This window comes from Rana temporaria, chromosome 1 (assembly GCF_905171775.1).
Source record: "Rana temporaria chromosome 1, aRanTem1.1, whole genome shotgun sequence".
Taxonomy (NCBI): domain Eukaryota; kingdom Metazoa; phylum Chordata; class Amphibia; order Anura; family Ranidae; genus Rana; species Rana temporaria.
In genome coordinates, this window is record NC_053489.1 from 559,527,712 (window position 1) to 559,649,607 (window position 121,896).

The 121,896-nt window shown below is 44.9% G+C and overlaps 1 protein-coding gene across 5 annotated transcripts; it reads right to left on the reverse strand.

Moving 5' to 3' along the window:
• Window positions 1–28,155: 28,155 nt before the first annotated feature.
• Window positions 28,156–115,554, reverse strand: LOC120921209 (cytochrome P450 3A24). 5 transcript variants are annotated; one of them, XM_040333944.1, is made up of 13 exons: window positions 115,360–115,554; window positions 108,582–108,675; window positions 92,790–92,842; window positions 88,855–88,954; window positions 41,545–41,658; window positions 40,359–40,447; window positions 39,042–39,190; window positions 38,795–38,922; window positions 36,368–36,452; window positions 33,906–34,066; window positions 32,367–32,593; window positions 28,800–28,962; window positions 28,156–28,554 (listed from the first exon to the last, which is right to left on the reverse strand). In XM_040333944.1, the coding sequence occupies exons 1-13, from the start codon at window positions 115,428–115,430 to the stop codon at window positions 28,459–28,461; spliced, it is 1,530 nt and encodes a 509-aa protein (XP_040189878.1). In that variant the 5' UTR covers window positions 115,431–115,554; the 3' UTR covers window positions 28,156–28,458. The 5 variants fall into 5 exon arrangements, with proteins under 5 accessions (XP_040189878.1, XP_040189886.1, XP_040189904.1 ...); XM_040333952.1 differs by lacking the exons at window positions 88,855–88,954; window positions 92,790–92,842; window positions 108,582–108,675; window positions 115,360–115,554 and adding exons at window positions 43,752–43,851; window positions 48,583–48,635; window positions 54,922–55,015; window positions 55,536–55,748; XM_040333970.1 differs by lacking the exons at window positions 88,855–88,954; window positions 92,790–92,842; window positions 108,582–108,675; window positions 115,360–115,554 and adding exons at window positions 43,752–43,851; window positions 44,299–44,457; window positions 48,583–48,635; window positions 54,922–54,948.
• Between the last annotated feature and the right edge of the window lie 6,342 nt (window positions 115,555–121,896).

The following is a 121,896-nucleotide window of genomic DNA, read 5'->3' on the forward strand; positions in this document are numbered from 1 at the left end:
TGTTGGCTAGTATCTTGGACAATATTTTTAAATCGTTATTGATTAGGGAAATAGGTCTGTAATTTTCAACGAGCTCTGAATCCTTATCTGGTTTGGGGATAACTGAGATAAACGCCTCATTCAAATTCGGGTGCATGGATCCGCCCTCCCTCCCCCGTTTTGAATTAAAAAATTTAGTGAGGTGAGGGGCCAAGGTTTCACAGAAAGTCTTGTAATATGGGACTGAGAAACCATCCGGTCCAGGGGCCGAACCATCCTTAAGTCCCCTAATTACCTCTATAGTTTCTTCTGTGGAGATCGGTGCCTCCATCAAATCTACATGACTCTCCTGTAGGTTCGGGATCACTAACCGGTCCAAAAAGGAATTGACCTCGGAGTGTCTGGCCATCCCCGACCCCCGATATAGGGAGGTATAAAAGGTTTCAAATTCTTGCAGTATGCGTTTAGGGTTAAGGGTTGTTGTCCCGTCCCTGGTCTTAATCTTAGGCAGAGCAAACGTTCGGAACCTCGGCGAGAGCTTGGTGGCTAGCATCGTGTTCATTTTGTTCCTGTATAAATAAAATCTAGCGCTGGACCAATTTAACGATCGTTCCGCCCTAACCGTCAAAGCTAAATTTAAAGCTAGTCGAGCGGCATCAAGCTGCGGGGCCTGAACCGTCGTCTGGTCCTTCTTATGTTGTCTGCGCAGGGTTAAGAAATCTTTCTCAAGCCTCATCACCTCCGCAGACTTTTCCTTCTTTCTTTTAGAGGCTATCTGGATGATCCTGCCGCGAATGGTAGCTTTATGAGCTGCCCACAATATCTCGGCCGAGGTCCCTTCAACGCTGTTAAACCCAAAATATTCCTTGATGGCCCCTTCAATCTCTAAGACCACATTAGGGTCGTGTAGTAAAGTTTCGTTTAATTTCCAGTGTGATTTGTGAGGATCTGAGTTTTGAGTTTGTAGCGAGCAAACCACCATGGAGTGGTCCGATAGGGCTGTGTCCGTTATGTTAGCTTTCGTAATCAGGGGAATATGTCTAGCAGATATAAATATATGGTCAATCCTAGAGTACGATCGATGCGGATGGGAATAGTGGGAGTAGTCCTTTTTGTTTGGATTGAGTTCCCTCCAAATGTCTACCAGGTTATGCTGATATATCAGTTTTGCTATGTGTGAGCTGGCTCTAGTTGGGCGTGTCAATGCTGTAGCTATAGGTTTGGATTTGTCCAAGCTTAGGTCGAATGCAATGTTGGAGTCTCCTCCGCACACTATCATTCCCTCCAAGAGAGGTTCTAGGGTATCAAACATAGTTTTAAAAAATTCGGTCTGTCCTCTGTTGGGAGCGTAGTATGAGATAAATGACACTAGAAGTTCATCCAATTCCCCCTTAACCAACAGGAACCTACCATTAGGATCTCTATGAGTCAGGAGCGGGTTAAATTTGCAGGATTTCGCGAAAAGGATAGCCACCCCTCTCGTTTTATCCTCGGCGTTAGCCAGAAAAAATTGTGGGTATTGCGCATGAAGAAAGGAGGGCGTGTAAGTGGCCGGAAAATGTGTCTCTTGTAATAAGACAACTGACATCCTCCGGGAATGGTAAGAATGAAACACCTTCCTTCTCTTGACGGGTGAATTCAAGCCCTGAACACTGTGTGAGGCAACTCTAACCAAGTTCGGCAAAGTCGAGTTATGTGGTGAAGTCATTGGGAGAACAAAGTGGGTGCAATTTGGAACTTACCCCATCAACATGGAGGCATGGGAGACAGCAGAGCGGAGCAGGAACGGAGCCGAGGCCTGGAATACTATAGGCAGGATGACATAAGCACGGACTGGCAATCAAGAAAAAAGGGTTAGTGAGAAGAGAGATAAGAGAGCAAACAAAAGAAGAGATAATACATTTTAAAATATAAAGTATGTCCTCACAACGAACGTGGAAGGGATAAAGATCCGTTCCACCTTCGTCAGTCGAACCAATAACGTAGCCCTTAACTCGGGCTACAGGACCAAACCCCGACAGCGACATAGTCCCCGTCCAGGGATGATCTGAGGCGCAAGGCAACTGCCTCAGCCCCTATCAACCCTTTAGAGTCAACAAGGAGATGATAGCTTATCATATAACACTCTAAATGTATACTATCACGATACATGAAAAAAATATACGGATCACGGTCAGTGCGGAGAACATAAAACTAGGAAACAAAACAGTCTCAAAAAAAACTGTATGGGGATTTCATGGGTCCCCAGCCACGGATAGGGTACCCATAACCATTACACCTAACAGGTATAATATCCTCCATTAGAAACACCAAGCGGAGGCAAACTCCAGAACAGTGAGCAGGACCGCTATGATGATTATTTCAGGTCTTTGTGGTATCTTTGGTGCGTCTGCTTTTGCTCGTGTGCCAAGTAGGGGATAAAGGACTGGCCGGGGTGGGCCGTTTGGATGAACCTGGTGGAAAATTTGACGTGTCCATTGCTGAGTCCAGCGAGATCAGTTTCAAGGCTAGCAAAATTTTTTCTCCTTCAGATAGCGTGGTGAAGGCGTGGGTTTTGCCCTTGAAGGCGAATTTTAAGGCAAACGGAAATCCCCACCAATATTTGATGTCCTTTTGGGACAAAATCAGCAATAAAGGTTTCAGCGATCTGCGTCTTTGTATGGTAGCTGCAGAAATGTCAGCAAAAATTTGAATATCCTGACCCATGAAGGATATGCGGGGTTGCTGACGGGAAGCCCTCATGACCTCTTCCTTCACTGAGAAGTAATGGGGTTTTACTATGATATCCCTGGGAGATCCGTCCTTTCTCAGGGGGCCCAGGGACCTATGGGCCCTGTCCAGCTCCAGCTTGTGGGGTGCAATAGAGGGGATCATGCTTTTGATGAGGTCCTGGATAGCTTTGGGGATATCTGTAACGGATTCAGGGAGACCCCTCACCCTAAAGTTGTCCCTTCTGGAACGATTCTCGAGGTCGTCAATTCTAGTAAGGGCCACGTCTAGTTGCTCCTGAAGTGATTGTATTTGGTCAGTGTTCTGGTTAGTTCTGGATATAGTGATGTCCAATTTATTTTCTATGATCTCCATCCTGGAGCCCAGATTCTGGAAGTCAGCATGTATTTCCTTAGTAATATTAACTGCTGTTTGGGCTAGCCCTCGTTCAAGTAGTTCAGAGAACTTCAAAAAGAGTTCCCCTGCATTCTGAGGTATTTCTGATTCTGAGTGATCAGCAGCCATGGTGACTGGCGAGGCCTGTGTTGCACCTTGTGCCTGGCCAGTGTAGTGGACCAGTGTGGGGTCTGACTGGGGACCTGAGGTGGCTGCTGAAGGTGCCAGGGAGCCTGGAGAGCCTTGGGCCAGCAAAGGAGGGAAGTTTAAAGTAGCAGGGGCGATCACTTGCCTCAAGTCAGCATTTCCTCCTGTGTGAGGTATTTGTAGCTGAGGCGCGGCCGCCATCTTGGAATCGGAGTTTCTAGCGCCGTGTAACTCGCCCCCAGGCCCCTCCGGACCGCTCCGCTGTACATGGGGGGCTCGACCGAGCGTTCCCCAATCGAATCCGACCCTCCGGGATCTTGGCACCGCCGTGAAACCGGTGCTAGGGCTGACGTGGAGCTGAGGCAGAGCGGAGCTCCTAGCTTACGCGGCCATCTTGGACGCCTCCGCGCATGCGCCCCCCTCATACATTTTACAATTTTCTTATTCAATTTCCTTTAGATGTAACTATGTAGTGCAAGGGCCTGCCTGATTGCATACAAATTGAAAGTGTTTCGTTTTTACCTCCTATTATGTGGTTTTGGTAAATCTAACGGAATATTGTACAATAAAATTGTATAATGTATGGCCAACCTTAAATTTGTAAACAAAAAGTGCCAGGAAAATCCTGGTCAGAAAGTGCTGACTGATCACCACAGAGCAGCTGTTCTCAATGGTGATAACACACTGCTATCAGGGCTGGACTGGGACAAAAATTTGGCCCTGGACTTCTTCCAGACTGGCCCACTATGACAGGTCTCTCCCATTGCAGCCAGACAACTCCCGCACCCCGCCGGCCACCCAAGCCCCCTCTCCCCCTTCACTAGCCACTAGCCATTCTACTTTATTAGAGTAGAACGGCTGGTACTGGTACTCTTATAGGCAGTACCAGTGGGGAAGCTAGACATTATTTCACCCGGGGCAAAGAATCAGTTTGGTGCCCCCCCTTATGGGACAAGATTAGGCAGAAGTGAGAAACTCCCAGGCCATAGCTGTTGAGTCAGCTGTCTGTTCCCTCCCCCATGCTCCTCTGTCGTCATCCCTTCTTCTCTGGTCCTCCCCCTGCTTCTCTGTTCCCCCCAGGTGATCTCTGCGGGGAGGGAGAGGAGGTGAGCGCTGCGGAAAGGGAGAGACAGAGGAGCGGAGGGGGGCGGCGGTCCGCTGTCACTGAAACCGGCCCACTGAGCCATCGGCCCACCGGGAAACTCCCTGTAGTCCCAATGGCCAGTCCATCCCTGACTGCTATTATCATATCACAGGCGGGAATCATAACAGCAAACTATGGAATGGCTTCATCATTTCCATTACATACCCCGTTCTATCTTCAATACTTGTAGTCCCCTCCCACCACAATATCCTCGGCTCGCAGTCCCCTCCCACCATAATATCTTCGGCTCGTAGTCTCCTCCCACCTCAATCTCCTCGGCTCGTAGTCTCCTCCCACGCCAAGCTCCTCGGCTTGTAGTCCCCTCCCACCACAATATCCTCGGCTCGTAGTCTCCTCCCACCACAATCTCCTCGGCTCGCAGTCTCCTCCCACCACAATCTTCTCGGCTCGCAGTCTCCTCCCACCTCAATCTCCTCGGCTCGTAGTCTCCTCCCACGCCAAGCTCCTCGGCTTGTAGTCCCCTCCCACCACAATATCCTCGGCTCGTAGTCTCCTCTCACCACAATCTCCTCGGCTCGCAGTCTCCTCCCACCACAATCTTCTCGGCTCGCAGTCTCCTCCCACCTCAATCTCCTCGGCTCGTAGTCTCCTCCCACCACAATCTCCTCGGCTCGTAGTCCCCTCCCACCTCAAACTCCTTGGCTCGCAGTCTCCTCCCACCCCAATCTCCTCGGCTCGTAGTCTCCTCCCACCACAATCTCCTCGGCTCGTAGTCCCCTCCCACCTCAATCTCCTTGGCTCGTAGTATCCTCCCACCATAATCTCCTCGGCTCGCAGTCCCTTCCCACCATAATCTCCTCGGCTCGTAGTCCCCTCCCACCCCAAGCTCCTCGGCTTGTAGTCCCCTCCCACCACAATCTCCTCGGCTCATAGTCTCCTCCCACCCCAAGCTCCTCGACTTGCAATCTCCTCCCAACACAATCTGCTCGGCTAGCAGTCTCCTCCCACCACAATCTCTTCGGCTCGTAGTCTCCCCCCACCCCAATCGCCTCGGCTTGAAGTCTCCTCCCACCCCAAGCTCCTCGGCTTGTAGTCCCCTCCCACCACAATCTCCTCGGCTTGTAGTCCCCACTCCCCTCCCACCACAATCTCCTCGGCTCGTAGTCACCTCCCACCACAATCTCCTCGGCTCGTAGTCCCCTCCCACCACAATCTCCTCGGCTCGTAGTCCCCTCCCACCTCAAGCTCCTTGGCTCGTAGTCTCCTCCCACCACAATCTCCTCGGCTCGCAGTCCCCTCCCACCTCAAGCTCCTTGGCTCGTAGTCTCCTCCCACCACAATCTCCTCGGCTCGTAGTCTCCTCCCACCCAAGCTCCTCGACTTGTAGTTCTCTCCAACCATAATATTCTCGGCTTATAGTCCCCTCCCACAACAATCTCCTCGGCTCGCAGTCTCCTCCCACCCCAATCGCCTCGGCTCGAAGTCTCCTCCCACCCCAAGCTCCTCGGCTTGTAGTCCCCTCCCACCACAATCTCCTCGGCTTGTAGTCCCCACTCCCCTCCCACCACAATCTCCTCGGCTCGTAGTCACCTCCCACCACAATCTCCTCGGCTCGTAGTCCCCTCCCACCACAATCTCCTCGGCTCGTAGTCCCCTCCCACCTCAAGCTCCTTGGCTCGTAGTCTCCTCCCACCACAATCTCCTCGGCTCGCAGTCCCCTCCCACCTCAAGCTCCTTGGCTCGTAGTCTCCTCCCTCCACAATCTCCTCGGCTCGTAGTCTCCTCCCACCCAAGCTCCTCGACTTGTAGTTCTCTCCAACCATAATATTCTCGGCTTATAGTCCCCTCCCACAACAATCTCCTCGGCTCGCAGTCTCCTCCCACCCCAATCGCCTCGGCTCGAAGTCTCCTCCCACCCCAAGCTCCTCGGCTTGTAGTCCCCTCCCATCACAATCTCCTCGGCTCGTAGTCCCCTCCCACCACAATCGCCTCGGCTCGAAGTCTCCTCCCACCTCGATCTCCTTGACTCGTAGTCCCCTCCCACCTCAAGCTCCTCGGCTCGTAGTCTCCTCCCACCACAATCTCCTCGGCTCGTAGTCCCCTCCCACCACAATCTCCTCGGCTCGTAGTCCCCTCCCACCTCAATCTCCTTGGCTCGAAGTCTCCTCCCACCCCAAGCTCCTCGACTTGTAGTTCTCTCCAACCATAATATTCTCGGCTTGTAGTCCCCTCCCACCTCAAGCTCCTCGGCTCGTAGTCTCCTCTCACCATAATCTCCTCCCATCTACACACCCCCAGAAAGTGTTTCCAACGACAGGCTCACTAATATTGGTTGCTTTCCTGTTAAGCACTGCCCTCTTAAATTTACATATGTAAAAGTACAGTTACCCATCTTACATTGCGTGCCTCATTACGTCTTTCTATACATTCTTGAATCAGTCTCTGGTTGTTAGAGTATAGTACATACAAGTAGGTAAGTACATACAAGTATACTTCTCTAATACTTCTCTAATACAGACTGTTATATACAAGACTCAGGTAATCTCCTGGGTCACTATAAGCTCCTCCAGTCAGTATTGAACGGACTATATAAGCAACGTGGGCCTACGTATTTGCTAGGCGTTCTGAAGACCTGACGTCTAGGCTACGTACAGAGGACACACGTTCCTCCCATCATTCCGCCTAGGGGAAAGTCCCCGGACCTCGGGCAGAGAGTGCCGCGTACTCCCGTAGTGCGCATCAATCCGGCCCTACTACTCATATCACTCCGCCAAGAAGCTCCCAGAGCCGAGCGGTTTGGGTTAGGGCGGGACCTCTCGTCAGTCTCCATAGGCATTCAGGTAGCGAGGTAGATATACCGCGCCAACACAACGGGGCTCATTCTCAGAACATATTGCTGCCTAAAGACCAGAGTACTTTTTGCGATTCGGGACTGCGTCGCTTTAACAGACAATTGCGCGGTCGTGCGACGTGGCTCCCAAACAAAATTGGCGTCCTTTTTTTCCCACAAATAGAGCTTTCTTTTGGTGGTATTTGATCACCTCTGCGTTTTTTATTTTTTGCGCTATAAACAAAAATAGAGCGACAATTTTGAAAAAAATGAATATTTTTTACTTTTTGCTGTAATAAATATCCCCCAAAAATATATAAAAAAACATTTTTTTTCCTCAGTTTAGGCCGATACGTATTCTTCTACATATTTTTCGTAAAAAAAATCGCAATAAGCGTTTATTGATTGGTTTGCGCAAAAGTTATAGCGTTTACAAAATAGGGGGTATTTTTATGGCATTTTTATTAATATTTTTTTTACTAGTAATGGCGGCGATCAGCGATTTTTTTTTCGGTATTGCGACATTATGGCGGACACTTCGGACATTTTTGACACATTTTTGGGACCATTGGCATTTTTATAGCGATCAGTGCTATAAAAATGCATTAGATTACTATAAAAATGCCACTGGCAGTGAAGGGGTTAACACTAGGGGGCGGGGAAGGGGTTAAGTATGCCTGGGTGTGTTCTTACTGTGGGGGGGGGGGGGGGTGGCCTCACTAGGGGAAACACTGATTTTCTGTTCATACATTGTATGAACAGAAAATCAGCATTTCCCCTGCTGACAGGAACGAGAGCTGTGTGTTTACACACACAGCTCCCGTTCCCCGCTCTGTACCGAGCGATCGCGTGTGCACGGCGGCGATCGCGCCCGCCGGGCACACGCACGGGAGTCGGGGGCGAGCGGGGAGCGCGCGCGCGCGCCTCCGGCGGCGCGCACGCGCCCCCTAGTGGCGGCTATACGATAGGACGTATAGCTACGGGCTCTCGCCCAGGAGAGCCGACCTGCCGCCGTATAATGACGGTGGCTGGTCGGCTACTAGTTAAAGGGGTTGTAAAGGATTTATTTTTATTTTTTAACCACTTCCATACAGGGCACTTATACACCTTCCCGCCCAGACCAAATTTTAGCTTGACAATTGCGCGGTTGTGCTACGCTGTACCCAAACTAAATTTTTATAATTTTGTACCCACAAATAGAGCTTTCTTTTGGTGGTATTTGATTACCTCTGGGATATTTATTTTCTGCAAAAAATAAATAAAAAATGACCGAAAATTTAGAAAAAAACGTATTTTTTTTGTTTCTATTATAAAAAATTGTAAATAAGTACGTTTTCTCCTTCACTGATGGGCACTGATGGTACTGCACTGACAGGCACTGATAAGGCGGCACTGATGGGCACCGATGAGGTAGCACTGATGTGGTGGCATTGATGCGGCACTGATGGGCGGCACGGATGGGCACTGATAGGCGGCACGGATAGGCGGCATGGATGGGCTTGGATAGGCGGCACGGATGGGCACGGATAGGTGGCACATATAGGCAGCACGGTGGGCAAGGATAGGTGGCACGGATGGGCACTGATAGGCGGCATAGATGGGCACTGATAGGTGGCACGGATGGGCATAGATGGGCACTATTGTATGTGTTTTACTAATGGGTGCCAAACAATGCCTGCCAATCAGTGATGCCCATTGTGGGCACTGATTGGCATCCATTGCGGCACTGATTGGCATCCATTTTTTGTGTCCTCATCCCTGGTGGTCTAGGGTGGCATACCTTTTTATTTTTTTAATCCCTGGTGGTCCAGTGGGCATCCTGGTGGTCCAGTGGGCATCCTCGGGGGGGGGGGGGGCTGTGCTGATAATCGATCAGCACAAACCCCCCCCTGTCACAGGAGCAGCCGATCGGCTCTCCTCTACTCGCGTCTGACAGACGCGAGTGAGGAAAAGCCGATTACCGGCTTTTCCTGTTTACATCGTGATCAGCCGTGATTGGACACGGCTGATCACATGGTAAAGAGTCTACGTGAGAGACTCTTTACCTTGATCGGTGTTGCGGGGTGTCAGACTGACACCCTGCAACAACAATCGCCGCGATGCGCGCCCCAGGGGGCGCGCAGCGGCTCAGAATCCTGAGGACGTCATATGACGTCCAGTCAGGATTCTACAACCACTTTGCCGACGTCAATTTGTCATTGGCGGGCGGCAAGTGGTTAAAAATAACAAATATGCTTTGCACAGTGTGGCCCCGATCCACGTCTTCTGGGGTCCCTCTGCGGCTGTCTCTGGTCCTCCCCGCAAGAACTACACACATTCATGTGAGCTCCCTCGCATGGTGTGGAGTCCTTGCAGGCACGCTCCCGTGATACAGCCGCTCACTGTATCACTCGGCCCTGCCCCGGCGCACCGGTTGTGATTGACAGCTTCAATCGACCAATGAGTGAGCCATAAAGCTGGCCAAGATGGCAGCGCATTCACGGTGCAGGACTTTCAAGGGGTCAGGTAAGTAAACGGGGCTGGGGAGGCCGGTATTGTCGGAAGTTTTTTCACCTTAATGCATAGGATGCATTAAGGTGAAAAAACGTTTACCTTTAACTGACAATTGCGTGGTTGGGCAACAAACAAAATTGACGTCCTTTTTTTTTTCTAGCACCAGATCTCTGCAAATCTAAAGCCTATAAATCTGTAAAGGCTTTTAAAGCGTCGCCTATGGATGGTAAAATTAACTCCGTTTGTCGCCATTGCACAGGCATGCACATGTTTGGTATCTATTTACTCTGCGCAACTTCATTGTTTATATTTTATGAAAAAATTGGGTTATGTATTGTGGTTTTTTTTTTGCATTAAAATTCAAAAAAGTGCATCTTTCCCCCAAAAATTGCATTTGAAAAAACGCTGCGCAATTACTGTGTGATGTAAAAAATTGCAAAATGCACCAAATTATTCTTTAGGGTCTCTGCTTTAAAAATATATAACTTTGTGGGTTCTAAGTAATTTTCGAGAAAAAAATACTGATTGATACATGTAAACAAAAAGTGCCAGAAAAGGCCCAGACTTTACACTTTTAATGGCATTTTTTTTTGCTAAACTTTTTTTTTTTTATTACAAAGGGGACAAAAAATCCCCTATGTGATGAGGTTTTTTTATAGCATTCATATTACATGTACTTCTATAGCACTGTCAATTTACGCAGCGCTTTACATATATATATTTTACATTCACATCAGTCCCTGCTGCCCTCAGGGAGCTTACAATCTATGGTCCCTAACTCACATTCATGCATACATGTACTAGGGCTAATTTAGTACTTTCTCAGAAATGAATTGTACTATCGATTACAAGTTGGGGAATCATATTGGTTCTAGTAATGACGATTCATTTCTAGGACTTCTGGAGACAGAGGTAGAAGAGGAACTGGCTCGGTTAAAGCTTAATAAAGCAATGGGCCCTGATGGTATTCATCCCAGAGTTCTAAGAGAACTTTGAGATATAGTTGTTGGACCATTAACCACTTAAGACCCGGACCATTATGCAGGTTAAGGACCTTGCCCCTTTTTGCGATTCGGTACTGCGTCGTTTTAACTGACAATTGCGCGGTCGTGCGACATGGCTCCCAAACAAAATTGGCGTCCTTTTTTTCCCACAAATAGAGCTTTCCTTTGGTGGTATTTGATCAACTCTGCCGTTTTTAATTTTTGCGCTATAAACAAAAATAGAGCGACAATTTTGAAATAAATGCAATATTTTTTACTTTTTTCTATAATAAATATCCCCAAAAAATATATAATTTTTTTTTCATCAGTTTAGGCCGATACTTATTCTTCTACTTATTTTTGGTAAAATAAATTGCAATAATCGTTAATCAATTGGTTTGCGCAAAACTTATAGGCCCAGATTCAAGAAGCACTTGCGCGGGAGCAAGTGTGATTTGCGCCGCGCAAGTACTGATTTGCTCCCATGCAAATTTGCCGCTGATTCTGTAAACCAGTTAAGCCAGAAATGCGGCCATTTTCCCGCGCACGCAGCCTAGCTGCTCCTGCGCAATGTTCGCGCAATTTTGCGCAGGGTGTAAGTTGCGCCTTCATGGAATTCCCTCAGCGAATATGCAAATTAGGTACTGCCGATGATTCAGAAACATGCGCGTGTGATGCGCATCTTGCGCTGGAAGCGCGCAAGCTTTTTTCCCTGGGCAAACTTGCTCCTGCTAAAAGCAGGGGCAAGTTAGCAAAAGATGGCCAAATGTCATCTGAAGGAGCGCGCAACTTCAGCAGCACCTAGACAGACGAGCTGAACAAGCAGAGCACCCACATTTTCGGAACCTCACATCTGTGCACCAACATGCCAGGGGCAGCTATGGTTCTTGATATTCTATTGACTGAGCCGACTCGTAGGAGGGCACGGGAGAGGATTTACAGAGGGCGCTACAACCTTTTTCAGATGACTGATACTGAGGTGTATCGCATGTTTCGCTTTAGCCCTGAGGTCATCCTTGAGTTGGTAACAATCCTGCAGGATGACATCAGCAGCCCGACCCATCGGGGACAGGCAGTGCAGCCACTGGTGAAGGTAGTGGCAACCCTTAATTTTTTGGCAACTGGCTCATTTCAGCGCACAGGTGGAGTGGTGGCGGGGATGTCCCAATCCAGCATGAGCAGGTGTGTGCACCAAGTGATCCCTGCAATACTCAGACGAATGGGCACACAATTTATCAAACCAACCACGGCTGACCTGCGGCAGAAGGCAATCAGTGATTTTTATGCATTAGCCAGATTTCCACGCACTGTGGGTGCAATAGATTGTACCCATGTGGCACTACGCCCCCCCCCCCCCGGCTCCTCGAGCATATCTACTGCAACAGGAAACATTGGCATTCGATAAATGTGCAGATGATTGTGGATGCACATGGCCTCATATGGCATGTCCGTGCCAAACACCCAGGGTCAAGCCATGACAGTTTTATTTACCGACACAGCCCCATCCCAACCGAGTTTGACCAGAACATGTATGGAGACAGCTGGCTGATTGGTGAGTGACATGGGTGTCAGGTATGACTGCCCCCCCCCCCCATGATGCAGACATCACAAGGGGCACATGCACGACTAACATCCTCCTGTCTTTTCCCTTCCATGCATATGCCCTGGGACCTCACATGATGACCCCATTTCGTAACCCTCAAACACCAGGAGAGGAAAGATATAACGAAGCCCATGCACGTACCCGTGCGGTGGTGGAGCGCACATTTGGCATCCTTAAATCTCGATTCAGATGTCTGGATAAATCAGGGGGGACCCTGTTGTATTCACCCAACTTTGTATGCCAAATCGTAGGGGCATGTAGTATTCTCCACAATTTAGCTCAAAGAAGGGGCATGCACATTGAGCTACGCAATGACCTTACCCCCGAACCACGCAACCCCCCCCCCCCCCAAGAAACACTACCGGATCTTCTGAGGGAAGAACAATCCGGAATGGTCTTGTGGAACGTCTCTTTGCACATTAAACACACCCTGATCTTGTCACAAGTATAATGCATGTATGCACACCACTGTAGTCCCTAGCACACACCCGACACATGCACCCCAAATTGGATTAGACCCAACAATACCCCATGGTATTAGGGAGCAGCAACGCCGCGTCAAGGCTCCAATTATGTTGCTGTCCATTCATACACCTTTCACATGGCAGAGGGTGACACCCCTTTTCCAGCAGGAGTGCCCCCCCCCCCCCCCATTCACACACCAGTCACACTGTAGTATACACTCCTCACCGTGTGTAGGGACTACAAATAAATATCAAAACTCATATCCTGAGCATATAAAAAAATAAAAAAACTCATATCCTGAGCATATATAAAAATAATAAAAAAATCATATTTTGTGGGGAAAAAAAATGTAGACATTAAATTATTTTTTTGTTTTTTTCTTTGGGCCAAGGGTGCCCCGGCTCCGGCTCCTCAATCTCCGTGGTGCGGAGGAGGCATGGGGTGGGGATGGAGGGGGGGGAGGAGGGGGGGGAGGAGCATCAACCCCTACTTCCACACTCCTTGCAGGTGGTGGCTGCATGCCCTCCATGGCGTTGGCCAGGCGGGCAAGGATGGTGTTGGTCTGGGCCAACATCCGCATTTGGCGGGTGGTGGTATCCCGCTGATGCCGGCGGGTAACTCTCGCCTCCTCCTGCACTGCAGCGGTGTTGGCCTGCACAGCAGCGGTATTGGCCTCCACCGCAGCTGTCATCCTGCTTAATAAAGCTGGTGTGGTCTCCTGAGCCACCAAGCAGGTGACTATGGCCTTAGAGTTGCCACTAATTTCCCCCAGGCTCTGTGCGACATGTTTGTCCCGGTCCGCATGCAGGGTGAGGGCATGCTGCATAGAGGTGGAGGTGGATGCCATGCTGTCCGCCAGACGACGCACCTCTCCCACCATGGCTCCTATATGGCGGGTCTGCAGGGCCTGCTCCTCCAGCAGACCGTCACGGAGGCTGGAGGATATATGCCTCGTTTTCGACAGAGCCTTCCTGGGAGGAGAGGCTCGGCCAGGGACAGAGGGAGAAGGGGAGGGGTCCACAAGGGAGGGGCTTGCCCTGGAGGGGCTTGCCCTGGAGGGGGATGACGTGCTGGGCGGGGGGGTGGTGGGTTGCACAGGGATGGTGGTATCCTCCTGGAGGGAGCCAGAGTCCTCCTGGATGAGGAAAAAGGAATCCTCCTCCAATACCACTTGCTCCTCCATACTTGTCCCCGGTATGATCTCCTCCTGGACCAGCATAGCCAGAATGTCCATGGGGCCTGACTGGACCCCTGGCTCTGGTCTGGATGGGCTGGGTCGAGCCGCAGCCGAAGACGGCCCAGCTTCTTCTTCCTCATCACCACCTGTGGATGACACCAAAACGAAATATTTTGCTGGTGCAACACACTTCTCACATGTTCACTTGTACCCCCTCCCATGATGCACAGCAGATATGAAAGAAAAATAACTTACCAGTCCCCAAGTTCCCAACAGTGGAGTCGTACCCTTCAAGTCCCTCCACCTGCTCCTGCACGAACGTTTGTGCAATAAGCTGCTCCTCCTGATTGAGCCGGATCATACATCGCGGCCCACCTCCCGTGCCACCAGTATGTTTCCTGATAAGGGCCAGTTTATCCCGGACCCTGCGCCTCATATCATTTAATTTCTTCTGGATGTCATCCCAGGTACGCACTTCATTACCCAGGGCATTGATGTCCAGGGCAATGGCTTCATATATAGCCCTCCTTTGGGCAATGGTGGTGTTTGCCCGCTGGGCACCATATAGGACTTCCTTATGCTGCTGGAGTGCAGCAATCAGGATGTCCATCTCCGCAGCCACAAAGTTGGCCTTCCTTTTTTTGGTCCCTTTGGGAGGTGCCATGTCTTGCAAATGGGCTGAATTTCCTTGCTATGGGGGGGTAGGAAAAAGCAGGATGAAATTCAGCAAAGAACCTGCGCAAGTCTGCTCCTATTTATTTGCTCAGTGCAAGCAGCTGAGCAGGATTTGCCCTGAAATTATGCTAGGCGCAGTTTGACGCATGCGCAGACGGCAGCGCTCTAACTGCGCATGCGCGCCCCCGGCGCAAACCTCTGCTGAGCCGAAAATTCCTCATTTACATAGGGGCACACCCACTTTGACTTGCACGGCCTTGCGCTCTCAGCTTTGCCTTAAACAGGAGCAAATTAACTGAACAAATGATTCCTGAATCAGGTGGCAATTTGGCAAAATTGCTCCAGCGCAGAGAAATTCAGCTGAGCGGCTCAGGTGTAAGTAATGGGCAAATCTACCTGAATCTGGGCCACAGTGTTTACAAAATAGGGGATAGTTTTATGGCATTTTTATTAATATTTTTTTTTTACTACTAATGGCGGCGATCAGCGATTTTTTCCGTGACTGCGACATTATGGCGGACACATCGGACAATTTTGACACATTTTTGGGACCATTGTCGTTTTCACAGCGAAAAGTGCTATAAAAATGCACTGATAACTGTGAAAATGCCAATTGCAGTTTAGGAGTTAACCACTAGGGGGCACTGTATGGGTTAAGTGTGCCCTCCTATGTGTTTCTAACTGTAGGGGGGCGGGGCTGGACGTGTGACGTCAGTGATCAGGGAACAGACGATCACTGACATTGCCACAGTAAAGAACAGGGAAGGTGTGTTTACACACACCTCTTCCCGTTCTTCAGCTCCTGTGACCGATCGCGGGACACCGGCGGCGATCGGGTCCGCGGGTCCCGCTTGCAGAGTCACGGAGCTTCGGACCGGGTCGCAGGTGCGCACCCGCGGCATGTGCGCGCGCGACCCACGGCTGGGCACTTAAAGAGGACGTACCCATACATGATTGTGCCCAGCTGTGCCATTCTGCCAACGTAAATCTGTGTTAGGCGGTCCTTAAGTGGTTAACGGCTCTTTTTAATCAATCTCTTATAACAGGAGAAGTTCCCCATGACCGGCTGACAGCTGATATTGTATCTATCCACAAGAATGGCAGCAAGGTAGAAGCTGGAAATTACAGGCGTTTACAGGAGTTTAACATCAATTGTAGTCAAGTTAATGGAATCACGCCTGAAAAGAAGATGGACCCTAAGCAGCATGGCTTTACTGAGGGCAGATCATGACAGACTAATCTGATTGAATTTTTTGATTATATTACCAACGTTTTAGACCAGGGTGGTGCTGTGGATATAGCATATTGTGGTTGTAAATGGGGTTCACTCAGAACAGAGACCAATCGCTAGTTACATCGAAAATTGAATCAAGACATCCGACACATTTCGGAGTAGTTTTTACTCCTTCCTCAGGGACAGTTTTTTGGCAATCAATATGAGTACAGTCTACAAAAGTAAAAAAAAGCATATTAACCACTTGCCGACCGCCGCACAACTATTTCCGTCGACAACATGGCACGGCAGGCAGATTGGCGTACAGGTACGTCCCTTTAAATCTGCTGCCCAGCTGGCCCGTGCCCGCCACGTGCCTCGCGAGTGCGAGTGAGAGGTCTAAATAACCCCAATAAGAGGCATCAGATATTTTAGGAGTTGAAGGGATTTTTGGCTATCATAGTTTCTCTTTCGTTCATGGACGGACACAGTTCCTTTATTCTTGACAGTAGGGTTTATATGCTGTCTATCAGGAGAGGACTAGGCAGACATGTTAAACAGTTAAAAACATGTAACAACAGCAAAGCTGAACAGTACCGCCCAGGGGGTGGTCCCTCTGGCTATAACCCCTCACTCTGCATCTAGCAGCTCAGTTTTTTCTGCCTAGCAAAGAAGGACCTGGCTTCCTATGGGACCATTGGTCCTGGAGATTTTTTTTTTATTTCGATTTTTTTGATCCTGAGATCTACTATCAACTGCCGGCTGGGTGACAGGCTGGATAATATAGATCCTTGTAGTCTCCACAGTCCGGCCATCGAGCATGAGCAGTCCTTTAGCTACACTCTGGGTCAGCCACGACATACCCCATCGCTCCAGGGGTGACCGGTGAGCTATATGCTCCGGGGCTCACATATGACCGGGCTACTGCTGTCCGAGTCACAGTGGGCTGTGACCGACAGCCACTCTGTACTGCTCGGTGATGGGTCTGTCAGGAATGCGTCCAGCAGTCCCCGCAGGATGGGTAAGTAGGGTTCCTCCTGTTTTGGCAGGATGGAACAGCTGGGCATTCCTGGGGTGGTCGATTAGGGGGTCTCTCACTCTCCCTTTCTTCTCTCCCTGTCCCTTCCCTCCTCCCCATGCATCTGGGCTGGGCCTGCTGTGTACCTGACCAGGGGTCCTCCTGGGGGGGCTCTGGGTCCTAGCTGATGGCTGCGCGGTGTGTCTGGGGTCCGCTCTTAGTGTGGGTGGTCTGCCATGTGGGGGGCCTCCGCTCGGAGGCCCAGCGTGTTCTTCCCCAGACATTCCTGTGATAGCAACTGGTGCCCCTGCACCTGCGGTACCTGAGGTACCTGTGGACGCTTTGTCGGCGGTCCTGGAATCCCTTGTTGCCAGGGTGGAAGCGGTGTGTGGGTGCAAGGGAGGTAAAAAATGCCCCCTCCCCCAGCATCTTCTGGGGAAAGCTCTGATTCAGACTCAGGCCTGGCTGTGAGACAGGGCCCCTGTTCTGACGTGTCAGAGGATGCAGACCAGGACCATTCGGACATTAAGGAAGACTCTGTGTCCGGGTCAGCGCATGAAAAGGCTCTTGTTGGAGTACTTAGCACTGCAGTGCGGGAAACAGTCCCAAAGTAGTCCCAAAGAAGGACGGGGTCCGTCCGATCCTGGATCTCAAGGCCCTCAACACCTTTGTAAAAGCACAAAGGTTCAGGATGGAGTCAGTCCGCTCTGTGGTCGATGTTCTCCATCCAGGGGATTTTCTGGCGTCCTTGGACATCAAGAAAGCATATTTGCATGTCCCCATATATATCAGGCATCAGAGATTTCTGCACTTTGCAGTCGGGGACGACCACTACCAATTTGTGGCTCTCCCCTTTGGCCTGGCGTCGGCACCAAGGGTTTTCACCAAGGTGCTCACCCCTATTCTGGCTCTGCTGAGACAGTGAGGAATCGCTATTGTGGGCTACCTGGACTACCTCCTTCTCAAAGCTGCTTCAGACTCAGAATTGGAGGAGGATGTGGCGATTGCCAGTCAGACCCTTCAAGAATTTGGTTGGGTACTGAACCTTCAGAAGTCGGTGTTGGTGCCGACTCAGCGCCTGGAATACCTGGGCTTAATTATGGACTCCTCAGAGGCGAGCATTTTTCTCCCCTTGGTAAGGTTACAGACTCTTTGGACTGCGAAGCTGTTGGCATCTCGCAGGTGGTCGTCACTGCGCTTCTGCATGCGAGTCCTGGGTCTCACGGTGGCCACCTTTGAGGCGGTACCGTGGGGACAGTATCGTCTAATCTATGCCTTTCCCCCGCTGAAACTCCTTCATCGTCTGCTCCGCAGAATGGAGACTGTAACGGACCTATGAACTATTCTGCCTACAGAGGACTGCATGACTTGTTACTGAGCTCAAAGGGTTAATTGTAGAGTGACTTTTTCACTGCTAAATGCTAATTGACGCTCTGTTGTGTATTACCAGTTAACAGCCTCCTGCCAGGTGTATGCTAACGTGATGATCTGTGAGTGTGTATTGTTCTAAAGGTTAATTGAATTCTATTGAGAAAGGAATGTGCCTGGCCAGGTCATGTTAAGTGGATCTCGGTGCCGGAACGTCTAGAGACTGATTGATTCAAGGAGATGTCATTATTTCAAAGCATGTGTATTGAAGCTCCCCCTGTGTGAGGAGGGGGGGGCGGAGATTGTCATTGTTCATGTAAGTTTTTGTAACCACATATAAGCAAGGTGAAATGTGCAAATAAAGGCAGTCCTGCTTGACTCTTCAAAACGTAGCCCCGTCTCGTTCTTGGAAGGGCGTTCGATGGGATATACCGGCTGTACCTGCATATCGCAACTTGCCAGGGAAAAGGACTTCTCCAACAGCTGATACCCTCTCACTACATGGGTAGCCGTTACATTGGTTGGCAGCAGCGGGATGGTCCTTGTATCCAAAGAGCAAGTGCTGAATGGAGTCGCAGTACGCCAGGCTGAATAGATCCACACTAAAAGATTTATTAGAGAGTCGTGGTAGGAGCGCCAGCAACAGACCACGGAGGGAGCTGATAGCTGACCTGCTGGAGCTGGACGAAATGGATGGATCCATGGAAGGAACTGAGCCCCTTGTACCGGTCAGCGAAGAAGATGTAATTACTGGGATTGTACAGCGGAGATTATCCTTGTATCCAGAAACGTCCGTGGAACTAATCAACCAGCTGTTCCGGGAAGCAAGGGAAGAGATACAAACTAAGAGGGGACAAGAACTGGAACTGGTAAGAGCGAGACAGCCCATTACACATGCAGTTCCTACCCCCCCACCCGCGGCTACAGGAAAGAAAATACCGTTCACTGCATTTAAAGCTTTTGTAGAAAGTGAGGAGGAAATCGATGGATATTTGGCGGATTTTGAGAGGCAGTTCTCACTACACCAGGTACCACCAGACCAATGGGTCACTATTTTGTCGGGGAAATTGTCGGGCAAAGCCAATGAAGCCTTTCGGGCTCTCGCTCCAGAGGATATTTTACAATATCAGCAAGTTAAAAAGGCGCTGCTAACCCGATATGCCGTAACGCCAGAAGCCTACCGCCGGCGCTTCCGGGAGTCCAAGAAGAAGGCTGTGGACTCCCACATGGAATGGGCCAACCAGTTACAAAGGGTGGCATCCCTTTGGGTCCAAGGGTGCAAGGCCAACACCGGGGAGGAAGTATTGCAGCTGTTCCTAATTGAACATTTCTTCCAAGACCTGGGCGCAGACATACAAGACTGGGTACGAGATCGCCGTCCCGCTAACTTAAACGAGGCGGCTCGGCTAGCAGATGAGTACGCGGAGACAAGGAAAGTAAGCCAGGGTACTACGCGGCTGGCTCAGAAGGTAGAACCGCGTACTCCAACCGTCACCCCATGCCCAGAGTTTCGGACTCCAGTCCCACCACGTCCTCAGGGGCCTAGCAACTACCCCCGGGATTCGCCTAGGGTGACGTGCCATCACTGCAGCAACACGGGACATATTGCTCGTTATTGCCCTTTGAGAGCTACAAATAACAACTGGAGACGCACAACACCCAACACAGAGGTCACTCCATCACGTCCCTCTGCGGCCCACTGCCTGGAGACCGAGGGGGGCCCTGAGGAATGTCTGGGAATTTGGTATGAGGCAGACCCAATACAAGCTGCCTCTCCGGATAACCGTCAGCATCACCGTCAGGAGGTATGGGTGAATGGACAAGTAGCACAAGGCCTAAGAGATTCCGGGACTACTATCACTCTGATTCAAAAACATCTGGTAAAGCCAGAGAACGTGTCCACTCGCACAGTTGCCGTCCGGGGTCGCAGGGGGTGCTGTATTTCGCGTACCCACCGCCCGGGTGCACTTAGACTGGGGAGCCGGGTCAGGAAAGACCACAGTTGGTATCATGGACAACCTACCTGCCGAGGTGGTGCTGGGCAACTACATTGGCCCTCTGACTTCAGCTTATTTACCTACACCTGCTGCTGCTTGTCCCGTGACCACCCGCGTTGCTGGAATCAACTCGCTTGCTGCTGAGACCCGGGTAAGACTACCTTCCCCGACATGTACTGTAGATCCGGCACAATATCACAGTCTAAAATGGGAATGTGACAAGTTGGCCAGTGAGAAATCAGAGATGCAACGACACTATGTCATGTATTATGAGATGTCCCGTGGCTTGAACATTGAAATGCACAAACAGGCGGAAATTGTCAAAAGATTAAATGGGATTTGCATCCAGGTGGTGCCGTATCTGTCCCAATAGCATCAGCAACAGGTTTTGGGAGCCATTGAGAGAGCAAAGCAAGTGACTGTTCCAGAATTGAATTCCATTATTCACCTTCACCATCAGCTACCGACCTGGTAAGCCAATGGGAAGGCCGACGGACTGTCCAGGCAAACGGAACTTTTACCTTAACAGCAGACCGGACATCCCCAAGTTGACCCGAAAAGGATCAATCCGGGTCTGCCGGAGTGTTCCACAAAAGGGGAGTAGTGTAACGGACCTATGAACTATTCTGCCTACAGAGGACTGCATGACTTGTTACTGAGCTCAAAGGGTTAATTGTAGAGTGACTTTTTCACTGCTAAATGCTAATTGACGCTCTGTTGTGTATTACCAGTTAACAGCCTCCTGCCAGGTGTATGCTAACGTGATGATCTGTGAGTGTGTATTGTTCTAAAGGTTAATTGAATTCTATTGAGAAAGGAATGTGCCCGGCCAGGTCATGTTAAGTGGATCTCGGTGCCGGAACGTCTAGAGACTGATTGATTCAAGGAGATGTCATTATTTCAAAGCATGTGTATATGTATATATGTGTGTATGACTGTGTGTCCCTAGCGTGTCATGATCCTACGGGGTAAAAATGACCGCACCAGCCAAGCAGATTCTGGCTGGAAAAAGCGCCCAGAGGCGATTCAGTTCGTATGCGTTGCGCTATACAAGTCATTCATTCATTCATTCATTCATGTGTATTGAAGCTCCCCCTGTGTGAGGAGGGGGGGGCGGAGATTGTCATTGTTCATGTAAGTTTTTGTAACCACATATAAGCGAGGTGAAATGTGCAAATAAAGGCAGTCCTGCTTGACTCTTCAAAACGTAGCCCCGTCTCGTTCTTGGAAGGGCATTCGATGGGATATACCGGCTGTACCTGCATATCGCAACTTGCCAGGGAAAAGGACTTCTCCAACGGCTGATACCCTCTCACTACATGGGTAGCCGTTACAGAGACCAAGGGAATTCCGGTGATTCTAATTGCCCCAGATTGGCCTCTGCGTCCCTGGTACGCCGACCTCGTATGCCTGGTGGCCGATGTTCCTTGGCGATTGCCAATGTGACAGGACCTTCTGTCACAAGGTCCTATACTTCACCCTGCTTTACAGTCACTGGCTTTAACAGCATGGCTGTTGAAATTCAGGTACTAAGGGAACGAGGCCTGTAGGACTGGTAGGACTAGTAATTTCCACCATGCTGAGGGCACGGAAGTCATCTTCTCAGAAGATCTATCATTGCACATGGAAGGCCTACATCTCTATGTGTGAGGAGATGGAGTGGCGTCCACGGGCATATTTGGTTTCCAGGATCCTGCTGTTTTTACAGTGCAGAGTGGATCAAAAACTTCCCTTAACCACTTAAGGACCGGACCAATATGCTGCTAAATGACCCAAGGGGTTTTTACAATTCGGCACTGTGTCGCTTTAACAGACAATTGCGCGGTCGTGCGACGTGGCTCCCAAACAAAATTGGCGTCCTTTTTTCCCCACGAATAGAGCTTTCTTTTGGTGGTATTTGATCACCTCTGCGGTTTTTATTTTTTGCGCTATAAACAAAAATAGAGCGTCAATTTTGAAAAAAATGCAATATTTTTTACTTTTTGCTATAATAAATATTCCCCAAAAACATATATAAAATTGTTTTTTTTCCTTAGTTTAGGCTGATACGTATTCTTCTACCTATTTTTGGTAAAAAAAATCGCAATAAGCGTTTATCGATTGGTTTGCGCAAAATTTATAGCGTTTACAAAATAGGGGATAGTTTTTTTTTTTTTTTTTTTTTACTCAGTGATTTTTTTCATGACTGCGACATTATGGCGGACATTTTTGGGACCATTGTCATTTTCACAGCAAAAAATGCATTTAAATTGCATTGTTTATTGTGAAAATGACAGTTGCAGTTTGGGAGTTAACCACAGGGGGCGCTGTAGGAGTTAGGGTTCACCTAGTGTGTGTTTACAACTGTAGGGGGGTGTGGCTGTAGGACTGACGTCATCGATCGAGTCTCCCTATAAAAGGGATCACTCGATCGATGCAGCGCCATAGTGAAGCACGGGGAAGCCGTGTTTACATACGGCTCTCCCCGTTCTTCAGCTCTGGGGACCGATCGCGACGGGGCGGCTATAAACGAATAGCCGCGCCGTCGTCCGGGATCGCTCCCTGCGGGAATCCGATGGCCGCATGTAGCGGGGGGGGGGGGTCCCGATCGGACCCCCACCCAACCCACGTCTAGGCAGGGACGTACAGGTACGCCAATGTGCCTGTACGTGCCATTCTGCCGACGTACATATACATGCGGCGGTCTGGAAGTGGTTAAGCACCATTAAGGGGCAGATATCAGCCTTGGCTGTCTTCTTTCTACGAACCCTTCACTCATTCACTGGTGAGTACCTTTGTGCAAGGGGTTCGACATGTGGCCCCTCCAGTTTGACCACCATTACCTCCATGGGATTTGAATCTGGTGCTCTCGGTACTTCAGAAACCTCCGTTTGAGAACATCAGAGAGATTCCCCTTTTGAAACTCTCTCAGAAAGTTGCCTTTCTAGTGGCTATTACATCCGTCAGGAGGGTTTTTGAGTTGGCGGCCTTGTCTTGTAAGTCCCCATACTTGATCCTCCACAAGGAGATCATGATTCAGGCTTATGCCCTAAAAGGGCGGGCGCCTCCCTTTCCTGTCACGGCACATTCAACCAGGGCAATAGGTGCCTCCTGGGCCTTCCTACATCAAGCGTTTGTCTCACAGGTGTGTCATCCGTTCACACTTTCACTAAGTTTTACAAGGTTTATGTACATACCAGAAGAAGGATCTATTAAGTTGGATATAGAGATCTCAAGAGAGGAAATAGAAAAGGCAATTAAAAACATTCAAGCAGGCAAAAGCCCAGGTCTGGATGGGTATACCTCACTATACTATAGTTTTTTTTAGGAATTCTAGCTCCCTACTTTCAGTTATATATGAACTCTATAGGGGGAGGTGCGGAAATACGTGAAGAAGCCCTTGGGACACATATAACTCTCCTAGCTAAAGAAGGGAAAGATCCAACACTGTATGCCAGCTATAGGCCAATATCCTTTATCAACGAAGATATAAAGATCTACGCAAGTATATTAACCGAGAGGCTGAAACCCTTTATGTCAAAATGGATAGAAAAAGATAAGGTGGGCTTTGTCCCTGGGAGGGAAGCAAGGGACAATATAATAAGAACATTGGGCCAAATTCTCAAAAATCTTGCTTAACTTAACTTTAGGGAGTTAAGTTACACTGCCGCAATTTTCCGAAATTAAGTACCGATTCTCAAAGCACTTACCCGGAAAATTGCGGCAGCGCAACTTAACTCCGTCCGTCGCAAGGCGTTCCTAGTTTAAATGGGTGATTCCCATTTAAATTAGGCGCACTCCCGCGCCGGACGTACTGCGCATGCGTGTGACGTCATTTTTCCCGACGGGCAGCGCGCGAATGTAATTTACGCCGGGCTTTGTGGATCGCGACGGGACAATAAAGTTGCGTCGGGAAAAAAAAAATACGCGCCGGGAAAAAAAATTCAAATTTAAAACAAAATCGCGGCGATCGAAAAAAAGGTCTGATTTTACATGGTGTACTAAATTTACACATTGTAAAACCAGCCCTAGTTTTGCGCAAGCAAATCGGAACTTACGCAGAAACCACAATGCTTAAAAGCTTTGTGGATCTGCTTAAGTCCTCATTTGCATACGCAAAGCGGCATTTCAATGAGAAATGCCCCCAGCGGCGGATGCGGTACTGCATCCTAAGATCTGACAGTGTAAGTGTCTTACAGATGTCAGATCTTCTGCCTAACTTTGGAAAAATCCTTTTGAGGATCGTTTCCAAAGTTAGGCACAGGGATACGCAGGCTGAACAGCAGTTCCGCCTGCGTATCTCCTTTGAAGATTTGGCCCATTACTTTTAATCCACGGAGTCAAAAGGAAAAATAAACCATTATTATTTCTGTCAAAAGATGCCGAAAAGCCTTTGACAGGTTGGATTGGGAGTATATGCTTGCGACATTGAGACATGCTGGTGTAGGTTCATGTATGTATAAATGGATAGAGGCATTATACTCCAGACCAACAGCTCAGGTACGAGTTAATGGGACCCTTTCAGGTACCTTTGCACTCTACAATGGTACACGCCAGGGATGCCCACTTTCGCCTTTACTTTGTGTCCTATCTCTGGAACCCTTGCTAGCGATTATACAGGCAAATCAGGAAATTAGCGGTGTGGAGGTGGCCGGACAAGAACATAAGGTTTCTGCATTTGCAGACGATATGATGTTATTTGTCTCTAACCCAGGACAAACACTCCCAAATATTCTAGCGGAATTTGAAAAGTATGGAGAAATCTCATATTTAAAGATTAACCAATAGAAGACGGAGATATTGAACATCTCTGTTCCCCTAGCAGAATGTAGAGATCTTAGGTCTCTATATCCCTTTGCTTGGAAGCATAAGAGCTTAAAGTATCTTGGTATTTTTCTGTCTACTTCGGAAGCGGATCTATACCGGGATAATTACTTGCTTTTGTTAAATAAAATTAAGAAAGACTTAAGGGGATATCCGTCTTGGTATGGCAGGATAAATGTGATCAAGATAGTGACTCTTCAGAAAGTCCTATATGTTTTTTAAACCCTCCCAATAAACATCCCAAAAGCCTACTTTAAAACTCTTAGAATATTGATTAGGAGATTTATATGGAAAACAGGAATCCTCGCATTGCCATTGGGATTTTGGTTAGACCAAGGTCCAGGGGGGGACATTATCTCCAAGATTTTGAGAGGTATCATGAGGCAGCAGTGCTACGGAGGACAATTGCCTGGATTCATGGTACCTCTCAGAAAAAATGGGTATCATTGGAAGAAAACCAAAGAGGAATATACCTGGGCCAAACAATTTGGGTACCAAGGCAATATAGGGACCTTCCCGGGGACGTAGCTCCAATAACAAAGGAAACCTTTAGAGAGTGGGATAGCCTGTTTAAAAACAGGCTATGGCAATACAACAGTCCGTTGATGCCCCTTTCGGGTACGAGCTACTTCCCACCAGGGAAGGAGAATAAGTTATCCTTGAGGTGGACATTTTTGGACAGTTTAATATTAGAAGATGTTCTGAATGGGAATGCCTTCTATTCAATATCTGACTTACAAGAAGGATATGGTGTCACACCTTGGGATGTTTGGAGATATAGGCTACTCAAGCATTTTTTGGATGCCCTCCCAAAACCCCTTTGTTCTATCAGGGAGCTTAGCCCATAGGAAAAACTCATGGACCAGGGGCGGATAAATGGACATGGGATATCCAACATATATGGGATGCTGATTTCTCCCCACGGGACTTAGGCAACCATGCAAATCAGAGCAAATGTAAAGTTATAGATTATGTACACTCTACGTCAATAGATGCAAGAATAAAATAAATGAATTATAAATTGTTAACTAAATGGTATTATGTCCCAGCAAAACTTCATAAGATCAACCCAGATGTATCACCGCTGTGCTGGAGGGAGTGCGGGTTGGAGGGCACACATGCCCATATATGGTGGCATTGCCCCCTGATTCAACAATTTTGGAGAGATATATAGAAAATGATTAAGAAGATAAGTGAGGTTGAGATCAGGCAAGATCCATGGCAGTGTTTTTTCCACACCACGGGGGAATTAAGGAAAAAATATAGAGCAGCAGTGGTTCTGTTTTTGTTGAATGCAGCGAAAGCCCTAATTCCAAGGCAATGGAAACTAAAGAAAATCCTGTTAATAAAGGATTGGTTAAGAAAAGTAGATAAAACTAGACTGATGGCACTTGGGAGTGGAGTTTAAAGGAAGGGAAATAAAGAGGAGATAGGTAGATTTTGGGGAATGAGAGGGGGGGGGGGAGCACGCAATTAGGGTAGGGATGGGAGGGAGGCCTCTGTGAAATCCTCCATAGACCCACCCCTTAATTTAAATGTAATTCATTATTAACCTTTTAGGTTTATAGGGATAAAAAGATTGGATTATGGTAGGTGGTATGTGTGGGGTTTTCCATTTTTTTTTCATCCCCCTTGTTAAGACCTGCAGTGATTATGGTACTGCGGCCTTCTTCCCATCCCTCAATCACCGAGTTTAAGTGATTATCGCTACCATAGGGGGTAGAGGGATAGTGGAGATGAATGCAGTTTCCAGGATGATTCTTCCCAATGGTTAGAATATTCCCCCAAACATGAGCTAAGACTTCATGAAGGGTGTACCAGGCATAGAACATCTTTATTGAGAAGGCAAGCTCTTATATACACCAAAAAGAATACTTGCAGTAATCAGATGGACAATGACACACTCCACCCACAACAGCATACAATGGGTACTGAAAATAATAGGTGATCTAGGTGAAGGCTCCCTCCTGACTACCCACCATTGCGCTGGCTGGAAGAAAATATCTGAAAGATCCTAGCTGCCGCTTTAAAATTATGTAATGTGAAAAATAAATATAGTGACTATTTTCACATGAGTTACATTTATTTATGTATTCATCATTTGTGTTTACTTGTTTTGAGGAATATACACGTATTCACGTACTAACGAGCCTCGAAAAAACACATTTTTCATCAATAGAAATTCACACAATACAGTGTCTTGTTAGCCAGACTAAGGTTTATTTACATGACAGTAGCAGACGACATTAAACCACAGCAAGCTTTTATAGTACACCCGCCCTCTCTCTGCCTGGGAGATATTGAGACCAGTTAAGGAATAAACCAATTATCTCCAGGCAGAGAGCACACAAATTTCCCAAAAATTTGAACACCCCTTTCCACACAAGGTATCCCTACAATTACATATTCCCTGATAGCCCTGATCTGGAGGGCCAACATATCCAAATTTCACCCAGATCGGTCCAGGGGTTCTTAAAAGAAAACCGAACCTATGAGAAAATACAGAATAAAGTCTATTTTCTTCACACCCCTCTCAAAAATTGAGTGTATGGAAGAGGGAACCTCAGAATTATATGTTCATCAATAGGAGATGGTAATACTGTATAATTTATATACCTTAGGAATGTTATGTACCATGCTTATTGTAATGTGAAGGTTTTGTATTTTCTGTATGTCAAGACTTTTTGATTGTTATGTATTATGTTTGTCTTTTTCTAAAAATGTATAAAAAATATTTAAAAAAAGAACCCACCTAGCCCATCCTGTTAGCGCTGGAGAAGAGAAAGCCAGGAGGATTTCAAATCCCCATACCGGTAAAGCGACGTCCCAGTGTCTCACAGTGGGGGATCACGGGTCTCTGGTATAGCGGGACCAGGTGGGGAGGGGGTCCACTGTAAGTTCACCTTACAGATTTTCTGTAAAGGTGAACTTACACTTTAAACAAGAGAAGCTGAGAATCTTCACACTGTAACTTCTGTACATACTTACTTCAATTACCAAATCATGTTTTCACATCTAGCTAACTCCTGTTTACTTATTTCATTTGTCCACAAATTGAGTATTCAAAGTGTACACGAATTGCTTGATTGGATAATTAAAGTGAATATCAACACAATTTATTATTTCTAAACACAAATGTCTGAATCCAAATTCAGCCACTGTAATAGCCACCAAAAAACACACAACACTCAAACTCGTGTAATGTGCTCTTTATTTCTTTTTATTATATTGGTATGAGGCAATATGTTTACATCTGAAAGTAGCCAGGGAAGTGACAATACAATGCACACAATAACCAGCTGTTAGACCATAACCAATACATATATTGTTGGTCCGGTGCTGGAAAAAAAGAGTTAATGACATGAGCTCTTAAAACTAGACTAATGGATGTTTTTTATCTCAATATTATATCTAATATAAAAAGGTATTATATGTTGCGCTGATATCCAAAATGTTCATTGTGAGTTACGCCATTTATTCTTTGTTATCTTCCGGATCTAATTTCCTGTCTTTATGTCTTCTCTGGGCACCAGATTGAGTATAACTGGTTTTGTTGTCTTTATGAACCCTGTGGTGTCAATTTGCAGGGGGATCTGTAATACAAGTGGCAGAATTAACAGAACAGGTAAAGTAAATTCTAATATTACATGATCTCTTATTTCTTCTGAGGGATTTAAAAGGCTGTTGTCCATATAGAAATCACTACCAAGTAAGTATCACCGTTTCAGAAAAGTGACACCAAGGTGATCTGTTGGCTGAAACTAGGTAAATTATAAACCTCTAATGGTAATTTTACTTGGCAGAATTTACTTTTATAATAAAGATAAGGATTTCTTACTGGAGTATCCTTGCAGGTTCGAAAGCTGAAGTTCTGTAGGAGCAGAATGATGGCTGACTTCATGTTGACCATAGCAAATCTCATCCCGATGCAGTTGCGGGGTCCAGATCCAAAAGGAAGAAAGGTATAAGGGTCTTGGGTTTCTTTATTCTCCTTACTGAATCTAAAAAAAAAAGAATTAGTACCTTGTCAATGTCTCTCTGTGGCCCTGTAAATATGGTGGGGGCCTTGCATATAGATACAGACCCATGTACTAATGTTAATGGAATTGATACAACTAAAAATAAAAATCCCTAAATGTAAAAAAAAATTCAACTTCTGAATGATCCACATCACCCACTGGCTGAACGAAAAAATCACTCATCTATGGTCTGCTCTACTCTGGTGCTTGGTGATTAATGTTGGCCAAACGGTTTGAGCAGAGCAAAAATTTTGCCCGAACATCGCCTATTCATCCATTCGGTGAACACCCAAATTTGTGGGTCGCTCGATGAGCTGTTCGCCCACCGAGTACCCCACAATGCACTGCAAGCTTCACAGTGCATTCTAGGGCCCTTATTGGATAAAGCCTTGCACCTGACCGCTGGTCAGGTGCAAGGCTTTGCCAATTAGAGCACCAGAGAACTGTCAAAACCCTGATAATGACTTTCTCCAATCACAGCTCAGTGCTTATAGTCCCACCCCACACTATAAAAGGTAACTTCCCAAAGGAAGCTTTTGTCTTGGAGTGGAGATAGATAGAGCAGGGCTCAGTTTGCTACTAGTGAGTTAGTGTGTTCACTTATTGTGACTGAGTGTAGAGTGTTAGTATAGTGTTTTAGTGCATTGTTTAACACAGCCCTACATAAAAAGAGTGTAGAGTGTAATGCCGCGTACACACGACCGTTTTTCATGATGAGAAAAATGCCGTTTTTTTAATTGGTCATTAAAAACGACCGTGTGTGGGCTCCAGAGCATTTTTCTCCACGTGAAAAATAGCCATTAAAAATTTAGAAATTCGCGTTTGTAATGGAGATAGCACATTCGTCACGCTGTAACAGACTGAAAAGCACGAAGACTGAAAAGCACAAATCTTTTCTCACCAAACTTTTACTAACACGAAATTAGCAAAAGCAGGCCAAAAGGTGGCGCCATCCAAATGGAACTACCCCTTTATAGTGCCGTCGTACGCGTTGTAGGTCACCGCGCTCGCTGGCTGAGCATTTTTTTTTCAAGATCGTGTGTATGCAAGGCAGGCTTGACAAGAATCACGTCAAGAAAAACGTTGTTTTTTCCATGACATTGAAAACGGTTGTGTGTACGCCGCATAACTGTAGTGTGTGAGTATAGTGCAGTGGCGGTGCGTCCATAAAGGGCGCAGGAGTGCCGCCCCCTCTCTCCTGTCACATCTCTATCACCATAGATAGATTCATACATTGCATGAATCTATCTATCTATGGTCACCGCTACTACCCCCTATTCAGGTGTCCGGCCACTTGTCGGGTGCCGGGCATCTGAATTACAGCGGCGGGGTGTTTTTGGAAGTGCCTGATTAGAGCCGTGGGCTCTAATAAGCGTCCTGATTAGAGCCATAGGTTATAATAGGCTTACAAAATGGTAAACAGCAGGCGCAATGCTGTGCGTTCGCTGTTTACTTCGTTTTGTGTTTGGGAAGCAAATAAATCGCTTTCCTAACACTGACCCGCCTCTCAGCCAATCAGGTGCTCGGGTCTGGTTACCTGTCACCTGATTGACTGAGGTATCGGGCGCTGTGATTGGACGCTTATCAGGCGTCCAACCATAGCAGAGGATGGGAAGAGGACGGGAGAAGACATTGCGGACTTGGAGTGTGGAGGACATCGCCGTGACCCGAGACAGGTAAGTGCCGGGCGGGGGATGCACACTGGCAGCATTTGATGGGGCACAGTAGCAGCAATTGATGGGCACACTTGAAGCAATTGATGGGGCACAGTAGCGGCAATTTATGGGGCACAGTAGTGGCAATTGATGGGGCACAGCAGCGGCAATTGATGGGGCACAGTGGCAGCAATTGATGGGGCACACTAGTGCCAATTGATGGGCACAGTGGCAGCAATTGATGGGCACACTGGTAGAAATTGATGGGGCACAATAGCGGCAATTGATGGGCACAGTGGCAGCAATTGATGGGCACACTGGCAGCAATTGATGGGTACAGTAGCTGCATTTGATGGCACAGTGGTGGAAATGTATGGGTACAGTGGCTGCGTTTGATGGCAAAGTGGCTGCGTTTGATGGGCACAATGTCTGTGTTTAATGGGCACAATGGCTGCAATTGATGTTTTTTTTTTTTCAGTTTGCTTGCTCGCCCCCAAAAAATTTGAGCACCAGTCGCCACTGGTATAGTGTAGTGCCAGTATAGTGTGTTAGTGTAGTGCATTGTTTAACACAGCATTACATAACATTTATTTATTACAGTATACAGTTCTGTATACCCTTGTTTGAAAGCTTATAACGTTCCACAACAGTGTACATAGTTGTCCCAAAACCAATTGCTGTTTCTATTTATCCATGCTGGGCATCCCATAGCTCCCATTCCCATCCAAGTTATACTCTTCAATAAAACAAAAAAAAATCAAAGTTCACTGACTGCTTTATATCTCAGAGTGCCTGAGAGTGAATGCAGAGCTGGACACGGTGACAGACAAACCACCATTCTCAGAAGCCCCTACGGCAGTGGTTCTCAACCTGGGGGTCGGGACCCCTTCGGGGGTCAAATTACAATTTGCCAGGGGTCACCAAATCCTGGGCTGTTCCTGTAGCCCGCACTGCTCTCCCATCCTTTTTTGCGGCCGCCCAGCTGGGCTGTTCCTAGAGCCCGCGGCCACCCGCTCAGCTTCTTTACATTCAGTTTACATCATGTCTGGGGGGCAGAGACTAGAGGTCAGCTGACTGGTGAGGAATGTGAAGTGGGAGGGGCTGGAGGAGACCCTATCTACTGATTTTGGCATAGGTGTCACTGCTACAAAACACCACAAAGTCAGAGACAAAGTGATTAACACTACCTGCGATTATAGTTGCCATTAAAAGTCCCCACTACAGTTCTCCGATCAGCAGCTGACCTTGATCAAGAGCACCTAAGTTGGCTGAACAAAACTCCCACCGGCACTGTCACTGTTCCCACCCCCCCCGCCAGCACTGCCACTCATCCGATTCCTCCCTGCCCCCCCCCCCCCTAGAAAGAGGGATGGGGGGAAAGAAAAACAAGAAATTAGGATAGAGAGAGATTAAAGGGAAAGAAAGAAGAACCAAGAGAAAGAGTGGTACATCCCAAAATGTACCATAAGGGGTTTTAATACTGTATGAGTGGAAGGGACTCGGAGCGCTAAATGTCCGTGGGTTAGGGGCACACATTACTTGTCTTGCCTTGGGTGCTGACAACACACGATACAAAAATAATTTTACTGTTAGGGGTCCCCACAACTTGGGAAATTTTATCAAGGGGTCACGGCACTGAAAAGGTTGAGAACCACTGCCCTACGGGGATACTGCTACATAGGCTTTAAAGAAAACCTTTCAGTTCCAGTATATGTAGCAAAAATCAGTTACCTTTCAGGTCGGAACTCCTCTGGTTCAGCCCACAGTGAAGGGTCCCGGTGTAAAACATAAGCTGGGATCACAGTCACAACTCCCTCTGGGATGGTTACTCCATTGATCTCTGTTGTTTTCTTACAAACTCTTTCAAGTCTCCCAGCTGCAGGGTACAGTCGCAGAGTTTCATAAATCACCATGTCCAAATATTCCATCTGCAGCAGAGCTTCATAGGTGGGAGGAGCCTGTGTAAAAAAAAAAACATTCTTAATGTGCCAGGACATTAATTCCAAAATAGTATTAGCTATATATCAGCTTAAAGTTGAACTAAAGAATGCTAATAAAAACATAATGTGAATATAGTAGAACTGCATTCAAATTTGTTTAACAATATAATAATTGAAACCTTTTAAATTCCTAGCTCTGTGCACGTTTGTTCATTGACTCCCATGTTTGTGCAGTTGCACTGAAGTCTCGCGTACACATCAATTATTACACAAATTACATGTTAAGCTGCATTTCTCAGCGTTCTTTGCGACTTTTAGACTCTACTTCTATAGGAGAGCTACATGATGGTCACGATATACTTTTCTTCTGTCAGTGCAAATCTATTGAAATCCATCCATCTGCTGAGGCTGAAAACAGTAGTCTCCCTAAAGCTGTCTATACACTGATAGTTTTTTTTATTCATTCAGCCCCCAGCATGCAGAGGGATAAATCTCTTGCAGTGCCTTTTGTATTTTGATGCTCGGTCCTGCTGGCTGTTAAAATGCACAAACCGAGACTGCATCTGATTGCCTGACAATTTTCCACTAGGCCCCTGCGATTTTTTTAATCAAGGGATGACAGGCAGGAGGCAGCCAATAGGGCCACCCACTAAGCAAAATTTGGAATCAGCCAAAATTCATACAGTGTATGGCAAGCTTAAAACTGGCCATAGATGCCTAATTTTTTTCAATCAGCCAGAGGGCTGATTTAAACAAAAAAAATGTATTCCTCCATCCACATAAGAGGAGGATAGAGGAATTCTCCCTGCTGAGACCTTGGATTCTGTCAGCGGTACTCTTCCACTGTCAGAATACACTAATCAGTGGCTGCAGCAGATCGACAAAAGTTTTCCAACATTCCTTTTCAACAAAAGTTGATCTAACAGTCAACTTCTGTCAAACGGGGATGGCCAAACATGATTCGAAACTTGGCTGGTCCCTGCTGAACCAGCCAAATTTAGATCCACCTATGGCTAGCTTAACTATAGATAATTGATTATCGTATCTAAGAAACCATTTACAGAGTTGCTGACAAGTCGTCGTTTAGTAGAGTAATCTGTCCTAAACCACTAGAGGCAAAAATCTGCACATTGGGCCAGATTCACGGAAATTTGCCGTCGTATCTCCTCTGTGAATCTGGCCCATAGACATTACAATATGTCTGATCTCTATTTTATATAATTATTAGTTATTTTTTAAAACACAGGATGTAATGCTGTGTCTTTTCTTTGGAACACATACTTTAGTGTATTTAAAAAAATAAAAATAAAAATAAAGCTTTATGGTTTACCTTGTTGGGTAAATGGGTCTCAATTTCCTCTTGCAGCTTAGTTTGGACATCAGGGTGTGTTGCGAGGAGGTAGGCCATGAACATAAGGGTATTGCTAGTTGTATCATAGCCTGCCATGATGAAGATAAGTCCCTGGGCCATGATCTCAGTGTCAGTCAGTTCTATGAAAAAAAGAACAGTTTTATCCGGAATCATAGATGCAATATTACATTGTAACTGCAGATACAAGGAGGACTTGACACTTTTCAGTTTACATGTTGATGCAAAGGAAGTAGAAGGTAAAGAGTAAAAATTGTGCATTTGGCACCTGCGATGATCTGCTTCTGTAGACCTACAGCAAAGGTTGTTCTGAAACCCCCTTGTACCTGCAACCTAACTGACGTGAAAATTACGTGTCTGGAATGTGGAGGCGGAGTCATTATTAATTTGTGTACAATACAATACACAACGTGTTACATTATTGTAACAAAGTATTGTAGAAATGATCACACCATAGAAAATGGGGAAAGGAGAAAATAAACCCGGACATTTGTGTACAAGGAACACCTTAATAATTACCACCATTTTATTCTCCAGGGCCTCTGCTTTCAGGAAATATATGTTTGGGGGTTTTATCTAATCTTCAGGCCCAAAATCTGCATTTTACCATGTGTGCAAAAATAATGGAAAACCAGCTATGGCAGAGAAAGGGTTAATGTGAGCTAGATGGGATCACTCTGCTGTGGTCACACTCTAATCATTAGAGCTCCCCCTAGCTGCAGCCTGGTAATAACATTGCTAGGAGGTCTATTCATTTATCTGCTCCATACTTCCCATCTTTATATAAACGTCTCCTGACATTTAGGGGTCTATTCATAAATAATTGTACAGCAGTTTTCCAGGTGAAAATACATGCTTCTGTTCGTTCTTACAATGGGGACACTAGTTCTAGTGACCTGGGGGTCCCCAAGGGATTCCCTTAATTAACATAGATTTACTCTCACTTCGTGCCCGCTGTGTGCCATCAGGCATTCCCAGCAGAGTCCCTCCTTACATTAGGTGCCCCCAGCGGAACCTCTCCTTACATCAGGTGCCCCCAGCAGAGTCCCTCCTTACATCACGTGCCGCCAGTAAAGCCCCATCTTATATCAGGTGTCCCCAGCAGAGCCCCTCCTTACAACAGGTGCCCCCAGTGGAGCCCGTCCGTACATCAGGTGCCCCCAGCGGGGTCCGTCCTTAGATTAGGTGCCTCCAGTGGAGTCACCCTTACATCAGGTGCCCCCAGTATAGTCTGTCCTTACATAGGTGCCCCCAGCGGAACCCCTCCTTACATCTGGTGCCCCCAGTGGAGCCCCTCCTTACATCAGTGTCCCCAGCAGAGCCCAGTCCTTACATCAGAGTCCCCAGCAGAGCCCAGTCCTTACATCAGTGTCCCCAGCAGAGCCCAGTCCTTACACCAGTGTCCCCAGCAGAGCCCAGTTCTTACACCAGTGTCCCCAGCAGAGCCCAGTCTTAACACCAGTGTCCCCAGCAGAGCCCAGTCCTTACATCAGTGTCCCCAGCAGAGCCCAGTCTTTACACCAGTGTCCCCAGCAGAGCCCAGTCCTTACATAAGTGTCCCCAGCAGAGCCCAGTCCTTACATAAGTGTCCCCAGCAGAACCCAGTCCCTGCATCAGTGTCCCCAGCAGAGCTCAGTAATTGTATCAGTGTGCTCAGCAGAGCCCAGTCCTTACATCAGTGTCCCCAGTCCTTACGTTAGTGTCCCCGCTCGTTGGACACACGGGCGGAGGTTTGGCGGTAGCTCCATGATTTCCTGTTCCCCTGTGTGTTCAGTGGAGAGGGGAGGGGTCTCTGATCAGTGCAGCCAATTGGCTACAGTGTACAAGAGAATTGTCTACTTGTACACTGAAGAGAGAAGCCAATTATCTGCATGGATCGGAGGCCCCTCCTCTCTCCACTGAACACAAAAAGACCTTTATGTAGACCGCTGCGGTCTTTACCAAAAACAGTCCTGATTCCCGGGACAAAAGCAAAATTCCGGAATCTTAATCAGGGCGAGCCCCGATCGGGACAAGGGTCCCAAAATCAGGATTGTTCCTGAAAAATCGGGACTGTTGGTATCAGGCTGGGAAGTGGATGCTAGAGTTTGTCTCGCTGCAAAAACGGCACTTCATTCCATCTCATAGCTGTTCTTTGCTATTAAAATACTCTGTGCCAGGAAACAACTAGAACCAAGATCACTGCAACTACAAACACTTTCAACTTTTTATACACAAGTATAGCCATTGATCTTATTATATCACTTTTTTTTTAAGTTTAATGCATAATTGCAGTTGTTGGATGTTCCTCAACTAGATTTGTTGTGAAGAACTTCTATCCAATGAAAATTGCATTTCTGTTGCAGAAAATGTATAGTTAACTCCATAGTAATATGCAGTCTGTGGTGCTTCTAGTTCTCAAAAGCTTATATAATTTGTTTTACCTTTGTAACCATGATTCTCCTCTTCTGATGATGTCTTATCTTTGGTCTGAGAATCAACCAGGAGTTGCAGAAAATCCACCCGGTCCTATACAAAAGAAAACAAGATAATAGTGAGCTGATATATATATCACATGCACAGAAAAGTTATTTTATGACTTGAAGAACAGCAATTTAAGGATCACCCAAATATAAATAAGGTTACTGATTTGAGAATCATTTGTGAAAATATGTACCTCTGTAATGCTGAGAGCAGTACAGGGGGTCCCCGAGTTACGAACATCCGAGTTGCGAACGACTCCTACTTACAAACGGGGTGTTAGTGAGGAGTTCCAAGAATCCTGCACTCCATCCTTAGCCATCCATGCACATAAACGCTGAAAAACAACCTAATTACCTGCCTGCCTGTTCCTCTCCATACCCTGCTGTGTCCTGTGCCTGCATTGTGGCGATCCCGCACACCCGCGGCGGCTGCCATCTTCCTGGCCTGTGCCGTTCTGGAGTGAGCCGTTCCTGGCCTGGCTGCAAGTTAAGGGGCCCCCCTCATCATCCTGCCTGCCCATCCACAGGCCTGCCGGACCGCTAAAACCGCCCTTTGCGGCCGCAGCCTGGTTCGGCCTAGTGAAGCCTGCAGATCACCGCTCTTTCCAGCGTAGCTGTTCCGACTTACAAACAAATTTGACTTAAAGCGGATGTCCACTGAAAAAAAAAAATATTAAAAGCCAGCAGCTACAAATACTGCAGCTGCTGACTTTTAATATCGGCACACTTACCTCTCCTGGAGTCCAGCGCTATCCGCAGCAGAGGACGAGCGATCGCTCCCCAATCTGCTGCCCCACCGCCATCCTCGGTGAGGGAACCAGGAAGTGAAGCGCTTCCGGCTTCACTGCCCGGTTCCCTACGGCGCATGCACGAGTCGCGCTGCGCCGTCTGACTGGCTGCCGCTGTGTTCTGGGAGCCGAGTGTTCCCAGAACACAATGGGGGGGGACGAGAACTGACGTTCTGCCCGCAGTCTGCCTGGAGACTGCATGGCCGGAAGTGGGTGCAAATGCCTGTCTGTTGACAAACAATAAAAAAAACTCCCATCCTAAATACATATGTATGTTACTCCTATGAGCATACCTTTTTTATGACCTACAAAGGCCATCAACTTCACTAGTATGTCTTTCAAGAGATTCCAACATTTTCCCATAAGACTCTTTTGAGAATGCAATAGCTGTATCTAATTTATTTTGAACGTGTACAGATATGCAGACAGCAATCACTAATGGAAGTATTAGCAAACATAATAATTTTTAAATATTCAGAAAAAAATCACTGTGAAATAGAAGATAAATACCAAACTGCATCCTTGTTCTTCTACTATTGTTCTTTAAAAAAAAAAACCAGTGATGCATACAGCCAACTTAAAGCGGGAGTTCACCCATTTGTATTTTTTTTTCTCTTTTCCCCATAGCTGGATGCTCGTTTTGTCTAGGGGAATCGGCTATTTGTTTTAAAATATGATCCGTACTTACCCGTTTTCGAGATGCATCTTCTCCGTCGCTTCCGGGTATGGGTCTTCGGGAGCGGGCGTTCCTTCTTGATTGACAGTCTTCCGAGAGGCTTCCGACGGTCGCATCCATCGCGTCACTAGTAGCCAAAAGAAGCCGAACGTCGGTGCGGCTCTATACTGCGCCTGCGCACCGACGTTCGGCTTCTTTCGGAAAATCGTGACGCGATGGATGCGACCGTCGGAAACCTCTCGGGAAGACTGTCAATCAAGAAGGAACGCCCAGTCCCGCAGCCCATACCCGGAAGCGACGGAGAAGATGCATCTTGTAAACGGGTAAGTACGGATCATATTTTAAAACAAATAGCCGATTCCCCTAGACAAAACGAGCATCCAGCTATGGGGAAAATGTGTTCTCCATGGGTGAACCTCCGCTTTAATTTGTTCACATCTTAAAAAGGCCCCCTTCTCCCCCAGCTAAATAACAGATTGCTGACGGTGCTACAGCCGACTACAGCACAGTCGTCCAGTTCTGGGAGGGCATCTATTGATATCTTTCCAGTACTATAACCCCCGCTGCGCCGTGCATCTGGAACACTCTGTGTCCTTTGGGCACAGTTGATCACAGTTTGGAGTAAAGGGCCAATAACAGCGGCCCTTTACCATGTGATCAGCTGTGTCCAACCACAGCTTATCACAATGTGAACACACTTGTTTGTTATCAGCATTCCAGATGTCCTCTTTCACACTGGCCGGTTACTCATCAGTGCCGCATATCAGTGCCGCCTCATCAGTGCCCAAAAGTGTCTCCTCACCAGTGCTGCCTATTAGTGCCCATCAGTGCAGTCTCATTAGCACACATCAATGAAGGAGAAAAATTACCTGACTGCAAAATTTTATAAAACAACCTAAGTAAAACTACTTCAAGTTTACTTACCAAATTAATACCCTTCTGCCTGTCTTTCTTGATACTTTTAATGGCATCTTGATAAAAGTTGAGAACACTTAAAGGAAGGAAGCAGAAATTCAGTTTGTCCAATAGAGGTATAAGGAATGGACATAGCACTGCAAGAAAAAAAACAGATATAATTAAATGTTCTGCAAAATGGACCAAATGCCTGCTAATATATAGGATTGCATTCTTAGATAATACATATTTGTAAGTAGGAGACTGGATAACTTACCTGTAATTAAGAACAATGGATTGAAAAAGGAGAATGCGAAAAGCTTCTTGGCATTGGTCACAAATGGATCGTCGGGATTGTTCTGTGAATCCACATTCACACTGAATGATGTACTTAGAACAATGTCCATGGCATAGCTTCCAAAGATGCTGAAACAAAAAACAAAGCATTAGTAATCAAAAAACAGCCCATATGATATCAACCAGTGTCACTCCTATCCTATAATCCTAAAATCCTTTGGGCCAGATTCACAGAAGAGATACGACAGCGTCTCCTGATACACCGTCGTATCTCTTGTCGTATCTATGCGGCTGATTCATAGAATCAGTTTCGCATAGATAGCCCTAAGATCCGACAGGTGTAATTGACTTACACCGTCGGATCTTAGGATGCAATACTTCGGCTGCCGCTGGGGGGAGTTTGCGTCGTATTCCAGCGTTGGGTATGCAAATGAGGATTTACGGCGATCCACGAAGGTTTTTCCCGTCGTTACGTCGGCGCAAGTCTTTTTTTCCCGTCACAAAGTTAGGTGTGCTTTAACATGGTGTAAAATTACCATGTTAAAGTATTCCCGTCGTTCCCGCGTCGCTTTTGAATTTTTTTTTTCCGGCGTAAGTACGTTACGCACGTCACGATTCACAAACACGTCAGGCCGCCGTAAGTTCGCGCAAAGCACGTCGGGAAAATTGCGAACGGAGCATATGCAGAACGTCCGGCGTGGGAGCGCGCTTCATTTAAATGGTGCCCGCCCCATTTGAATTGGGTGGGCTTGCGCCGGACGACTTTACGCTACACCGCCGCAAGTTTCCAGGTAAGTGCTTTGAGGATCAGGCACTTACACTGAAAACTTGCGGCGGTGTAACGTAAACGGATTACGTTACATGGCCGCAATTATTCGTGAATCTGGCCCTTTATTCCTACAATTATACTGGCTGTGTTAAAAAAAAATTTAAATACTACATTAGCCCCATGTGCATACACCTTTTTCCCATCCATCATTCTAGCCAATGATAACGCAACTCAAGCGAAGCTGCATAAAATAGATACTAACATCATCCAGTCTAGAACAAAATATTTTCTTGACAAGTTGCAGTTGAATGTAGACTGATGCTAACTTACTGTAAAAAACAACTGCAAATAAGTACCAAGTCATATTACAAATGGACCCCAATGAGTGTGGTTAATTTCATTTAATCAACATTAACTTTTCGTTTTCATCAATTTTCTGATATAATGTTTAACAAATTTTAACTATTCCTTTTTGTGAAAAGAATTCTGTTAGATTGGTTTCCAATAATTTATTTACCACATACTTACTCCTTCATGTTTAAAAATTCTTTGTTATCAACTTTCTTCTGGACATTCTTCACTAAAAGGGCTCCATAAGTTTCAATTATTGGGAACATCTGTGGGGAAGACAAGATGCGAATGAGGAGAGCCATAAATGCCCTGCAACGGTGTGCAATGCATGTGGTTGTGGTGCATTTGTGCTGCAATTATGGGGTTAATACAGTCAGCGCGGAGGCAGTCAAATGTCTCTGACGGGCAATCTGAACATGGATCGCTTTTTAGCGGAGTGGCGGTTTAGACGCAGGTCTAAACCTAGACTAACAGAGCCATTCTCAATATTATAGCTTTGTCACAGGTTGCCTGTGAGAACATAATTGTTGCACTGCTAAGAACATAATTGTTGCACTATATTTCTTATTGCACTGGTAAAGATGTGGTGGATTATATATACACACATTGGGCCAGATTCACAGAGATCGGCGTATCTCTGTGCGGGCGTAGCGCATCTCATATGCGCTACGCCGACGTAACATAGAGAGGCAAGTACGGTGTTCAGAAAGCACTTGCTCCCTAAGTTATGGCGGTGTAGCGTAAATGGGCCGGCGTAAGCCCGCCTAATTCAAAGTAGGCTGGTAGTGGGCGTGTTTTATTGAAATGAATTGTGACCCCATGTAAATGAAGCGCCGAACGAACGGCGCATGCGCGCGCATGCTCAGAATCACGTCGAATTTACGCCGTAGGATACGACGGCTCAATGGCAACGACGTGAACGTAACCTACTCCCAGCCCCATTCACGTACGACTTACGTAAACGACGTAAAATCCGACGCTTGTTCCGACGTCCATACCTTTGCATTACTTGCGCCTCATATAGCAGGGGTAACTTTACGCCGGATGTACGCCTTACGTAAACGGCGTAGCTTAATGCGACGGGCGCAAGTACGTTCGTGAATCGGCGTATCTAGGTCATTTGCATATTCGATGCGTAAATCTACAGAAGCACCCCTTGTGGCCAGTGTAAATATGCACCCAAGATACAAAGGCGTAGGAGACTTAAGTCGGTCGTATTTTGGCAAAATTCAGGCGTATCTGATTTCCAGAATACACGTATAGATACGACGGCGCACATTTGGACTTACGACGGCATATCTGGAGATACGTCATCGTAAGTCCTTTTTGAATCAGGCCGATTATGTATACAGGAAAGACTCACCTGTTTCAGTTTTCCACTGGTGAATGTAGGTGACAGCACAGTTCGTATTCGCTTCCATTGTTCATCCTTAGCAGTTGATACCGCAGAACTTAGAGGCCCGTTTAGTCCAAAATTCTAAATTGGGTAGAATGTACAGGTGAGAACTTGGTTAGAAATAAATTCAAATTCTTTGGAGAAAAAAAAAAAAAAGTAAATTCAGTCAGCAAATTTTCCCATTCAACATGTGTGTCTATACAGGAAGGACTCGCCATGCAACTGTCTTTAACTGGCTGCTACTTGCAGCTAAAGCCATCCTTTAGTTATTACCTATAGTGAATGGCAATTGCAGTTGTTATATGGAGATCAGTAGAAGAAGGGAAACACCATGCCTGGATCTGTAGCATTAGATAAACTGAATCATTTTCTTGTTGTTGTGCAGCTTCAGCAATTCAGAAAGTAACCATGCTAGCCAGTAATAAGGTCAGAGGTAGAAAATGCAAAAATAGTCAAAATTATTTCTTTTTGCATCTACCATGTATATACTCCAGTATAAGCCGACCCGAATATAAGCCGAGGCACCTAATTTTACCATAAAAAAATGGAAAAGCGTATTGACTCGAGTATAAGCCTAGGGTGTCCATCTGCATGCCTCACTGTGCCTCACTTTGCCTCACTGTGTCCATGTTCATGTCTCACTGTGCCCATGCCTCACTGTGCCCATGCCTCACTGTGCTCATGCCTCACTGTGCCCATGCCTCACTGTGCCCATGCCTCACTGTGTCCATGCCTCACTGTGCCCATGCCTCACTTTGCCCATGCCTCACTGTGTAAATGACTAGGCTGACGTTTAAAGTGGTTGTAAACCCACTCTTGCAACTTACACCTACAAGTGAGCCTAGATTAAGGCTTACCTGTAGGTGCAAGAAATATCTCCTTAACCTACAGAGTTAAGGAGATATTTTCACAGAAATGGGCACTGCTGTCTACGGACGCACTGAGCAGTGCCGTTTTTGTGAATGGCATTAACTATTTCAGCTTGTAAAAGCATGTCTATGTAAGTCTATGGGGGTTATTTACAAAACAAGTGCAAACTACAAGTGCAAAATGCACTTGAAATTGCACTGAAAGTACACTTGGAAGTGCAGTCACTGTAAAGCTGAGGGGTAGATCTAAAATGAGCAGAAGCTCTGCTGATTTTATAATCCAACCATGTGCAAGCTAAAATGCTATTTTTTATTGTCCTTGCATGTCCCCCTCGGATCTACAGTGACTGCAGTTCCAAGTGCACTTTCAGTGCAATTTCAAGTGCGCTTTGTAGTGCAAAATGGATTTACCTTTAGTAAATAACCCCCTATGTGTCCATACACACATAAGCGTTTACAGGCTTATTGAAGAGGGCATTTACAGGCTGAAAACAAAAAACACCAACAGGAGTGTTCAGTAGAAGAACGGAGGAGCAAAAAACAAACAAACAAATCGCGAATGCGCCTAAACGCTAGATGCATAAAGTCTGCGTTTACTGCTTTTGTAAGCAGTTTTTTTCCTGCCAGAAGTTTTGGCGTTGAGAGGGGCTAAGCATATGTGCTGTGTGCATGAGACCTAACAATGTAATTTAAAATGATTATTATACAGGATTTATCAAATTAATAAAAATAGATATGAGAATAAGTAAAACAGGCACATTGGCTGAAAGAAAACACTATGGAGAAACACTTAGGCCTCGTACACACGACCGAGGAACTCGTCGTAAATGAAACATCGTTTTCCTCGACGAGTTCCTTGTCAGGCTTGTCGAGAATCTTGACAAGCTTTCTGTGCGTACACACTGTCAAGACAAAATCTTGTCGTTCTCAAACGCGTTGACGTAAAACACGTACAACGGCACTATAAAGGGGAAGTTTGATTCCACTGGCGCCACCCTTCTGAGCATGTGCGGGTTTTCTAAGCATATACACAAACGTTTTTCTCGTCGAAAACCAGCCCGACAAGGAACATGATGAGGAAATTGAGACTCCTGACAAGGAAAAAGAGAACTTTTTTTCTCATCGAGTTCCACAACAGTTTTCTCGATGAAAAACATACACACAACCGTTTTCCTCGGCAAAAAGGCTCTGCCACCAAGTTTCTTGATGGATTCTGTCGAGGAAAACGGTTGTGTGTACGAGGCCTAAGAGGCTAAAAATATTTTACAAGCTGTAGTAAGATTCATATACAGTACAGCCACTTACCCTTCTGTTTGTGAAAACACTGTAACATTCCTTTACAAGAATGGCTTTTATGATTACTGGATCCATAATAGCTAGAACTGGTTGTCTACCATCAAAAAACCTGCAAAAAAAAAATAATTTGAATAAGTATTAAGATGATCTGTGAGCTCATGTCATATGATCTACAGAAACGGATCAATTCAAGACCCAGCGATTGCAGGTAATGTAGCCTGTCTTTGGCCTAATGTATGCTGCAGTCTGGCACAGGCATTTCTTAAGACAGTTTTCAGCATCAGATCCTGACAAGGAAGCCATTTTGTAGGGTGGGCTACTGTTAATAATGCAGAACGGCAATTATCTTGAATTGTTGATAATACTAAGACATATAACCCACTGGTTAAGCTCACAAAATGCAGTACTTACAGTAAATACTACACTTTCAACTCAAGGTAAGTGAGAAGATTGCAGTTATATCATACACTGCAAATGGTTTGCCCAAAATCCAGAACTAGAAAAAATATTTATAGTACTAATGGAAACAGAACCAAGAAATCATGAAGAACGGTACCACACAATCAGGCTCAAATAGTAGCTGAGACACAGCATGGATCTCCGACAACTGGACCATCGCACTCAGCCTCAGGAGCAGATAACTGAGACACTACATGGATCACCGGACAACCGGCCCAACGCACTCAGTCTGTGGTAGGTTCAGAAACGCAGTAACCTTCAGGAAAAAAATAGATACATACAATAGTTTATATACATAACGAAAGGTGTAACGGACATTAATTGCACAAGACTCAAAACACAATACATGGTCCTGTAGGTCATACTGGGAACATATCTGCAATATTATTGGCTAATATAATACTCTGTGACTTTTCAGGACACCATGCACATATAGGTATTGAATTAACCACTTCAGCCCTGGAAGATTTGGCTGCTCAATGACCAGAGCACCTTTTACAATTTGGCACTGCGCTGCTTTAACTGGTAATTGCACGGTCAATGCAATGCTGTACCCAAACTAAATTTGCATCCTTTTTTTTTCCCACAAATAGAGCTTTCTTTTGATTGTATTTGATTGCCTCTACGATTTAATTTTTTTGCGATATAAAAATGATATTTTTTAATTTTTGATATAAAAAAATCCAATAAACTAAATTTTAGTCATACATTTAGGCCAAAATCTATTCAGCCACATGTCTTTGGTAAAAAAAAATTCAATAAGCGTATATTTATTGGTTTGCGCAAATGTTATAGCGTCTACAAACTATGGTACATTTTTTCGAATTTACGCAGCTTTTAGTTTACGACTGCCCATCTAATTTCTTGAGGTGCTAAAATGGCATGGTGGTAAACCCCCCCCCCTCAAATGACCCTATTTTGAAAAGTAGACACCCCAAGGAAATTTCTGAGAGGCATGTTGAGCCTATTGAATATTATTTTTTTTTGTCACAGGTGACAAAAAATAAATAAAAAATTACACAAAGTTGTCACGAAATGATATATTGCTTACACATGCCATAGTTATATGTGGAATTACACCAGGAAGGACCCCGAAAACCAAGCACCGCCTTCAAGATTTCTAAGGGCGTAAAATTTTGATTTCACTCCTCACAACCTATCACAGTTTCAAAGGCCATAAAATGCCAAGATAGCACAAAACCCCCCCAAATGACCCCATTTTGGAAAGTAAACATCCCAAGCTATTTTCTGAGATGCACGTTGAGTCCATGTAATATTTTATATCTTGCCACAAGTTGCGGGAAAACTACAAACTTTTTTCTTTTTTTTTGTACAATGTTGGGACAGGAGAGCCTGAGAAAACCCTGTAAAAGCAGTCTAGAGGCTAACTAGTCATAAGGATTGCTTTCACATGAAAGCAGACCACTGGCTGAAAAGAATGATACCAAAATGATACCTAAACCTGCAGGCATCATTCTGGTATAACAACTCAAAGTCCAGCAACATACCAGTACGTTGCTGGTCCTTGTTGGGCATATATTGTAATGTTAATTTTTTCATGAAGCCTGTGGGCTGCATGAAAAAAAAAGAGATTAATCGGTGGATATGCTCAATATTAGAATACCACCCTTCAGCCACCCACTTCTAATGATGGGCATGCATGCACCATTTTTGTTTTAACTGTGGTGGTGAAATCAACTCCTACAGCACTGGAGTCGCTGATTTACACATCGTGAGAGCAAACGCTGTTGCTGTCAAGATGGATAAATCAGTGCTGCAGCTGAATGGCATACCTGCTGCGCAAATGATGGTTAACAATAAAACAAAGTATCATTACAGTATAACAGTAAGACATACCATACCTGCAAAGCAAATACAATAAAACATAGTAAAAATAAAACATTACAGTTCCAAATCACAGTAACAATAGAGAGAAAACAATAGATATAGAACAATAGAGAGAAAACAATAGAGCAGACAATAGAGAGCAAACATAAGAGAGGGAAAATAAAAGCACAACTATTTTGGGCTTTTTTTTTTCACTTTTATATAAACTGTAACGTTCCAGATTAGGGTCTCTCAAAATGTGATGGACATCTCATCTTTAGAGACCCTGTGTTTGTGTGCCCTAGAACTGTGCAATGCTGTAAACCTACGCTAATACTCCACTAGTGTGTGTATGTGTGAATGTTCGAAACATTCACCAATGCAAAGACCTGGTTGGTCAGGACAGGAGAGACAATAAAAGCGGGTGACAAGCCTAAATCCGCGCTTTCTACAGACACAACATCTTCTTTTTTTTGGGTTGGGGTACCAGGGAGGACATACGGAAAATGCCTCTCATGCAGCCGGCTGACTGTATTTGGATTGGGAATGGGGGACACAGCACCGTCTGGAAACAGAAGGGCTGTGATAATCTCTTCCTGGAATTTAAGGAAGGATCCAGTTTGTCCTGAAGCTTTGTATAGCATATAAGCATTCAGCAGAGCCAATTGGTATAAATATACAGACACTTTTTTATACCAGCGTCTGGCCTTACGGGCAAATAGGTACGGTGCCACCAACTGGTCGTTGAGGTCCACCCCTCCCATATTAAGGTTATATTCGTGGACAGAGAGGGGTTTCTCCACAACACCAGTCGCCATTTGAATTTGGACCGTCGTGTCTGCGTGAAGGGAGGACAGAACAAAAAAAATCGTATTATTCCTCCACTTCACAGTGAGCAAATTATTACACTTCAAGCAGGCTCTCTCTACCAGCCTAAGACGGCAATCTACAAGCCGCTGGAGTAAGCCCCGGCGATTAGGTTGCATGGTGCCACATGTGCCAATTCCATGGTAAAACAAGTGACTGAAAAGTGGCACGCTCGTGTAACAATTGTCCACATACAAGTGGTACCCCTTTCCGAATAAGGGTGACACCAAGTCCCACACAATCTTACCAGCACTCCCTATGTAGTCTGGGCAGTTTGCTGGCTCTACGCAACTATGTCTTCCTTTGTAAACCATAAAACTATATGTATAGCCTGTTACCCTGTCACAGAGCTTATACATCTTGACCCCATATCTGACACTTGCTGAGAAGATACTGTTTGAATGACAAGAGGCCAGAAAACTTAATCAGGGACTCATCAACACAGCCACAAGCTGCAAACTGCTGGTTGAAGTGGTTTACGAGGGGCCGAATTTTGTAGAGCCGATCATATTCAGGGTCACCCCCGAGGTCGACAGAGTTCATTGTCATTAAAATGCATGAACCACATGATCTGCTCGTATCGTGTCCTGGTCATGGAGGCAGAGAACACGGCCATATGATGAATTGGGTCAGTGGACCAATATGACGACCGCAACTCATTCTTTTTAGTAATGCCCATGAGGAGGGATAGGCCCAGGAAGGTCTTAAAGCGGCGGTTCACCCTAAAAATCATCTATATACCATTAGATCCAGCATACTGCTGACATCTACAGTATGCTGTTATTTTTTTTTTTTTCGCTGTACTTACCGTCTTATAGTTCTTTTCATCCGGCTCCGAGTTCTCACTCCGGCAGGGAGTAGGCGTTCCTATGAACAGGGGTAGATGATTGACGCGCAAGTAAGGTACGTCACGCATTCCGAAAATAGACGAACTAGGACTCGGCGCTATATGGCGCCTGTGCCTGCCATGTAGAGCTGACTGCGCAGGCGCCGTATAATGCCGAGTCCCAGATCGTCTATTTTCGGAACACGTGACGCGCCTTACCCGCACGTCAATCATCTACGCATCTTAATAGGAACGCCTACTCCCCGGGGCAGTGAGAACCCGGAAGCCGGGTGAAAAGAACTATAAGAAGGAATGTCGCGCGGAAAAAAAAAATACCAGCATACTGTAGATGTCAGCAGTATGCTGGATGTAACGGTATATAATTGTTTTAGGGTGAACCTCCGCTTTAAATTCGGAGACCATAATAGGACTCCAATCTCTGGCAAGGGTCAACTGGGGATTAACGGTGATGAATTGACCAGCATATAAATTGCTTTGGTCCACAATAGATTTATAGAGATCTTCCGTGGAAAACAGCAAATAAAAATCAAATTTAAAGCGTCACCTATGGAGGTTTTTAGGTAGCGTAGTTTGTCGCCATTCCACGAGTGCGTGTAATTATAAAGCGTGTTTGGTATCGATTTATTCTGCGTAACATCATCTTTCACATTATACAAAAAAATTAGGCTAACTTTATTGTTTCTTTTTTTTTTTTATTCATGAAAGTGTCTTTTTCCCAAAAAGTTGCATTTGAAAATCGCTGCACAAATACTGTGTGACTTAAAATATTGCAACAATCGCCATTTTATATTTTCTAGATTCTCTGATATATATATATAACACAATAAAGAGAGAACTTACCCCCATATTTTGCCATATTTTTTAAAACATTCCATGTCAAATTCAGCAAGACCCTGGTAAAGAGAAGTTCACAAATAGTGAGACAAGCAAAATACAGTATATGGTTTGAAGTACTGCAGTCATAAGTTAGAATATACAGTATATTTTTGTGAAAACAAGTTAATGTTGAACTTTAGTCAAATATAAAAGACACAAAATGCTGTTCTGAAATTAATGATACCTTAATTTTTTTTTTTATGTGTAAGTCCTTGAATTTGACCTGGTTTTAGCCTATTGCAGCCCCTGTACAGTAGGGATGGAGTGTGAGAGGAAGAAGCAGCACATAGAAACAAGAAGTATGCTAATAGGAAGAGAAAAGCAGAGAGGTGAGCTCATTGCTGTGCTACTTCTCCTTTCACTGTCCAGTAACAGATGGGAAAGGGCCCAGGATAACCTGGGTTCAGAAAGCAGCGGGTCGAATGATGCTGGACGTCAGACTGAGGACATTTAAGTCCCAGGTCACACTAATGTGACCTGGGACTTAAATTTGATTTGCAGCGATTCCTGTGTGTTTCCCACATAGCATGACAAACACAAAAAGCAATGCGATTGGCTGAATCGGATTGCATGGGTATGAACACCCATGCGATTCGATTCCAGTGTGGCAAAAAAAGGTGCATTCACCATTTTCGTGCAGGTGCGGTGCAATTTGAGCCATACAAAATGAATGGGCTCAAATCTCACTACAAAGAATCGCATGTGATTTCCTGTCCGAATTACATGAGGTTCCCCGCACTGCATCAGTGTGAACAGGAACTAAGGCAGGGGTATGCATTTGTCCACATCTGATGCTGAACCCATCATTTTAATGAACTGGAATTCATTAAATGAAAGAGGTGAGCAAGGGATATTAATGTCAGGTTTACACATGTGAACCGGTGCGTTCCTGTACAGGTGCGAATCAGGTCCGAATTTGTGTCTGAATTTGCACCTGAACCCTTTTGGAATGCGGACCCCGACGGCCTCGGAAATGTGTGAATCGGCGCCATTGAGAGACGGACACAGATGGCAAAGAAAAAAGCGACTGGGCTTTTACCCTCCCATTCTCCATCCAAGAAAATATATTACATTGCCTTTAGTTTCACTTTAAAGGGTTTGTAAACCCTCATGGTTTTTCTGCACAAGGTGAAAAACCTACTGTAGTGCTGCAGCCCCCCACTCGAGCCCCCGTTTTACTTGTGTCCTAATTGGATAGATTGATAGCAGCGCATCCATTGGCTCCCGCTGCTGTCAATCAAATCCAATGACGCGGGTGATGGGGGCGGGGCTGAATCCTGCATTCTGTGTGAATGGACACAGAAGCAGGACTCAGGAGCATGCCCGCACGGGTGTCCACCTTAGGAGAGCCTTCTCCATCATGGGTACTCAATGCCAGGAGGAGCCAAGAGCTCCGCCGGGGGACCCCAGAAGAGGTGGATCGGGGCCACTCTGTGCAAAAAGTACTACACAGTGGAGGTAAGTATAACATGTTTGTTATTTAAAAAAAAAAAAAAAAAAACAATGGTTTACAATCCCTTTAAGGTTATTTTGTGTTTCCAGTGTCAATGAGAATTATACTAAGAACAGATCTTTTTAAAATACGGACACTGCTTTTTTCTAGAATCATTTTGTAAGTATTTAGACAGAAATTGGCAGAAATATTTTAATCCTTTACTTCCTGAACATCTGACATTTGTTTATGGGATTGTATTCCACAAAGGAAATGCCAAAACTTCCAATTCTGCATACTTGTAACACAGACATACTAAAGGCTTCTACAAAGTTTGCATGTGTATTAAATAATTTTTAGACTTACAGTTGGTAGAAGGCGACAGTCGCATTTTATAGCCCCCTAACTTCTCCCCCTTAAGCTGCAAAGGCAGCAGATGCGGTTGCACATATGCCGTGGCTGTGATGCTTTGCAACAGTGATATGGGAAGGCACAGCAACATGTGGATGAGTGGGGGGACATGAGAATGGGTAAATTTACTCAGTACATCTTGCTCATTTCCATGGGGGTGGTATCAGGAGCCCATAAGTACTGGTGCTGTGTGCTCCTTACTCATTCACATTGGGTAGGTGCAGTATTAGGGCTCCTAAGGGTCCCATAAGTAGGGGTTCTATGTACCCTTTACTTATTCACATGGTGGGATAGTATTGGGGTCTCATGAGGAGGGGTATAATGTACCATTTTCCCACCCCTAGGGGAGGCACAGTATTGGGGGGCCCATGAGTAGGGGTACTATGAACCCCTACTCATTCACACTGGGGGGACAATATTTGTGGTCCATGAAAAGGGGTACAGTGTACCCCTACCTTCTTAATACTGGGGGGGGGGGGCAGTATTAGGGTCCCATGAATAGGGGTACTATGAACCCTTTACTCATTCACATGGAGGGGCAGTATTGGAGAAAAAAAATAATACAATTTTTTTTCTTCAAATCAAATAAATCTTTCACTTTTGCTTTTTTTTACAAAAATATATATATATATATACCAACTAAGTCGTTTCAGGTGTGGCCAAAACAGTAATTACATTTTTTTCGATCAGCCAGAGAGCTGTTCAAAAACAGCAGAACAGATTCCCCCATCCACACATGCAAGGTGGATGGAGGAATCCTTCCCATTGTCCCGTTGTATTCTGACAGCGGGGACTCCTCCTCTGTAAGAATACAGTAATCAGCACTGCAACTGCTGATCGAATGAACATTTTCCAACATCCCATTTGACAAAAGCAAATCGTTAAGATCAACTTTTCAATCCATTTTTAGCCAGCCTAAAGCCCGATACACACTATTAGATTTTCTGCAGATTTGCCAAAACCATGTAGTGCAAGGGCCTACTTGATTGTATACAAATCGAAACTCTTAAGCCTCGTACACACGATCGGATATCTGATGGAATCTAATCCGATGGATTTTTCCGTCAGATACCTGACGAAGCTGACTTTCATCAGTCTTGCCTACACACCATCAGTCAAAAATCCTATCGTGTCCAAACGCGGTGACATACAACACTACGACGAGCCGAAAAAAAATGAAGTTCAATGCTTCCGAGTATGTGTTGACTTGATTCTGAGCATGCCTGGATTTTTGACCGATGGAGTTCCATACAGACGATCGGATTTTTCTATCGTTTTTTTATCCATAGGAAAATTTTAAAACATGTTCTATTTTTTTTTCACCGATGGAAATCAAACCGATGGGGCCCACACACGATCGGTCCATCGGTCTGTTTTCATCGGACAAACCGATCATGTGTACAGGGCATTAAGGTTTGACCTCATATTATATGGTTTTGGTAAATCTGAAGAAAATCTAATAGTATGTATGGGGTCTATGATTAAAAAATAAACAGGTTCCTCCATCCACCTTGAATAGCGTAGATGGAGTAATCTGTACTGCTGGCTATTGTATTCAGACAGCCACAGCACCTGAGGCTGTCTGAATACCTAAACAGTGACTCCTTCTGGATTCAGTCACTGTTCTGTTTGTGATTTTCCACCTAGCTCAGTAATTTTTTTTTTTTATTGACTCTTTATTGTGGTATGGAATTTTTTTATTGGAATCCTCCAAACTTCAAGCTAGGGTTGTCCCGATACCGATACTAGTACTAGTATCGGTATCGGGACCGATACCGAGCATTTGTGCGAGTACTTGTACTCGCACAAATGCTCCCGATGCCTGAGCCGATACCCCGGAAGTCGGCAGACGGAGAGGGGGCGGGGCCAGTGGGGTAGCGTGGGAAGCGCCGTCACACCGGGTGCAACATTCAGGGGGACGCCAGTCAGTGTGTGTCACTGCCGGATCCGTCCCCCTGTTTACTTCCTGTGTCCCTGGCTGGTGCCCTGTCAATGGTCATGTACGGCGGCGGGGCGGGACTATTACAACATTGCTGGCCTATCCGTGATCACGGCGGGGCTGGCCAATCCGTGATCATAGCGGGGCGAGGCTGACCTATCCATGATCACGGCGGGGCTGGTCCCGCCTCTGCCAAGCCTCTAGACCGACGTGCTAAGTGCTCTCTTCATCTACATTTTTGGCACAGCACTTGAGACTAAGTTAGCCAGAGAGAGAGAGATTAGAGAGTTTAGAAAAGTCAGTATTGGTCAGTATAGTCAGTATATAGTATAGTGTAGTGGACAGAGCAGTGCCATCCATCCGTCAGTGCTCCCTATCAGTGCCATCCATCCGTCAGTGGTCCCCGTCAGTGCCATCCATCCGTCAGTGCCCCCTGTCAGTGCCATCCACCCGTCAGTGGTCCCTGTCAGTGCCATCCATCCGTCAGTGATCCCTGTCAGTGCCACCCATCCGTCAGTGGTCCCTGTCAGTGCCATCCATCAGTGATCCCTGTCAGTGCCATCCATCCGTCAGTGGTCCCTGTCAGTGCCATCCATCCGTCAGTGGTCCCTGTCAGTGCCATCCATCCGTCAGTGGTCACTGTCAGTGCCATCCATCCGTCAGTGGTCACTGTCAGTGCCATCCATCAGTGATCCCTGTCAGTGCCATCCATCCGTCAGTGGTCCCTGTCAGTGCCATCTATCCGTCAGTGGTCCCTGTCAGTGCCATCCATCCGTCAGTGGTCACTGTCAGTGCCATCCATCCGTCAGTGCCCATTATTCAAATTGTCACATGACATTAAAAAAAAGTATCGGTATTCGGTATCGGCGAGTACTTGAAAAAAAGTATCGGTACTTGTACTCGGTCTTAAAAAAGTGGTATCGGGACAACCCTACTTCAAGCCATGTATAGCTAGTATAAAGGAGATTAAACAATCAACTGGTAATGTGTGTGGAGGGCTTAAAAGAATGTATCATGTTTTCCATAAAGTATCACTTTTTCACCATGTAAAACCCCCGCAAGATACCATATTTGTTGTCTGTGATTAATCATACTTATACTTAGGCAGCCATACACGGTGCAAATTTCTTTCCTACAACCATGGGTTGCAGGAAGGACATTTGCATGATTCCCCAATCAACACAGACAGTCCTGATAGGGGAATCTCTCCTACCGAGCCACTGTCTGTTTCCACCAGGGAGACAAGAAGTGATAATCACAAGAGAATCTGGCAGGCAGGTTGTACCCAAGCTGATTAATCGATTAATTTGGTACATTCAGCCTGCCCATTAATGGTTAGAATCTCGGCTGGGTCTTGCTGAACCGGCCAAGATTCGAACCCTGTATGGCTGGCCTTAGAGAAGAAGTGGTCAACTCTAGCTGTCAAAAAAAAAAAGCAGCCCGAATCAGGGTTTATAAACATCACTGCTCCAGACCTTGATTATGCATAGATACAAAGTAACATATTTTTACATTTGTATCATTCCGTTCATTCATCTGCAGATCAAAGAGCAAAAAGATGAATTTAGATTAATTACAGATTAGAATTATTACAGATAATGTCAGTTAGATAAACCCCTTTTTACACTGGGGCCGCCCGTGTGCTAGCGGTAAAGCGCCGCTCGTTTTAGCTGCGATTTACTGCTGTTTAACCCCTGCTAGCTGCTAAAGAAGCCAGTGTTGCAGTGCTTTAGAAGCGCTTTTCAGGCACTTTGGAAGCGCTGCCCATTCATTGCAATAGGCAGGGGCGTTTTGGGAGCGTTGTATATAGCGCTCCAAAACTACCCCAAAAATGCTGCTTGCAGGACTTTTTCTAAAGTCCCACAAGCGCACCGCCCCAGTGTGAAAGCACTCTGGATTTTACATTCAGGCAGCATGGGAGGCAGTTTTCAAGCGCTTTACAGGCACTATTTCTAGCGCTAAAATTCCTGAAAACTACCTCAGTGTGAAAGAGGTCTTAAGCAACCTGACCAGTAAAAAAAAATTATTAATTATTTAATAAAATGTTCCTCTGTTTAACCCCTTATTAACCCTTAGTTTACTTTAATCAGCCCTTCCAAATGTCCAAATTGGAAATCATTAGTAAGCGCTAGTGGCGATCTCATACAAAACGATTTTCCCTCTATCCCCATAGTGTCTTTTGTTGTATGCTGTGTGATGGTGCTTTTTTTTTTACAGTATCTCCAATAAAGACGGATTATTTTTCTGGATGCAGCTGTCCAGATTCTTCTGATTTCCCACTATACACAGCTAGACAAGCTGAGCTAATGCCTCCTAACATGTGGAGAATGGTGATAGCAGACCCATCTGGAGCGGTGGCATATATTTTAGAAAACAAATGTGTTCTATGCTTTTGCAATGACTGGAGTTTATCCAGTGCAGAAAAACACTATCAATGCATATTTTGCGAGCCCTTTGATTCTAATTCTAAATCTGGTTAACATAAAACTTTGCCATAAACAAATTAAGATTGTATACTTACATTTTTGTTTTCAAGAAAAGTCCCAATAAATGGCAGGGGTTTAGGACCTGGTATTCCATACTTTTTGAAAATTCTGTAAGGCGAAATCCCATAGCTGAAAAAAAAAACAACAGATGACAGATGTGAGTAAACATGAAAAGTCAGATGTCAATGGGGAAATAAATAAATAGAGAAACAAAACAGTACCCTTTTCCTGCAGATATAATCCATACATATCCACTGCTTATGGGCCCTGTAATTTATATTTCATGTGATTGTTTCTTATTGTGTTTTTTTCTGCCTCCTTGTCAACTGTGAGCACCGGAACCTCTCATTTTCCCTCTCTGTTTGTTTATAATGATTATAATATATTATAATGTTTATAATATATTATAATGTATATAATATAATATAATGAATCATTAGTAAGCGCTAGTGGCGATCTCATACAATTCATTGCCATATTGTGGTGATACATTTATGGCCTGTATCACCACAATATGGCAATGTGGATACAGATAGTTATGAGTGTGCCAACATCCTAAATATATTGCAAAATGTATTCAAATATGCACATGTGTGCAGAGAGAGTAAGTAAAAGTAATTGGTTCGTTAGGAAACAATGATATACGTACTAAGTGAGAAGTGCCAGTAAAAGGATTAGCAGAATCCATGTTTCCTTGGAGAACTCTGGGATGAAATACATGTTTATATCTTCCTTAGTTGTTGGACCTTCCCTTGTATATACTAGCTCTTTCCCTTCTTCTTCTTCTTCTTCTTCTTCTTCTTCTTCTTCTTCTTCTTCCTCCTCTTCTTCTTCTTCCTCTCCTCCTTCTTCTGCAGTTCTGACTGTCTGCACTATGGCAGCTGCTGATATACTGTTTCCTATGGAGTGGTGACGTCATCATATAGGTGGAGATCAGTGATAAGGATAGAGGCCCAGCGTATGGGTGCGTGCAGAGAAAGCACATACCAATGTTATACTGAGAGCACTAAGCTTGGAGGAGGGAGTACAGATAAAAAGGAGGAAATATTACAGAGTATCAAATGTTCTGTTTAGGCTCCATGCACACTGGGCTTTAAAAAAACGTCTGTTCTCTTGAGAATAAAAAACGCTCATATAGAGCGCATTTTTTTGTACAAAGTTTAGACGACTTTAGGAGTATCAAATGTTCAGCTTAGTGTGTCTGTGGTACACATACCGTTAGGGTTGCCAACGGGCCGGGATTCACCCGGACAGTTCGGGTTTTGAATCGTGTGTCCGGGTTTCAGTCCACTTAAAACCCAGACACAATATTCAGGGAGGAATGTGGCTCAGAACTGGGCCTGATAGGAGGGTGAGGAGGCACTATGCACGCTACATTACTATTCTCTTTGGAGCTCCCAAAGGTTTCCCAGGTCTGTTAAAATCCTTGAGGGTATGCTAAAAAAAAAACAATTGTTGTTGTGCGCCGCTAAAGTGTCTGGGTTTGGCTTGAAGAAAAAATGGCAACCCTACATACCATGTTGTAGTTCTATAACAGGAAGCACCAGAGCATGTAAGGTTCATGGCAGGTTCACCAGGAATTATTTTTATGAAAGATTGCAGAATTAAATATATTAAAATATATTTTAAAATTACATTAGCATGATAATGGCAGACAAGAAAACCTCTACATCTCATTCAGTAAATGTATTTACACCACAACATATGCCATAGCTAATTGCTTCTGCTGGGTGCTCTTACTAGCATCTCTGTTATTAACAAGAGTGACTTCCACACCATGGATAGTCTTTTCCTTCTCATACTATAGTACCCCATTGCAGATACTGCAGCCTGAGGTCTCCATCTGATGTAAGATGGGCACAGTGGCGACAGTGGGCACAGTGGCGACAGTGGGGACAGTGGGCACAGTGGCGACAGTGGGCACAGTGGCGACAGTGGGCACAGTGGCGACAGTGGGGCTGCAATTTTTTTTTCCGTTTGCGCCCCCCCAAAAAATTTTGAGCACCAGCCGCCACTGCCCTAAAGTATTGTTATTAAAAATCACAGGATTTGTAGCCCTCCTCCCTGTCATACCTTACAGATACACAGGGTGGGAGGCACAGCCGTTCTGGACTGAGGGGGTGGAGCTGCACAACTTTTATTGTTAACAAGCTGGTAATTAATTGGTTGTTAGGACTACCCTGCATCCTGGCAACCAATCACCTGCTTCTCAATTTGAAAAGCGGTCCAGCCTTTGCTGTCTGTCCAGAACTGTGTTGGCTCTGCTGTGAGGATGATGGTGGTGACAGATGGGGGGGAAGAATCTGCTTCTATGTGGTGACACCAAATGAGACAGTGACTTGGTCCGCCTGCAGACCACGTTCAGCCATTTAGTGATTCCTGTTCTAAAGTAAAATTCTACAGAATATTATTATGTCGCATAAATAATTAACCCCATTAGAATAATGTAAAGGATAGTGGTGTTCATAATGTGCATAAAACATGTTTAGGGTTTGCTCTTCTAGTCCCATAGATAGCAATGTGAGGACAGTCTCAGCGATCAGGACTCTGCTGCATATTTCAAGGGTTTTAAATGTTCTTCAGTACGTGGATGCATGATTAACCTTTAATACTTTCCAGATATGGATGTGAGTAATGGCACGTTATATGTATAGTTCAATGCAAACATTAATCTTATCTGAGTTCTAAGGTAATATATAACCTGAACACTTTCTGTTATTGTAGGTGTCACTATGACTTGGCAATTTTTGTATTTATCCCTGGAGTCAGCTTATGGTTAACAGAAGTTAAATTAGATACATGTTCAGGTAGGTGTCTCTCTGATAAAATCATCCTGTAACACCCAGATAGTATAAAGCCTTATTACTAAGCAATGTATGTATTTATGAGCAATTAAAGTTCTTTAAAAATAATATGAAATATATTACATTTACGGAAGTCAATGTCATCAGACAGGAAGTGGTTGAAAAATGCTGCAGGTGGTCGGTGGCTTTGTGATGCAACAAAAAAAAAGCAATACGAAAACAGTGCTTTAGGTACCTATAAGTCCTTAAAGGGTCACTAAAGAAAAACATTTGTTTTGCTGAAATGACTGTTTACAGGCTATAGAGACATAATAGTTAACTGATTCCTTTTAAAAACTATTAAAATAGATAAAAATCAATCATATAATGTGCCTGTAGTTTTTTAGTTTTGTTTTTGCATTTAGTTTCGTTTTAGCATGTTATGCTGTATCTGTGCTGGACAGTGTCATAGAGCAGTGTTGGTTTGAAAACAAAACTAAAATCTCCCAGTACTGTGGTGATCAGGAAACAGACGACCAGGAAGTGTCCAAAACAGAGGAGAATTACAGCAACATCAGAGCAAAAACTAACAATGAGGACATGAAACCAGGACTGCAGTAAGGTAAGAGAAGCTCTTTAGCTAAAAAATGTTTTTCCTTTACTGACCCTTTAAGTTTGGGTTCTGTGATTGGAGGAGGGGCAGATGGACATCACAATCTCCCGTATTTCAATCACAGAAAGGCTTAAATTCAGTGAAAATATTACAGGTTGCACAGCTGTCTAAAACAAGTGTGCACCCAAAACTTACTTAACACAAATTAACAGAAGATGACCCGCATGCTCGAGGATCTCCAATCCCAGAAGACGCCAGTTGTGGGGAAACGCGTCGAACAGAGTTAGCATGTGACGTCATGATGTGGTGGCACGTTGGCTGGTTTCAGTGGCCACATTGATTTGTTTTATTCAACATTAATGTAAGTGCAATATTTTCTTTCAATAAAACTTTGTTGAATCATACTTCTCTATGAGCTAGCTCTCTTCGTATTCACGCCCTATACATGTGAGTGTTGGTTACCGACAGTCGGAGTGGAAGATGTAACAGGATCTTCCCACATGTGAAGTGTGCTATCTCCATCCATTTTAATTACCCTACGGTTCTGACCGTGAGAGTGTCGACCTTGCCTTTGATATACAATAAGTGCAATAGATTCTCTGTAACTCGAGATTATTTTGATCTGGTAAGAGGCCCTTTTTTACTTATGGAGCTCCTTTAGCACTTTAATTCACAGTTAGGAGCACAGAGCACTTTATTTTATTTACACATGAACTCCTATGAGCTATTAGTTTATATGAAATTCACCAGTATTTTCAATGGTTGCACCTATTGTGTATTAACTGCACATTTATTTGTATTAAGTCACTTTTATTTAACTAGCCCTTTCATTATATTTAATCCTTGAGGGGAGGATAAATGTCCTTTTCACCAACCCAGAGTCTATTTTATTATAACATAATGCCTTCTTTCTCCATCTTAGCCATGGATCACTTGGCCAATGCCTTGAAAGCAAGCACCTCCATATAAAGCTATACGATTAAAGACACTTCACACAAATTAAGCTTTTCTGAAGATGACCCTCTCTTATATATGTGTCAAACCTCCATATTGGATTTCCCTCTATATTGAAAGAATTAAAACAGTTTGGACACTGCCAGCATTTCTGCAGAGGTTAAAGGGGTGGGTGGGGGGTCAGTCTGTCAGTGCCGCACACTGCATGGCTGTCATGCCAGAAGGAGACCTCTTCTAAAGATGATGCACAAGAAAGCTGGCAAACAGACTAAGGACATGGATTACTGGAACCATGTGCTGTGGTTTGATGATACCAAGATAAACTTATTTAGTTCAGATGGTGTCAAGCGTGTGTGGCAGCAACCAGGGGAGGAGTACAAAGACAAGTGTGTCTTGCCTACAGTCAAGCATGGCGGTGGGAGTGTCATGGTCTGGGGCTGCATGAGTGCTTCCGGAACTGGGGAGCTACAGTTCATTGAGGGAACCATGAATGCCAACATGTACTGTGACATACTGAAGCCAAGCATGATCCCCTCCCTTCAGAGACTAAGCCGCAGGGCAGTATTCCAACATGATAACACTCCCAACCGCATCTCCAAGACGACCACTGCCTTGCTAAAGAAGCTGAGGGTAAAGATGATGGACTGGCCAAGCAAGTCTCCAGACCTAATCCCTATTGAGCATCTGTGGGTCATCCACAAATGGAAGGTGGAGGAATGCAAGGTCTCTAACATCCACCAGCTCTGTGATGTCATCATGGAGGAGTGGAAGAGGACTCCAGTGGCAACCTGTGAAGCTCCTGTGAATCCATGCCCAAGAGGGTTAAGGCAATGCAGGAAAATAATAGTGGCCTCACAAAATATTGACACTTTGGGCCCAATTTGGACATTTTCACTTAGGGGTGTACTCACTTTTGTTGCCAGTGGCTTAGACATCAAAGGCTGTGTGTTGAGTTATTTTGAGGGGACAGCAATTTTACACTGTTATACAAGCTGTACACTCACTACTTTACATTGTAGCAAAGTGTCATTTCTTCAGTGTTGTCACATGAAAAGATATAATAAAATATTTACAAAAATGTGAGGGGTGTACTCACTTTTGTGAGATACTGAATTTACAGTGACTACATCCTCCATATGTGTATGTCCCTTTAAGTTTGCACAGATCTTGTCACCTCTCCCCTTTAAACTCACTTTGGATAAGGCAATCAAATCAAGACTACTCCGAAACAGGTCAGTGTGTTGATGCCATTTTCAATGTAACCCCCTGTCTATATACTTTGAATATTGTGTTATGTGCAAACATTATGTGGTAATATGTACCTTACCCATTTTTATCATGTAATTTAATTTTTGATAACTTCATGTTTTTTCTACTCTGTATAAACAATTTTTGATATAATTGAACTTTGAATTTTATGTAAATATTTGTTACTTTCTTGTGCCTTTAAAGTCCCGTTATCATACCTTAATTATTACGGGATGAAAAATGCACATTGCACCAGGCCCCACTGGCCTAATGGAACGCTAGCCTCCTAAATCAGAGATCAAGTGATCTCTGGAACTTGGAAGTGCAGTCGCTGTAAATCTGAGGGGTAGATCTGAAATGAGGGGAAGCTCTGCTGGTTTTATTATCCAATCATGTGCAAGCTAAAATGCTGATTTTTATTTTCCTTGCATGTCTCCCTCGGATCTACAGCGACTGCACTTTCAAGTGCACTTTCAGTGCAATTTCAAGTGCATTTTGCACTTGTAGTTTGCAGTTGTAGTGCAAGGTGGATTTGCCTTTCATAAATAACCCACTAGGTGTAGTTAAAAAGTCCTCTTGTTGCAGAGAGTCAAGCATCAGAACTTGCGAACACACCAAATGTTCGTGTGAACTTTAGAACCCTATTAAAGTCTATGGGACTCGAACATTTGAAATCTAAAGTGTTAATTTTAAAGGTTAATATGCAAGTTATTATCCTAAAAAGTGTTTGGGGACCTGGGTCCTGTCCCAGGATACATGTATCAATGCAAAAAAAAGTTTTAAAAACGGCCGCTTTTGTCAGGAGCAGTGAATTTAATAATGCTAAAAGTGAAACAATAAAAGTGTAATATTACTTTAAATTTCGTACCTAGGGGGGGTGTAAAGTCAGCATGTGAAAAAGCGCATGTTTCCCGTACATAGAACTGTCCCTGCACAAAGTGTCATTCCTGAAAGGAAAAAAGGCATTTAAAACCGGCTTTGCGGCTCTAATGAATTGTCGGCTCTAATGAATTGTCGGCTCTGGCAATTACAGAGATGATTCATTCATAAAAAATAAAAATAAAAAAGCTGGGGGTCCCCCCAAATTCCATTAACAGGCCCTTCAGGTCTGATATGGATATTAAGGGGAACCCCGCTGTCAATTAAAAAAAAAAATGACATGGGGTTCCCTCCAAATATCCATACTAGACCCTTCAGGTCTGGTGTGGATTTTAAGGGGAACTCCACCCCAAATTAAAAAAAAAAATGGCGTGGAGTTCCCCCAAAAATCCACACCAGACCCTTATCCGAGCACGTTAACCTGGCCGGCCTCAGAAAAGAGGGGGGGACAGAGTGCGGCCCCCCCTCTCCTGAACCACACCAGGCCACATGCCCTCAACATGGGGAGGATGTCCCCATGTTGATGGGGACAAGGGCCTCATCCCCACAACCCTTGCCCGGTGGTTGTGGGGGTCTGCGGGCGGGGGGCTTATCATAATCTGGAAGACCCCTTTAACAAAGGGGGGGCAGGATCTGGGGGTCCCCTATGTGAATTGATAATGGGGTACACTGTACCTCTACCATTTCACGAAGGAAGTGTAAATAGTTAAAAAAAACACACAGACACCGTAGAAAAAAATCCTTTATTAATAACAACAAAAAAAAAATCCATCGATGTGAATCCACTCTCGGCCTGGCCCCCCTGCTCCAACGTTGTCTTCTATCCAGCAACAGATGATCTCTCCAGCGACGGGTGATCAGCGGTCCGGTCCAGCGATGAGAAGATCCATCCGTCCAGAGCGCAGCAGGCGAGCTCCTCTCTCCGCTGGACACAGCCCAGCGGAATGACGCGCTGGAGCTGTGACATTTCTTATATAGGGGAAGCGGCCACCCGTCACGTGACCCCGCCCCCTCTGACGCACCCTCGTACGTCACTGGGAAAGACTGGTACCCCATTACCAATTCACATAGGGGGGGGCCAGGATCTGGGGGTCCCCTTTGTTAAAGGGGTCTTCCAGATTCTGATAAGCCCCCCGCCCGCAGACCCCCACAACCACCGGGCAAGGGTTGTGGGGACATCCTCCCCATGTTGAGGGCATGTGGCCTGGTGCGGTTCAGGAGAGGAGGGGGGCCGCACTCTGTCCCCCCCGCTTTTCTGCGGCCGGCCAGGTTAACGTGCTCGGATAAGGGTCTGGTGTGGATTTTTGGGGGAACTCCACGCCATTTTTTTTTTAAATTTGGGGTGGAGTTCCCCTTAAAATCCACACCAGACCTGAAGGGTCTGGTATGGATATTTGGGGGAAACCCCACGTCATTTTTTTTAAATTGACGGCGGGGTTCCCCTTAATATCCATATCAGACCTGAAGGGCCTGTTAATGGAATTTGGCTTTTTTATTTTTTATGAATGAATCATCTCTGAATTGCCAGAGCCGACAATTCATTAGAGCCGTAAAGCCGGTTTTAAATGCCTTTTTTTCTTTCAGAAATGACACTTTGTGCAGGGACAGTTCTATGTACGGGAAACATGCGCTTTTTCACATGCTGACTTTACACCCCCCCTAGGTACGAAATTTAAAGTAATATTACACTTTTATTGTTTCACTTTTAGCATTATTAAATTCACTGCTCCTGAAAAAACGCCCGTTTTTAAAACTTTTTTTTGCATTGATACATGTTTCCTGGGACAGGACCCAGGTCCCCAAACACTTTTTAGGACAATACATTGCATATTAGCCTTTAAAATTAACACTTTAGATTTCTTTAATAGACTTTAACAGGGTGTTCCGCGGCTTTTCGAATTTGCCGCAAACACCCCTAATTGTTCGTTGTTCGCCGAACAGGCAATGTTCGAGTCGAACATGAGTTCGACTCGAACTCGAAGCTCATCCCTACAGGAGAGGATGGTTCAGTGCTTTCGAGTGCTCTAGAGAAAATCATGCCCCAGCTAATGCAAAATTGTAAATCAGGCGCATAGATATGACGCCGCAACACAGAGATACAACGGCGTATCTCCTACCTGAATCCGGCCCTCTGTGTCTAAAAAGAACAAGAAAGCATATTACAAATTCTTAAAGTGATCGTCTATATTTATGTAGCACTACCCCCGGAGGAGCTGCTGGTTGTTTTGGGTGGCACATTTACCTCATGGCTCTTCCGAATTCCTAGGGGTAGAAGTAAAGGAATGTTCCGCAACAGGTGCTCTTTGCTGTGCTCTTTATTACCCAGCCGGGTAAAAACAATAAAACTTGTGGTGAGGAAAGTAAAGTAAGAAAGGAAAATAGCAAATTCAGGCGTAGTGATAGGGAAACAGTCCTGCTCCCAAACGTAACACAAACATAACACTTCTCTGCGCTACTCCTGCTTGAGTGGAATTAGCGTACACGGACAGGCCTCTCTCACTGACCTGGCAGCCGGAGTATCACTCGAACCCTTGTAGGATAAAGTCTCTGCCACAGACCCTCCTTAAAATGAACTTCAGGGAGACACCTCTGCCACAGGCCCTCTCTGACTGCAGTTACGGAGGCAATTCTCCTTAGGTGAATTACACCTGGATCACCTTCGTAATGTTGCCCAGGTTCCCGACTGACAGGTCATTAATCCTTCAGTGTCCGGCTACCTTGATCCCCGGTGGTTTGTCGAGGCCCTTTTGGATCGCCAGCCTCTCAATGGCGCTCCTCAGACAGACTCCCCACCGAACAGCAATACCGCTTGGGATCCTCGAAGGTGGTAACCCAGTCGCTGCTCAGATGTTCCGGGCCAACATGGCCCCGAAACCAGGACCCCTTGCGTGGCACTAACGCCCCATCCAGGTAGGCCGTGATGTGGCCACCCTAAAGGTGGGTGCCACACTGGACGAAGGAGAACCCAGAACCAATGGTGTCTGCCCCATAAATACCCTCCCCCAGCATGCACAGCGAGGCTCAACCTTAAAGCGGGAGTTCACCCATAAAACAATTTTTGAAACTGTCAGATAATGACACTGCATGCAGGGAGAGAGACCAGCTGTCAAAAGTGAGCGGTGATGTCGGGGGTGGGCGGGACCGAACAGCTATCAAACACCAGCCAATGGAATGGGGTCTGGGCAGGCTATTTATGTGGCTCTGCCCCCTCTCTGAAGCAGCTCAATCATTGGCTGGTGTTTATAGCGCTTGGTCCCACCCACCCCCGATATCGCCACTGAGTTTTAAGTCATCATAACTCAGCCGTGATGTCGGGGGTGGGAGAGACCAAGCGCCATCAACAGCAGCCAAAGATTGGGCTGCTTCAGAGAGGGGGAGGAGCCAGAGAAATGTAGTGGCCTGCCCAGAGCCATCCCATTGGCTGGTGTTTGAGAACTGTTCAGTCCTGCCCACCCCCCAACATCACTGCTGACTTTTGACAGCTGGTCTCTCTCCCTGCATGCAGTGTCATTATCTGAGAGTTTCATACACTGAACAGGTCTGGCAATTCTCATGATCTCCTGAAAGTGAAATGCCCCCTCTCTCCTATCAGTGCCAACCAGTGCCAACCAATGCTGCCTATCAGTGCCAACCAATGCTGCATTGCTGCTGCCTATCAGTGTCAACCAATGCTGCCTATCAGTGCCAACCAATGCTGCCTATCAGTGCCAACCAGGGCTGCCTATCAGTGCCAACCAGGGCCGCCTATCAGTGCCAACCAGGGCCGCCTATCAGTGCCAGTGCTGCTTATCAGTGCCAACCAATGCTACCTATCAGTGCCAGTCAGTCCTTCCTTCCATTGCTAATTAATGCTGCCTATCAGTGCCAACCAATGCGGTAAATCAGTGCCCATCAGTGCTGCCAATCAGAGCCCATCAATGCTGCCAGAGCCCATCAGTGCTGCCTATCCAGGCCAATCAGTGCTGACAATCAGTGCCCATCAGTGCTGTTCATCAGTGTCCATCAGTGCTGACAATCAGTGCCAGTGTCCATCAGTGCTGCGAATCAGAACCCATCAGTGCCCATAAGGTTACCAATCAGAGCACATCAGGGGTGCATATCAGTGCCCGTCAGTGCCGCCTATCAGTGCCAATCAGTGCTGAAAATTAGTGCCCATCAGTGCTGCCTATCAGTGCCACTTATCAGTGCTGCCAATCAGTGCCCATCAGTGCTGCCTTAGCAGGGTTGGTGGAAACCCCCCTACAGATAATTTCAATACAAATTACTTTCAAGTGCAACAACTTTTTAGTTGGAAGGTTTACACCATCATAGCACTTTGGAGTTTTTATTTTTTAGATTGTTACACTTAATTGTATATGTTTTAGTTACAATTATAATGTGAATTATTGCACTTGAAGTAAATTTTCCACCACCCCTGCTAAGTCCATGACTTTATGGACCTTGCTTTGTGCACTGGTGTGCAGTCATGTTGGAACAAGAAGGAGCCATCCCCAAACTGTTCCCACAAAGTTGGGAGCAGGAAATTGTCCAAAATGTCTTGGTATGCTGACACCATAGGAGTTCCCTTCCCTGGAACAACGGAGCCAAGCCCAACCCTTGAAAAACAACCCCACACCATAATCTCCCTCCCCCACACCATAATCCCCCTTTCCCCCACCATAATCCCCCTCCAGCAAATGATTTGGACCAGTGCACAAAGCAAGGTCCATAACGACATGGATGAGCGAGTTTGGGGTGGAGGAACTTGACTGGCCTGCACAGAGTCCTGACCTTAACCCGATAGAACACCTTTGGGATGAATTCGAGCGGAGACTGTGAGCCAGACCTTCTCGTTCAACATCAACGCCTGATTTCACAGATGTGCTTCTGGAATAATGGTCAAACATTTCCATAAACACACTCCTAAACCTTGTGGACAGCTTTCCCAGAAGAGTTGAAGCTGCTATAGCTGCAAAGCGAGGGCCAACTCAATATTGGACCCTATGGACTAAGACTGAGATGTCATTAAAGTTCATGTGCGTGTAAAGGCAGGTGTCCCAATACTTTTGAATATATATATATTTGTAGCCATGTGTTATCCTTTCAACAGTTATTTTGTGAAATCCACATGATTCCTTCCTTGAACTAAACACTGCAGCTTAATTTCTCATTGATGTCCCTGGTCATGAATTCCTCAAACCGTTATCTATGTAAGTTACTAATGTTCTATGGTCTTACAGCAATTATTGCTAAACTATGTTAACCAATATTTTGGTCATGTCTTGAACATATATTTCTAAATAATGATTTTAACTCCCAGCCATTCCTTATGTTTGGCTACCTTTTTGCTTATTCCCTCTGTCTCACTTGCATATTAACCCTTACCTGACTGTCCTTTTGTGACCATTCTCAAACCTTTCCTGCTTAATTGCAGGATTACGCACATGACCATTTGCACCTTGGCGGGATTTTGTGTTTGTCGCTAGCTGTGGGCAATTCGTGGGTAAGAATGTGTGGTTTTTAAGCTCTGGAACCATTTTATTACCATATGCTATCCCAGATGTATGCTACCCAGTAATTGGATTGTGTATCATATCTCACTGGTTAATGCTTTTGTATATACCTTTCAGTTGTATATTTTGACTGGATATCGCTCCCTCCCCTGAAGAAACGGAAGTCCGCGAAACATGTAGGGTCCATGCGATTTCCTTTTCCAGTTGCATCTGTATTTTCAACTGTCTGATGCGTTGTTATCCACTGAATCCAATCAACAAACTGGTTGTCCACTTTCTTTTAAATTATCGTATTGTATTTTTTGGATCTTTTTGTATTTATGAATAAAATATTTTTGTATATTTTGTAACAAAGAATTTGTGCTTTCTCATTACAATCAATCTGTTAAAATACGCACCGTAAATTATCCCCTCTCCTTTCCCATTGGAAAAAATGTTATCTATCTAATTGGGATTAGGTGCCTTTCTTTGGGTGAATCTATACATTTTGGACCACATTTACAATATATATATATATATATATATATATATATATATATATATATATATATATTTTACACACACACACACACACGTATGTGTGCTTGAGCTTTCGGGTGCACACCCTAATGCAATAGGCTACGCATGCCTATGATTCCAAACCAAGCCCATAGATGTGGATCCAGTATCGTTCTAAACTGTGGGAGGGAAGGATTTCCCCATAATGGACAGAAGGGAGACCACTGGTTGGGACTCTGGGGGTCAGATTCAGAAAGACTGGCGTATTTTAAGGCGGGCGTATCGCATCTCATATACGCTACGCCGCTGTAACTTAGAGAGGCGAGTACCGTATTCAGAAAGAACTTGCGCCCTAAGTTACGGCAGCGTAGCGTAAATGGGCCGGAGTAAGCCCGCCTAATTCAAATTATCAAGGCAGTGGGCGTGTTGTATTACAATGAGCCGTGACCCCTTGTAAATGAGGGGCCGAACGAACGGCGCATGCTCAGAATCACGTCGCAAATACTCCCTAAGATACGTCGGCTCAATGCTTTGTCGACGTGAACGTAACCTACGCCCATCCCCATTCATGTACGACTTACGCAAACGACGTAAAATACGACTCTGTTCCGACGTTTCTGATGTCCATACCTTAACATGACTTACCCCTGCTTTATGAGGGGTAAACTTACGCCGGACATACGCCTTACGTAAACGGCGTAGCTAAATCCGACGGGCGCAAGTACGTTTCTGAATCAACGTATCTTGCTCATTTGCATATTCGACGCGTAAAGCAACGGAAGCGCCCCTAGCGGCCAGCGTAAATATGCACCTAAGATACGACAGCGTAAGAGACTTGCGTCAGTCGTATCTTAGACAAATTCTGGCGTATCTGATTCTTTGAATCAGGCGCATAGATACGACGCCTCACATTCGGACTTACAACGGCGTATCTGGAGATACGCCGTCGTAAGTCCTTTCTGAATCTGGCCCATAAACTGCTTTCTAGCTGCCATCCAGACTCTCAGGGCTATTTTAGTGGGATCAGGGAGAGAGGGATATGCTTTTGGACCCCTATATACCAAAATTCTGAGTTCCCTAAGGGAGCCCAGAATGGCCTCCTCATTTTACTTATTACTCTTAATAAAGTCTCTAAAGATCAAAGACTGCAGTATGTGGTGTATTATGGATACAATATCGCTTAAAGGGTAAATTCATCTTTACAGAAAATCTGTAAAATGGACTTACACTGGATCCCCTCCCTATCTCCCCTGGTCCCGCTATACCGGAGTCCCGCGATCTCCCACTGTGAGACATCGAGTCATCGATATTGAGTAGCTGTGATCTAGGGGATTTGAAATCGACCTAATCTCCAATTCATACCTCACAGCGTGTATGGACATGGACGGAGCTGACCAATCAGAACCCGCCTAGCCCGCCCTGTCAGCGCTGGAGAAGAGAAGGCCAGGAGGTTTTCAAATCCCCATACCGGTAAAGCAACGTCCCAGTGTCTCATAGTGGGGGATCACGGGTCTCCAATACAGCGGGCCCAGGGGGGATGGGGAAGGGGTCCCCTGTAAGGTTACCTTACAGATTTTCTGTAAAGGTGAACTTACACTTTAAACAAGAGAAGCTGAGAATCTTCACACTGTAACTTGTGTAAATACTTACTTCAATTACCCAATCATGTGAAAAGCTAACTCCTGTTTACTTATGTCATCTGTCCATGAACACAAATGTCTAAAACCAAATTCAGCCACTGCAATAGCCACCAAAAAACACACAACACTCAAACTCGTGTAATGTGCTCTTTATTTCTTTTTATTATATTGGTATGAGGCAATATGTTTACATCTGTAAGTAGCCAGGGAAGTGACAATACAATGCACACAATGACCAGCTGTTAGACCATAACCAATACATATATTGTTGGTCCGGTGCTGGAAAAAAAGAGTTAATGACATGAGCTCTTAAAACTTGACTAATGGATGTTTTTTATCTCAATATTATATCCAATATAAAAAAGGTATTATATGTTGCACTGATATCCAAAATGTTCATTCCTTTTTTGTTATATTCAGCATCTATTTTCCTGTCTTTTGGTCTTCTCTGGGCACCAGATTGAGTATAACAGGTTTTGTTGACTTTAGGAACCCTGTGGTGTCAATTTGCATGGGGATCTGTAATACAAGTAGCAGAATTAACAGGTAAAGTAAATTCTAATATTACAAGATCTCTTATTTCTTCTACTGGATTTAAAAGGCTGTTGTCCATATAGAAACCTCTACCCAGTAAGTATCACCGTTTCAGAAAAGTGACACCAAGGAGGTGATCTTTTGGCTGAAACTAGGTAAATTATAAACCTCTAATGGTAAATTTACTTTGCAGAATTTAATTTTATAATAAAGATAAGGATTTCTTACTGGAGTATCCTTGCAGGTTCGGAAGTTGAAGTTCTGTAGGAGCATAATGATGGCTGCCTTCATGTTGACCATAGCAAATCTCATCCCAATGCAGTTGCGGGGGCCAAATCCAAAAGGAAGAAAGGTATAAGGGTCTTGGGTTTCTTTATTCTCCTTACTGAATCTAAAAAAAAAGAAAAAAGCATTAGTACCTTGTCAATGTCTCTCTGTGGCCCTGTAAATATGGTGGGGGCCTTGCATATAGATATAGTCCTGGATTGGGTAGGTTCTGACATGCTGGCAGCACGAGGGGGGTGGGAGTTGTTAGTCCTGCACTGCTGGCCGGAGATGGTTGGTGTTTGTCAATCCCGCGCTGTGGGTGGAGGGTGTTGTGAGCTATATACCCTGAGGCTGAGCTATATACCCCGGGGCCGAGCTGTATACCCCGGGGCTAAGCTGTATACCCCGGGGCTAAGCTGTATACCCCGGGGCTAAGCTGTATACCCCGGGGCTAAGCTGTATACCCCGGGGCTAAGCTGTATACCCCGGGGCTGAGCTGTATACCCCGGGGCTGAGCTGTATACCCCAGGGCTGAGCTGTATACCCCAGGGCTGAGCTGTATACCCCAGGGCTGAGCTGTATACCCCGGGGCTGAGCTGTATACCCCCGGGGCTGAGCTGTATACCCCCGGGGCTTAGCTGTATACCCCCGGGGCTTAGCTGTATACCCCCGGGGCTGAGCTGTATACCCCCGGGGCTGAGCTGTATACCCTGGTCTGTAAGACTAAGCTGTACGATCTGTATACCCCATAGCTTCCAACTGTCCCTGATTTTGAGGGAATGTCCCTGATTTGAAACAAAGTCCTTCTGTCCCTCTTTCCTCCTCACTTGTTCCTCATTTTGGTATGATCTATATAGTTGTATCTAAGACTAAGCTGTATACCCTGATCTGTAATGTGGAGCTGTATACTCTGATCGGTGATGTGGAGCTGTATACTCTGATCTGTGATGCTGGGGCTGTATACCATGATCTGTGATGCTGGGCTGTATACCATGATCTGTGATGCTGGGCTGTATACCATGATCTGTGATGCTGGGCTGTATACTCTGTCCTGTGTTGCTGAGCTAAATACTTCTGACACTATGGGTGGAAGCAAGTGGAATATAGCAAGCTGTATACTCTGTCCTGTGATGCTGAGCTGAATACTTCCGACATTATGGGTGGAAGTAAGTGGAATACAAGGGACGGAGTGGGTGGATTATATAAGGTGTGGGGTTTATAAGTGGGAGGGGCCAAAAAAGGGTGGGGTCCGGCGACCCCTCATCCTAAAACTTCACCAGCCGCCACTGATGTATTGTTAGTATAGTGTGTAGTGTATTGTTTAACACAGCCTTACATAACGTTTGGCTCTGAGTGTAGAGTGTTAGTGTAGTGTGTGAGTATAGTGTGTCAGTATAGTGAAGTGTTTATAACATTTATTTAGTGCTGTTTACACTTTTTTTTTTTTGCTGAAGGTTTTTTTTTTGGTCTTTTTCTTGCAGCGTATGTTGACAAGCAAAGGTGGACATGGTTCATCCTCAAGCAGGGCACATTTGTCTCTATTTAGTGATGTTGCCCGTGCTATCTAGCCACAGCATGCAGAGGAGGTGGTGGACTGGCTTACTAAATCATTCTCCTACTCCTCATCCTCTATGACCCAAGCTGAAACTAGTGTACAGTCCACCGCAGCTGCCAGGGTGTCTTTTTCTGTCTCCTTGTCCACAGATACTCCTGCCGTAGCCCCAGTATCATGCACGGAGGAATCAGCTGAATTATTTGAACACAGAGTCAGACACTTTCTTCTTGATGATGCACAGACATTACTTGACTCTGATGTTGGTTCTGAGGTAGAGGAATGGAGTAACATGAGTCTACAGAGAGGGAAGAAAACTAACAAGAAATTGGCAGTCATGTTCCCCCAGCCGCAGTGTATTGCCAAGTTTGCTCCAGTGATGAGGATGGAGGGGATGATGATGATGATGTGGTCAGTGACGCAACTTGGGTTCCAGATAGAGCAGAGGATGAAAGTTAGGGGGAGAAACAACCCAAATGAGGCATGATGTCCTCCAGAGGCAGCCATCATAAAGTAGAGAGCAGCCACCGTATTCCATCAGATTGTGGCGACGTTATCTCCTGGCCCACTTCCCACAGCTCAGCAGAGAGAACCTTTTTTAACACCTGTGCAGCCGATCGCACTGTTGCAATTTGCAATCTCTGCCACAAGCAGATCAAGCATGGCAAAAACACTAGACACTTGGGTACCACGTGCTTGACAAAGCATTTAACCTCCCACCATTCAGCCCATTGACAGGAGCACCCGAAAGCCACACACAAGGGACACAATTCTTCTCTTCCTTACTCCTCACCTTTCATGTCTACCCCCCCACTATATCTCATGACCTCTCAGCAGCCTCCACTGACAGGAATGATGGTATAGCAAAGGGTGTCACAGGTCTTTGCAACATGTCTACCATCAGCACACCACCAGCTGTAGAGTATAGCAGGCACATTTCTCTTCCCCAGCGGCTGCAGCGAAAAAAAAAAAAAAAAACACTCCCTGCAACCGACATGCCCCACATCTAAATTCCAGCTTGTCCAAATAAAGAAAGCTTGCAGGGAAAACAATTTAAATGTCTTTTTTTTCTTTTAAAATGTCTGTTTTGCTGCAGCAGGTTCTAAACACGGTACAAATGCACCACTTTACAGGCAGACTAAGGGGACCCCCAGGTCCCTCATTTAAAAGATTTTTTTTATTGTTTCACTTTACGCATTATTAAAATCGCTGCTCCTTTATAATAAAAAAATATATTTTTAATTGCATTGGTACGTGTCCCCCAGGGCAGTAGACGGCAATTGCCTGAATCGGATCGCATTGGTGCAATCATTTTGATGTTGAGCGATTTGAGCCAATCAAAATGAAAGGCCTCAAATCACACTGCAAAGAATCGCATGTAATTTGAACAGGAATGTGGTGCGATTCCTGTCCGAATAACATGCAGCACCAGAGTGAACCTAGGCTTCTACTGGTCACAGCCAGGAGGGCTGGTGAGTGAGGCACAGTCAGGAGGACTGGGGAGGCACGCCTGAGAGGACTGGGAGTTTGCAGTCTGAGATGGGTGCACAACCAGAAGTGTGGACTGTGGTGGAAGGGGCAGTGGAAAGTGGAAAGTAACAGCTGCCCAGGAGGGATGGCAGGGCCAGAAGAGGGCCAACTAGGATCAGTAGCCATAGTAGGGCAGCTAGCACAAGAACCTTTCCGCTACACCATTTGGTACGGCGGTCCCAGCCTGCAAAGGGCATTTTCTGGGGACTGGCTGAGTCAATGTCAGGCCTAACCAACTAGCCTAACCTAAGTCAGTATCAGGCCTAACCAGTTGTTCCTGGGAAACCAAGTGATGTGCTGGAGGCGACTAGAAGTAACAGTATGCAGCAAGTGATGTGCTGGTGGAGTGGGGAGTAATGTGCTTCAAGCAAGTTTGTGCAGGAGGAAGCTGAATGAGTATGTACAGGGAGCATACATAGTTGTCCCAAAACCAATTGCTATTTATATTTATCCATGCTGGGCATCCCATAGCTCCCATTCCCATCCAAGTTATACCCTTCAATAAAACAAAAACAAAAAAAGTTCACTGACTGCTTTATATCTCAGAGTGCCTGAGAGTGAATGCAGAGCTGGACACGGTGACAGACAAACCACTATTCTCAGAAGCCCCTACGGGGATACTGCTACACAGGCTTTAAAGAAAACCTTTCAGTTCCAGTATATGTAGCAAAAATAAGTTACCTTTCAGGTCGGAACTCCTCTGGTTCAGCCCACAGTGAAGGGTCCCGGTGTAAAACATAAGCTGGGATCACAGTCACAACTCCCTCTGGGATGGTTACTCCATTGATCTCTGTTGTTTTCTTACAAACTCTTTCAAGTCTCCCAGCTGCAGGGTACAGTCGCAGAGTTTCATAAATCACCATGTCCAAATATTCCATCTGCATCAGAGCTTCATAGGTGGGAGGAGCCTGTGTAAAAAAAAAACATTCTTAATGTGCCAGGACATTAATTCCAAAATAGTATTAGCTATATATCAGCTTAAAGTTGAACTAAAGAATGCTAATAAAAACATAGTGGTAATATAGTAGAACTGCATTCAAATTTGTTTAACAATGCCTTAAATTTTTTACATTCCTAGCTCTGTGCACGTTTGTTCATTGACTCCCATGTTTGTGCAGTTGCACTGGAGTCTCGCGTACACATCAATTATTACACAAATTACATGTTAAGCTGCATTTCTCAGCGTTCTTTGCGACTTTTAGACTCTACTTCTATAGGAGAGCTACATGATGGTCACGATACTTTTCTTCTGTCAGTGCAAATCTATTGAAATCCATCCATCTGCTGAGGCTGAAAACATTAGTCTCCCTAAATGCTTATACACCGATAGTTTTTTTATTCATTCAGCCCCCAGCATGCAGAGGGATAAATCTCTTGCAGTGCCTTTTGTATATTGATGGTCGGTCCTGCTGGCTGTTAAAATGCACAAAACTGCATCTGATTGAATGCATTCACTTTTGCCTGACAATTTTCCACTAGGCCCCTGCGATTTTTCAATCAAGGGATGACAGGCAGGAGGTAGCCAATAGGGACACCCACTAAGCAAAATTTGGAATCAGCCAAAATTCATATAGTGTATGGCAAGCTTAAAGCTGGCCATAGATGCCTCATTTTTTTCAATCATCCAAAGTGCGGATTAAAAAAAAAAAATAACGTATTCCTCCATCCACATAAGAGGATAGAGGAATTCTCCCAGCTGAGACATTGGATTCTGTCAGCGGTACTCTTCCACTGTCAGAATACCCTAATCAGTGGCTGCAGCAGATCGACAAAAGTTTTCCAACATTCCTGTTCAACAAAAGTTGATCGAACAGTCAACTTCTATCAAACGGGGAATCGAAATTTGGCTGGTCCCTGCTGAACCAGACAAATTTCAACCCAACTAGGGCTAGCTTAACTATAGATAATTGATTATCGTATCTAAGAAACCATTTACAGAGTTGCTGACAAGTCGTTGTTTAGTAGAGTAATCTGTCCTAAACCACTAGAGGCAAAAATATGCACATAGACATTACAATATGTCTGATCTCTATTTTATATACGGTAATTATTTTGATTTTCTAAGCACAGGATGTAATGCTGTGTCTTTCCTTTGGAACACACACTTTAGTGTATTTAAAATAATAAAAAAAATAAAGCTTTATGGTTTACCTTGTTGGGTAAATGGGTCTCAATTTCCTCTTGCAGCTTAGTTTGGACATCAGGGTGTGTTGCGAGGAGGTAGGCCGTGAACATAAGGGTAGTGCTAGTTGTCTCATAGCCTGCTATGATGAAGATAAGTCCCTGGGCCATGATCTCAGTGTCAGTCAGTTCTATGAAAAAAAGAACAGTTTTATCCGGAATCATAGATGCAATATTACATTGTAACTACAGATACAAGGAGGACTTGACACTTTTCAGTTCACATGTTGATGCAAAGGAAGTAGAAGGAAAAGAGTGAAAATTGTGCATTTGGCACGTGCGATGATCTGCTTATGTAGACCTACAGCAAAGGTTGTTCTGAAACCCCCTTGTACTTGCAACCTAACTAAACACAGCGTTTGTACTCAAACCCTACTGCAAACCAGCTTTTACTGCTGCTATTAACTGTATGAATAAATTACTATTTTATGAAAATTTGACATACTGGTTTGTATAATCTTATGGCACCTTAAAAGTCTCCATTAATATCGCAAAATCTGGACTCCCTATATTATATATAGGAAACAATTGACGTGAGTGGAAAGGAGCTGAGGGAGGGGAGATGTGGCTTTTTTTTTCTCTCTCTCTTTCTTCTTTTCCTTTCTCTCTTTTTCTTATCCTTCTATATTTATGTTCTACGTTTTAATTTCTATGATACTTTTTCTTCTTGTATTGGGGGATAACCAGGGTGGGGATTCTCCAGCCTATCTCCAGTGTAAACAACAATCCTCCCTTACAGTGGAGCCGCCCCGAAACTACAAGAATGAAATGCTTGTTTTTTGGGCTCTGCATTGTATTTGATGACATCAATGATGGGGCACTATTCCTCCCACTGGCACCAATGATGTAATTTTTTTACTCCCGCTGATTGCCAAGCCCATGTCATTGTTTACTCCTACCGATGCCAGGGCATTTTCTTTTCCCACTGGCCACAGTCCAGCCCCCTAAAGTTTGAAGGGAAGTAAACTGGCCCTTTGTTTTCAAAATAAACCTGTTACATATGTGTGTATTTCACACTTGGCTAACTATTAAGAAATGCCCAGGGTAAAAGTAAGGAAATAATAACTGGCTAGAATGTTTTCATGAGTACGCTAATTAAAGCAGTACTTCACCCTCTTTAATCAACATTGACTATTTTAATCTTCATGCCGTTAGCATTGGTAAATAGATAGGAACGTATATTATATTTTCTTGTTTTAATCTTTTTTTTACATTTCCTCAGTTACTTCCTAGTTTCAGGCCTAGGCAAATGATGTCATACATCCCCAGAGCATTCAGGAGAGGAAGAGGCATAGAGACAAGGATGGATGGGGGAGTTTGTTTTGAATATTAAAAATGAATTAAAGTATAACTAAAGGAAAACCTTTTTAAAATGTTTGATAGAGTGGAGATGGATTAGAACAGCTGTCAGTTTTTATTGCCGTTTGTGTCTCCGTTAGAGAGATTCACCCTCTCTATTTGTCCATTATACCATTATCATTAAAAGTGAAAGTAAATGATAATCACAAATTTTGGGTTGTCCCCAGAAAAGTACTTCCAATGGGGACACTAGTTCTGGTGACCTGGGGGTCCCCAGGGGTTTCCCTTAATTAACATAGGATTTACTTTAACTTCCTGTTTTGACAACGAGACAGGAAGTGAAGGTAAATCTCCCCAATAGGACAAAGATGGCAAAAATAAATCTTTCAGGGGTCATAACCCTCCCTTACTCTATTCAAAATGAAAAAAAAAAGTCCCCCCTATAGTTCTACTTTAAATAGCATTTTTGATGTGTGATGCTTAGATGCAGTGTACTGTAGTTCCACCTTAAGGAACATCAAACAACTGCATTTGTGCATCAGGCCAGGAAGTGGATTGGATGCTAGAATGTGTCTCACTGCAAAAACGGCACTTCATTCCATCTCATGGCTGTTCTTTGCTATTAAAATACTCTGTGCCAGAAAACAACTAGAACTTGGATCACTGCAACTACAAACACTTAACTTTTTATACACAAGTATAGCCATTGATCTTATTATATAACTTTTTTTAATGCATAATTGCAGTTGTTTGATGTTTCTCAACTAGACCTTCTATCCAATGAAAATTGCATTCCTGTTGCAGAAAATGTATAGTTAACTCCATTGTAATATGCATTCTGTGATGCTTCTAGTTCTCAAAAGCTTATATAATTTGTTTTACCTTTGTAACCATGATTCTCCTCTTCTGATGATGTCTTATCTTTGGTCTGAGAATCAACCAGGAGTTGCAGAAAATCCACCCGGTCCTATACAAAAGAAAACAAGATAATAGTGAGCTGATATTTTATATCACATGAACAGAAAAGTTATTTTATGACTTTAAGAACAGCAATTTAAGGATCACCCAAATATAAATGAGGCTACTGATTATAGAATCATTTGTGAAAATATAGACCGCCAATGCTGAGAGCAGTAAAGGCTGTCAACGGTTAATTCATACAGACATTTTCTCACCCACGGAAAATCTTTCTATGAGTGGGAGGGTAGTCAGAGGGCAGAAGAGGGAAAGATCAAAATACTGCACATGTTCATTGTCATTGAAAAACATAGCAGGTACTGGCACTTGATGACCTGCTGGAGGATGCGTAGATAACTACTCTCACTACGTTTTTCATTACTGTACATTTTTGGCCAAGGAGGTAGCCATAGCTTTTAGATAGCAGTTAAGAAGTTAACAAACATTTAAAAAAAACCTCCCACCCTAAATACATATTGTAACGGTCACCACCGCTTACGACCTTCCATCAACCTACGACAGCTTATCGACACTCCACAATCAGGCAAACACGACCCATAAGAATTCCCCCCAGAAACGAGACACACAGCTCTGTTCTGGTTTCAAATGCAAGACAACTTTAATGGTTAGCTCTCAAGTTTATATACAGTTCAAGCATGAAAGGAACAATCAAACTCTCCACCCACCCATCACACCCTGGGGGGCTTCAATACACCTTCAGATGGCTAATTGCTAAACATTCCAGACATCTCGGCGCCGGTCTATAATTGACATGACCTAATCACCGCACCTGAGAAGTCACATTCCTTAATTAACAGAATTCAAACAAAACACCATCACACAATGATGTCCCCTCAATCCACATCTTTAGACAGACGGTCCGTCTCCGACAGAAAGGTATTCACACCTCTAAGCTTCAATAGGCTTTAAACAGTGTTATCACACAATGAAAGGCCTTTCAAGAGCCAGCCTCATTTAACATGTCAACAGTCTACACAGAGAGATGAGTCATAGAATATTCTTTGCAGACATTAAGGAATATACTGTAATCACTGTCCACGCCAAAACAATCCAACATATGTCCCCCATCTCCTGGCTCAATCTGTGCCCAAAAGTCACTCTTGTTACACATATGTATGTAACTCCTATGAGCATACATTTTTTATGACCTACAAAAGCCATCACAACATCACTTATATATCTCTCACGTACAAATGGTGTTCTGCCAAGAGATTCCAACATTTTCCCATGATAAGACTCTTGAGAATGCAAAAGCTGTATCTAATTTCTTTCGAACATGTACAGATATGCAGACAACAATCACTAATGGAAGTATTAGTAAAAATAATCATTTTTAAATATTCAGAAAAAATTCACTGTGCAAATAGAAGAGGAATACAAAACTGCATCCTTGTTCTTCTACTATTGTTATTTAAAAGAACAATCCAGTGATGCATGTTCACTAATTTGTTCACATCTTAAAAAGGCCCCCTCCTCCCCCAGCTAAATAACCGCTTGCTGACTGTGCTATAGCTGAATGACGGCTACAGCGTGGTTATCCAGTTCTGGGATGGAGTCTATTGATGTCCTTTCAGAACCATAACCCCTGCTGCGTCGTGCATCGGAGGGGCTCTGTGATCACTGTGTCCTTTGGGCACAGTTGATCAAAGTTTGGAGTTAAGGGGCCAATAACAGTGGCCCTTTACCATGTGATGAGCTGTGTCCAATCACAGCTGATCACAATGTAAACACACTTGCTGGTTATTAGCATTCCGGTAACTGGCCAGTGTGAAAGGGGACATCTACACTGATAATCAGGGCACTGATCAGTGTGCTGATGATCAGTGCAGCGCCAACAGTGCCCATGAGTGCTGCCAATCAGTGAACATCAGTGGTGCTAATTCGTACAACCAATCAGTCCATTAGTGCTGCCCGTCAGTGCCTCCTCATCAGTACAGCCTCATCAGTGCAGCCTATCAGTAATCATCAGTGCTGCATATTAGTGCCCATCAGTGTACATCAATGAAGTAGAAAAATTACCTGTTTGCAAAATTTTATAACACAACCTAAGTAAAACTACTTCAAGTTTACTTACCGAATGAATACCCTTCTGCCTGTCTTTCTTGATACTTTTAATGGCATCTTGGAAAAAGTTGAGAACACTTAAAGGAAGGAAGCAGAAATTCAGTTTCTCCAATAGAGGTATAAGGAATGGACATAGCACTGCAAGAAAAAAAAAAAAAAAAAACAGATATAATTAATGGTTCAATGTTCTGCAAAATGGACCAAATGCCTGCTAATATATAGGATTGCAGTCTTAGATAATAAATATTTGTAAGTAGGAGACTAAATAACTTACATGTAGTTAAGAACAATGGATTGAAAAAGGAAAATGTGAAAAGCTTCTTGGCATTGGTCACAAATGGATCGTCGGGATTGTTTTGTGAATCCACCTTCACACTGAAAGATGTACTTAGAACAATGTCCATGGTGTAGCTTCCAAAGATGCTAAAACAAATAAAGCATTAGTAATCAAAAAATAGCCCATATGATATCAACCAGTGTCACTCCTATCCAGGGCAGGACTTAGGGTGGTGGGGGCCCCTGGGCTTGAGTGTTGAAGGGGCCCCCTGGAGCCGAGAATTGGGGGGGATCGAAGTTGTTGAGCGGGGGGGGGGCGAATTGAAGTTGTTGAGCGGGGGGGGAGCGCATTAAAGTTGTTGAGCGGGGGGGGATTTTGCAGTTGTTGAGGGGGGGAGTGCCTCTCACCTGTGCCAACAGCCGGGGCCACAGACTGTCATTAGCCCGGCTCTCGGCTTTCTTCCCTTCAGCAGCCACAGTCCTCCACACACCACTCCGGTTCCTCCTGCTTCCGTGCTGCCTCCTCTTGCAGTGCGGGAAAATTAACCCTTTTGCGGGACTGCGGGAAGAAGCTGTCTGTGCGGGAAAGTCCCACAGAATCCGTGCGTGTTGGGAGGTATGCGCAGGGCCGCCATCAGGAATTTTGGGGCCCCTTGCACAGCTTAAGGCATGGGCCCCCTGAAGCAGAGAACCTAGGGGGGGTGGGGGTGCTGCCGCCTGAAATTGAGAAGCGTGGGGGCTGCCGCAAATTGAGAAGCGGGGGGGCCTTTACAAAAAAAAGAAGAAATAAAGAAGAAAACAAATATATATAAATATATGTAGCCATCCGGGGCCCTGGGGACCTCTGGGCCTTTTAATAAAAAGAAAAAATAAACCTCTGGGCCCTTTAATAATAAAAAAAAAATACATTTATAAAAAATACATAAAAAAAGGGAGGTTGCCAAACCCGGGGGCCCTGGGGACCTCTGGGCCCCTGGGAACCTCTGGGCCTTTTAATAAAAAATAAAAAAATAAACAAAAATAAAAAAATAAACATTTATAAAAAAAATAAAAAAGGGGGGGTTGCCACATGGGGCCCTGGGGACCTCTGAGCCCTTTAATAAAAAAAATATATATATATATATATAAAAAAAAATGTAATTTTTTTTATAAAAAAATAAAAAAGGTGGGTTGCCATCCGGGGGCCCTGGAGACCCCTGGGCCCTTTAATAATAATAATAATAATAAAATATATATATATATATACATATATATATATTATATATATAAAAATAAAAAATATATAAAATTTTTTTTTTTTACAAAAAATAAATAAAAAAAAGGGGGGTTGCCATCCGGGGCCCTGGAGACCCCTGGGCCCTTTAATAATAATAATAAAATATATATATATATATATATATATATATATATATATATATATATATATATATATATATATATATATATATATATATATATATATATAAATAAAAAATATATAAAAAAAACATTTTTTTACAAAAAATAAATAAAAAAAAGGGGGGTTGCCGTCCGGGGCCCTGGGGACCTCCGGACCCCTAAAAAAAAAAAAAAAAAAAAAAAAAAAATTTTTTTTTTTTTTTTTTTTTTTAAAGGGGGCCCCCTATTGGGTGGGGCCCCTGGGCTTGAGCCCAGTCAAGGCCAATGGTAAGTCCGGCCCTGCTCCTATCCTATATTCCTACAGAATTATACTGGTTGTGCTAAAATAAAATACTACATTAGCCCCATGTACATAAACCTTTTTCCCATCCATCATTCTAGCCAATGATAACGCAACTCAAGTGAAGATGCATAAAATAGATACTAACACCATCCAGCCTAGAACAAAATATTTCTTTAACAAATTGCAGTTCAGTGTAGACTGATGCTAACTATTCAGTCTTAAAACAATTGCAAATAAGTACCAAGTCATATTACAAATGGGCCCCAATGAGTGTGGTTGATTTCATTTAATTAACATTACATTTTCGCTGTCATCAATTTTCTGACATAATGTTTAACAAATAGATATCCAGGGCTTTTTTTCAGGGGGAACTTGGGGGAACTCAGTTCCACCACCTCTGGCTCAGACCCTTTGTTGCCTGCTCACCACAATCACTTGTAAACACAGAAGTCTGGTTTCTGTTTTTACATGCAACATCTCCGCACTGTGTGTGTAACCCCCTGAACTCTGCACTTAAAGCGGGAGTTCACCCATTAAACAATTTTTACCCTTACATTGATGCTCATTTTGTCTAGGGGAATCGGCTAGTTGTTTTAAAATCAGAGCACTACTTACTGTTGTAGAGAGCGATCTTCTCCGTCGCTTCCGGGTATGGGTCTTCGGGAGCAGGCGTTCCTTCTTAATTGACAAGTCTTCCGAGAGGCTTCCAAAGGTCGCATCCATCGCGTCACGAGTAGCCGAAAGAAGCCGAACGTCGGTGCAGCTCTATACTGCGCCTGCTCACCGACGTTCGGCTTCTTTCGGAAAATCGATGGATGCGACCGTCGGAAGCCTCTCGGAAGACTGTCAATCAAAATAGGAACGCCCAGTCCCGCAGCCCATACCCGGAAGCGGCGGAGAAGATGCATCTCGAAAACGGTACGTACAGCTTCGATTATAAAAAAAATAGCCGATTCCCCTAGACAAAATGAGCATGAATCTAAGGGTAAAAAGTTGTATGTCCGGGTGAACCCCCGCTTTAAATATACCGGGCCAGATTTACGTAGAGCGGCGCAAATTTAGTTTGTCCTAATGTATGTCAGTTAAGTTAAGGCGGCTGAATTTTGTGACGTAAGTGCCATATCCACAGAGCATTTGCGCCCAAATGTGCGCCAGCGTAACGTAAATACCGAGGCGTAAGGTGGGGTTATTGCAAGTGGGAAGGAAGTGGGCGTGCTCCATTGAAATGAGCCGTGACCCCATGCAAATGAAGGGCGGGCCGTACTGCGCATGCGCGCACGAATCTGCACCTCACTGGGCATGCTCAGAACTCGGGCCGGCGCAATCAGTGAGATAGGAAAAATGCCAAGCAGACTAAGTGAGATCCACCATGTGTATAAATAGCCCCACACAAACGCACTTCCATTGCAAAAGTACATCCATGTGTTCCCCTTCCTAAAGCAAGTTGCTTTTGCTCTGTTGTCTGTTGGTGTTTGTTGGTGAGTGTAGTATTGTGAGATAAAAGATTTATAGAAGTAGGAGGTTGTAGTAGCTGTTTTTTTTTCTGAGTGTTTTTTCTGTTTGTTTTTTCTGTGTTTGTTTTTGAATTTGTATTAGCTGTCTGCTTGTGTTGTTTGATTTTGGTGTCTTGTGTTTGCGGTTGGATTTTTGTGTGTGTTTGGTCTGTGTCTTTTTGGGTGTGTTTGTTCTGCGTCTTTTTGTGTGTGTTTGTTCTGTGTGGATTTGTGTTTGTTTGTTGTGTTAGATTTTTGTGTGTGTGTTTGGTGCTGAGTGTTGGGTGAGATGGCACCAAAGAGGAAAGCTTAATTTTTCGGTGAGAGAAAAGCAAATACATGCTAGGGCCATCACCCGATTTGGGCGATATTTACATGGCCCTGAGAGCCGGGACACCCCCCCGGCCAGGAAGAGGGCCATCATCCATGATCAGATCAATGCGGAGGGGGGGGAAACGAGGACCCCCAGTGGGATTGCCAAGAAGATAAATGACCTGAGGAGCCTGGTCCGTGACAAGATGGCCAAGATAAATGCCCATGCCACGGGCACTGGCGGAGGACCACCCTGCTCCGTCAGGCTGACTGAGGAGGAGTGGGCAGTGGCCCGGTGCTTCCACAGACAAGTGGTGGGCCTGCCTGGCTTTGACTCCGAGTAGGGCGTGAGGACAGGTACGTTTTTTTTTTATTTCTATCTGGTGAGTAGCATGTGTGGGTGGGGGAAGAGAATATGTGCCAAGTGTGTGGATCCTCCAACCTGTGTATGTTTTGTGTCATCCACAGATGGCCAGGAGATTGCAGGGCCATCAGGCCAGTCCGCACCAACCCCCGGACATCAGGCTGCTGAAGAGCCCCAAGAAGGGCAGGAGTCCTCAGGGGAGGGGAGTGGCCACACCTCACATCATGAGGAGGTTGAGGGGGAGGTGGATGAGGGGGAGGAGGATGGGGATGATTGGATGGACCTTTCCAGGGAAATCCTTTTGACTACGGATGTGGTTCCCCCTGAGGCTACCCCTGTGGCTGGCAGCAGTCAGGCCTCCATCAGGGGTAGCCCCTCCCACTCCTCCCCCAACAGGACTCCCCCCACAAGGGTCTCCCTCTCCCCTCCTCCCAGGCCACAAGCCTCAGCTGCAGGAAGGAAGGCTACCCAGAAGACCAGGGGGGTGGCCGAGGTTCTGCCGGCCAGTCTGCGGAGGGACCAGGCCCGGCAGACCCAACATCTGGGTCAGCTCACCCGGGCTTTGGCCCAGATGGAGGACAGCCTGGGCTCAATTAAGGACTCGGTCAATGATGTGGGCACAAACTCCTTGGCGGTCATAACATGCATTTGTGACCTGCAGACCGCCACAGCAGGCGTGTCCCTGGAGGTGAGTGCCCTGACCCAGGCTGTCCACGCAAACACCCAGGCTGTCCAGGCCAATATGGCTGCCCTCACTGTGGGTCTGACCAGGATCGCCGTGGCCTTGGAGGGCAGGCCAGCAGGAGGACAGTCACCAGGGGAGGCTCTTCCTTCCCCTGCTCCCCCCCACCATGAGTCTCCCCTGGTTGGCCGTGGCCGTGCCCGTGGCTGGCCTAGGCGTAGCTCACGCCGCCGCCATTAATTTTGGTTGTACTTTTTTTTTTTTTCATTATACTGTGATTATGATTTGTTTTATGTGTGTGAATAATGTATGAATGTGGGGGTGACATTCCTGATGAAAAAGGGGTGTCACCCTCAGTTTTGGTGGAGTAGGGATCCCCAGGACCAGGGAGAAGTGATTCCAGGTCCATGTGAATGGTGTATGAATGCACAGTGACATAATTGGAGCCGTGGCGTGGCGTTGCTGCTCCCTAGTCCCATGGGGGGTATTTGGGTCTAATCCAATTCGATGAGGATGTGATGTGTCTGTGCTAGGGACCACAGTGGTTGTGCATGCATGCATTCTCATTGTGCCATGTTTAATGTGTGTGTTTACTGTGCAAAGATGCATTCTGCGAGGCGTCTCCTGGCTGCTGTTCCCTCAGAAGAGGGGGTACCCTCGGTTACTAAAGTCACTAGTATAGCTATGAGCATGGATGCCCCTGGCATGTTGGCATACAGATTGTTGTCCTGCAAGTGTGTGTGCTCAGCTCTTCCCTAACGGTGTTGCTTTAGCTGACATTTACACGGCTGGTGTAAAGTTAGGGCAGCTTTTATAAGGTGTAATTTTACACCGTGAAACTAGCAGATGCGCACAGGGCGTAGTCTACGCCGCACAAGCGTACTTTTGTGGATCGCCCTATCTCCTTCATTTGCATATTAGCATAGAAAATCAATGGTGTGTCTAGCGTATTTTGCGCTTCAATATGCGCCGGTGTAATCGTTTTACGTTGGACGGAAAAATCTGGTTTTCAGGCGTATTTCATTTTGAGGATCAGGCGCAAAGATACGCGCGGCGCATTTTACAATTAAGCCGCACATCTTTAGATACGTCGGCGTAAGTGCTTTGTGAATCTGGCCCACCAATCCTGGTATTTAATGCCCCTTTAAGACCCTTCTACTGTTTGTGAAATCTGAACGGGGTCATGGTTGAGTTCCTGCACCTATTTTCTGAGAAAAAAAGCTCTGTGAAAATCTATTCCTTTTTGTAAACAGCATTCGGTTAGATTGGTTTCCAATAATTTATTTACCACATACTTACTCCTTCATGTTTATAAATTCTTTGTTATCAACTTTCTTCTGGACATTGTTCACTAAAAGGGCTCCATAAGTTTTAATTATTGGGAACATCTGTGGGGAAGACAAGATATTTTTCATGTTTTAGCTATAATATGGTACCAAGAACTAGACTTTCAAATTTCTATTGCCAAATACAGACAGGGCTGGACTGGGATAAAAATTTGGCCCTGGACTTCATCCAGACTGGCCCACTTCACCCCCCCCCGGCCACTCAAGCCCCCTCTCCCCCTTCACTAGCCACTAGCCATTATACTTTATTCGAGTAGACCAGCTGGTACTGGTACTCTTATAGGCAGTACCAGTGGGGAAGCTAGACATTATTTCACCCGGGGCAAAGAATCAGTTCGGTGCCCCCCCCTTATGGGACAGGATTGGGCAGAAGTGAGAAACTCCCAGGCCATAGCTGTTGAGTCAGCTGTCTGTCCCCTCCCCCATGCTCCTCTGTCTTCCCCCCTGCTCCTCCTCCTGCTTCTCTGTTCCCCCCAGGTGAGCGCTTCGGGAAGGGAGAGACAGAGGAGCGGAGGGGGGTGGCGGTCCGCTGTCACTGAAGCTGGCCCACTGAGCCATCGGCCCACCAGGAAACTCCCTGTAGTCCCAATGGCCAGTCCATCCCTGAATACAGAAAACAGAGTAAATACTATAGAGACTTGATTATCTATTTGTAAAAGTGTAAGGCTGGAATCACCCTTATGCAAATTGGACAGTCAAATGGCTCTGAAAGGCATTCTGAACATGGATCGCTTTTTAGCGGAGTGGCGGTTTAGACGCAGGTCTAAACCTAGACTAACAGAGCCATTTTCAATATTATAGCTTTGTCACAGGTTGCCTGTGAGAGCAAACTTGTTGCACTGCTAAGAACATAATTGTTGCACTGCTAAGAACATAATTGTTGCACTGCTAAGAACATAATTGTTGCACTGCTAAGAACATAATTGTTGCACTGGTAAAGATGTGGTGGATTATATATACACATTATGTATACAGGAAAGACTCACCTGTTTCAGTTTTCCACTGGTGAATGTAGGCGACAGCACAGTTCGTATTCGCTTCCATTGTTCATCCTCAGCAATTGATACCGCAGACCTTAAAGGCCCATTTAGTCCAAAATTCTAAATTGGGTAGAATGTACAGGTGAGAACTGGGTTAGAAATAAATTCAGATTCTTTTGAGGAAAAAAGAAAAGTGAACTCAGTCAGCCAATTTTCCCATTCAACATGTGTGTCTATACAGGAAGGACTCGCCACTGGCTGCCAGTTGCAGCTAAAGCCATCCTTTAGTTATTACCTATAGTGAATGCCAATTGCAGTTATATGGAGATCAGTAGAAGGGAAACACCATGCCTGGATCTGTAGCATTAGATAAACTGAATCATTTGCTTATGTTGTTGTGTAGCTTCCGCAATTCAGAAAGCAACCATGCTAGCCAGTAATAAGGACAGAGGTAGAGAACACAAAAATAGTCAAAATGATGCCTTTGAGAAGCTAACTAAAATATAAAAAAAATACAAGCTTTTAGAACTATAAGCCTAAAGCCTAAAGCCTAAAGCCTAAAGCCTAAAGCCTCTTGTTCAGGTGTTAAGGCAGATAAAATTATAAACATGGCAAAATAGAAATTTTCAATTTTTTGCATTTTTTCTGTCATAATACCTGAATGAAGGGCTTTGTAGCTCCAAAAATGTGAATTTTTCAACACTGTAGTTACCTCTGAAAAAGAATGACTGACATTTGTTTTGGCATCTCTACCTCAGCATTTCAGAAAGAACTATTATTTTAAGAATTTGCCAAGGAGGCCTTCCTTGCACACAGAGCTTAAAAATGCCACTGTTACAGACGTTGAGCATTTTATTTCAGCCTATAAAAGCACCTCTATGTAAGTCTATCATGTGTCCATACACACAATCGTTTACAGGCCTATTGAAGAGGAGCATTTACAGGCTGAAAAAAAAAAGCATATGCGCTGTGTGCATGAGGCCCAACAAAGTAATTTAAAATTATTATTATACAGGATTTATCAAATTAATAAAAATGTATATGATCGGGGATTCTGCTTCAGCACCCTTTATTGTTTGAGGGTAAGCTACTGAATAGGGGTATAGATGGTCACCTTTTTTGAACCTGCTCCAGCATTGCTATGCTCCCCTACAGAATTGTGGTTGACAATCTCCAACTATGGATTACCTCTGTAGACAATACTGGTATGGAAATGGTTTGCATATTTGTTACGGATTATGATGTAATTCTGAATTGTTACCCGTGTAGACAATACTTGTGTGGAAATTATATGAATACAGGGGTAGATTCAGGTAGCAATTGCGTCTGCGTAACCATAGTTATGCAGCGCAATTGCTTACTTGCGCCGGCGTCTCGAATGCTCCTGATTCAGGAACCTCGATACGCCGACTGCAGCCTAAGATATGACTGGCATAAGGCTCCTTATGCCGTCGTATCGTAGGCTGCATTCTTACAATGGCCGCTAGGGGGCGTTCCCGTAGTGGTCAGCGTATAGTATGCAAATTGCATACTAACGCCGATTCACAACCCTACGCGAGCCCTGCGTACGCAGTTTACGTTGTTTCCGTTCGTCGGGTTCCGCATAAGGCTGCTCCTGCTATTAGCAGGGGCAGCAAATGCTACGTATACCCGTCGTTCCCGCGTCGCAAATTTAAAATTTAACGTCGTTTGCGTAAGTGAATCGTGAATGGCGCTGGACGCCATTTACGTTCACTTTGAAGCAAATGACGTCCTTGCAACGTCATTTGCCGCAATGCACGTCGGGAAAGTTTCCCGACGGAGCATGCGCACTACGCTTGGCGCGGGAACGCGCCTAATTTAAATGATCCACGCCCCCTATGGGATCATTTAAATTACGCGCGCTTATGCCGGGCAGTTTTCCGGAGCGCTCACGCAAATTACGGAGCTACTGCTCCCTGAATCAAGCGTAGCACAGGTAATTTATGGAGGTGCAGCGGCAAAACGGTACGCTGCGCCTCCGTAAGAAAAGCGCAAAGCTACCTGAATCTGGCCCACTATGTATAAATGCAAACGAGCTTTCCTTACTTTGGATGTATTATATTTATCTTGTGTTACTTGTACAATGTCTCGGTTTTTTTACACGGAAATTATATGAATACCTGTTACTGACTAGGAGGTAATGCTGAATTGTTTAATAAAAATGTTGTTAAAAAATTTTTTTTTAGATGAGAATAAGTAAAACAGGCACCTTGGCTGAAAGAAAACACTATGCAGAAACACTTAAAAGCTAAAAATATTTTACAAGCTGTAGTAGGATTCATATACAGTACAGCCACTTACCCTTCTGTTGGTGAAAACACTGTAACATTCCTTTACAAGAATGGCTTTTATGATTACTGGATCCATAATAGCTAGAACTGGCTGTCTACCATCAAAAAACCTGCAGAAAAAAAAAATTTGAATAAGTATTAAGATGATCTGTAAACTCATGTCATATGATCTACAGAAACTGATCAATTCAATACCCAGCGATTGCAATTAATGTAGCCTGTCTTTGTCCGAATGTATGCTGCAGTGATCAGATTTAACTTACCTAGAACTGTTTACAATTATAATATGAATATCTCTAAACTAATGGTTCAGGCAAATAATAGCAGCTAAAAAAATTATAAAAATCTAACGTTTATTTTCCAAGTGTCACTTGATGGTGAGGATTTAAACCTGAACAGTTGCTGTTTTTTTCTGGCACAGGCATTTCTTAAGATAGTTTCTCAGCATCAGATCCTGACAAGGAAGCCATTTTGTATGGTGAACTACTGCTAATAATGAAAGTCTGAATGGCAATTATCTTGAATTGTTGATAATACTAAGACATAACCCACTGGTTAAGCTCAGAAAATGCAGTACTTACAGTAACTACTACACTTTCAACTCAAGTTAAGTGAGAAGATTTCAGTTATATCATACACTGCAAACGGTTTGCCCGAAATCCAGAACTAATGTAGAAAAAAAAATATATAGTACAAATGGTAATAGAACCAAAAAATCATGAAGAACGGTACCACACAATCAGGCTCAAATAGTAGCTGAGACACAGCATGGATCTCCGACTACTGGACCATCGCACTCAGCCTCAGGAGCAGATAACTGAGACACTACATGGATCACCGGACAACCGGCCCAACGCACTCAGTCTGTGGTAGGTTCAGAAACGCAGTAACCTTTAAGAAAAAAATAAATACATACAATAGTTTAGGGGCACATCCATATATATAACGAAAGGTGTAACGGACATTAATGGCACAAGACTCAAAACACAACACATGGTCCTGTAGGTCATACTGGGAACATACCAGCAATAATATTGGCTAAACAACGACTTTTCAGGACACCATGCACATATAGGTATTGAATTAAAGGCACCTATATGCTGCCACTTATACCAATGGTACACCAACATTACCATTCAATATATGACATCACAGTTAAATATAACCAGGGACTGAGGCTGAGACACTCAATCTTTGTGAAGGACCTGCACCAACAACAGCAAACAGACATTTCAAATATATAATACTTTTCATACTACCCTATCAGAACCCAATTATCTCCTAGCTATTGGTGACCTAATTGGGGAAAATCTGTGATTCCCACATTTTTGAATCACCTGAATATTTGTATACATTTGACCTGTGCTTTTATCTGACCACTGATCATTTTGACACGATCAACAATAACATTATATGTTGGACCTGATCTACAACAATATTTACAGAAACATTTAACAAGTATGGAGGGATCTGCACTGACGGCTACTGTATTCAGACAGCTACAGCATCCACAGCTGCCTGAATACCCCAACAGTGACTGCATCTAATTGGACAAAGTCACTGTTCAGCTGATAGCTTTCCACTTAGCTTCTTCAAATTGTAAAATCAACTTTTCTTGAGCTGGCAACTCACGGTTCAAATTTTGCCCTTTCAGCAAGAATCAACAGAAATTTAAGCCGTGTATGACCAACTTTTTACACAGGGCTTTCTCGCTTGTAATTGAATGTGAATGTCATTTGATTTCCAGCGACTCAGATCTGTGTACAACACATGCTAATAAAGCTATTCACCACACACACCAGTAAATCACTCTGCAAAGAATGGGACCTTCTAAAGAACATAAATCACATATTTAATCACATTCAAATGTTTACATCCAAAAATATCAATAGTACTTATACCAGGTGTTCAACAAGTTCCAGCCCACAACACGTATTGGTAACCTACAGTGAATCAATCTGCAGCCGTGGAACTGTCATTAATCCAACCACCCCCCACTTTATCAAATTTAGATGGTACCCACTTTTGAAGGATGCAGGGTACTCCTGTGCCAGCTTCACCAATGACTCTTGGGTCTAGGGTCATCCTATGTCCAATAGGGGCATAGGATGACTGAGAAATTATATCTCGGATTACATGAGATGGGACAGTAATGATAATTCATGTATTGCAGGATATCTTAAAATATTACAGGTGGTTAATTCTGACCCCAACAGGTCAATAGGAGAGTGACTCATTCATGTGGGGACACATACTGTTGAGGTGTTAATTGAGTCTGGCTCCTAAGATATTTCATTGTGTGAAAGTCTATTGATGATAGATGTGTTGGGGGTTGGCAGTCTGAAAGGTCAGATGGCTGACTTTTTAGCTGTATTTGGCTTCTGAAAGGTCAGATGGCTGACTTTTTAGCTGGATTAGCATGTCAATTACATCTACAAAGGAATGTGTATTGAGCACCCATTGTGTCATGTTGTGGGTGGAGTTGAGTCATTGTCCATATTTGGTTGCTAACTGTATAAGAAGAGCTGAGTTTACCATTAAAGTATTGATTCGTTTGGAACCAGAGAACAGAGCTTGTGTCTCGTTATTCTGAGGGGAAATCCAATGGGTCATGTCTGCTGGATTATGGAGTGTCGGATAAGCTGTCGTGGGTTGGTGGTATGGAATATAGTAAACGGCATTAACCCCTGACCGTTACACCCCTCTACTGAGATATGTAGCTTTGTACAATGGTAAAGTATTATTCACTAAAGCCTTCCAGGCCATAATGGTAGGGGCCACCGGTTTCTTCCATGACAGTATTATTATTTTCTATTTGTCCTGTTTACCATTACCATTGAAAGTGAAAGTAAAAGAAAATCCCAAATTTTGTATTGTCCCCAGAAAAGTAATAGAGAGAAAATCTTCCAATGGGAAAACTAGTTCTGGTGACCTGGGGGGTCCTTAAGAAATTCCCTTAATTTTCAGGGCATTTCTCTCACTTCCTGTTTGGTTATGAGACAGGAAGTGAAGGTAAATCTCTGCAATGGTACATATATGCTCTATCCAAATAAAAACAAAAAGATTTGCCTATAGTTGCCTCTAATTTTATCTCTAGTGTCCAGCAGGTAGTGATTTTTGAGTGAGTTTGAATTTCCTTTTGTGGGATAGCACACATAGTCAGAAACACTTTATTATCCCTGAGGAATTTGCAAGTCAGCGTTGAATCAAGTGTTATTTATATACGATACCTAACTTGAAACTATAAAGTCCTCCATCTATCTCAATTCCATCAATGACCACCCAACCCCGGATTTCCCTTTCTAAAACAATCACTCCAGCTCAGCATTATTGTTTCATAATGTGTCCCTACTGTGGATACCTGAGGATATGTAAAAATGTAAAGCTGCTTTCCTCATAGAACGTAAACTAGATCCCTGCTTCTGACCAATCAGTGTCACATCTCCAGTGTGCCTTTGGCGGGGAACTACAGTTTCAGACTGAAACCTAGTATAGAAGCTAAATCCTGCAAATAATGATCTACACTTAATGATTGGAATGCTGGGAAATCTCAACATAAATAAAAAAAAAAATCACTGTCTGTACATTCATAAATGTATCCTAAACATCTTCATGTCACCGAGTTTAGTTACTATTACTATTATGCTTCTCATAGTGGTCAGCCAGGTCACTAAACCCAAATGCTTACTATGGCCTTTGCCAGTTGCACCTGTGGGTGCCTCATAGACGTTAAGTTGTCATCCAATCCAGGAGACCATCATCTAATGTCTATAGATACCTGTAGCCTGTATACTTGGGACTTAAAACAATGTACATGATGTGTTCTCTATATTGTGGATAGAAGCAGAGCCCTACACATTCAAAGACCAGCAAAATATACAACTAATTGATCAGCTGTTTCTGCAAGGTAATGTATTTGGGTAACACAATAAAGAGAGAACTTACCCCCATATTTTGCCATATTTTTTAAAACATTCCATGTCAAATTCAGCAAGACCCTGGTAAAGAGAAGTTCACAAATAGTGAGACATGCAAAATACAGTACATGGTTTGAAGTACTGCAGTCACAAGTTAGAATATACAGTATATTTTGTGAAAATAAGTTAATGTTGAACTCTAGTCAGATATAAAAGACACAAAATGCTGTTATGTAATCAATAATATCTTAGTTTTTTATTTATTTTTTAAGTGTAAGTCCTTGAATTTTACCTGGTTTTAGCCTATTGCAGCCCCTGTACAGTAGGGATGGAGTGTGAGTGGAAGAAGCAGCACATAGAAACAAGAAGTATGCTAATAGGAAGAGAAAAGCAGAGAGGTGAGCTCATTGCTGTGCTACTTCTCCTTTCACTGTCCTGGAACAGATGGGAAAGGGCCTAGGATAGAGTGAAGAGGGATTAGAATAACGGTCAGGTTTATATTGTTGTCTGTGTCCATGCTAGGGAGTGCCTCATTTGACCTGTTTACTGTTATTACAGAAAGTAAAAGAAAATACCCAAATTTGGGCTGTCACCAGGAAATAAAATATATGGGAAATCTTCCAATGGGGACACTAGTTCTGGTAAAAAACAGGGAGTCCCTCAATTTGAAAAATGCCATTTTTTAAATTGGTTGTGAAAAACGGTCGTGTGTAGGCTCCAGAGCATTTTTCTCGACGTGAGAGGGGGAAAAAAGACTTAGTTAGACTTACCGGTGACGGTATTTCTAAGAGCCTTTCAGGACAACCTTGGAGAGAGCGCAGCTCCGCCTCTTCATTAGGAAACACATGCTACTCTTTAAAAGCCCTCCTCTTCCACCATGGCCTCAGTTATTGTGGTCCGACTCTCTGGAAGACATAGCACAGAAAACCACAACACCATGATAGATTTTATAACTTATTACTTTAACATTTAGGGAGGGTAACAGCGGTTGTCCTGAAAGGCTCTTAGAAATACCGTCACCGGTAAGTCTAACTAAGTCTTTCTCCAGTCGCCTTTCAGGACAACCTTGGAGAGGATAAACAAGTAACTTACCCTAGGGTGGGACTACTGCTTGCAGAACCTTCCTGCCAAAGGCTTGGTCTGCGGCAGACAATAGATCCAACCTGTAGTGCCTTAGGAACGTTGAGAAGTTGCTCCAAGTGGCGGCCTTGCAGATCTGCTCAGGTGTAGCGCCGGCTCTTTCGGCCCAGGAGACTGCAGTTGACCTTGTTGAGTGTGCCACAATACCTGAGGGAGGCACGACTCCTTTGGCTTTATAGGCTTCTGAAATAGCAAGTTTAAGCCATCTGGCTAAAGTACTTTTGGATGCTTTTTCCCCCTTGCGGGGACCTGAGAAAGCTACAAAGAGAGCATTTGACTTTCTGAAATCTCTGGTGACTGAAAGAAACTGTAAAAGACACCTTTTCACGTCTAGTGTATGGAAAGCTTCTTCTCCAGCATTAGAAGGGTTTAAAGCAAAAGTGGGTAATACTATTTCCTGTGACCGGTGGAATTTTGATGATACTTTCGGAAGAAACGAAGGATCCGTTTGCAGGATCACTCGGTCTGGAAAAATTCTTAGGAAGGGTTCAGTGATAGCCAGAGCTTGGAGCTCACTGATTCGTCTTGCTGACGTAATAGCCACCAAAAAGACTGTTTTGAGGATTAAGTTTTTCAAAGAACTATTCTCCAATGGTTCGAACGGAACTCCCGTCAAACCTTGTAGTACAACCGATAAGTCCCAACTGGGAAAACTTTTGAGGATCACTGGCCTATTTCGAGCTAGTGCCCTAAAAAACCTGGAAATTAAAGGTTCTCTGGACAGAGTTTTTTCTAAGTAAACAGAAAGAGCCGCTACCTGTGTTTTTAAGGTACTGGCTGCAAGTCCTTTTTCCATTCCTTCATGGAGAAATTCTAGCACTGAGACCACACTCTTAGTTTGAAAGGTCTTGGAAGAACACCATGAGTTATACTTCTTCCACACTTTAAGATAAATTGATCTTGTTACCTCCTTCCTACTGGACAGAAGAGTTTTTACAACCTTGTCCGACAAGCCTTTATTTTTCAAAATGTCTTCCTCAGAAACCAAGCGCTTAGATGTAACCTGTCTGTTTCTGGGTGACACACAGATCCCTGTGTTAGAAGGTCCTTCTTGGGAGGCAACTTCCATGGAGGTTTTGCGGCCAGGTTCAGTATAGTTGCGAACCAAGGCCTCTTTGGCCAAAAGGGAGCAATCAGAATTAGATCTGTTTTTTCTTCTCTGAATTTCCTTAAGACCAATGGAATCAAGGGAAAGGGGGGAAAGGCGTAGCACAGATGGTAGTCCCAGGGATGGGCTAGAGCATCTATGCCTATCGCCTGGTCTTCTCTGTGGAGAGAAAAGAAGTTTTGAACTTTCGTGTTTTGCTGACTGGCAAAAAGGTCTACTTGAGGATGTCCCCATTCCTTGGAGATCATATTGAAAATCTCCTGACTTAGACTCCATTCTGCTTCTATTACTTTCTTTCTGCTGAGAAGATCTGCCAGCAGGTTTTGGGATCCTTTTAGGTGGATTGCTGACAAAGAGGCCACATTTCTCTCTGCCCAAGTCAGTAACTGATTGGCCAGCTCCATCAAACCCTGACTCCTGGTCCCGCCTTGTCTGGTCACATAGGCCACTGCTGTAGTGTTGTCCGACAAAATTTGAACATGACAACCCTTCAGCATCTGTTGAAAAGCCAGGAGACCCATAAAAATGGCTTTTAGTTCTCGCCAATTCGATGACCTCCTTGCCTCCACTTTGGTCCATGACCCTTGTGCGGTCTGTCCATCCAAGTGGGCTCCCCATCCCCACGAACTTGCGTCCGTTGTCAGACGTTTGTCCGAGGGAAGGACCCATGAGAGACCTTTTGTGAGATTGGAAGGATCTCTCCACCACCAGAGGGACCGTTTTACCTTTGATGATAGAGAGAAGGTTTTCTCCAGTGACTCCTGGTGAGACCACTCCTGTAGGATGTTCCTCTGTAGGGGTCTGGAATGAAGCCTTGCCCATTGAATGGCAGGAATCGAGGCCGTAAGTTGACCTAGGACTGCCATGGCAGAACGTACTGACACTGGGAAATTCGTTTGAATCTGTCTCACTGCAGAAACTACTTTTTCTACTTTTTCTTGAGGGAGAAACACCTTCTGTAGAACTGAATTGATGGTGTAACCGAGGAACCTCATTTCCTGTGAGGGGTCTAGGTTTGATTTTTCTAGATTCAATATCCACCCCAGGCTCTCGAGATGAGCCTGGGACGTCTGGAGATCTGAAACCAGCTGATCCCTTGAACCTGCAAAGAATAAGAGGTCGTCCAGATAAGGAACAACTGAGACCCCTCTCAGTTTCAGAGGCTCCAAGGCTTCCGCCATCACTTTTGTAAAGATCCTTGGTGAGGATGAAAGGCCGAACGGCAGAGCTCTGAATTGGAGGTGCCACATTGAAGTTCCCAGGTTTATTGCCAAGCGTAGAAACTTTTGTGAGGCCTGTGCTATTGGCACGTGTAGATACGCATCCCTTAGATCCAGAGAGGCCATGAAGCACTCTGGTGTTAACAACTTTGTGATGGAATAAATGGTGTCCATCCGGAAGTGCTTGTACCTTATAGTTTTGTTCAGGATCTTCAAGTTCAAAATTAGGCGATATTTGCCTGAAGGCTTTTTTACTAAGAATATGTGGGAGTAAAACCCTTTCCCCTCCTGATCTTTTGGGACTTGGACAATAACTTCCTGTTGGATCAGATCCCTTAGAAGGTTCATCATTGCGGAAGCTTTTTCCCGATCCCTTGGTAGGGTTGTCACATAAAACCTGCAAGGAGGGCACTCTGAAAACTCCAGACTGTAACCTTGTGCAACTATGTTTTTCACAAATGGGCTCTTGGTCAGAAGACTCCACTGAGAAGAGAAGGTGGACAGTCTTCCCCCCACAGGAGTCAGATTGTCACTTGTCTTTTGATGACTGATCCTGGGGTGACTTAAAGAGGATACCTCCTCTTCCTCTACCTCTTTGAGGAAACCAGCGCTTTTTGTTTTCTTCTTTTTTGGAGGTTTGTGGAAAAGAACGAAAATTCTTTTTAACCGGTTGTTTCTTAGCCGGGAAAGCCTTCTTTTTGTCGGCTGTTCTATCCAGAATTTTTTCAAGATCTGGTCCAAACAGTAAGTCCCCTGAGAAGGGTAACCCGCAGAGTCTGACTTTAGAGGCTGTGTCCCCTGTCCAGGTTTTCAGCCATACTGCACGTCTGGCTGAGTTCACCAGGGCAGAGGATCTAGCTGACAACTTGATTGATTCAGCTGACGCATCAGCCATGTACCTGATTGATTTTAGAATCAATGGAAAGGATTCCAAGATATCCTTCCTTGGTGTACCAGCTTCAACATGGTTCATCAGCTTTTCCACCCAACACTCCAAGTTTCTTGCCACCACTGTGGAGGCCATTGCAGGTTTTAGACTAAGAGAAGTAGAGTCCCAGGCTTTCTTTAACAGGGAGTCCGCTCTTTTGTCCATGGGATCTTTTAGTATCCCCATGTCTTCGAACGCAAGATCCGTGCGTCGAGACACCTGGGAAAAAGCAGCATCAACTTTTGGCTTTTTATTCCAGGCTTCAGAGTCTTTATCTTCAAAGGGAAATCTTTTCCTTAGACTTTTAGAAAAGAAGGGGCCCCTTTCTGGATCTTTCCACTCTTTTCTTATAGTATCTGATACTACCTTGTGCACTGGAAAAACCTTATGTTTGGAGGCATCCAGACCCTGGTACATTTTGTCATGAAGAGATAATTGTACCTCCTCTTCTTGAATATCAAGTGTAGTATAAATTGCTTCAAGAAGATCATCTACTTCATCTAGAGAGACTTTATATCTGGTATTTCTGTACTCTCCTTCCTCTTCCTCCTCATCTGAATCCCTGAGAGAGCGAAGAGTACTTGTCCCTTCATCCCCTGAATCCACACCCTCTGACCTTGAGGTGGAAGCTTTTGGGCTGGGTGGTAAATGTTGGGGTTCAGCTTGCACTGCTGGAGTCTGAACCAACATAGATTTGACCGAATTCAAAGAACTTGCAAGTTCTTGCACTGAAGAAAATAACGCTTTATATTGCTGGGATGTCTCTTCTTCCACTAAATCCTTTACAAGATTTACACATTGCCTTCTGCCATGAATCTCTAAGAGGGTTTTTGCAGGAAGGACATTTCCTTTGAGTTGGTGGCTTTTTAGTTTTTTGTTTCTCCTAAAACACAAAAAAAGGGTATTTTACCATTGGAGAAACAATAGGTTTTTTACAAACAAGGAAAAAACCGCCACCACTTTAAAAGGAAGATGTGATAAAAGATCCACAGCTAATCAAACACCAACCAGTGCAACTGTCAGGGACCGAGAGAAGTTACCTCTGACCCTGCAGTACAGGCTCCCTTAAGGAGGACCAATAACAAACAACCAATAAGCCCAATAGTAAGGATAGAGGCACCGCTGTACCCCCCTACCTGGACCTGAGCAGCGTCTGAGGCGCCTGTCTCCGCCATGGCTGTAGGTTCTTCCATCGCCGAGAGAAACACAGCCGGGACTGAATGATTTTTAAATCTTTCCCGGGTCCGCGCGTCATCAAAGACGGCCGGAACCGGAAGACGCCGCTCTTAGGCCTGTCTCCTGACCTCTGCGTTACTAGGCGACGTGAACCACGCGTCACCACGCCTCTACAGGAAACTACGCCGCTGTGCATGACGTCACCCGCCCGCCAGGACCCGGGACCGTCATGCGGCGTTTTAAAAATAAAGACCGCCAACGCGGTAGTATGCCGCCCGGCCACCTGAGCCAGAACAGCGGACCCCTGGGCACTCAGCGCCGCTTCCTGTAGAGCCTTCACTCCACTGAGCAGGGAGAGGCTGGAGACTCCGGAGGACTCCCCCCACCCTTAGGGGAGCCTGGGATGGCCACTGCACACCAAACAGATAAAGGTAAGGCTTACCCCTCCAACCTTGGAAAGAGCGCAGCACCCCTGGTCCACAAGCATGCGCTTCCACCATGGCGGAGGAAACACAATAACTGAGGCCATGGTGGAAGAGGAGGGCTTTTAAAGAGTAGCATGTGTTTCCTAATGAAGAGGCGGAGCTGCGCTCTCTCCAAGGTTGTCCTGAAAGGCGACTGGAGAAAATGCGCATGCTCAGAAGCAAGTTATGATATGGGAAATTAGCATAATCAGCCCAAAGGGTGGCGCCATTCGAATGAAACTTCCCCTTTATAGTGCCGTCGTACGTGTTGTACGTCACCGTGCTTTGCTCAAGCATTTTTTATCACGATCGTGTGTATGCACGGCAGGCTTGAGAGGAATCACGTTGAGAAAAGCATCGTTTTTTTCCATGACATGAATAACGGTCGTGTGTACGTGACATTAAGTTTTGCCATTAGTCTCACTTTAATACCGCGTACACACAATCATTTTTCTCGTCGGAAAAACTGTCATGTTTTCTCTTGGACGAGAAAACCGGCCGTGTGTAGGCTCTCCAGCAGTTTTCCCGACGAGAAAACCCGCAGAGAATCACGACGAGAAAATTTAGAACATGCTCTAAATTTTTCTCCTTTTTTTGCTTGCCAGTTTTCCCATAGGGAAACACTGCTAGGGAGCCTACACACGGCCGGGTTTCTCGACCAAGAGAAAACCTGTCGGGAAAACCGGCCATGTGTACACGGGGAAAAGGGACCAAGCCGATCCTCTATTTTACCGTTAGGTTTCTTGGCGGTGTTTTCACTGCCGAGAAACTCGATTGTGTATATGTGGCATAAGGTTATTTTGTGTTTCCAGTGTAAATGAGAATTGTACTAAGAACAGGTCTTTTTAAAATACTGACACTGCTTTCTAGAGTCATTTTGTAAGTATTTAGACAGAAATTGGCAGAAATATTTTAATCCTTTACATCCTGAACATCTGACATTTGTTTATGGGATTGTATTCCACAAAGGAATTGCCAAAACATCCAATTCTGCATACATGTAACTAGGGATGAGCCGAACACCCCCCGTTTGGTTCGCACCAGAACCTTCAAACGGACCGACCGTTCGCACGAACATTTAGAACCCAATTGACATCTATGGGACTCGAACGTTCGAATTCAAAAGTGCCAATTTTAAAGCCTAATATGCAAGTTGTTGTCGTAAAACAGGGGAACATGTATCAATGGAAAATAAGTTTTAAAAACAGTCGTTTTTTCTGGAGCAGTGATTTTAATGATGCTTAAATAAATACAAAAAATATTATCCTTTAAATATCGTACCTGCTGGGTGTCTATAGTATGCCTGTGAAGTGGCACGTGTTTAGAACTGTCCCTGCACAAAATTAGATTACTATAAGAAAAAAGTAATTTAAAACTGCTTGCAGCTTTAATGTAATGTCTGGTCCCTGCAATATGGATGAAAATCATTGAGAAAAATAGCACAGACACAGACACTACACACACCACATAGCTTTAGGTGCACACTGAAGAGGACATGGGCAGTACACACACCACGTAGCTTTAGGTGCACACTGCAGTACACACACCACGTAGTAGCTTTAGGTGCAATCTTCAGAGGACACGGGCAGTACACACCAAGTAGCTTTAGGTGCAAACTACAGAGGACAAAGGCAGTACACACTACGTAGCTTTAGGTGCAATCTGCAGAGGACACAGGCAATACACCACGTGAGAATACTGCAGCTAGCACAATCACCATCCTGCCAGTAAATTAGGAAAATATATATATACACACACACACACACACACACACACACAACACCTGGGATGCATTTATATCCTCTACACACTAACTTTAACTGACTAGCCTGCCTGCCTGCTTTATCTACCTACTAAAAATGACACTCTCTGTCTCTCTCTCTCTCTCTCTCTCTTTCTCTCTCTGTCTTCTATCTTTTAACCACCGCAACACACTACACAAGGCTGACCTGCAGGCAACCTTTTATAGTGTGGGGCGTGTACTAAACCCCCTGAGCCATAATTGGCCAAAGCCACCCTGGCTTTGGCCAATTATGGCTCTACGTTTTTTGCAAGCTGTGATTGGCCAAGCATACAGGTCATAGTGCATGCTTGGCCAATCAGCCAGCAATGCACTGCGATGCCGCAGTGAATTATGGGCTGTGAAACACAACTCGAATTTGGCGTGAACGGCCCAAAACGTTTGTAATTCGATGAACGATCGAACATACGACATTCGAGTCGAACATGAGTTTGACTCGAATACGAAGCTCATCCCTACATGTAACACAGACATACTAAAAGCTTCTACAAAGTTTGCAAGTGTGTAAAATTATGTTTAGACTTGCAGTTGGTAGAAGGCGATAGTCGCATTTTTACAGCCCCCCAAACTTCTCCCCCTTAAGCTGCAAAGGCAGCGGATGGGGCTGCGCATATGCCATGGCTGTGATGCTTTGCAACAGTGATATAGGAGGGCACAGCAATATGTGGATGAGTGAGGGGACATGAGAATGGGTAGATCCCTGCGACATAGAGATGCCTCTTCAGTCGATCGATCAAAGATTCCCGGATGGACACACCCTTCTCTCTTCTCCTGTTTCTTCTTTCTTCTATCTCTAATGCCTTGCCCTTGTGGATTCTCTGAATTACCCCCCCCCCCATCCCCCCTCCTTTTTTTTTTTTTTTCTTTTTTTAAACCTAGACCTTTTCTGTAGTGTTGGGGACTAAGGGCTCCCCTACCGGAATCATTTAGGTTTAATATATGCTGAAGGTATCTTACTTGTTATGATTTTGAGCTGCCCAGATCCTCTAGTTGTGAGTTTACTCGAACCTGAATCCTACGAAGTGACTCAGCTATCTTAACTATCTGTAAAATGTGTTGTCTGATGGAGAATTTGGGCTCCGAGGGACTTCAATATCTAAATATTGGTCATTGATTGGCCTTCAGTATTAGTTATGTTATGTAGAGGGGCCGCAATTCAGGATCCATCCCTCAATTTGGGACAATAATGGTTCTATATTTAGTATAGCAAGCATTTGTTGTACTGTGATATTGTCAATATGCTTGGATGCCTGCTCATATGTTACCCAGTATCATTTTCCCTCTTACTTTTGTTTGTTATGATTGAAATTATTATTTTTTTTTTTTTTCTGATTGTTTTCCCCCCTTTTTTGTTTTACTTTCCTTTCCCCCTTTTTTTTTTTTATTACGACTTACTATGTGCAGAGCATGCGAGGATTGTTCGCTGCTCTCTGTGTTGACGCATATAATCTTTACTTGAAAAACAAATAAAAATCATTGAAACAGAGAATGGGTAGATGCACTCAGTACATCTTGCTCATTTCTATAGGGAAATCAGGGGCCCTTAAGTATGGGTGCTGTGTGCTCCTTACTCATTCACATTGGGTAGGTGCAGTATTAGTATTGGGGTCCCATAAGTAGGGGTATTATGTATCCTTTACTTATTCACAATGGATGGGTAGTATTGGGGGGTAACATGAATAGGGGTATTATGTACCCCTTACTTATTCACATTGGGGATAGTATTGGGGTCTCATGAGTAGGGGTACTATAAACCTCTACTCATTCACACTGGGGGACATTATTGGGGGTCCATGAAAAGGGGTACTCTGTTTTTCCTTCAAATCGAAGAAATCTTTCACTTCCGTTTTTTGCTAATAAAAAATATCACCCCATTCAAGCAAATTATCCCCCATTCAATTGAATGGGGCCACTCTGAAACTGCAGTGGTGCAGCATATATGGGGTTAACACAAGGAGTGGGGAAGCCACATATCGCTTCCTTGCCGCCTGTCAAACTTCTCTAAAAAGCGATCCGGCCACAGATTTCATAGTTGTGGCAGAGACAACTGCTAGTGTAAATGTGGCTTCAGACTGTTGCTGAAATGATTGGACTTTAGCCTTGTTCCCTAAATACAATCTGTTCCTATTCCATTTATTGTATTCTTGTAATCCCCAGGATATGTAACCTGGGAAACTATTTACTTTGCTATGTTTGGTCTCATATGTTTTAAGTTAATCATTGTTAATCTCCCTGATTAGTATGTTTGATTTGTATGTTTCTATTCATAAAGACGTATCATTTATTTTCTCATTATACTAAAGGCTCATACACACGGTCAGACATCCAACAAAATTTCCCTTGAATTTTTGTCCTAATTGATTTGTCCGGCCACACCCATAGCATACACACAGTCAGACTTTTCTGCAAACTTTTCTAAAACTTTCCTAACATCACGTGTTTTTTTTTTTTTGCTCTTTTCTGCTCTTTACCGCCACCCTTTGGTTAACTTCTGCTATTGTTGGTTGATTTTTAACATTGGTTCTGAGCATGCGTATTTGCACTTTGTCCAAAAGTTGGTTGGCTTGCTGTACACACGGTCAGACAAGGCACCATCGGACTTTTTTTGCCAAAAAGTTGGTCCGTTTGCAGACCCAACTTTGTCAGGTGAAACCCGAAAAAGTTGGTCCGATGGAGCGTACACATGGTCAGACAAATTGGAAAACTTGCAGATTTTGAAGTTGGTTGGCAAAAAGTGTGACTGTGTGTATGGGGCTTTAGAAGGTTTTCATTTATCCAGGTCAGAAAAGTCAAGAGCACCACCCGTGATCTGATTCTGGCCAATAGCCATTGGATCCAACTGCTTATTTCTAGAAAATCAGTGTACACATTTTTTAGTTTATTGTGTGAGGAAAGAATTTCTGTCAGTGTGTTTAAAGTTGTGTGCCATAAGTTTCCTTGATTAGTGTTCAAATTATGTACTCTAAAGCCTCATACACACAATAGGACTTCAATCGGACAAATCCATGGATTTTTGTCCGAAGGGCGTTGTCCGTGAACTTGTTCTGCATACAGACGGCAGAACATTTTCAGCCAACATTCACCAAACCACGTGGTTTTTCAGCTCCTCACCGCCACCCTTTGGGCAACTTCTGCTAATGTTGTCTGATGTTTAGCATTGGTTCGGAGCATGTGTGTTTGTACTTTGGATTTTTAGTCCGACAGACTAAATCCGACGGAACATATTTGTTGTTGAACAATTTGAGAGCATGCACAGCCAACATTTGCTGTTGGAAATTCAAACAACAATTGTCCAATGGAGCATACAGACGGTCCGATTATCCGACAAAACGCGACAGTCAGACAATTTTTGTCGGAATATCCCAGCGTGTGTACGGGCCTTAAAGGAAATTGGACAACAAAAGTAGTATAGTGTGTATGGGGTCTTAAGCCTTGTACACGCGATCGGATTTCCATCGGACTAATCTGTGGATTTTTGTCTGAAGGGCGTTGGCTGTGAACTTGTTCTGCATACAGACGGCAGAACTTTTTCAGCCAACATTCACGAAACAACATGCTTTTTCTGCTCTTTAGCGCCACTCTTTGGGAAACTTCTGCTAATGTTGTGTTATGGTTAGCATTGGTTCGGAGCATGTCGGTTTGTACTTCGGATTTTAGTCTGATGGACTTGTGTACACATGATCGGATAATCCGACGGCACACATTTGTTATCGGACAATTTGAGAGCATGACCATCCAACATTTGTTGTTGTAAATTCCGACAATTGTCCGATGGAGCGTACAGACGGTCGGATTATCCAACAAAACAAGTCCATCAAACAATTGCTGTCGGAATATCCGATCATGTGTACAGGCCTTTAGACTAGCCATACACACTACGAAAGGCCATATATAGATACATTTTTTGATCAGCTAGAGAGCTGATAAAAACAGCTGAATGAATTCCCCCATCCACACATGCAAGGTGGATGGAGGAATCCTTCCCATTGTGCTGTTGTATACTGACAGTGGGGACTCCTCCTCTAAGAATACAGAAATCAGCACTGCAACTGCTGATCGAATGAACATTTTCCAACATCCCATTTGACAAAAGTTAAGGCTCATACACACGATCGGATTTTCCAACAACAATGGTCCGACGGGCATGTTTTATCAGACAATCTGACCGTCTGTATGCTTCATCGGACAATTGTTGTCGGAATTTCCACAGACAAATGTTCGCTGTGCATGCTCTCAAACTTTCGGACAACAATGGTGTTCCGTCGGGTCATCCGATTGTGTGTACACAAGTCCATCGGACTAAAATCCAAAGTACAAACAAGCATGCTCTGAACCAATGCCAACCATCAGACAACAATAGCAGAAGTTGCTCAAAGGGTGGCGATAAAGAGCTGAAAAACCACGTGGTTTGTTGGCTGAAAATTTTCTGCCGTGTGTATGCAGAATAAGTTCACGCCCAATGCCCTTCGGACAAAAATCCACGGAAAAGTCAGATGGAAATCTGATCGTGTGTATGAGGCTTCAAGATCAACTTTTGCCAGGAATGGTCATATATGGATCAAAATAAACAGGTTCCTCCATCCATCCTGAACAGCATAAATGGAGTAATCTGTACTGCTGGCTTATTGTATTCAGACAGCTGAGTCACTGTTCTGTTGGTGATTTTCCACCTAGCTCATTCATTTTTTTCATTGACTTTTTTGTTGTGGTATATAATTTTTTTATTGGAATCCTCCAAAATTCAAGCCATATATGGCTAGCCAGGGGATTACACAATCAGCTGGTAATGTGTGTGAAGGGCTTAAAATAATGTATCATATTTTCCATAAATGTATTACTTTGTATCAAGTTTAACAACAATTGTCAAAATGTGTCAAATACTGTATATATCAATGCAGTACAAATGTGAATAAATCTCCTGCATTGCTCAATCCCTTTCTTACTTTCTTTAAATTTAAAACAAAGTAAAATTACATGCAACTACTGCACATGCCCAAAAAAAAGTCAACATTGAGCTCAGGGTGTGTTTAGCATGTCCAGTCTCTCTGCTTAATCTTACTTATATTTAGGCCAGCCATAAACGGTGCAAATTTCTTTCCTGCAACCATGGGTTGCAGGAAGAAAATTTGTACGACTCCCCAATCAACACAGACAGTGCTGATAGGGGAATCACTCCTTCCGAGCCACTGTCTGTTTCCACCAGGAGAAGTCAGTGATTATCACTAGTGGCTATAGCAGCCGCTAGGAATAATCGCAAGAGAATCTGTCGATCACCCTGCCCATTAACGATTCGAATCTCGGCTGGTTCCGGCTGAACCGGCCAGGATTCAAACCCTGTATGGCTGGCCTAAAGGCCTGTAAAACACAATTCAAAAATCGGAAGTAGAATTTCCCTTCTTACACTGGCCCCCCACATTACAATACGATTATGCCTAGTTGTTTTTAGGGTGAACCTCCCCTTTAATATGGTGCTTTCGACAGACGATTTTGTCTTTTCGTCAGACTAAAGCTGGATGTGCAGACTAAAAAAATGTTGTCGTACGTGAACTCAACGTCCTATTTTGGTTTAATAAATACAGTTTTCAGACGAAAAAAATTGTAAGAGCAAGACTATGCTTAGAAACTAAAGAATACATACAAAACTAGTCAACACTTCTGAAGTTGTATTCTGTCGTACGAGAATTTTCGTATGGTGAGTAACCTCTTTATTTTCTACATGAGACTAGCATGCAACAAAAAACAGACGAACGGTCATCCGAAAATCTGATCGTGTGTACAAGGCTTTAGAGAAGAAGTGGTCAGCTCTAACTGTCAAAAAAGCAGCCTGAATCAGTGTTTATAAACACTGTTCCAGACCTTGATTAAAGGAGTTGCAATCTATGCATTAAGGTAAAAAAACATCTGGTGTGTGTAGTGTAGCGGTCAGTGTGTAGTGTAGCGGTCAGTGTGTAGTGTAGCGGTCAGTGTGCAGTGTAGTGGTCAGGTCATGTCAGTATATAGTGTAGTGGTCAGTGTGTAGCGGTCTGGTCAGTGTGTAGTGGTCTGGTCAGTGTGTAGTGGTCAGTGTGTAGTGTAGCGGTCTGGTCAGTGTGTAGTGGACAGTGTATAACTCAGGTCAATGCAGTGGTCAGTATAGGAATCGTGAAGGGTCAATGTAGTGGTCAGGTAGGTTAGTGTAGTGGTCGGGTAGGTTAGTGTAGTGGTCTGAGTGTAGGCATCAGGCTGGTCAGTACTATTGTAGGAAGGAAAGGGACAGGACTTGGGGAGTGCAAAAATCCCACAGGTTAGGGGGCGCAAATTACTTGCCTTGCCCAGGGCGCTGACAACCCACGCTACACCACTGGGGGGAGTGGGCGGGGGAGCAGAGAGATTATGTCATCTCTCACCGCCCGCCCTGCAGTTCCGCCCACACTGTGCAGCCGCAGGCAGCAGAGCGATTACATCATCTCTCTGCTGCCTGCCTTCACTCAGGGACACAGCAAGTGACAATCTGCAACGTGTGGCAAGTGACAATCTGCAACGTGTGGCAAGTGACAATCTGCAACGTGTGGCAAGTGACGTCGTGGCAAGTGACAATCCGCAACGCGTGGCAGAATCTGAAGCAAAACTAAGTTAAACACACATCACATACGGCACTGTGTCGCTTAAACTGACAATTGCAAAGTCACGTGACACTGTACCCAAATACAATTGACGTCCTTTTTTCCCACAAATAGAGCTTTCTTATGGTGATATTTGATCACTTCTGCAGGGTTTTTTTGCGCTATAAACAACAAAACAGCGTGGGGGCCTTTTGGTGGGCTTGTTTTTTTTTTTTTTTTTTGGGGGGGGGGGGGGGCAGCATTTAATTTTTGGTCCCAGGCAGCACAATGTCTTGGGCCGGCACTGATATTGTCTTTTGCTGTATGCTGTGTGATGGTGCTTCAATAAAGACGGATTATTTTTCTGGATGCGGCTGTCCAGATTCTTCTGATTTCCCACTATACACAGCTAGACAAGCTGTGCTGCCTCCTAACATGTGAAATGTGTGGAGAATGGTGATAGCAGACCCATCTGGAGCGGTGGCATATCTTTTAGAAAACAAATGTGTTCTATGCTTTTGCAATGACTGGAGTTTATCCAGTGCAGAAAAACACTATGGGGTAGATTCAGGTAGGGAGCGCGTATTTGTGTGCGGGCGTAGCGTATCCTATTTACGCTACACCTCCGCAACTTTGACAGGCAAGTGCAGTATTTACAAAGAACTTGCTCCGTAAGTTGCGGCGGCGTAGCGTAAATAAGCCGGCGTAAGCCCGCCTAATTCAAATGTGGAAGATGTGGGCGTGTTTTATGTAAATTTATTGTGACCCCACGTAAATGACGCTTTTTCCGAACGGCGCATGCGCCGTCCGTGAAAGTATCCCAGTGCGCATGCTCCAAATTAACCTGCAAAAAGCCAATGCTTTCGACGTGAACGTAAATTACGCCCAGCCCTATTCGCGAACGAATTACGCAAACAACGTAATCAACGGAAAATTCGGCGCTGGCCCGACGTCCATACTTGACATTGGCTGCGCCTCATATAGCAGGGGTAACTTTACGCCGGAAAAAGCCTTACGTAAACGGCGTATCTGTACTGCGACGGCCGGGCGTACGTTCGTGAATAGGCACATTTAGCTGATTTACATATTCTAGGCGTAAATCAGCATACACGCCACCTAGGGGCAAGCGTAAATATGCAGTTAAGATACAACGGCGTAGGAGACTTACGCTGGTCGTATCTTAGACAAATTCTGGCGTATCTGATTCTTTGAATCAGGCGCCAAGATACGACGCCTCACACTCAGATATGACGGCGTATCTGGAGATACGCCATCGTATCTCCTACCTGAATCTGGCCCTATCAGTGAATATATGTGATCGAGCCCTTTGATTTTTATAAATAATTCTAAATCTGGTTAACATAAAAACTTTGCCATAAACAGATTAAGATTGTATACTTACATTTTTGTTTTCAAGAAAAGTCCCAATAAATGGCAGGGGTTTAGGACCTGGTATTCCATACTTTTTGAAAATTCTGTAAGGCCAAATCGCATAGCTGAAAAAACAAAACAAAAAAAACAGCAGATGACAGATGTGAGTATACATGAAAAGTCAGATGTCAATGGGGAAGGAAATAAATAGAAAAACAGCAAAAAAACAAAAACAAACAAAAAAACTGAAGTTCAGCTTAAAGTGACACTAAACAGTACCCTTATCTAGTCCAGTGGCGACTGGAGGAGCAGCAAACAAACCTGGCTCCCTCACTACTCCCACCCACATCATCGTTTGATCAATCACACACTCGATCGCCACTTCACTCGCCCGTCACCCCGCACTTACCACATCCAGGTCGCGGCTTTCCCCCTGCATCTCCTCCCAAGTCTCTGCGGTCGCTTCTCCTCCCTGACAAACTGGTCTTAGGACTCCTGGCCCATCGGGTCTCAGGACCTGCTTCCTGATTGGCCAGGAGGAGACGCAGGAAGACATTAGCGAATATTAATTTGCTAATGTCACACAAGTGGGTGGGCTTGGGGCGCAGTGCTCTGCTTTTTTAAGTCAATTAGGCTAAGGCTGTCAAAAAAACATTGAAATGCATGCGTCCAGCGCCCTGCATGGAGATTATGGGCTGGCTGCATTGATTAGGGGGGTGGCGCCCCTTAGGGTTGAGCCCCCACTGATCTAGTCCATCTCAGGAGCAATCATGAGAGGGTGGCTACCTTCCTAAATACAGTGGGATTATGGTGAACGAATTTAGCCACCCGCTAACAGGAAACCAAGCAAAAAAAAAAAAAAGGGAATTTGGAGATTTAGGGGGGGGGGGGGGGTGAAGAGCAATAGATGGCACTTTGAGTTAAAGTGGTTCTAAAGTCTCAAGGTTTTTTCTATGCAGGAACCCCCCAGCCCCCCCTTACTCTTACCTGAGCCCGATCTGATCCAGCGACGTGCATGAGAGCAGCGGCTCTCGCCACTGTCTCCCTCCTCATTGGGCAGATTGATAGCAGTGGGAGCCATTGGCTTCTGCTCCTATCAATAAACTCCAGTGATGAGGGAGCGGGGTTGAGTGCTGCTGTCTGTGTCAATGGACACAGTAGCGGGGCTCGGGAGCAAACACGCACAAGTTCCCCAATGAGAAGCGGCTTCCCATGGGTGCACTGGACATAGAGGAGGAGCCAGGAGCACCATCAGGGGATGGAGGAGGTTTGGGGCCGCTGTGTGAAATTCCACAGAGCATGTAAGTATAGAGATCTGTGTTATTTATTTATTGTTTTCCTTTACAAACACTTTAAGGATACATACTTAAAGGATCACTAAAGGAATTTTTTTTTTAGCTAAATAGCTTCCTTTACCTTACTGCAGTACTGGTTTCATGTCCTCATTGTTCATTTTTGCTTTGAAGTAGCTGTAATTCTGCTCTGATCTCCACACTTCCTGCTTGTCTGGCTCCTTATGAAAAATCTCATGGCAGCTTTTCACTGTGGTCCAAGCTGTGTGTCTAAAACTCCCCAGAACCAGATTCATTTTAAAAACAAAACACTGCCCTGGATTTGTTTGTTTTTGTTCTGTGTGTCTCTTTACTTCACAGAAACATGAAACCAGTTTAAAAACGAAAGTGAAACTGCAGGCACATTATATGATTGATTTTTATCTATTTTTAATCATTTTTAAAAGGAATCAGTTAACTTTTATGTCTCTATACCCTGTAAACAGTCATTTCAGCAAAAACATTTTTTTCCTTTAGTGACCGTTTAAGCAGACCTTTATATTTAAACCAGAAATTAGTGTCATTTTAACCCTTCCCTACTCTATCCAAAACTACAACAAGGTGAGGTTGGTCTTTAAAGAGGGGGTTCACCCTATACATTTTTTTTTCCTAGCATTAAATTAAGCATAGTAGCGCGAGCTACAGTATGCCTTTATTTCTTTTTTTAGCCCCGTACTCACTGTTTAATCCTATAGTGAAGATTCCGACTCCCCGCGGGGAATGGGTGTTCCTATCCAGAGGGAAGATGATTGACGGCCGGCTCTGGCGCGTCACGCTTCTCCGGAAATAGCCGAAATAGGACTTGGCTCTTCACGGCGCCTGCGCATAGTCTGTGAGCAGGCGCCGTATAGCGCCGTGAAGAGCCGAGACCTACTCCGGCTATCTTCGGGGAGTGTGACGTGCCATAGCCGGCCGTCAATCATCTTCCCTCTGGATGGGAAGGGAAACACTATAGGATTAAACAGTGAGTACGGGCTAAAAAAAGAAGTAAAGGCATACTGTAGCTCGCGCTACTATGCTTAATTTAATGCTAGAATGTTGTTATTGAGGGTGAACCACCGCTTTAAGTATTATAGAACGGACTGAACTACTTCACTGCCAATTGCAGAACCTGCAGAGCAATAAGATGTTGCTGCAACATGGAGACGTTTCCCGTAGCCAATAAGGATCTACTGTAGTTCTTCATTTTCTAGCGCAGATTAAAAAATAAGCAATACCAGCAGATTACTGCCACGGGGAATAGCATTTTCATTTGGTCCAGTTTTACAGATGAGCCTACAGCTCACATACAACTTCTATTTACAAGCCATCTCCATAGAATATATCTACTAAGATTTTAGCAGTTATTTTCTCAGACTACAGATAGCCGCGTCTTCCTCCCTGGTGCGCGGCTGATTTCCATGTATTTCCTCTATACAGACATTACAGGGATCATTATAAAATGGCACCTGAACTTCTTCCTATTTTTAAGGTGGAGATTTCTCTTATGAATTGGCACAGTAACATTAAGGGCCAGTTCACACCATAGAAACGCAGTCTGGATGCGTTCCAGACGCGTTTCTTCATGCGCGTTTGTGACACATTTTTGATGCGTTCCAGTGTGTTTTTTATGTGTTTTTGGTGCGTTTTTGATGCAGTCCAATGCATTTTTCCCCTCTTTTCTCTTAACCGCATATGTTTGTTCCAGTGCGTTCCAGTGCATTTGTGATGCGTTTTACAGCGTTCCAGTACAGTCCAGTAAAAATGCAGCATTTTATACTTTTTTTTTCTGGAGCTGGTACGCACTGGAACTGCAAGCACTGGTGTGAATTATGCCGTTGAAAACCATATAACCTACTTTCCATGCGTTTTTGATGCAGAAAGAAAAATGCACCAGACTGCATGTGGTGTGAACTGTCAGTCCAGTGCCTTTTTTTCCTGCTGCATTTTTCCTGCACTGGACTGTACTGGAACGCTATAAAAACGCACTGGAACACACTGAAATGCACCTAAACGCACTGAAACACACAGGTCCTCGTTTACAGTTAAGAAAAAAAAAGGGGGGGAACTGCAGTGGAACGTATCAAAAACGTGCATGCAGAAAAGCATCTGGAACGCATCTGGACTGCGTATCTATTGTGTGAAGTTGCCTTAAGAATAGATACATTTTATGGATTACCTCTCCCTTCCCGGTGTACATATTGACTCTGTCCCTCCCTGTAATTAAACAATCATTAATAATAATATTTTGTTATATAAGACAATGGTGTCCTTTAAGGTCATCACTGAAATTCAGTGACAAACATTTACAGCGTGATTCCCTTTGAAAAAGAAAGACAAGCTCAGACCAGTAAGCCTGGGTTCACTATTGATTGTGAGCGTGTTTACGTGACTTTTAGCCCAGGTTTACACTGACTGCGGGAATGAAATCGTGCAAGTTCAGCTTAATTTCGCACAATTTCATTCCCGCACTTCAGTCCTGACTTCGGGGGCGATTTCAGAGACATCAGTGCGGGTTTCTGCACAGATGTCCATGGGAATTGCACCCCGAAATCGCCAAAAGTAGTACAGAAATTACTCTTGGGAATCGGTGTGGCGCTCCATTTCTGGCAATTGCTGCCGACTTGGCATGCAAATTGACATGTCAAATCGCGTCAATGTGAACCAGGGCTAAAGGATTCATACACACTGGGCTTTAAAAAACACTGCTTCTACAGGAGATTTTATGTGCTCATGCACATTAGGGTTTTTAGAGGCATAAAAAGGGGGGGGGGGGTTTCAGGCAGAAAAAAAAAACAACAACAACTAGTGCTTGTTTAGGAGCATTTGACATTTTCAAGTGTACAGGGTGGGCCATTTATATGGATACACCAAAAACAAAAGTTGGATTCAAAATGGCCGACTTCAAAATGGCCGCCATGGTCACCACACATCTTGAAAAGTTTCCCCCCTTACATATACTAATGTGCCACAAACAGGAAGTTAATATCACCAACCATTCCCATTTTATTAAGGTGTATCCATATAAATGGCACACCCGGGTGGATCCATATAAATGGTACATTGATTATAGTTAAAAATGAGCAGAGGGTACTGTTTAGGAGAAAAACATTTATAAAAGCAAATGCCAATAAACTCTCCTAAACTGTTGTGCAATAAAAGCTACTATGGGCATTTTTTCTGCCAGAGGTTCTGACTTTTTTCTGCTTCTAGTGTAAATGGCCCCTTAGGCTTCATACACAATGGGCTTAAATAAATGACTGTTCCCCTGGAAGTTTTGCGTTTTTTTTTTAGAAAGCTCCAATCAAAAACGCAAACCAAATGTTTTTTTTTTCCTGTCTCTAAATGTTGAGCTCAAAATATGCCTGTAATCGTCCTAATGTGCATGGGCTCATAGGATAACACTGAGCTGCTTCGACAGGCAGAACACAAAACTCCTGTAGAACTAGCGATTTTTAAGCCAGCGTGCAAGGAGCCTAAAGCACTTTTTTTGTACATTTATTTAAGCATTTTTAGGCATGAGCCTTTTTTATTTAGCCAATGGAAACTTACTTCCTACCGTGTTTCCCCGAAAATAAGACACCGTCTTATATTTATTTTTCCTCCAGAAATCACACGATGGCTTATTTTCGGGGGATGTCTTATTTTTTTTACCTGCAAGTATGGTACAACAGTATGGAGCTGACCTTACCGTATTTATGGGGCTGCCGACACCTCTCCGGTCACTTAGAGATGCCGTGGAGCAGATAAGAAGGGCTGCACGACTTTTTTACAACTCCTGAGCTCCGCACCAGTACAGTACACCTATCACGTCTTGTTTTCCCGCCCGCGCCGCTACGCATACGACACGCCATCGCTACGTCTTATTTTCGGGGATTCGACACGCCATCGCTACGTCTTATTTTCGGGGGGATGTCTTATATTTCGATCTTGCGTCAAAATCCCGCTACGGCTTATTTTCGGAGTACGTCTTATTTTCGGGGAAACCCGGTAGGAGGAGGAGTTGGTTGTTGGATCCACAGTTTTTTTAGGCATTTTTTAGGGGCTTGTATCAGGGCCGGTGCTACCACTAGAGCACCTAGAGCGCCCGGCTACTGGTGTACCTACTCTCTTCTCTCTGTAGCAAGCAACTAAGCCTCAGCTTTAGCACCTTTCCATTCGTACATAGTGTCAGAGGCGCAGCGGCGGCATAGGGGTCTGTCTGTGTCCCAACTCCAGAAAGATTGGAAGCAAGAAAACATTCATTGATGGGCGCTGGTAGGCTGCATTGTTGGGCGCTTGTAGGCTGCATTGTTGAGTGCTGGCGAGGCTGCATTGCTGGGCGCTGGCGAGGCTGCATTGCTGGGCGCTGGCGAGGCTGCATTGCTGGGCGCTGGCGAGGCTGCATTGCTGGGCGCTGGCGAGGCTGCATTGCTGGGCCCTGGCGAGGCTGCATTGCTGGGCCCTGGCGAGGCTGCATTGCTGGGCCCTGGCGAGGCTGCATTGCTGGGCGCTTCATTAAATAGGCGGGGTATACATGGGCAGGGCAAAGGGGGTGCAGTCAGGGATGGAGCCAAGGGGGGTAGGCAGCAAAATTAGGTTTCGCCTAGGGTGTCAAAAATCCTTGCACCAGCCCTGGCTTGAATTAAAGTCTATAGAGGCCAAAACAGGCGATCATGCCCCTAAGAATCCATGTACACTGGCTTAAAAATTGCTGCTTCTACAGGAGATTTGTGTTCTGCCTGTAGAAGCAGCGCAATGTTATCCTATGTGTCCATTTTAGGATGATTAGAGGCATATTTTAAGCTCAGCATGTAGAGGCAGGAAAAATAAAATTCTGGTTTGCGTTTCTGGCAGAAAAAAAATGCAAAACTCTCCTAAGCTTGCCTAAACTGTGTACAAAAACGCTCTACATGAACGTTTTTTTCTGGCAAGGGAACTGGCTTTTTTTTTTAAGCCCAGTGTGCATCGAGCCAAAAAGTTCCTCTACTTTTCCTGAGCATTAAGCAACAACACATTGCTGAGATGTGAGCGCGCACAATAGAATAATATTCTGGTGTTGAGCATTGAAGTTCAATTCCGTTTGCCAAGTGTGGATAGGGTTAAGTGATAATAATATACAATACACTAATCCCATTATTAGAGCTGACAATCCTGTTTTTACTGGGCTGTGGCACTATCGGTTTATTTTTTTCAGAAGGATTTGTTTATATGAAAGTGTCACTATGAACCTTATGTATAAAAAATAAACATAAAAATAAAACATTGTCTGTATCGGAGTGTCATTGTTTTAGAGACAAGAATATATTACTTACCATAGACGGGCTCTATGTCATGCTTTTGATTTGGGGAAAGGGTACAAAATTGAATAACAAACACAATGCTTTTTAAAGCAGTCACAATTTAAAATGAATACACAGCAAAAAATAATTATACAAAGATAATATAAATAAAATACACATGTGTGAAGAGAGAGTATGTAAAAGTAATTTGTTCATTAGGAAACAATGATATACGTACTAAGTGAGAAGTGCCAGTAAAAGGATTAGCAGAATCCATGTTTCCTTGGAGAACTCTGGGATGAAATACATGTTTATATCTTCCTTAGTTGTTGGACCTTCCCTTGTATATACTAGGTCTTTCCCTTCTTCCTCCTCTTCTTCTTCTTCCTCTCCTCCTTCTTCTGCACTTCTGACTGTCTGCACTATGGCAGCTGCTGATATACGGTTTCCTGTGGAGTGGTGACGTCATAATATAGGTGGAGATCAGTGACAAGGCCAGAGACCCAGCGTATGGGTGCGTGCAGAGAAAGCACATATCAATGTTATACTGAAAGCACTAAGCTTGGAGGAGGGAGTACAGATAAAAAGGAGGAAATAAAACAGAGTATCAAATGGTTAGTTTAGGCTCCATGCACACTGGGCTTAAAAAAAAAAGTTTTCTCTCGGGAGTAAAAAACACTCATATAGAGCATCTTTCTTCTGCCTCCAAGCTCCAATCAGAAACCCGAACCAGAAGGTTTTTTTGTTTTTCTGCCTCTAAACGTTAAACTCAAAATATACCTCTACGTCCTAATGTGTATAGACACAGGATAACACTGAGTAGCTTCTACAGGCAAAACACAAAACTCCTGTAGAAGCATGGAGCCTAATTAGTGTGTCTGTGGAGTCTGTGTAAGGCTTCATTCACACTTGGCGGACTCCGTCGCTACGGAGTCCGCCTGCTCCCGTCGGCTCAGCAGGAGATCAGTCCGCAGATCTCCGCTGAGCCGACGATGACAAGCTCCTCTCTGCTCACTGAGCGGGGAGGGGCTTGTCGGGCACCGCTGTGTCCCTATGGAGCGATCTGATGAAAACGGCCAGGATGTCCGTTTTCATCAGATCTTACCCGATCCGATCCGCATGGACGGATGGGGACGTGGCTCCCATACGTCTGTTTTTAGCGGGTCGGATGTCAGCGGACATGTCTCTGCTGACATCCGATGCTCCATAGCGATGCATGGAGCGGCCGTTCAGGTCCGCCGACAGACGGACCCGAACGGCCAAGTGTGAATGAAGCCTAAAGCCTCGTACACACGGTCGGACTTCAAACAAACTTTTCTGTGGATTTTTGTGCGAAGGAAGTTGGCCGGGCACATCCATAGCATACACACGCTCTGACTTTTCTGCAAACTTTCCTAAAACTTTCCCAATATCACGTGTTTCTGCTCTTTACCGCCACCATTTGGTCAACTTCTGCTATTGTTGGTTGATTTTAACCACTTCCCGACCGCCGCATGTACATTTACGTCGGCAGAATGGCACGTACAGGCACATTGGCGTACCTGTACGTCCCTGCCTTTTTCGCGGTTCGGGGGTCTGATCAGGACCCCCCCCCCCCCGCGACATGCGGCGGTCGGGTTCCCGCGGGGAGCGTTCCGGGACGACGGAGCGGCTATTCGTTTATAGCCGCTCCGTTGCGATCGCTCCCCGGAGCTGAAGAACGGGGAGAGCCGTATGTAAACACGGCTTCCACATGCTTCACTGTGGCGGCGTATCGATCGAGTGATCCCTTATATAAGGGAGACTCGATCGATGATGTCAGTCCTACAGCCACACCCCCCTACAGTTGTAAACACACACTAGGTGAACATTAAATCCTACAGCGCCTGTGGTTAACTCCCAAACTGCAACTGTCATTTTCACAATAAACAATGCAATTTAAATGCATTTTTTGCTGTGAAAATGACAATGGTCCCAAAAATGTGTCCGCCATAGTGTCGCAGTCACAAAAAAAATTGCTGATCGCCGCCATTAGTAGTAAAAAAAAAAATAATAAAAATGCAATAAAACTATCCCCTATTTTTTAAACGCTATAAATTTTGCGCAAACCAACCGATAAATGATTATTGCGATTTTTTTTACCAAAAATAGGTAGAAGAATACGTATCGGCCTAAACTGAGGAAAAAAAAATGTTTATATATGTTTTTGGGGGATATTTATTATAGCAAAAAGTAAAAAATATTGAATTTTTTTCAAAATTGTCGCTCTATTTTTGTTTATAGCGCAAAAAATAAAAACCGCAGAGGTGATCAAATACCACCAAAAGAAAGCTCTATTTGTGGGGAAAAAAGGACGCCAATTTTGTTTGGGAGCCACGTCGCACGACCGCGCAATTGTCTGTTAAAGCGACGCAGTGCCGAATTGTAAAAACACCTTGGGTCTTTAGGCAGCATATTGGTCCGGTCCTTAAGTGGTTAACATTGGTTCTTTGTACATAAGTCCGATGGATTGCTGTACAAACGGTCGGACTAGGCACCATCGGACTTTTGTTGCTGAAAAGTTTGTCCGTTTGCAAAGCGAACTTTTGTCCGATGAAAAGCGAAAAAGTTTGTCCGATGGAGCGTATACACGGTCTGATTTTTTGGAAAACTTGCTCATTTTGAAGTTTGTTGGCAAAAAGTCCGACCGTGTGTATGGGCCTGTACACATTGCACCCCCCAAGAAAAATGCTATGTGGCAATATTGCGGCGCCATGCCAAAACTGTGGGTGTGGTCAGATTGCATCAAAAGTGGGAGGGGCTTAAATGGTTATATGCTTTTATGACTGACACAAACTAGTATGTAACAGATAATACAAACCTCATTACATTAATTTAAAAAAATAAAACTGTTTGATTGCATATCCTTTTACTATACACAGCTAACCTTAAATTGATATTTAAAGAGGAGTTCCACCCAAATTTGGAACTTCCTCTTAACCCACTCCTCTCCCCCTTACATGCCACATTTGGCATGTAATTTTTTTGGGGGGGGAGTGGGGGCTTCAGCACGAGTGGGACTTCCTGTCCCACTTCCTCCTTCCTGTAGGCGACTAAGCTTAATCGCCTTCAGGAAGTGGCTGCTGTAGGCGATCGCCTAGGACACGTCACAGGTCCTAGGCGATCTCCTGGCCAATTACACGGCGCGGCGCCGGGCCGCGCGCGCATGCACAGTGCCGCGCCGCTCGCGCATGCGCAGTGGGTGCCCGGCCGTGAAGCCGAAAGCTGTCACGGCCGGGTGCCCACACTGAAGATGAAGACGCCGGCTGGGGAGGGGGTGAGAGGAGCGGAGCCCCGGCCGGCGCGTCGCTGGAGCGCTGGAGCAGGTAAGTGCCTGTTTATTAAAAGCCAGCAGCTACACTTTTTGTTGCTGCTGACTTTTAATAAACATAAAAATGGCTGGAACTCCCCTTTAAGTCTTGTTTCTTTTAAATAACAAACATGTTATACTTTACCTGTGTAATGGTTTTGCATAGAGCAGCCTGGATCCTCTTCTCGGTTCCTTTGCTGGCGCCCCCTAGATTGCTATGGAGGCATCTAAGCAGGTGCACTCCCACCCACTCCATCTCCTAAATGGCCTACTGTCTGTTGTTGACAGCAGTGGGAGCCAGTGGCGGTTGGTGCTCAAAATATTTGGGGGGCCGCAAACAAACTGAAAAAAAAAAACCATAAATTGCAGCCACTGTGCCCATCAAGTGCAGCCACTGTGCCCATAAATTGCCACCACTGTGCCCATAAATTGCAGCCACTGTACCCATAAATTGCCACCACTGTACCCATCAAACACAGCTACTGTGCCCCATCAACTGCTGCCACTGTGCCCCATCAACTGCTGCCACTGTGCCCCATCAACTGCTGCCACTGTGCCCCATCAACTGCTGCCACTGTGCCCCCCCCCCCGTCTGGCACTTACCTGTCTCGGGTCACAGTGCTGTCCTCCACGCTCCCTCCGACTCCTCAATGTCTTCTCCCATCCTCTGCTATGATTGGACACCTGATAGGCGTCCAATCACAGTGCCTGTCGGTTCAGCCAATCAAGTGACAGGTAACCAGACCCGAGAATCCTGATTGGCTCAGTGTTAGGAAAGTGATTTATTTGCACGAATCCATCTATGGTAATAGACAGGTGCAGGAGAGAGGGGATGGTGCTCCTGCGCCCTTTATGGACACACCGCCACTGGTGGGAGCAAATGGCTCATGCTGCTATCAAAAGCTAATCAGGAATGCAAGTCCTTGGAGAGCCAAGGTTTTCGTGGACATCGCTGGATAGAGAGGGGACTCAGGTAAGTATTAGGTGGGGCTGGGGGGGGAGCTGGGCACAGAAGATTTTTTACCCGCATGCATAGAATGCATGAAGGTAAAAAACCTTTACAACCACTTTAACAAAGCATGTGCAGTAGCTAGGAGTAAAACATGTAAAACAGTGAGGGGAATTTATCAAAACTGGTGGTCAGAATCTGTGCACCATGGTGTGTTGGGTGTCCCTTCTCGGCAGCGGTGCAGTGGAAGTGGTGACCCCGCTGTGCATTCTGGGAAGGGGTACTTAAGGGACAGAAGCCATAGATCGGGGTTCGTTCTTCCTCGCCTCGCGGCCCTCCTGGCGTGAGGCATGTGTGTGTGAGCCTGGCTTCGGGGCCACGTTGGCCCGGAGTGATTCTGCTATTGAGTAGGCCCAGCTACGCTGGCTGGGGCCTACAATCCTAAAGGGGGATCCCAAGCTGTCTGTCCACAAGGGAAGAAGCTATCTTGATGAAGGAACCCAGGGGAAGGACCTGCCCTGGAGGAGACCGGCAAAGTGCTAGTGTCTCGGTTGAGGCCTGGTGACCCAATCAAGGAGGGATCCACTACCTTGAAAGCCCTGCAGTCTGCCGGTTCCGGCTTGAAGGCTCTCTTACTGCTTGGCTGGAGGTTCAGGACTTTTAAATCCTGTGGCAGAGGATTCCTGACCGCATCCAATTACATTCAAAGGTCTGTGGCAGAGACAAAGTTCATTCCAAGAGGTCTGTGGCAGAGACCGTCTAGACATTAGTTTGTGCGTTATCCCGGCTGCTAGGCCAAGTGAGAGGGGACTATGCAGGTGAGCAATACCCACTCAATAGCTGAGAGTGGAGACGGATTTATTCTGTACTGTGTGCCTGAACCTTCCCCTGCTCTTCTCCTCACTCCTTTCTCCATTTCATGTCACCTCGCAGTACAAAGAAATAAAACCCAACTGTTGGAGGTTTTACATCTGTCTGGACATTGCAATTATTATGGACTTTCCCACCCTGACAACGAAGCTACAAAAGTAACATGTAAACCCAAAATTTAACCAGCAGCTCCTGCGGGGGTAGTGCTACACTTACGTAGGTGGATGCGGTATCTGCCCCCCCCCCCCCCCCCCGACGGCTCTAATGCCACGTACACACGATCATTTTTCGGGTTGTAAAAAACAATGTTTTTCAGCCTCTAGAAAAAACAAAGTTTTTTTCAACTTCATCATTTAAACGACGTTGCCCACACACGATCGTGAAACAAAATGCTCTAGCAAAGCATGGTGACATACAACCAGGGCCGGTACAAGGCAGGGGCAGAAGGGTCAAGTGCCCTGGGCGCTACCATTTTGTAAAGGAGGGGGGGCGCAGCCGCAGGTGAAGTGACCTGTGTGTCATTGCCAGCGTGCCGAATGCCGTGTACGCGCCGCTCGCCACTCCTGTATCCGGGTCTGCCACCTCCCGCCCCTGCTCCCTTCCCTGTCTGCTTACTACCCCTACGGAGGAGTCTTAGTCCCTCCCTGCCAGCGGCGTGACGTCACACCAATCAGGGCCGGAGGCGAGGGGGGAGATGGAGGACTCCGAGGGCTGCGCAGGGAGCTGTGTCGGCGCTGCCTGTGATGTGACTCACAGCCTGGGAGCTAGAGAGGAGGAGCCGCCGACGAGGACGAGGAGCCTGCCTGGCTCTAGCTGGAACCTGTGTCTGCTACAAAACGGACTTCTGAACTGTAAAGTAAGCAGATAATAAAATGGCTAAGGGGGGGGGGGGGGCTCTTGAGGGGCTGACTGAGGTGAGGTGACCAGCACTTATTAATAAAAAATGTCAGATAATTTTTTTTTTTTTGTGTTATTTTAAATGAGCCATGCAACCTATCAAAAGCAGCCACTGTGCCCATCAAAAGCAGCCACTGTGCCCATCAAAAGCAGCCACTGTGCCCATCAAAAGCAGCCACTGTGCCCATCAAAAGCAGCCACTGTGCCCATCAAAAGCAGCCACTGTGCCCATCAAAAGCAGCCACTGTGCCCATCAAAAGCAGCCACTGTGCCCATCAAAAGCAGCCACTGTGCCCATCAAAAGCAGCCACTGTGCCCATCAAAAGCAGCCACTGTGCCCATCAAAAGCAGCCACTGTGCCCATCAAAAGCAGCCACTGTGCCCATCAAAAGCAGCCACTGTGCCCATCAAAAGCAGCCACTGTGCCCATCAAAAGCAGCCACTGTGCCCATCAAAAGCAGCCACTGTGCCCATCAAAAGCAGCCACTGTGCCCATCAAAAGCAGAAACTGTGCCCATCACACGCAGAAACTGTGCCCATCACACGCAGAAACTGTGCCCATCACACGCAGAAACTGTGCCCATCACATGCAGAAACTGTGCCCATCACACGCAGCCACTGTGCCCATCAAAATCAGCCACTGTGCCCATCAAACGCAGCCACTGTGCCAACACACGCAGCCACTGTGCCAACACACGCAGCCACTGTGCCAACACACGCAGCCACTGTGC

Excerpts from the sequence above, each read along its gene's own strand:
- LOC120921209 (XM_040333944.1), bottom strand. The coding sequence starts at position 115,430 with ATGTATTTCATCCCAGAGTTCTCCAAGGAAACATGGATTCTGCTAATC. Across the intron at positions 88,955-92,789 it reads AAATATGGCAAAATATGGGG|GTTTTTTGATGGTAGACAGC; the intron begins GTAAGTTCTCTC and ends TTTTTTCTGCAG. Across the intron at positions 40,448-41,544 it reads CCAGTGGAAAACTGAAACAG|ATGTTCCCAATAATTGAAAC; the intron begins GTGAGTCTTTCC and ends TCTTCCCCACAG.